General features: G+C 45.6%; 4 protein-coding genes across 6 annotated transcripts; 3 read left to right on the top strand and 1 right to left on the bottom strand.

Annotated features, from left to right (window-relative positions):
• Positions 1–11402: 11402 nt before the first annotated feature.
• Positions 11403–23544, top strand: LOC134352759 (zinc finger protein 420-like). Of its 2 annotated transcripts, XM_063060188.1 has the most exons (4): positions 11403–11514; positions 17382–19798; positions 20314–20402; positions 22789–23544. In XM_063060188.1, exon 2 carries the CDS (start codon positions 18197–18199, stop codon positions 19745–19747), a length of 1551 nt encoding a protein of 516 aa, XP_062916258.1. In that variant the 5' UTR covers positions 11403–11514; positions 17382–18196; the 3' UTR covers positions 19748–19798; positions 20314–20402; positions 22789–23544. The 2 variants fall into 2 exon arrangements, with proteins under 2 accessions (XP_062916258.1, XP_062916259.1); XM_063060189.1 differs by lacking the exon at positions 20314–20402.
• A 30171-nt stretch (positions 23545–53715) lies between these two features.
• Positions 53716–76679, bottom strand: LOC134352765 (zinc finger protein 239-like). Of its 2 annotated transcripts, XM_063060198.1 has the most exons (4): positions 76500–76679; positions 69644–69752; positions 62208–62402; positions 53716–56384 (listed from the first exon to the last, which is right to left on the bottom strand). In XM_063060198.1, the coding sequence occupies exons 2-4, from the start codon at positions 69715–69717 to the stop codon at positions 55463–55465; spliced, it is 1191 nt and encodes a 396-aa protein (XP_062916268.1). In that variant the 5' UTR covers positions 69718–69752; positions 76500–76679; the 3' UTR covers positions 53716–55462. The 2 variants fall into 2 exon arrangements, with proteins under 2 accessions (XP_062916268.1, XP_062916269.1); XM_063060199.1 differs by lacking the exon at positions 69644–69752 and having other exon boundaries at positions 53717–56384.
• Positions 76680–76722: 43 nt separating this feature from the next.
• Positions 76723–83557, top strand: LOC134352764 (zinc finger protein 229-like). The gene is made up of 2 exons (XM_063060197.1): positions 76723–76841; positions 79624–83557. The coding sequence occupies exon 2, from the start codon at positions 80402–80404 to the stop codon at positions 81605–81607; it is 1206 nt and encodes a 401-aa protein (XP_062916267.1). The 5' UTR covers positions 76723–76841; positions 79624–80401; the 3' UTR covers positions 81608–83557.
• A 16655-nt stretch (positions 83558–100212) lies between these two features.
• LOC134352470 (zinc finger protein 239-like) lies at positions 100213–101852 on the top strand. Its single transcript, XM_063059748.1, has 2 exons — positions 100213–100944; positions 101841–101852. The coding sequence occupies exons 1-2, from the start codon at positions 100213–100215 to the stop codon at positions 101850–101852; spliced, it is 744 nt and encodes a 247-aa protein (XP_062915818.1).
• The last annotated feature ends 25417 nt before the right edge of the window (positions 101853–127269 follow it).

The following is a 127269-nucleotide window of genomic DNA, read 5'->3' as shown; positions in this document are numbered from 1 at the left end:
GGACATCCAGGATCAGGACCGCTTCTAAGGAAAGTACTGAACAGACCACATGTATGATCGTTGCAGTAGGTGGTTCATCGAAAGTCGCTCCCCCGTGTTAGCCAGGGAATGGCCCATTTAGGATCTAAGCAGCCCATTTATATATAAATCTTGTTTAAATCTTATATATAAATCTTGCGTACAGGAAGTCTTGCTCTCTGTGTCACCATGGATTGGGACACAGCTGGTGCTGTGGGAAACTTAGAAGTATGCTGCAATGAGAAAGGGGCCCAAGCACACATTTTACATAAATATTTGTAACTGGGTCCATCTTAGCTACAAAGTACCCAGGACTTCTTCAAGGAGTGGTGTCTCAGAAAGGCAGTGTTCATTATTAAGGACCTCCAGCACCCAGGACATGCCCTTTTCTCACTGTTACCATCAGGTAGGATGTATAGAAGCCTGAAGACACACACTCAGCAATTCAGGAACAGCTTCTTCCCCTCTGCCATCCGATTCCTGAATGGACATTAAACCCATGAACACTACCTCACTTTTTTAATATATATTATTTCTGTTTTTTTGCATGATTTTTAATCTATTCAATATACATATACAGTAATTGATTTACTATTTATTTTTTTCTTCTTTTTCTTCTTCTATATTATGTATTACATTGAACTGCTGCTGCTAAGTTAACAAATTTCATGACACATGCCAGTGATAATAAACCTGATTCTGATTCTGATCTTCAAACCTGGATGAGTATGCTACAGTTGTTACCGACTTCATTAAAACCTGTGTGGATGAGTGTGTGCCTACGAAGACTTGATGTACATTCCCAAACCAAAAGCCGTGGGTGAACCAGGAGGTACGTCATCTGCTGAAGGCTCGATCTATGGCATTCAAGTCTGGCGACCCAGGCCTGTACCAGAAAACCAGGTATGATCTGCGGAGGGCTATTTCAAGGGTAAAGAGGCAATTTTGAATGAGGTTGGAGGCGACATCGGATGTACAACAACTCTGGCAGGGTTTGCAAGACATTACTTCCTACAAAGCGAAACCCAATAGCATGAATGGCAGTGATGCTTCACTACCAGATGAACGCAACGCCTTCTATGCCCGCTTTGAAAGCTGTATAACTACAGCTGTGAAGATACCTGCTGCACCTGATGACCCTGTGATCTCTGTCTCAGAGCCGATGTTAGATTGTCTTTAAAGACAGTGAACCCTCGCAAGGCAGAAGGTCCCGATGGAGTACCTGGTAAGGCTCTGAAAACCTGTGCTAACCAACTAGCGGGAGTATTCAAGGACATTTTCAACCTCTCACTGCTACGGGCGGAAATTCCCACTTGCTTCAAAAGGCAACAATTATACAAGTGCCCAAGAAGAATAATGTGAGAGCCTTAATGACTATTGCCCAGTAGCACTCACATCGACAGTGATGAAATGTTTTGACAGGTTGGTCATGTCTAGACTGAAATCCTGTCTCAGCACCCAGGACATGCCCTTTTCTCACTGTTACCATCAGGTAGGAGGTACAGAAGCCTGAAGACACACACTCAACGATTCAGGAACAGCTTCTTCCCCTCTGCCGTCCGATTCCTGAATGGACATTGAACCCATGAACACTACCTCACTTTTTAATATATAGTATTTCTTCATTTTGCACGATTTTTAACCTATTCAATGTGCGTATATTGTAATTGATTTATTTTTTTTCCTTCTTCTTCTACATTATCTATTGCATTGAACTGCTGCTGGTAAGTTAACAAATTTCATGACACATGCTGGTGATAATAAATCTGTGAAGTTTACAGGTAGTTTCGAAGACAGTATTATCTATACTTTATAAATATTAATTGTCCTCTATATTAGCACATAAAATAGCAAATAAATGTATTGTGGATTTGACTTGCGCTCCTAAAGGCTGTGAGTAGCAACCCAGACATGCGGGCGTCAGGAGGAAAGGATGAAGTTAGGAGGTGTGATGTTTTGTATGCAGCTCCAACAGGAAGCATTGTCTGTGCATTGTCTGTACTTTGTAAATAGGGATTGCCCTTTGTGTTTAGCAAATAAATATCGAGCCCACATTAGGCTAGCAGACCTTTCTACCGAAAGCGTCTCTGTCCGTATGATGCCTGCTGTACCTTGTTGTGTCGAATAAAGAAGCTGTTTTGTATCTACCAGTGACTCTGTCTGTCCGATGATTTCATCCACGCCACAACAGGAGGGAGGGAGTCAGTGTCAGCGATGATGGTGCTCACTGAGAGCTCCGACGACACATTCCTGCGGATGGTGCACGTGGGTGTGACCCACGCCAACACCTTGGACTGCTGGATCTGCACGATGGTGCCAACCAGCCTCCTGAAGGGGTGCTGCTGGTACCGAACCCCTTCAGTGAAAAGAGCGGGACTGCTGGAAGACGATGTCCAGCATCTCCGGCTTTGGCATTCTGTTTTGGGGCGACGCCGGGAGGCAGTAGTCCATTGCCCCCGTATGAGAATGGCCTTAAAGAATTTGAGTCTCAGTAATCCCAGCGGAGCAAGTGGTTTAAAGGCTAGTAGTTCCCTACTTGTGATCCTAAGATCCCGACCCGGAGGATATTTGCTCTGCCAACAAGGAAGGAGAAGTGTTGGTGCAGGCAGTACAATGAGCGCAGATCCAACCAGACAGCAGGGCACAGAGTGTGAGTGGGAGCCTGGGACAACTGCATCGACACCCAATGGTGCTGTGAAGGTGGGCACTCCCTGGAGGCTAAATAGCCTTGACAAGCACCCTGCCCATTAAAGTTGGCGCAGTAAAAGGTGCACCACAGAGGCAGAAAGGATCGGGATGATAACCTTTCCCTTCCTTGGAACGGTCAGGCTGGCCTGGGAACTGATACACACAGGCCCTCTGTGATGGAGATGCTGGCCGACGAGATGGTTTCAACGCTCAAGGGTACAGAGATCACACTGAGCACGGTGTCAGCCCAGATGCTGGCTACCTGGATGGTGGCCTTGCAAACCCGGAGGGCTCTGGACTACCTGCTGGCAGAGGAAGGTGGCACCTGTGCTGTGATTGGTCAGGATTGCTGTACCTGCATCACCAATGAGCCTGGGGACATTGCTCACCAGGTTGATCATATCCAGGAGTCAGTAAACAAGTCAAGGAAAGTGTGGGCCAGCTCCACATCTGCTCTACCCTGGTGGGGATGTCAGTGACCTTTTGGGGTGTTGGGAGGTTGGTGGACTACTGTAGTATACAGGGTGGCAACTGGTGGGCAGGTAATTCTAGGTATCACAGTATTATGTATTGTGTGTAGTACAATGGGATGTTCATGGCAGTTGTACTAGTCTGCAGGATGAGTGTCACGGTGTTGCGTCTTTCGATGGGTGGAGTGTTACAGTAAGTGTCAATCTCAGCCATTCTTTGAAAGCCCCTCCCCCGTGCTACTTCTAGTAATGTTTAATGGTGGTTGACAGACCAACATGAGGTAGTAATGTGAGGGGCTAGTGTACTTGCCAGTGGAAAGCCACTTCAGCTCTGCCAGTCATTGATTGGCCCATTTGAGGACGCAACAACTCTTTCCCATTGGTTGCCTAGTGTGCCACGGTACTGGTGTCTGGTTCCGGGCACCCCAGGGGTTGTAAGAATAGCATGTACCAGAGACCCAGGGGCTTTCCTTTGTCTCCAGGGGCTCCTCTTCACGCAGCGGTCATGACCAGTGCTAAAGGACCTTTGGGAACGAATACTGCAGGATTAGGAAGGGCCTCATGCACACTTAGCAAAGTATCTGTTGAACGTTTAGTTTTGTAACTGTGTAACTTGGGCAGACTAAACGAAGTGCCATAGTTTTGTAACTTAGGGTGGCTCAGATCAGTACTTGTTTGACTTAGATGTCTGGTTGAATGTTTTACTTGTAGCCCCCGGCCAGCCTCAGGGTCGCTCGGCTCACTGTCGTCTAGGGAAACAGCCTCGGCCCTGTCAAACGGGTAATTAGTTTGTGTGGATGCTGTGTGATGTACCCCACCCCGCCCAAATAACAGGCGATACACCATATATGATTAAGTGATTTATAGATATTACTGGGACTATATATTTAATAGAGATAAAAAATATAAAAGGAAGATAAAAGGTGCCACACTTATCAAAGTTCAATCTCTTCATGCACAAACAGTTGGAGCTCAGGACCCTTCTTCTTCACCCCGCAACCCCTCAGACCACCTCGACCGACCGCCTGGGACCAACAACGGTGGTCAACCAGACGCTCCACACGAGTCCGTCTCTGTCTCCTCGCCGAACGCCCTGCTCGGGGTCCGACCCTGTTAGCGGACATCACAGCACATCGTCCATCCTCTGTCTCTCTCTCTCTCGCGCCTTCTGCCCAAAAACCCGCGCATCACAATAACTTACAGACACACAGAAAGAATAACATCTATCCCAATTGTTTCGTTCATCCTCTTATCAATAACATAATCCAAACAAACTGCTAGCGGGAGGACTTTCTCAGCAGTTAACATAACAAAGAAGTCATTTCAATTGTAACATAACAAAGAAGCCATTTTAATTAGCCTACGCAGTAACATAAAAGAAGAAACCCCTTACACACTGTTTGTCTAAATAAATGCTTAATGTGCATATTTGTAATCAGTATCTTCTGTCTCACTGGTCAAACTCATGAACCTGCATCCCGTAACTAAGGTGCACAACCATCACCTACTAAACATCATTCAAGCACGCCAAATACTTGTCCTCCAGAGAGTCTTCCACCTCTGCCCCTTTCACATTCATCACTGCAATCCCACATAGTACTCCCCATTAAAATCCCCTGACCATTCGTAAAAAAATTATAGCATTCCATTGTAGGATTTAAAAAAAAGAAAAAAGGGAAAAAAGCAAAAAAAAATTAACAACTCTTCTTTGAAGTTTGAATATTATTTACCCCTCCTTGTTAAAGCAAATTTAATAATTTCCAGAGTTTATTCTTTTATCTCTAGGTGTTTATCTGCAGCTTTTAAAACACTTTTAATTTTTTCTGTCCTACCTTTAGTTTATGTGGTACAATTTACCACATTTGCCAGATGTAGTGAACTGTACAAAAAAAATAACAGATTTTAGCTTGTCAACAATCAGCAAATCCTTTGTTCTAAAATCATTCACTTTATACAGTGACTTTAATCTATTTGTATTCTGGATATTTAAAAGGTCATCCTGACTGTCTTCTATACTTTCTGAAGGTCCCCTTCATATGATATGTCCATTTCTACTGAAACACACTGCACTTCCACAGCCAAACAAGAGAAAATCTGCAGATGCTGGAAATCCGAGCAACACACACAAAATGCTGGGAGAACTCAGCAGGCCAGGCAGCATCTGTGGAAAAGAGTACAGTCAACCTTTTGGCAGGACTGGAGAAAAAAGCTATGGAGTAGATTTAAAAGTGAGGGGAAGGGGAGAGAGGACCACAACGTGATAGGTGAAACCTGGAGGGGGAGGGATGAAATTAAGAGCTGGGAAGTTCATTGGTGAAAGAGACAGAAGGCCATGGAAGAAAGAAAAGGGGGAAGAGCACCAGAGGGAGACGATAGGCAGGCAATGAGATAAGGTGAGAGAGGGAAAAGGGGATGGGGAATGCTGAAGGAAAAGGGGTGGGGCATTACCAGAAGTTTGAGAAATCAGTGTTCATGCTATCAGGTTGGAGGCTACCCAAACAGAATATAAAGTGTTTTCCTCCAACCTAAGTGTGACTTTATCCCGACAGTGGAGGAGGCCATGGATGGACATAGTGAAATGGGAATGGGAAGTGGAATTAAAATGGGTGGCAATTGGGAGATCCTGCTTTTTCTGGTGGATGGAGCATGGATGCTCAGCTAAGCGGTCTCCAAATCTAGGTTGGGTCTCACCAATACATAGGAGGCCAAATCGGGAGCACCACACACAGTGTATGCCCCAACAGACTCACAGGTGAAGTGTTGCCTCACCTGGAAGGTCTGTTTGGGGCCCTGAATGGTAGTGAGGGAGGAGGTGTAGGGGCAGGTGTAGCACTTGTTCCACTTGCAAGGATAAGTGTTAGAAGGGAGATCAGTGGGGAGGGACGAATAGACAAGGGAGTCACATAGGGAGCGATCCCTGTGGAAAGCAGAAAGCGGGAGGCGGGGAGGTGAGGGAAATATGTGTTTGGTGGTGGGATCCCGCTGGAGACGGTGGAAGTTTTGGAGAATTATGTGCTGAAAGTGGAGGCGGGTGAGGGCAAGAGGAATGCTATCCCTAGTAGTGTGGCGTGAGGATGGGATAAAAGCAGACGTGTGTGAAATGGAAGAGATGCAGTTGAGGGCAGAGTTGATGGTGGAAGCCCCTTTCTTTGAAAAAGGAAGAGATTTCCTTCGTTCTAGATTGAAAAGCCTCAGCCTGAGAGCAGAAGTGGTGGAGATGGAGGAATTGACAGAAGAGGATGGTGATTTGCAACTAAAAGGGTAGGTCGAGGTGTAGTCCAGGTGGCTGTGAGAGTCTGTGGGTTTATAATAGACGTCGGTGGATAAGCTGTCTCCGGAGACAGAGACAGTGAGATCGAGCAAGGCGAGAGTGGTGTCAGAAATGGATCAGGTAAATTTGCGGGCAGAGTGGAAGTTGGATGCAAAGTGGATGAAGTCGACGAGTTCAGCACGGGTGCAAGAAGCAGCACCATTGCAGTCATTGGGACAGCCTTCTTATCTACATGACACCCTGCTTAAGCAGAACTATGTCACCCTCCCCATTTGTTACAGTTTGGCCTAATAGCTTCTCCACAATTATCATAATCTCCACCACATCTACCACACCAATGTTTACTCCTACACGCATGACCAAACTTCTGGCACTGAAAACTTCTCAGAGGGGACAGCACAGAGCTCCAAACCATATCACTCATATGGCCTAAATTAACCCTATCTGGCAAATTTTTCTATCAAATTAAACAAACACCAAGAAGCTATCTGTTCTTACTCCATTACAAAACACTTATAAATGTTTAGTGGTTACAACTTCACCCCCGAGAAAATTATTTTTAACTTGGTCCATGGCTACATCTAGGGGCACTCCCGTGATGACTTCCCAAATCCACTGTTGTTCGATATAATTCTGTTGTGACAGTTTCCTTCCTGTCAAACTTTTAACCCCAGGGCTTTCTCACATTACTTACTACATTTACCCTATTTATTTAAGGTTTTGCACTGACAAAATCTCCTAACACTTTTTTTTCAGATCGTTAGTTAATGTAATTGGACTGATTTCAGAAACAGATCAACATTCAAGACTTAGCAACATGGTAAATTCTTCCTATCTTTTATTAAGTCCTGCCTACTGCCTTCATCACTAGTTAATAAGCCACTGCAATCCCCAGTCTGATGATGCTGTGGGGCCAGAGAGGATACCTCTAGCAGGCCGAAGGCACCCAGTTTCTTTTGCTCTCTGGGTCACGACCGGGGCTGCGGGAAGAATGGAAATGTGGTGCAAAGAAAGAAGCTCCAAGTGCACACTTTGGATAACTACTTGTAACTTAGATTAGATTATTAGATTATGAGGACACTCAGTCCTCATTTATTGTCATTTAGAAATGCATGCATTAAGAAATGATACAATGTTCCTGCAGAATGATATCACAAAAAAAAGGACAAACCAAGACTAAAACTGACACAAAATCACGTAATTATAACATAGTTACAAGAATGCAAAGCAATACCATAATTTGATAAACAGCAGACCATGGGCACGGTAAAAAAAGAGGTCTCAAAGTCCCGATCGACTCATCATCTCACGCAGGCGGCAGAAGGGAGAAACTCGCCCTGCCATGAACCTACAAGCGCCGCCAACTCGCCGATGCATTGGAAGCAGCCGACTCTGAGTCCGTCAGAAAACTTCGAGCCTCTGACCAGCCCCTCCGATACAGCCTCTCTGAGCACCATCCTCTGCTCAGTGCTTTGACCCCACCCCGGCCGCCGAGCAACAAGCAAAGCCGAGGACTCGAGGCCTTCTCCTCCGGAGATTCCGGACCACACAGTAGCAGCAGCAGTGAAGAAGGCATTTCAGAAGTTTCTCCAGGTGTTCCTCCGTGCTCTCACGTCTGTCTCCATCAAACCAGGATTGTGCACAGCACCCTACTTGACAAATAACAGACATCACCACCGGAGTGGCCGCTGCGAGCTGTGTCGTCCTACCATCTTTTCCTCCCTCGTCTTGAAGGATTTACTGAATGTTTAGTGTCTCTCTTGTCCTGCAAGTAAATAGGTAACTTTCTTCCGGTTGTCAGCATCTTCAGATGCAACCCATCAAACCCGTGAACCTGATTTTACACTACAATGATAAAAATAGGCACTTGACCTCACGATCTACCTTGTCGTGCCCTTGCATCTTAGAGTAAGTATTGTCTCGTTCCCCTGCGTTCTCTATGTAACTCTTACAATTACTGTATATTCTTCATTCCAATCTTGATTTTCTCTTTACTGTCTCATTGTAGTGATGTTTTGATATGATCTGTAGAGATACCTTGAAAAACAAGGTTTTTCACTATATCTGCGAAGATGTAGGGAAAGTATTTAATTGGGCAAGATGGAATTATGATGTAATTAAGCAGGAACTGGGGAGAATAATTTGGGAATGGATGTATTCAGGGGAATGAACAACAGAAACATGGAAGTTGTTTAGACCATGAGGTATAGGAGCAGAATTAGGCCATTTGGCCCATTGAGTCTGCTCCACCATTTCATCATGGCTGATCAATTTTCCTCTCAGCCCCAATCTCCTGCCTCCCTCCCTCCTCCAACATTCTTTCATGCCCCGACCAATCAAGAATCCAGCATCCCCCGCCTTAAGTATACCCAATGACTTGGCCCCCACAGCTGCCTGTGGCAAAGAATTCCACAGATTCAGCACCCTCTGGCTAAAGAAATTCCTCTTCATTTCCATTCTAAAAGGGTGCCCCTCTATTCTGAAGCTGTATTCTGGTCCTAGACTCTCCCACCAAAGGAAACATCCTCTCCACATCCACTCTATCAAGGCCTTTTGCCATTCGATAGGTTTCAATCAGGTCACCCCTCATTCCTCTGAATTCTGGTGAATACAGACCCAGAGCCATCAAACGCTCTTACATTTGACAAGCTGTTCAATCCTGGAATCTTTTTTGTGAACTTCCCTTGAACCCTCTCAGGTGTCAGCACATCCTTTCCAAGATAAGGGGCCCCAAACTGCTCACAATACACCAAGTGAGGCCTCATCAGTGTTTTATAAAGTCTCAGCTTTGCATCGTTGCTTTTATTTTCTAGTCCTCTTGAAATGAATGCTAACCTCACATTTGCCTTCCTCACCACAGGCTCAACCTGCAAATTAACCTTCAGGGAATCCTGCACAAGCACTCCCAAGTCACTTTGCACCTTAGGTTCTTGTATTTTCTCTCCAGTTAGGAAACAGTCTACCTTTTTATTTCTTCTACCAAAATGCATGACCATACACTTCCCGACACTGTATTCCATCCTACCTCTTCAGCATCGTTTTCAGTGGTCTTATACCCATACTAGCCTCTCTTTTACACTTTGTGTCTAAAGAAACTTTTGGCTAGCTTACTTTTATATTCCATCTTTACCTTCTTAATTACTTTTTAGTTGTTTTCTGCTGGTTTTTAAAAGCTTCCCAAGCCTCTAACTTTGCACTAATTTTTGCTCTATTATATGCCCTCTCTTTGGCTTTTATGTTGGCTTTGACTGCTCTTGTTATCACGATTGTCTCGTCTTGCCTTTAGAAAAATTCTTCCTCTTTGGGATGTATATATCCTGTGCCTTCCAAACTGCTTCCAGAAATTCCTCTGTCGGGCCTCTGTAATTTCCGTTACTTCACTGTAATACTGATACATCTGAGAATTAGCTTCTCTTTCTCAACTTTCTGGTGAATTTGATCATATTATGATCACTTTCCCCTAAGGTTTCTTTTACCTTAAACTCTCTAATCAATTCTGGTTCATTGAACAGCACCCAATCCAGAAAAGCTGACCCCTTATGAGCTGCTCCAAATAGCAACTTGTAGTTATTCTGTAAACTCCCCTCTGGGATCCAGCACCAATCTCATTTTTCCAGTCTCATCATCGTGGCTATCCCTTGAGGTCAAGGATGATGGTCTTTGCTCTGAAGAAGTGGCCCACAGAGTGAAGACGCCTGTGCGTGTATTTGTTTAACATGTACTTGATGTTGCACTCCAAGAATCACACGATACTTCACAAATCAACCAACTGATTTCAATGGCATGGAAACCATGACGATTGGAGCTGATGGATTTGTTGCAGCCTTCATCCGCCTTCACAGCCATTGAGTTCGAAGTAACTTCATCCGCCTGTTCCACCGTTGAGGTCTTGGTTGGATTATTCTTTGTCAGGGACCTCACCCTCACCAGTCTATTTGCATATTGAAATTCCCCATAACTATTGTAACATTGCCCTTTTGCATGCATTATCTATATCCCGTTGTAATTTGTAAATCACACCCTTACTACTGTCTGGGGGTCTGCGTACAACTCCTATCAGGGTCTTCTTACCCTTGCAGGTTCCTTAGCTCTACCCAAATAATTCAACTCCTGTTGACCCATTGTCACTTTTTTCTAATGACTTGATTTCATTTTTTACCAACAGAGCCACGCCACCCCCTCAGCCCACTTGCCTGCCCTTTTGATAGTTGGGACATTAAACTCCCAGCTATAATCTTCATTCAGCCACAATTCAGTGATGCCTATGACACCATACATGCCAATCTGTAACTGTGCTACAAGTTTATTCCGTATACTGCACATACTCAGATTTGACACCAATCCTGTATTCAACCTTTTCAATTTTGTCCACCTTTTGCATTGCAGCTCATCCTGTTGGCTGCAATTTTGCCCCGTAATCACCCTCTCCTCGGTAGTAGTCTCACTACACATTGCTGTTGTTTGTAAACCAACTACCCCATCCTCAGTACTATCACTTGGGTTCCCATCCCCAATAACTCCAGCTAACCCGCCTACAGGGATATTGGACTCCCTCGGGCTCAAGCATAACCCGTCCCTCTTGTACAGGGAGCACTTGCACACTTGCAGGGAGTTTGGGACAGGTTTGTCCCATTGAGGCAGGAATAGGACGGTGGGTGAAGGAACCATGGTTGGCAAGATATGTGAAATATCTAATCAAAAGAAAGAAATTAGTTTACTCAAGGTTTATCAAGCAGGAATCAGACAGGGCTCTAGAGTTACAAGGTCGCCAGTGAGGAACTGAGAAATGGATTAAGCGAGCTAGAAGGGGGTACGAGAAGACCTTGGTGACAATAAAGGGCTTTACAAAGACTGTGAAGCGGAGTGAAATAGTGACCAGGCGCTACCTAAATGCATGTTTGCAGGCGAGCAGTTGTGCAGGAATATAGCACGCATGCGCCCGACATCGGACGTGACGCCACCCAGAATGGAGTTCGACGCAGACGGTGGTTCGAAGGCGGCTTGAAGCCAAGCGCCAGGCTTTCAGTTTAATGACCGTCAAGGAACAGTCCCCGAGGGAAAGAGCTGGTATGAACGCCACAAGCATCGCTGGCTGCCGCGGCGATGCTAAACCCCGCTCACGCCCCCGTCCTGGGACTCTCTGCCCGAGCTGTCGCTGGCGGCCTGAAATGGTGGCTGTCATATACCTATCGATAGGGTAGGGCGGTTGCTAGCCTGCGGGGAATTGTGGGTAAGGCAGCGGCCATTGATGCTACTGCGCCTGGTGCACAGGTAGATGAATTGCGAGCCAATGGTCAGACTTCCACACCCCGTCAACCTCTCAATGCCCAAATCTAGTCATGCAGCTGCTGAAACTGGAACTCAGGCCGGATAAAGAGGAACTGAGTTAAATTTGTAGTAAATAAGACAAATCTCTGATCTGGATTTTTTATCTAGATAATATTGAAGGAGACTAAAACATGATTAATACAGATTTAGTGTACATGGTTGGCATCGACTGGGTGAAAGGTCCTTTTTCGGTGCAGTATCTGCCTATGACTCCAATGCACATTTATGCTAAGAAAAATGATTATTGACAATTGAAAAAAATGATTGGTGTTGTAACTAGAAGAACAGAAAAGGGTGGATATAGTGTATCTGTTGTTTGAGAAGGATTTGAAAGGTACCACACAAAGTTATGAAACAAAATTAGGGCAGAATGGTACTGTAGTACTTAGTATAATGATCTTACAGCGCAGGTGACTGGGATCAATGCCTGCCACTGTCTGTAAAGAGTTTGTACGTTTTCTCTGTGGCCTTTGGGTATGGTAGTTTCCTCCTATTTTCCAAAGATGAACCGTTTAGTAGTTAATTGGTCAGACGGGCATAATTAGGCAGTGCGGGCTCATTGGCTTGGAAGAGCCTGTTTTCATGCCTTGTTTAAAATAAAACGGGGTTGGTGATATTATAGTGATGTGAATTAGGGGTTGCATAATAGAAATAGGCCAGAAGATTAGTTATAAACAGGTTATTTCCAGGTTAGGAAGATATAAGGATTGATGCAGGTGCCCCAGTTGTTGTTCACAAGCTATGATCAATGACTTGTATCCATATGCACTGATGGTGTATTGTACTTGTTGTAACAAGGATACAAAAAGTTTCAAGTGCTGAGACGGGAATCGTGGGTGAGAATGATTGATTTGTTTACCATCCTATTTGACAGTTAAACCTTTGCAGGAGAATTTTTAAAAGTGGAAAAGTCACTGCACTGGGACAGCCCCACTGTCTTGACCTTGGAAGTCTTGGTCTAGTGGGAAATAGAAAAAGCGTGTCAGAAGGAAAATGTCAAGATAATTATGGGGGATTTTAATATGAAAGTGGATTGGGAAAGTCAGGAAGGTAATGAATCTCAGGAGAGGGAGTTTGTAGAATGCCTACAGGATGGCTTTTTGGAGCAGCTTGTCCAGAAGCCCAACAGGGGACCGGCTGTTTTGGATTGGGTGCTGTGTAACGAACCTGAGGCGATTAGGGAGGTGGAGGTAAAGGAACCCCTTGGAGGTAGTGATCATAATATGATTGAGTTCAGTTTCAAATTTGAAGAGGAGTAGCTGGTATCAGGTGTATCGATATTTCAGTGGAACAGGGGAAATTACAGTGGTATGAGAGAGGAACTGGCCCAAGTCAATTGGAAAAGTAAACTAAATGGAGGGACGGCAGAGCAGAATTGGATGAAATTCCGACAAGAAATAAGGAAAATGCAGGAAAAATATATTCCAAGAAAAAAGAAAATCATGAATGGAAAAATGGCACAAATGTGGCTAACGATAGAGGTTAAGGCAAAAATAAAAGCAAAAAAAACGGCGTACAAGGAAGCAAAAATTAGTGGGAAAAATGAGGACTGGAAGACTTTTAAAAACTAACAGAAGGAAACTAAGAAAGTCATTAGGAAAGAAAAGATGAATTATGAAAGGAAGTTGGCCATTAACATAAAAAAGGATACTAAGAGTTTTTTTAAGTATATGAAGATAAAAGAGTAACAAGGGTAGATACGGGACCGATTGAAAATGATGCTGGAGAAATTATAATGGATAACAAAGAGATGGTGGAGGAACTGAATGAGTATTTTGCATCAGTCTTCACAGTGGAAGACATGATCAATATACCTGATTGCCAGAGGTATCAGGGAATAGAATTAGGTACAGTCAAGATTACTAGAGAGAAAGTGCTTGGGAAGCTAAGTGGACTAAGAATAGATAAGTCTCCCGGTCCGGATGAGGTGCACCCAAGGGTTCTGAAGGAGGTGGCTTTGGAGATTGTGGAAGCATTGGAAATGATCTTCCAGGAATCAATAGACTCTGGCATGGTTCCGGAGGACTGGAAGGTCGCAAATGTAGTTCTGCTATTTAAGAAAGGAAGGAGGCAGCAAAAAGAAAATTACAGACCTATTAGTCTGACATCGCTAGTTGGAAAGATATTGGAGTCAATCCTCAAGGACGAGGTTATGAAATACCTCGAGCTGCATGACAAGATAGGCCGAAGCCAGCATGGTTTCATGAAGGGAAGATCCTGTCTCACCAACCCACTGGAATTTTTTGAGGTAATCTCGAATAAGATTGACAATGGAGAGGCTGTGGATGTTGTGTATTTGGATTTTCAAAAGGCCTTCGATAAGGTGCCGCATATGAGCTGCTTAATAAGATGAGAGCCCATGGAATTATAGGAAAGATATTGAAATGGGTGGAGCATTGGCTGATAGGCAGAAAGCAAAGGGTGGGAATAAAGGGATCCTATTCTGATTGGTTGCCGGTTACTAGTGGTGTTCCGCAGGGGTCGGTGTTGGGGCCGCTTCTTTTTACGATGTATATCGATGATTTGGATTATGGATTAAATGGTTTTGTGGCTGAGTTTGCGGATGACACCAAGATAGGTGGAGGAGCAGGAAATGTTGAAGAAACGGAAAGGTTGCAGAGAGACTTAGTCCGTTTAGGAGAGTGGGCAAAGAAATGGCAGATGAGATACAACATTGACAAATGTACGGTTGTACATTTTGGAAGAAGAAATAATCGGGCAGATTATAATTTAGATGGGGAGAAAATTCAAAAATCGGAAGTGCAAAGGGACTTGGGGGTCCTCGTGCAGGATACCCTAAAGGTTAACCACCAAGTTGGATCGGAGGTAAGGAAAGCGAATGCTATGTTGGCATTCATTTCAAGAGGAATAGTGTATAAGAGTAAGGAGATGTTGATGAGGCTCTATGGGGCATTAGTGAGACCTCATTTGGAATACCGTGTGCAGTTTTGGGCCCCCTATCATAGAAAGGATGTACTGATGTTGGAGAGAGTTCAGGGAAGATTTACGAGGATGATTCCTGGAATGCAGGGGCTAACATATGAGGAGTGTTTGTCGGCTCTTGGATTGTATTCATTAGAGTATAGAAGAATGAGAGGGGATCTCATAAACATTTTGAATGTTGAAAGGGTTGGACAGAGTGGATGTGGAAAGGTTGTTTCCCTTGGTGGGTGAGTCCAGGACAAGAGGCCATAGTCTTAGAATTAGAGGGTACCCAGTTAAAACAGAGATGAGGAGAAATTTTTTGAGTCAGAAGGTCGTGGATTTGTGGAATTCGTTGCCACATCCAGCTGTGGAGGCCCGATCATTGTGGGTGTTTAAGGAGGAGATTGACAAGTATCTAATTAGTCAGGGTATCAAGGGATATGGGGAAAAAGCCGGAAATTGGAACTAGATGGGTGAATAGTTTAGCTCATGGGGGAGCTGCAGAGCAGAATCGATGGGCCAAATGGCCTACTTCTGCTCCTTTGTCTTGTGATCTTGTGAGCACAACTTGGGTGTTCCTTGGTTACCGTGGATGACCATGACTGCTTCTGTGCTTTGTCATGTCTTCGCTGTCCACAAAGCATTGCCGTTCCACTTTCCAGACCGTTGGATCTCACTGTTGATCTCATCCGCCCAGTCTGCCAGAGCTGAATTTGCATGCTCGGACAGGCATGGCCCTATCTCACTGGGGTAGGAGGCCACCAGCTACCCTCACCCGGTTTAGCCTTCATGTCTATTTGGAGCCACAGGTGAGAGCTGAGTCTCTGATGTGGAATGAAAGTGAGTGAGGTTCCCCAGAATGGACATGACAATCTCCTTCATCTGAGGTGCTACCTCTGGCGGGTGTGAATAGGGCAAGCGAAATATCACTTGGCAAAGTCTGTGAGCTCATGCAATTCAGTGAAATAAATAGAACAGTAGATTACTTTTTAAACGACTACCGATTCAGAAGTGTGGGTGTTCAGAGAGACCTGGGAGCTTTGTACATGAGTCGCTGAAAGTGAATGTGCAATTAAGATGACAGAGGGTGTGGTAAAATCATTTAAATATATAATGCTGCAGTTGCCCATTTTATTAGGTACCTCCTGTATCTCATTAAGTAGCCACTGTTCATGCTCTTCTGCTGCTGGGCTACATCCCTTTGAGGTTTGATATGTTGTGTGTTATTTGAGTACTGTCGCCTTCCTGTCAGCTTGAACCAGTCTGTTCTCCTCGGGCCTCGCTCATTAACAAGGCACTTTCATCCACAGAATTGCTGCTCACTGTACATTTTTTGTTTCTCGTGCCATTTCTTTAAACTCTATGGACTGTTCTGGAGGTGCACCGATGGGAGAGATCAGAGGTAAAGGGGTGAATATCACACTGCCACTTCTTGCGTTGTTCTCCCAATCTCCTCCAAAATCAGCCCATCGATTTGTACATCTCTATTCAGTCCCTGCTCGATGGAGAATCTCACTGACTACTCCAGTCGCTCCAGATAATCATGATCCCCGTGACATTACAGTTGTATTACAATCTCACTGATCCCTCGATGTCCTTCCCGATGGACCAGCTGATGCCCAGTCCGTGATTTGTAAAGATTTCAGAACCAGGTTTATCGTCACCGACATATGTCGTGAAATTTGTTATTTTGCAGCTGAAGTACAGTGCAATAAATAAAACACTATAAATTGCAATAAGTATATATTATAAAGTTTTAAGAAAGTGCAAAAAGTGAGCAAAAATAGTGAGGTAGTGCTCATGGGTTCATTGTCCATTCAGGACACCTATGGCGGAGGGGAAGAAGCTGTTCCTAAAAATGTGGGTGTCTGTCCTCAGTCTCCTGTGCCTCCTTCCTGATGGTGGCAGTGAGAAGAGGGCATGTCCTGGGTGGTGGGGGCCCTTAATGACAGATGGCAACTTTTTTGAGGCATCACTCTTTGAAGGTGTCCCAGAAAGGTGGGGAGGCTGTTTGCCATGATGGAGATGTCTTGAGTTCACAACACCCTTCAGCTTTCACCAAATCTGATCAGTGGCCCCTCCATACCAGACAGCCAGTTAGAATGCTTGCCACTGTACATTTGCAGAAATTGCCAAGAGTCCTTCATGCAGGACTTAGCTGTGCAGAAATCCACATCCTGTGACCCTACAAGGCTCAAAGGTTCCTTGATATCACCTGTGAATATATTCATGACACTACCAACATTGCGATCTAAGGCAGAGAACCTCAAAAGTTGTGTGTCCAGGGATTTCTAATCTTTATGTGGTGATCTGTGATCGGAGTGTGAACTAATTGACCTCTCTGCCTAGTCTTGTGCTCAAGTCTCTGGAGCTGGACACGAGCCCCTGATCCTGACCTAGAGGCAGGATAATCATAGAGCACTGCAGCATGGTAACAGGCCCTTCAGCCCATCTAGTCCATGTCAGCCGGATTTTCTGCCTGGACCCATCTATCCATATCCGAACCATAGCCCTCCCGACCCCTTTCATCAATGTACCTGCCCAAACTTCTCTTTAATGCTACAATTACAGTGTCGTAGTCAGAGAGCTACCAACTGAGTCACAGCTGACCCAGGAGATTAAAGTGATTTGTTCTGAGTCACTACCCTGTACTTATTGATGATTTTTGTAACTTTTTACAGGACATCAAAGGTGGAGGAGTTGCGACTGGGTATCTCGGACAGAATATCACATCAGATCTACACCCCACTCAGCTCCCCAGCACCTGAATATCATCGGCCTGTGAACGTGGAAGGAGAGATGCTGGTTTGTTTCACTTCAGACCCCAGGCAGTGAGGGCTGTTTCAGGCCACCGATCGTGACATAGCTGGGGAGACGATGTCCTCAGCGGCGATGAGAGAATCTGCTGACGTGAGGTCAGGAACCAGTTACAGAGAAACCGTGTAACTTCTTCCAGCCTGTGAAGGAGCGGGCAGTGATCACTCCAGTGCAGATTGGGAAAGGAACACCCACTGCAACGAGAGACCGTGTGTGACACGCTGGGGGAGGTGAGCTGACCTGATCTGTGACCGAGAACGTGTTCACCACGTCCTTGTTTCTGCACCAGTGAAACATTCATTCTTTTGACTGAGTTAAACTTGATTCATTTCCCTGAGAATATTCAAATGTTCCACCTGTTTCCTTTGAGGAAAGCAGAAAATTCTGTCATCTTCTTACTGATCACTGAGGTTGTGGAGGAATGTTATCACCTGCTTCAGGCGCGTGATAGGGACTTGCTCAGTCATCTGACCTGATGAGACGCTGGCAAATTGGCACTGGGGAGAGGACGTTCACCATCTCTTGATTCGCTCAGTCGTCGACCTGGTGACACCATTGGTTTTTACACTGAGGAGAAGCCGTTCTGCTCTCCATGGGTGGGGGTGGGAGGCTTCATTCAGTCATCCAACCTCCTGATACATCCGACCGCGATAAGGACTTCAAGTGAATCAGCAACCCGATGAGCTGCCAGAGAATTCCTGCGGGGGAGATGCCGTTTACCTGCCCTGACTGCGGGAAGGGTTTCAAGAATTCCTTCAGACTGCAGTCACACCAGCGAGTCCACACCGGGGAGCAGGCGTTCATCTGCTCCGAGTGCGGGAAGGGGTTCACTCAGTCGTCCAGCCTACTGATACACCAGCAAATTCACACCCGGGAGAGACCATTCACCTGCTCGGAGTGCGGGAAGGGATTCACCCGCTCATCCAACCTGTTGGCTCACCAGCGGGTTCACAACGGGGAGAGGCCGTTCACCTGCTCTTGCTGCGGGAAGGGGTTCAAGCACTCCTTCAGTCTGCAGAGACACGAGCGACTCCACACCGGGCAGTGGTCATTCATCTGCTCTCACTGCGGGAAGGGGTTCAAGCACTCCTTCAGCCTGCAGAGACACCAGCGAGTCCACACCGGGGAGCGGCCGTTCATCTGCTCCCAGTGCGGGAAGGGATTCGCTCAGTCATCTAACCTTCAGACACACCAACGAATCCATACCGGGGAGAGGCCGTTCAGCTGCCGACAGTGTGGGAAGGGCTTCACTCAGTCGTCCCACCTGCTGATACACCAGCGGGCTCACACTGGGGAGCGGCCGTTCACCTGCTCCGAGTGCGGGAAGGGGTTCACTCAATCCTCCGACCTTCGGAGGCACCAGCGCATTCACACCGGAGAGCAGCCATTCGTCTGCTCCGAGTGCGGGAAGGGATTCACTCAGTCGTACGACCTTCGGACGCACCAACGAATTCACACCGGGGAGCAGCCGTTCACCTGCCGCCATTGTGGCAAGGGATTCACTCAGTCGTCACAGCTCGTGATACACCAGCGGGTTCACACCAGGGAGAGACTGTTCACCTGCTCGGAGTGCGGGAAGGAATTCGCTCAGTCATCCAGCCTACTGATACACCAGCAAATTCACACTCAGGAGAGACTGTTCACCTGCTTTGAGTGTGGGAAGGGGTTCACCCGATCATCTAACCTGCTGGCTCACCAGCGAGTTCACACTGGGGAGAGGCCGTTCACCTGCTCTGAGTGCGGGAAGGGCTTCACTCAGTCATCCAAGCTTCTGATGCATCAGCGAATTCACACCGGGGAGAGGCCGTTCATCTGCTCTGAGTGCGGGAAGGGGTTCACTAGGTCTTACGACCTTCAGATGCACCAAGGAATTCACACCGGGGAGTGGCCCTTCACCTGCTCCGAGTGCGGGAAGGGGTACGTTCGATCATCCGAGCTTCTGACACACCAGCGAGTTCACACCGGTGAGAGACCCTTCACCTGCACCGAGTGTGGGAAGGGATTCACTAGGTCTTACGACCTTCAGATGCACCAAGGAATTCACACTGGAGAGTGGCCCTTCACCTGCTCCGAGTGCGGGAAGGGGTTCACCCGGTCGTCTGACCTTCTGAGGCACCAACTAATTCACACCGGGGAGAGGCCGTTCACCTGCCCTGAATGTGGGAAGAACTTCGCTCGGTCGTCTCACCTGTCGAAACACCGACAAACTCACACAAAAGGGAAAGTTTAAGTGTGCAGTTTGTGTGTGGGGCGTTAAAACACGGCAGCTTCTGACACATCGGTGAGTTTACAAGTGACTGTGGGAACTGATTCTGCAGTTATTGCTGCTGTTGATCACATCCAGGTTTGGACCCTGGTTACTGGACACATTTGGGTTGTTTCCCCTGGGACTGCAGGTACATTTGTATTCTGCATCGATTATAAATAGATCTGTTCTGTGTGAATGAACTGGGCTTGAGGGGGGTGTGAAGAGACTTTGAGGGGATGTGGACAAGCTGAAGGGACGGACAAGAACACGGCAGATGGAGTCAAATGTGGGAAAATGGGAGGTTACCCTGATATTAAAGGGAGCATGGGGTGTCAGACGGCAGGAAAATGTTGTCCAATCACTGTCTTGCTGACTGATGGGGCAGGTGAGAGGGGCTGAATGGCCTTTACCTGTGGTAGGATGGTCACACAAAGCAGGGAGCTGAGGGTCCAGCAGCATGCATGGGGGCAGAAGGTGTGAGAAGACAATCTGTCTCCTGACACAGGGTCGTGACCCAAAACGTTGACTTGCAGCTTTTTCCTCCACAGACGCTGTTCGACCCGCTGAGCTCTTCCAGTGTCCTGTTTTGTGGTTCCAGGGTTCCAGAATCTGGTTCACCAGAGCCAAGGACTGGCAGGTGAAGCAAAATCACGTGCCAAGTATTCCTTTTTGGGAAGTTAAACCACAAGGATGATGCTTGAATTATAAAGAGAGACTAGGTGGGGTGTAGAACACAACAGCACAGTGTAGGCTCTTTGGTGTACAATGTTGTGTCGATTTTTTAACCTACTCTAAGATCAATCTAATCCTCCCCCCCCCCACTACATAGCCCTCCACTTTCCTATCATCCATATGCCTGTTTGAGAGTTTCTTAAATGCCCCTAATGTATCTTGCTTCTACCACCTCCGGCAGGGTAAGAAAGAAAAACACTTGATTATAAAGAGGTTTATAAAGTAATCGAGGGCTTCAATAGGTGGATAATCACAGCCGTTTCTCAGGGTAGGGGAGTGTAAAACTAGAAGGCATCGGTTTCAGGTGAGAGAGAGAGAACGATTGAAATGGCTCTTTAGGGGCAGGTTTTTCACAGAGTGTGGTGGGTGTCTGGCTCACAACGATTGAGGAAGTGGAAGAGGCAGGGACAATTACAGTGTCTGGAAGGCGTTCAGACAGTTTCATGGACAGGAAGTGTTGGGCAGGATCTGGGCCAGATGCTGGTAAACTGGACGGGTTCAGGCCGCCACTCAGTCAGTCTGAACCAGTTGGGCTGAAGGGCCTTTTTCTGTGCCTTACGCCTCAGACTGTCTGCCGACTCTGTCCCACAGCTGCTCTGTGACAGCGGATCAAGTTGACCGTTGACCCTGAATGCTGTGTGGCCTGGTCTGTGTGGAGGGCAAACAAAACAAAAGCTTCTCACTCTACCTGGGTACTTGCTGGCAGTAATACTAAACCCATACCAACTTAAACCTAAGGGCTCTTGTCCTGATTGCTATAGGTACTAATCTATTTTTGTCACACGTATCGAGGTGTGGTGAAATGCTTACTCGCAATACTGTTCATGCAGATCAAATTGTTACACGGTGCATCGAGGGAGAACAAGTTCGAATAACAAAGCGGAATAAAGTGTAACAGCTACAGAGAAAGTGCAGTTCAGGATCTTAACAATAACATGCAGGGTCAAAACGAGGTACATTGTGAGGTCAAGAGTCTATCTTATCCTACTAGGGACTCATTTAATAGTCATTACAATGAGATAGAAGCTGTCCCTGAGCCTGTGGTATGTGTTTTCAGTCTTTTGTATCTTCTGCCCAGTGGGACAGTGGAGAAGAGAATATCCACCCAAAACATTGATGTCTCCATTTCTCTGCACAGATGCTGCCTGACCTGCTGAGTTCCTCCAGCTCCCTTGTGTGTTGCTTCAGATTTCCAGCATCCACAGTCTCTTGTGTCTTGACTCCTAGTATTTGAGGATTTCACCCTGGGGAAAACACTCTTAACTACCTTATAAATGCCTTTCATAATTTTATACGCAAGGTTAAGTGCAAGTTTGTCGTCTTCAGCTACTGTAACCCATCCATGTCAAGGTTTGACGTGTTGTGCTCTTCTCCAACCCACTGATGCCACACATGTTGACTTTATTTACTGTCACCTTCAACCAGCCTGGCCACTCTCCTCAGAAGCTTTCTAGTTAACAACATGTTTTTGCCCACAGAACTGCTGCTCACTGGATTTTTTTTTTGTTCGCACCATTCTCTGGACACTCTAGAGACTGTTGTCCCTGAAGATAGCAGATCAGTAGTTTCTGACTCACTCCAACCACCCCGTCTGGCACCAACTATCATTCCATGATCAAAGTCACTTAGATCACATTTCTTCCCCATTCTGATGTTTGGTCTGAACAACAACTGAACCTCTTGACCATGTCTGCATGCTTTTATCCATTGAGTTGCTGCCACCTGATTGGCTGATTAGATATTTGCATTAACGAACAGGTATACAGGAGTGCTTAATAAAACGGCCACTGAGTGTATCTAGTGGAATTCGTTGTTTTGCATCAGCAGTTCAGTGCACGTTACTATGTTACTACAGATATAATATAAAGGCATCCGTTAGTCTTGTGAGACCATGGATCTGTGCCTGGAAAGTCTTCACTCTCCAGGGCGCAGGCCTGGGCAAGGTTGTATGGAAGACCAGCAGATGCCCATGCTGCAAGTCTCCCCTCTCCATGACACCAATGTTGTCCAAGGGAAGGGCATTAGGACCCATACAGCTTGGCACCAGTATCATCGCAGAGCAATATGTGATTAAGTGCCTTGCTCAAGGACACAACACGTTCCCTCGGCTGGGGCTCGAACTCACGACCTTCAGGTAGCTAGTCCAATGCCCTAACCACTTGGCCTCGTGCCCACACTAAAGATAAGCAGCGGACAAAAAAGGGGCAGTAATGACAGGTAGTGTTCATGGGTTAATCTTTGTGTTTCGTTTTTCTCCCTCTCCCTGCTCCCGCTCTAAACCTATTTTGCAGGGTGTTGGCAACGGGGAGGATTGATCCAAACATGCCAAGATCAGCCAGGGTTGCTCACCCCACCGGAATCTGTGCACCGCCATCCTTTGGACGTGGATGAAAGCAGCGTCAGTCGCAGCGGAAGAAACTGTCCTCGGGTTTCGACGAGCGTCTGCACTGCCAAAACCCCAGAGCCAGCACAACGATGGAAGTGTGGGAAATCCTTTTACCCATCCCATCTGGAAAGTCATCACTGCAGTCCAACTGGGGAAAGGTGTAGCCATGGGCATCCATATGGGTCCCAGCTATACCTGCCATTTTATTGGCTTTGTGGAACAATCCATGTTGCAAGCCTATACTGGTATTTGTCCCCCACTTTTCCTTCGCCACATCGACGATTGCATTGGCGCTGCTTCCTGCACGCACGCTGAGCTCGTTGACTTTATTAACTTTGCCTCCAACTTTCACCCTGCCCTCAAGTTTACCTGGTCCGTTTCCGACACCTCCCTCCCCTTTCTAGATCTTTCTGTCTCTATCTCTGGAGACAGCTTATCTACTGATGCCTACTATAAGCCTACTGACTCTCACAGCTATCTGGACTATTCCTCTTCTCACCCTGTCTCTTGCAAAAACGCCATCCCCTTCTCGCAATTCCTCCGTCTCCGCCGCATCTGCTCTCAGGATGAGGCTTTTCATTCCAGGACGAAGAGATGTCCATAAAAGTTGCTGGTGAACGCAGCAGGCCAGGCAGCATCTCTAGGAAGAGGTACAGTCGATGTTTCGGGCCGAGAAGGGTCTCAGCCGAAAACGTTGACTGTACCTCTTCCTAGAGATGCTGCCTGGCCTGCTGCGTTCACCAGCAACTTTTATGTGTGTTGCTTGAAATTCCAGCATCTGTAGATTTCCTCGTGTTTGCGAAGGAGATGTCCTCCTTTTTTAAAGAAAGGGGCTTCCCTTCCTCCACCATCAACTCTGCTCTCAAATGCATCTCTGCCATTTCACGCACATCTGCTCTCACCCCATCCTCCCACCACCCCACTAGGGATAGAGTTCCCCTTGTCTTCACCTACCACCCCACCAGCCTCCAGGTCCAGCAAATAATTCTCCATAACTTCCGCCATCTCCAACAGGATCCCACTACCAAGCACATCTTTCCCTCCCCCCTCCATTCGTCCCCCCCACCCCTTCCCACCTATCTCCCTCCTGGCACTTATCCTTGTAAGCAGAACAAGTGCTACACATGCCCTTACACTTCCTCCCTCACCACCATTCAGGGCCCCAGACAGTCCTTCCAGGTGAGGTGACACTTCACCTGTGAGTCGGCTGGGGTGATATACTGCGTCCAGTGCTCCCGGTGTGGCCTTTTATATATTGGCGAGACCCGACGCAGGCTTGGGAGACCGCTTTGCTGAACACCTACGCTCTGTCCGCCAGAGAAAGCAGGATCTCCCAGTGGCCACACATTTTAATTCCACGTGCCATTCCCATTCTGATATGTCTATCCACGGCCTCCTCTACTGTCAAGATGAAGCCACACTCAGGTTGGAGGAACAACACCTTATATTCCGTCTGGGTAGCCTCCAACCTGATGGCATGGACATTGACTTCTCTAACTTCCGTTAATGCCCCACCTTGTACCCCATCTATTATTTATTTTACTTTTATTATTATATATTTTTTTCTCTCCTTTTTCTCCCTCTGTCCCTCGCACTATACTCCTTGCCCATCCTCTGGGCTTTCCCCCCTCCCCCTTTCTTTCTCCCTAGGCCTCCTGTCCCATGATTCTCTTGTATTCCTTTTGCCAATGAACTTTCCAGATCCCTCCCCCTCCTGTCTTCTTCTATCATTTTGATTCTCCCCCTCCCCCTCTCACTTTCAAATCTCTTACTATCTCTTCTTTCAGTTGGTCCTGACGAAGGGTCTCAGCCCAAAACGTGGACTGTACCTCTTCCTATAGATGCTGCCTGGCCTGCTGTGTTCACCAGCAATTTTTACATGTGTTGCTGGGGAAAGATCCTTTACCTATCCTGTGTGTGGGAAACCGTATTCCAATTCGTCTACCCTGTCTAGACACCAGTATGTTCACTCCATGGACAGACTGTCTGCCTGCTCAGTGTGGGAAGGGATGCATTCAGCTTGACATGTTAATGGTACATCGCCTAGTTCACGCTGCTGAAATATGTTTGACTGCCCCGTGTGTGGGTAAGGATTCACTACTGACAAGCTAATTACACACTAGCGAGACCTTTCCCTTCACAATGGGAAGGATTTCACTCAGTCACAGAAGATTACGTCACACCAGAAAATTCATACTGGAGAGAGGGTGTTCACTGACTCCAAGTGGCGAGGAGAGACTCACTCACCCATTGAGTCCACAAGTGACTGTAGGAGCTGGATTCCAGTGTAATTGTTCCCGAGAATTATATCCAGGATAGGACTGGGTTTACTATCCCAGTTTGATCTTTACAGCTCCTCTAACTGGGATGATTTGTAATGTCCCTTACCTGTGCCCAATAAATTGTCTTGATCTTGAGCACATAAAGTTTTGTCTAATTAATACCTATGTTAAACTTCGGAATTTAGATATTAAACATAAGGGAAGCAGTAAGGTGGTCATGGAAACTATGATGATTAAAGAAGAGGAAGTACTGGCGGTTTTAAGGAATACAAAAGTGGGTAAGTCTCCGGGTCCTGACAGGATATTCCCTAGGTCCTTGAGGGAAGTTAGTGTCGAAATATCAGGGGCTCTGACCGAAATATTTCAAATGTCATTAGAAACAGGGATGGTGCCGGAGGATTGGCGTATTGCTCATGTTGTTCCATTGTTTAAAAAGGGTTCTAAGAGTAAACCTAGCAATTATCAGCCTTTGAGTTTAACGTCAGTGGTGGGTAAATTGATGGAAAGTGTTCTTGGAGATGGTATATATAATTACCTGGATAGATTAGGAACAGTCAACATAGATTTGTGCGTGGAAAGTCATGTTTGACAAATCTTATTGAATTTTTTGAAGAGGTTACTAGGGAAGTTGACGAGGGTAAAGCGGTGGATGTTGTCTATATGGACTTTAGTAAGGCCTTTGACAAGGTTTCACATGGAAGGTTAGTTAGGAAAGTATTAATGTTGAAGTAGTAAAATGGATTCAGCAGTGGCTGGATGGGAGACGCCAGAGAGTAGTGGTGGATAAATGTTTGTCAGATTGGAGGCCGGTGACTAGTGGTGTGCCACAGGGATCTGTACTGGGTCCAATGTTGTTTGTCATATATATTAATGATCTGGATGATGGGGTGGTAAATTGGATTAGTAAGTATGCAGATGATACTAAGATAGGTGGAGTTGTGGATAATGAAGTAGGTTTTCAAAGCTTGCAGAGAGATTTAGGCCAGTTAGAAGAGTGGGCTGAAAGATGGCAGATGGAGTTTAATGCTGATAAATGTGAGGTGCTACATTTTGGTAGGACTAATAAAAATAGGACTTCCATGGTAAATGGTAGAGCATTGAAAAATGCAGTAGAACAGAGGGATCTAGGAATAATGGTGCATAGTTCCCTGAAGGTGGAATCTCATGTGGGTAGGGTGGTGAAGAAAGCTTTTGGTATGCTGGCCTTTATAAATCAGAGCATTGAGTATAGGAGTTGGGATGTAATGTTGAAATTGTACAAGGCAGTGGTGAGGCCAAATTTGGAGTATTGTGTACAGTTCTGGTCACCGAATTATAGGAAAGATATCAACAAAATTGAGAGAGTACAGAGAAGATTTACTAGAATGTTACCTGGGTTTCATCTCCTAAGTTACAGACAAAGGTTGAACAAGTTGGGTCTTTATTCTTTGGAGTGTAGAAGGTTGGGGGGGGGGGGACTTGATAGAAGTATTTAAAATTATGAGGGGATAGATAGAGTTGACGTGGATAGGCTTTTTCCATTGAGAGTAGGGGAGATTAAGCAAGAGGACATGAGTTGAGAGTTAAAGGGCAAAAGTTTAGTGGTAACATGAGGGGGAACTTCTTTACTCAGAGAGTGGTAGCTGTGTGGAACGAGCTTCCAGCAGAAGTGGTTGAGGCAGGTTCGATGTTGTCATTTAAAGTTAAATTGGATAGATACATGGACAGGAAAGGAATGGAGGGTTATGGGCTGAGTGCAGGTTGGTGGGACTAGGTGAGAGTATGAGTTTGGCACGGACTAGAAGGGCCGAGATGGCCTGTTTCCGTGCTGTAATTGTTATATGGTTATCTGGTTATAAGATATCATTGGCGTTTTGGTGGTTTTTATTAATAGGTAGAATCTGTGATACCGGTGTGAGTTTTGGGCCAATAAGCCAGGCCTTTCCCGAGCAGATTGGTGGAACATTTCCACGTGGTACAATTATGAGGTCCCCAGTCATCTTGCATCCCAGCCACTGCAGCCTGACCTACAAACTGTCGAGTACTGTGTGGTGGCTGCCCGTGTCACCCTCCCCACCATAAACAAATTCATGCCCAGGTGTTCCCCAGTGAGGGAACTCACCCTAACAATTATGGAATTAATAATGAATGAACTGTACATCTGAACTATGCAAATAACAACACAACAGTATTCCCGATGCTGGGTATCGGAAACGACAAGAGGGAATGTTAGAAATTTTAATGCTTATTTTGTTTAGAAATACAACATGGTAACTGGCCCAACATCACTGCTCCACCCAATTACACCCATGTGACTGAATAACTTATCAACCCGTCTGTCTTTGGAATGTGTGAAAAACAGTGGGGCACGCGGAGGAAACCCGTACCGTTATGTGGAGAGTACAAATCCCTTATAGACAATGCAGAACTGAACTCGGATTGCTGGCGCTGCAACAGTGAGATGCTAGCCACCTCTCTAGTGTGCCGCCCCGAGCTCAACAGATAGACAAGAACTTGCTGAGGGTAGATTGTTTGCAGGAAAAGGGACGCCTGGCAAGTGGGAGACCTTTCTAAATTTGAAGCCTTTAATCAAGTGTTCTTGGTCTGCACGTACCTGTTAAAGTGAAAGGGCAAGGAAGACAGGAGAAAGGAACTATGAATGAGATTCATGTCTTCCTGTCTGCATGATGAGGCCACTCTCGGTTTGGAGGAGCAACACCTCAAATTCCATCTGAGTAGCCTGCTACCTGACAGTGTGAATATTGATTTCTCTAACTACTGGTAATTTCTCCCCTCTCCTACTTCTCCCCTTCTCTATTCCCCATGCTGGATCCTCCACCCTAACCCTTCTCCTCACCCACCCATCACCTCCCTCTGGTGCCTCTCCTTCCCTGTCTCCCATGGTCCACTCTCCTTTCCTATGAGATTCCTTTTTGTTCAGTCTTCTACCTTTTCCACCTATCACCTCCCATCTTCTCACTTCATCTACCTTCTCGCTCACCTGGCTTCACCCTTCACTTGCCAGCTTGTGTCCCTTCCCTTTCCCCCACCATTTTATACCATTTTCTGCCCTCTTCCTTTCCGGTTCTGATGAAGGGTCTTGGACTGGAGCCTCGACAGTGTATTCCCCTCCATAGATGCTGACTGACCTGCTGAGATGCTCCAGCATTTGAGGCTGTAATCAGGAGAAAGAGACATGGGTCAAGTACAGGCGGCTGGGATGAAGTGAAACGCGAGAGGACTATCGGGAATGCAGGACTGGGCAGACAAAATCAGGAGGACAGAAAGTGGGTACTGAGATAGGTCTAGCACAGAACATTGCGAAAAGTCCAATGAAGGGTTAAAGAGTATTTAGAGAGACACTTAAAATGATGGAGGAACTCAGCTGGCCAGGCAGCATCCATGGAGAGGAATAAATAGTTGACATTTGGGACTGACACCCTTTGAGAATAGGGCTCCCGCAAAACGGAAGAGGACATCTTGGTGTGGAGCCACAGGAGATGGGTGTGTTCCTCTCTGAATATTTCTCCACTGCTTTTACCATGGAAAACATCGTGAAGGCTTCAGGACTAGGGAAGGTTCATGCAAGCAGAGGAAGTGCTGGGTATCATAATGTGTATCGAGGTAGATAAATCTCCAGGACATAGTCAGGTGTATCCAAGAACACTGTGGGAAGGTAGTAAAGAAACTAGAAGCCTCGACTGAGATATTTGCATTATTAGTGACAGAGGAGGTGCTGGAATACGGGTGGATGGTTAAAGTTGTACCTTTATTTACAAAGACTGGAAAGAGGAACCTGGGAACTATGGACCAGTAAGCATGATTATGGAGACTGTTATGGCAAAGACAACTCATCCAGCAAGGACAGCCAGGTAGAACTCAGGTATAAAGCAAAGTGCAATCACCATGATGATGTTATACTGTAGTCCTTCAAAATGAAGCAGGAGCTGCAGGAACATATATACAGAATATTGGTGTAGATATTCATGATCTCCACCCCACTGCAGGCGGCATTGATCCCGAGCACTGAGAGGGCAGCTGGTCTGTGACTACCCGGAGCTGTCAGGCTGAGGCTGGTGGTTGTGTGCAACACACCGATATCAGGGTGAAACCCCTCCGTATCCTGCATCAGTGCCCTTCCCAGTGGGCTGTGTGAAGACACAAGAGATGGCAGACGGTGTCAGAGGCGTAAGGCATGGAAGTAGGTCCTTCAACCTGACTGGTTCAAACTGACTGAACTGCAACCTGAACTTGTCCAATTTACCAGCATTTGGCCCAGATCCATCTAAACCAGAGGTTCCCAAAAGTGTTACTGTGTGGACCAGTACTATTAATCGAGGTGTCCATTGACCCCAAATTGGGAACCCCTGCTGTAAACGTTTCCTGTCCATGGAACCGGTCAAAAGTTTTTTTGGACACTGTAACTGTCCCTGCCTCTCCCACTCCCTCTACCATTATAAGCCAGACACCCACCACTCTGTGTGGAAAAACATGCCCCTAAAGAGCCATTTAAATCTCTCTGTCACCTGAAACCGATACCCTTTAGTTTGGCACTCTCCTCCTGAGAAACAGCTGTAATTATCAAAGCCCTTCATCATTTTATAAACCTCCGTAGGCAATGCCTCAACCTACTATGTTCCAGAGGGAATAACCAGCAGAGGAAAATGTTTTTTCACAGAGTGGTAGAAGCATATACATTAGAGACATTTAAGAAACTCTTAGATGATAGAAATAAAATGGAGGGGAATGTAGGAAGGAAGGATTAGATTGGTTAAAAGCTGGGCACAGCCATGGGCCAAAGAGCCTACACTGTGCTGTTGTGTTTTTATGTTCCATCCAGTCTCTCTTAATAACTCAAGCCTTCCAGACCTGGTATCATCTTTGTGAGTCTATTTTCCATCTTTGCTTTCTTAATGTTATCCTTCCTATAGAGAGGTGGCCAGAACTGTACATGAACTCCACAAGTGGTGTCACCAACACCTTGTGGAGTTTCAACACAACGTGGTGTCTCTTGCACTCAAGCCCTTGTCTGATGAGGGTAGGTGACCTTCACCACCCCGTACGCCCATGTCACCACTTTCAGGGAACTCCATTCATGTAGGTCACTCTGTTCTCCAGTACTCTTCAGGACACTGTCATTCACTGTGCCAGTCCTGCCCTGGTTTAAATTCCCAAAAATGCACCTTTGCACTTGGCCCATTTCCCCAGGTGAACCAGATTCTGGAGCCTGGAACCACAGAACAGGACGCTGATAGGGCTCACCACGTTGAATGGCGTCTGTGGATGATGAAGGTACAAGTTGCTGTTTCCGGTTGAGACCCTGCATCAGTAAACCCAGAGCGATGACTAACAACATCCGCCTCGACAGATGCTGCAGGACCCACAGTGGGTTGTGCTTCCTGCTCTGTGCGTCCGTCATATCACAGGAACAGGTCATTTGTCTCCTCCCACTTGCTCCACTCGTCCACAATTTCGACTGACAGTGATTGGACACCATTTTCCTGCCCTCTGATACCCCGTGATCCCATTTACATCGGGAATATCCCACTGAGGTTGATGACCTCTGATTTTCCCAATTTTGATTCCATCTGTCATGTTTTCGTCCGTCCCTTCAGTTTGACGCATTCATTCAAAGTCTCTTCACATCCTCCTCAAGCCCAGTTCGTTCACACAGAACAGATTTATTTATAATTGGTGCAGAATACCTGCAGTTCCAGGGAAAACAACCCAAATGTGCCCAGTAACCAGGGTCCAAACCGGGACGTGATCAACAGCAGCAACAACTACAGAATCAGAACTTGCAGTCACTTGTGACTCACCACTGTCTTAGAAGCCGCCGTGTTTAAATGTTACACATATGAACTTTTAAACTTTTCCTTTATTGTGAGTTTGTCATTGTCTCCAGAGGTTAAGTTCTCCTACAGTCAGGGCAGGTGAATAGACTCTCCCAAGTGTGACGTGTTGGAAGGTCAGACGAAAGAGTGAACTCCTTTTCCACACTTGGAGCCGGTGAATGTCTGCTTCCTGGTGTGGACTTACTGGTGTCCCTACAAGCTGAAGGAATTTGTATAATCTTCCCGCAGTAAGAGCAGGTGAACACCTCTCTCTGCCTGGAATTCTCTGGCAGTTCATCATGTTGCCAGGTTACTTGAAGTCCTTCCTATGGTTGGATATGTCAGGAGGTTGGATGACTGAATGAACCCCCTCCCACAATGTGAGCAAGAGAACGGCCTCACCCTGGTGTGAACACATTGGTGTGTCGCCAAGTGGGATGAGCAAGTGAATCCTTTCCTGCACGCAGAGCAGTTGAATCTGGTGCGAATTTGCTGGTGTCTCATCAGGTCGGACAACTAAGTGAGTTCCTTCATGTGCCTGAAGCAGGGCGACAATGTTTCCTCAGAACCTCAAGTGATCAGTCAGTAAAAAGATGACTGAATTACTTGCTTTCCTCAAATGGAAACAGGAGAAAAGAACATTTGAATATTCTCAGCATAATGGATCAAGTTTATCTCAGTCAAAAGAAGGAATGTTTCACTGGTGCAGAAACAAGGACGTGGTGAACACATTCCCAGTAACAGATCAGGTGAGCTCACCTCCCCCAGCATGTCACACACGGTCTCTCGTTGCAGTGGGTGTTCCTTTCCCAATCTGCACTGGAGTGATCACTGTCTGCTCCTTCACAGGCTGGAAGAAGTTACATGGCTTCTCTACAGTTTGGTTCCTGACCTCACATCAGTGGTTTCTCACCTCCCCACTGTATGCAGTATGTCTTCTCCCCAGCTGTGTCACAGTCAGTGCTTTGCAACGCCCCCCACAGCCTGGGGTCTGAAGTGGCTTTGGTTGTAGCGAGGATTAGGCCTCAAGCCACCAGCGGTAGTCTTTGGAGTCCGAGTGTTGGAGGTGGTGTGCTGTGGCGTCCAAGCTGAAGTTGGTGCTGCCCCCAGTGTTCGCTCGGCAGAAGACAGGCTGTATCATGTTCGACTGCAGACTGCTGAGCATTCATGGACTCGGACCTGGACTACACATTTTTTTTTGTACAACTCTGTTGTACTGCTTTCTTATATGTGCTTTCTGCTGTGCATGACTGTTGGTATTGCGTTTTGCTCCTTGGTCCTCGAGTAACGCTGTTTTGTTTTGCTGTACTTATGTGTATTCTTGTATGATTGAATCATAATTAAACTGGAACTTGAACTGATACATCTGACCCTAGCTTCTGCTCCTCAAACTGCAGGGTGAATGCCATCATATTATGCTCACTGACTCCGAAGGATTCCTTTACCTCAAGCTCCCTAATCAAATTTGTTTCATTACTCAACACCCAATCCAGAATTGCTTTATCCCTAGTGGGTTCAACCACAAGAAGTTCTAAAAAACTATATTGTAGGCATTCTGCAAATTCCCTCTCTTGGGATCCAGCGCCAACTCAGTTTTCCCAATCTACCAGCATATTGAAATCTCCCATGACTATTGAAACACTGCCATCTTTATGTGTGTTTTCTATCTCCCACCTCCCTTTGTAATTTGTAACCCACATCCTCATTACTATTTGGAGGCCTACATATAACTCCCATTGGGGTATTTTTATCCTTACAATCCCTTAACTGAACCCACAATGATTCCACATCTTCTGATCCTATGTCACCTCTTTCTAATTTTTTACCAACAGATCCACACAATCTCCTCTGCCTTCCTGTCTGTCCTTTTGATTCAATGCAAATTGTATGGATGTTAAGCTCCCAACTATGATCTTCTTTCAGCAATGGCTCAGTGATGGCCACAATGTCAAATATGGCAATCTCTAACTTCACTAGAAGATCATCTACCTCATTCTGTATACTGTGTGCATTTAAATATGATGCCTTCAATCCTGTTTTCATCACTCTTTTTGATTTTGCCCCAGCCTACAGTTCAACTCATCCCACTGACTACATTTTTGCCCTATCATCTGCCCGTCTTTCCTCACAATCTCACTACACACATGTCTAGTTGTATGGCAACTTACCCATCCTCAGACCTATCACTCTGGTCCCCATCCTCCCCCTCCCTGCCAAACCCTCCCCAATAGTTCTAGCAAACCTACCCTCAAGGATATTGGTCCCCTTCAAATTCAGGTGTAACCCACCCATCATACCTTCCCCAGAAGAGATCCCAATGATCCAGAAATATGAAACCTTGCCCCCTGCACCAGTTTCTCAGCCATGCATTCATCTGCCAAATAATCCTATTCTTGCCCACGCTGGCATGTGGCACAGGCAGCAATCCAAAAATTACCACGCTGGAGATCCTGCTTTTCAGCTTTCAACCTAGCTCCCTATATTGTACTTTTAGGACTTAATTCCTTTTCATACCAATATGTAGCATGGTTTCTGGCTTTTCACCCTCCTCCTTTAGAATGTGGTGGACCCGATCAAGATATCCCTGGACCTGGTCCTTCAGGTCCACTGGATCTCCTGTCTGCTGCATGAACTATCACCATTGCACTCCCCCCCCCCCGCCGCTTCCCCTGTGAGTCACAGAGCCAGAGCCAGTGCAAGATCTCCGGTTGCTGCAGCGTCCCACGTTAGGTGGTCACCCCCGACCCACAGTATCAAAAGTGGAATACTTATTATCGAGTGGAGCATCCACAGGTGTATTCTGCACTGGTCGCTTATTCCACTTCCTCTCCTGACAGTCACCTAGCTACCTGCCTCCTGTAACTTAGGGGTGACTATCTCCCTGTAGCTCTTATCTATCACTTCATTCTCCAGTATGAGTCAAAGGTCATCTACCTTAACCTGGTCTCTAAGTAGCTACAGCTTGATACACTTCATGCAGATGTAGTTATCAGGGAGACTAGAGGTCTCCCAGAGTTCCTACATCTCACATAATGAACCATAGATCCATTGTCAATGCACTAGATATGTACTAAAAGACAATGAAAGAAAAAAAAAGAACTTATTAGAAATTTACTTAGAGGCTTCGCCTGCTCTCGCCAAAGCCTGTTGAGCCAGAGACTTCCATCTAACACAGGCTTACTCACGTAATGGCCGCTCTGCTGACACTCTCTTTTCCTTATTGGCCCTTGCTAAGTTACTAATAGCCCAAGCAATCTCCCGTTTGCCAGACCGATCCCAGACCCTTCTCAGAACTGGTGCGCAAAATCCACAAGGAACCATCTTCAACTCTCTCTGCAACCTCCTGCTCAGTAGACAAACCCCACTAGGCAGCACTCCTTTTTTAAAACTGATGCACAAGAGCCACAGGGAACTGACTCCAACTCTCTCTGTGATCTCCTGCTTGGCTGACAAGTGCATTTAAGAGAAATAAGGATAGATACATGTTTGAGAGGGGTGTGGAATACTATGATATAGGTGCAGGTAGATGCGACCAGGCTGGCATTGACTAGGTGGACCAAATGGCTGTAGTATCGATGATTATCCTGCCTCTGGGTCAGGATCAGGGGCTTATGTCCAGCTCCAGAGATCTACGCACAAGCCTGGGCAGACAGGTCAATTAGTTTGCACTCCGATCACATATCACTGTATAAAGATTAGAAATCTCTGGATGAAAATCTTTTGAAATTCTCTGCATGAGATTGCAATGGAGGTGGAGTCATTGAATATATTCACAGCTGATATCAGAGCACCTTTGTGCCATACGGGAGCCGAGGAAGTGGACTTCTGCACTGTGAACCCTACATGAAAAACCATCTTGATGATGAACAAGAGATCTGTTGAGGGCCCAAGGTGCAGTGAGGTCTGGCCCCGCCACCTAATCCACAGGCAAGAGTGAAACAACCCACACCACAGCTATTCCTGCTACTATTGTAGCAGAGAAGCAAGGACGCGATGGTAACTTATCAATATACAGTGAAAAGCTTGCTTGGCAATATTGTTCATACGGAGTGGATCACTACACAGTGCATTGAGGCAGAACAAGTTAGAACAATAACATTGCAGAATAAAGTGTAACAGCTACAGATAAAGTGCAGTGCAGGTAAACAATAAAGTGCAGGTTCATAATGACGTAACTTGTGAGGTCAAGAGTCCATCTTATCAAACTAGGAACTCACTTAATAGTCTTATTACCAGCGAGGTAGACACTGTCCCTGAGCCTGTGGTATGTGTTTTTAGTCTTTTGTACCTTCTGCCCAGTGGGAGAGGGGAGAAGAGAGAATATCCACCCAAAACATTGACTGTCCATTTCTCTGCACAGATGCTGCCTGACCTGCTGAGTTCCTCCAGCTCCCTTGTGTGTTGCTCCAGATTTCCAGCATCCACAGTCTCTTGTGTCTTGACTTCTAGTATTTGACAGTTTCACCCTGGGGCTAACAGTGACAAACAATTCTCTGAATAACTTCCCTAATGTTATATAAATCAGGTGTAAAAAGAAACCTTTCCAATCACATTTAAAGTTCCTTTGTATCACTGTAATCTATGCCCTCTTGTTTTTGGTACTCCTAACATTGGGGAAAAGTTGTTGAACTACCTGTGGTAGTTATGCCTTTTTTATAATGTCAAATAGCTTTAAAACATCACCCTTCAGTTTTCTGTACTCTAGGAAAACTATCCCAGCCTATCCAATCTCTCTGTCTAATTAACATTCTCCAAAAGAAGTAACATCATGATGAATCCTCATTAATTTTTCGGAATGACTTGGATAAGGAAATGGAAGGGTGGGTTAGCAAGTTTGCAAATGACATGCAGGTTGGGGTGTTGTGGATGGTGTAGAAGGTTGTTATTGATTATAATGGAACATTGATAGGATGCAGAACTGGGCTGAGAAATGGCAGGTAGCGTTCAATCCAGAACAGAGTGAAGTGATACAGTCTGGAAGGTCGAACTTGAAGATGGAATACAGGGTGAACAGCAGGATTCTTAGCAGTGGAGGAGCAGAGGGATCTCGGGAGTCCAAGGCTCTACATCCCTCAAAGTTGCCAAGCAAGTTGATGGAATTGTTAAGAAGGCGTGTGGTGTGTTGGTCTTAAAACCATAAGACCATAAGATATACGTGCAGAAGGCCATTCAGCCCATCAAGTCTGATCTGCCATTCAATCATTGCTGATCCAATTCTTCCAGTCATCCCAACTCCCCTGCCTTCACCCCATACCCTTTGATGCCCTGGCTACTCAGATACCTATCTATCTCTGCCTTAAATACACCCAATGACTTGACCTCCACAGCCGCTCGTGGCAACAAATTCCACAGATTTACCACACTATGACTAGAGTAATTTCTCCGCATCTCTGTTCTAAATGGATGTCCTTCAATCCTAAATTCATGCCCTCTTGTCCTAGACTCCCCTACCATGGAAAATAACTTTGCCATGTCTAATCTGTACAGGCGTTTTAACATTCGGAATGTTTCTATGAGATCACCCCTCATTCTCCTGAACTGCAGGGAATACAGCCCAAGAGCTGCCAGACGTTCCTCATACGGTAACCCTTTCATTCCTGGAATCATTCTGGTGAATCTTCTCTGAACCCTCTCCAATGTCAGTAAATCCTTTTGAAAATAAGGAGCCCAAAACTGCACACAAGTGTGGTTTCATGAGTGCCTTATAGAGCCTCAACATCACATCCCTGCTCTTATATTCTACACCTCTAGAAACGAATGCCCACATTGTATTTGCCTTCTTCACAACTGACTCAACCTGGAGGTGAACCTTTAGGGTATCCTGCACAAGGACTCCCAAGTCCCTTTGCATCTCTGCATTCTGTCCCCATCTAAATAATAGTCTGCCTGCTTATTTCTCCCACCAACGTGCATGACCAAAATTGCCAGGCAGCATCTATGGAAAAGAGTCCATCGATGTTTCAGGCCGAGACCCTTCTTCGGGGAGATAAGATGACTTAAAGAGACCAGTTAAAAGCGAACTCGCTAACTTATTACCGACACTGATCCGTATCCGCTTTTTGGGATGCTGATGACCATCTCCGGTGCGCCCGCTGTGATTTGCTGATGAGCTCACAGGGATGGAGGCCACGTGGTCTCAAGATTTACCTGTCTGCCTGGGCGGGGCGTCGATCGCTGCCTCCTTGTAATTGGAGAATGGAAATCGGAGACGGGTTGTGGAGGACTCTGATTGGTTGAACCCCCTGTTCCACTGGAGGAAGGACGCAAACGGGGATCCGGAAGAGAACTTGTGCAGAGCCGCAGGTTTTGGGACATTGCATCGAACCTCGCTGGCGAGGCAAACAGAAACAAGATCGGCCGAGAGCGAAGCAGAAAGAATGGGCGGCTGGAGGTCTTCGCGAGATTCAGCGACCGATCCGAAGTTGTCTGGGGAAATGAGGCCGCGCGCCGTACTGCCGAGATTGCGACTTCCACTGCTGAACTGCGGGGACGAAACACAAGTGCGGCCCTGTTCAGCGTGTTTTAGATGACTGGAATGTGTGGGGGTTGTGTGAGCAACGTGGGCCAACATCACTCGCTTCAGTCTTGGTGACGAACTAGCATGAGACCCGAAGCCAGTTGGTGTAAAGTCGTGGAGACGGTCATTTGAAAGTGATGACACCGGCTGGAATTCTGGAGCAACGCACTCAAAGCGCTGGAGGAACTCAGCAGGTCGGGCAACAACCATGAATGGGAACAAACAGTCGACTTTTCGGGCTGAGACTCTTCACCTGTTGCATAACAGACTGATTCAACCTGTCAGAATCGCTAGTAGTGCGCATCGGTAAAGCTCCCAGAGGATCTCGTGCACGATACAGATCTTCTCAAACACTGGAAAAGTACATACCGCATCAGTATGGATGGTATCTGTTTATAATTGTCACATGGACCAAGCTACAGTGAAACGTTTGTCTTGCATACTCTTCTACAGATCAAATCATTACACAGTGCATTGAGATGAAATACGGTCATTGTCACAACTAGGGTTTGGTCAGTTACTACGTGGTCTGCATTTTCTCATTGTTAATTCGTGGATGTGCCTTGTCCTCAGATTGTTTATTTTTTGTGTCTAATTGTTTGTCTTAGCTCCAGCCCTGATTTCACTTTGTCTTGAGGGTGTCTCATTTGGGATCATGGGCATTGCTAAGTTCTTTGTATTTGAAGTCTCTGTGATTCCCGCTAGTGAGCCTTTCAATGATAATGACAATGCAGAATAAAGTGTACAGACGACGAAAATGAGCAGTGCAGGTAAAGAATAAAGTGCCAGATAGGCAGATTGTAAAGTACCTTGTGAGGCCAAAAAGTCCATCTTATTGTACAAGTTCAAGAGTCTGATAACGGTGGGACAGAACTCGTCCGAGCCTGGTGGTACACACTTTTGGGCATTTTTATCTTTTGCCTGCTGGGAGAGGGGAGACGAGGAAACGTCTGAGATGGGTGGTTTGAGAGATGGTTCCCATGATGTCGGTCCGGTCTCTGCAGTTTCTTGCAGTCAGGAGCAGAGCAGTAGTCATGCCAGGAGGGACCAGGAGATGCTGTGGTGGGACAAATAACTAGGAAATTGAAGCAGCTCCATTGGTGAGGACGGGGTTGTGTTCACTCCCCCACTTCCATGCGGTAACAACCAACTCTTCTGTCTTTGCTGACAATCAGGGCCAGGTTATTGTAGCCTCAAGGTTCATCGTCTCTCTCCTGTCATCCATCTCAGCATTGAGGTCAAACTATCTGATGACAGTGATGTCACCAGCTAACTTGAAAACCAAATTATCGCTGGAGCTAGCCACACGGTCATGGGTATAATAACTCTCTTGACATTCAGTCATTGGATTTGGATTCATGAGCTGGAGATCCTGGAGGACATGTCATTGCCAATCAAAACTGACTGGGGTCTACAAGTGAGGAAATCCAGGTCCAATTGCATAAGGAGGTATTGAGACCCCAGTCTTGGAGAGTATTGATTAGCTCCGAGGGGATGATGGTATTGAATGCAGAGCTGAAGTTGATAATGCGCATCTTGATATATACATCTTGTTGTCCATATGTTCCAGAATTGAGTGAAGACCCCTTGAGGTGGCATCTGCTGTGGACCTGTTGCTCATGTAGGCAAATTGGAGCAGATCCAAACCATCACTCTGACAGGAGCTGATATGTTTCACCACCAGCCCCTCAAAACACTTCATCATTGTGGATGAAAGTGTAACTGGGCGATCGTCATTGTGGCAGGTCACCACGCTCTTCCTGGCATCAGTATAACTGAAGCAGGCGGGTACCACACTGCCAAAGTGAGAGAGATTAAAGATCTCAGTCAGCTCACTGCCAATCGATCAGCACAGGTCTTTAGTACGTGGCCAGGTACCCTGTCTGGTCGAGATGCTTACCTTGGGTTCACCTTCCTGAAGTCAACCTGCATGTTGGCTTCAGAGACTGAAATCATCAGGGGATGTGGAGTTTGTGATAGTTCCTCCTTGTTCAGATGGTCAAAGCAAGCACAGAAAGCATTGAGATAATCTGGAAGCAAAGACCTGCTGCCTCCCACGTTGTTTGATTTAACTTTATAATAAGTAATAGCATTCAAACCCTGCCACAGTTGACCAGCGTTCCTCATTGATCAAAGTTTGGTCCGGAATGTCCATATTTCTCGTGAGATAGCTTTCCAGAAATCATACCTGGACCTCTTAAACTTTCTTGGTCTCTAGACTTGAATGCCTCTGATCTGGCCCTCAGCAGATTTTGGATCTTCTGGTTCATCCAGGGCTTTTGATTGGGGAAGACTCTGAATCATTCAGAGGGGACACACTGGCCTACAGCTGTTTTAATAAAGCCTATTACAACTACGGTACAGTATATCCATTCATATCCTGAGCTGAGTGCTTGAACGCAGCCCAATCCACCGACTCAAAGCAAACCCAAAACCGCTTCTCTGCCTCCCCCGACCACCTTTGTTGTCCTAATCTCTGGAGCTTTGCTTTTTAGTGTTTGCCTTGTGCATTGGGGTTATGCAGGTAGGAGAAGTGATCTGATTTCCCAAAAAGCGGTCTGGGCGAGGAATGATCACCATTCCGTATCTTGGTATAACAGTGGTCAAATATGTTTGGACCTCTGGGGCTACAGGTTGCATGTTGGTGGTAATTGGGCAAGTTTTCTTCAAACAAGTTGACAATGATTTGAAATGTTTTGGGATAGATTGTTTCTTCTTTATAGATGGCATCATGCAGTGTCGCAAACACTTGACAATAGTCAGCCATTGGTGATATTTAAACTGTGGTCAGGATTACAGGGGAGAACTTCCTAGGTAAATTGAACTGACAACATTTGACCATTAGATTTTCCAAGTTGAGGGAACATAAATTTGACAAAACAGCCACGTTGAAGCCCTAACAAGAGTTTTAACAGAAAATACACATCTCCTCCTTTTGCTTTTCCTGAATCAGCAGTTTGGTCCATTTTCTAAATCAAGAATCCTTCTGGTGTGACTGCTGAATTTACCAAGTCAAGAGAAAGCCATGTTTCAATAAAGCACACAATTGAGCATTCTCTCAGTTGTATCCGATACAGTAGTCTTGTCTTCAGGTCTCAAGTTTTGTTCTCCAGTGACTGCACATTTGCCAATAAGATGCTGGGTCGAGGGGCTTCATCCCTCTGCATTTCAGCCTGGCTTGGAGACACACCACCCCTCTCCTGCCTTGCATTCAGCCGTGGCGGTGAACCTTTTAAATGTGCCAGCCTGGTCTGAGTTCTTCAGTTGACTGTGAGATATGAAGATAAGTGAGTTCATTTAAAAGTCCGTTGCTTGGAGGGAAGTTATGTGCTGCAGATTGCAGTAAAAATAATTCAAAAGAGGTATATTTAAGAGAATTTCGGAACAAATTTCTGCAGCCCACAGATTGCCACCAATGATCACCAGAGCCATTTTGATCTTGAGTCAGAACAGGTACAGAGGATATTCAGAGCCCGAGCTGAACCTGCATTTCAAACAGTAAGGCTGCAGGGAGTATGAGGATGTGGGTTAAAGTTCCAAAGGGAAGAAGGTAGGCACTAACCTGAACTGGTCCGGGAGAGAAGATTATAAACAAGAGTCCAGTTCCCGACAAACTCACTAATGACTTGTGACTGCATTGATTTGTGTCCAGTAAACAGGGGCAGAGGCAGCAGTTGATGACAAGGTCATGGGGTTTACCTCGACAGGGCGGGCAGAGTCAGGTAATTGGACAATGAAAATCATGTGTAATTTTTCAAAGCTTCTAATTGGGAAAACTCCTGTTCTCAAGCTCTAACCCTGAGAAAAAGAATAAAGCCAGGGTCCTGGCCAACAGAAGACATGAAAGAGAGGCGGATATCAGAGAAGTGGAGAGATGGGCGACTGGGGGATCTCGTAGGACACGGCGACTGGTCTAAAGTTGTCAGGGGTGCTGAGGCTGCAGGTTGTACTGCAGAGATTACGACTTCCATCCAGGAAACACTCTCCTTTTTCTCCCTCTGTCCCTCTGGATATACCTCTTGCCCATCCTCTGGGTCACCCCCCCCCCTTGTCTTTCTTCCCGGACATCCTGTCCTATGATCCTCTCGTATCCCCTTTTGCCTATCACCTGTCCAGCTCTCGGCTCTATCCCTCCCCCTCCTGTCTTCTCCTATCATTTTGCATCTCCCCCTCCCCCTCCAGCTTTCAAATCCCTTACTCACTCTTCCTTCAGTTAGTCCTGACGAAGGGTCTCGGCCTGAAACGTCGACTGCACCTCTTCCTAGAGATGCTGCTTGGCCTGCTGCGTTCACCAGCAACTTTGATGTATGTTGTTTGTTGTAATGAAAGACATGCCGGGCTCTGTTTACATGGTTTAGACATTGGAACGTGTCAGGTCTTGGTGGCTCAAAACAAAATGTCACCGTGGGTCAACATTAACCATTTCAGATTCCAAGCCGGTGGAGTTTATTGCCCTGTGGACAAGCACATGTCTGTACAGGTGTAATGACAAACGTACAGCAGCATCACAGGTACCTGGGATCATATAGGTAACATTCACAAGGAAAACAGAAATTAAACATGAATTGTAACAAATTTCCACCAGAAAAGTCACAAATAGAACAAAAGTGAATTTTAATGCAAAGTGGTCTGTGTTACCAGACGGGTGATTAGGGTTGTGCTGGTTGGTTCAAGAACCCAATGGTGACAGGGAAGTAGCTGTTCTTGATCCTGGTCATGTGGGACTTCAAGATTCTATTAACTCCGTCCTGACAGTAGAGGATTCACTTGATGGTGAATTGACACAAACCTCAGAATCCGGTTACGATAAACAAGGAGGGACAGTTAGTGAGTGACTGGACTTCAAGGGTTCAGTGGTTCCAATCTCTGGATGCACTGCACACCACTCACTCTGTACCAATTCCAACCTCAATCTCAAGCAAGCAGACATAGATGGTGATATTGTAGCCTGGCTAACTTGTCTGAGGTCAGAGGTCAGCTGTCTCTGACACCTCCTCCTATTCCACCTCTCTGTTATTCTGTTGTCAAGACCGAAGACTCTGGAAATCCAAAATAACTCCAAAGGATGCAGGTGAGGCAGCATCTATGCAAAGGAATAAACAGTCACTATTTCAGGCTGGAGCCCTGTATCTCTTCCATGTATCACCTCCAGATTCTCACATCAACCACTCTCCCCCACTCACCTCCCTTCTCCCTCACCTGGCTCCACCTGTGGATTTCTAGCTTGTACTCCTTCCACTCTTCACCCTCTTATTTTAAGCTCTAGTCCTTTCGTTCCCAGTCCTGGTGAAGTGTCTCGGCCCTGGAATGTGGGGGTTGGTTTACATGTTAGTGGAAAGCTGCTTCTACCATGCTGGTCATTGATTGGCCCATTGGTTGCCTTGGGTGTCATGACAACAGTGTCCGATTTCAGGCCCCTCAGGGTGTAAAAGTAGCTCATCCTGGAGGTTTGGCCTCTTTTCTTGTTTCTCCAGGGGCTCCTCTTCACACTGAGGTTGTGACCAGTGGTGAAAAACCATTGGTAAAGTTTGCTCCCTACTTGCTGTCTTTGGGAAGTATCTGTTTGCCAAGTATTTAGTTTTTAGTTTGTGTCACTTGGGGGACTTGTGTATTTGGTCAAATATTTTACAGTTTGTAAATAAGAAAAACATCATTTCGTGTTTTCTGTCTCACTCAAACCCGTGAACCTGTTTCCGCATTACAGACCTGACGCATTCACTGTTTATGCTGCTCCATAGATACTGAGTGACATCTCTCACTCCTCATCCCTCCTCACTGACCTTCTTCCAGGCACTTGCTCCATGAGAGAGACAATTGCTACACCTGCCCTTTCATCTCCCCCTCACCTACATTCAGGGTTCCAGACAGTGTTTCCAGGTGAGGCGAAACTTCACCTGCGAGTCTGTCGGGATCACCTATCTATCCACCGCATCAGTGAGACCCAGCGAAGATTGGGGGTCCATTTCATGAAGAATCTTCACTCCATCCACTGCACAAACAATACAATAGATGACGACACAGTGCCTTTACTTTCCCTCCTCCTCCTGACACCCACTGCACACAACCCCACCCTCTCCCATCGCCACCATCTTCTTTATGCTTCACTGTACTCTCCTGTCAGATTCCTTCTTCTTCTGCCCTTTACGTCTTCGACTTGTCGCCTTCCACTTCTTCCTTCATCATCCCCCCAAACCTCTCTCTCTCACACACACACACACACACACACACACACACACACACACACTCACCTTACACTGTTGTGGTAAACCATATATATATGTTGTAACTGGGTTACCTGTGTGGACAGGCCCCTCTGCTGACTGCTCCTGTGGCTCCTCCCATAGACCCCTGAATAAAGGCGATTGTGTCACTGCTCCTTCCTCAGTCCGGGGCAGATACTCAGCATGACGGAGATCACATTTCACGGCTAATAAAAGCCTTTCAGTATTTACTCTACTTCCAGTCTTTTGGAGTTATTGATGGTGCATCAACGGTCTCCCCTATCACCTGCCGGGTTGTACTCCTTCCGCTCTCCCAACCATCTTATTCTGGTTTCTGCTCCATTCTCTACCGGACCTGGTGAAGGGTCTCAGCCTGAAACATCGACCGCTAACTCTCCTCCACAGGTGCTGCCTGACTTGCTGAGTTCTTCCAGCATTTGGTGCGTGTTACAAACCATGATTAATTCCTAGTTCCATTTTATTGTCTCTGCAACATGAAATGATCAGAGGGAGAAAGCTGTCGAACTCATTCCGCAGGGTAACCTCGTTCAGGACATCCCAATGTGATTCACAGCCAATGAGACATTTGGAACAAAAGGAGGGGGGAGACTCGATGGGAGGAGGGAGGTATTTAGAGCGGTTCTGGGCCAGAGAAAGGTGGACAAATCCCTGAATGTCGCAGGACAAGTTGCTGACCCTGTGGATGCGTCACAATGATGGACTCTGCTGCGGAGTTTCGGCGCCCTCTCAAGTGGACAGCTGACTGAGGTTGGCAACTACGCTCGTGAGTATGTATTGTTACGTACCCCGTAACTGGGTTGCCAAACCAGCAGAAATGGATCACTCAGTTGGAGTCTGGAGTACTAGAACTAAGAAAGTTTTATTAAAGAAACGAGCAACACAGTAATCGAAAGGATAATAAATGCAACAGTTCAGCGATGATAAACGCACATGTGCACAGAATTAAGATAACAGCATCAATCAAGCTCTATCGTTGTCTAGGGGTAAATGACCAAATTTCAAAATGACTCAAAGTTCAGTCCAGTTAGTAGTTCAGTTCGCAGTAATCGTTGCCATGGCGATGGACAAGGTGGGGGAAGAGACAGAGATAGAATAGGAACAACTGATCATTCAGAACAGCTTCACTCACAGACCAGCGGGATGGCTCACAAACAGCTTTTGGGCGGGTCCTTGGTGATGTCACCTGAGGTCACCGACTGTGACCCCTCCTCCAGATGCGGTCGATCCTCTGTAGTGAACCCGGCACCCAGGCAAGGGCGGACACACACCGGGTTCCCGCTGATCGTACCTTTCCACCCTTGTCGTTGTCTGATGCTTCTCACCCACTCGTGAGAGGCGCACCGCTTCCAGGGTCTCGTTACCTCGGGTGGCGTGTGTCCCTGTCTTAGCGAACCGGTCCCTTTTTATCCCCCTGCTGGGGTATCGCCTGTCCATCACTTCAAACAGTTCAGGGTTCAAAGAGGGGAGCCGCTCCAGACAGCTCTCTCTCCCACTTCCCTTCATTACACATCTCCAGACGCTGCTCCATTGTTCCTTATCTCTCCTTCCCCTGAGGGCAGGTGGCAGACCAACTGCTGATGTCACTGATGCTAACCCAGGCCAGCAAACATCTTAATTTTATGTGTATTCTCGTAACAGTATGTTCCAGAAATCTGATCCTGCCCAGCTCTCTCGAATCTTCCATCACGTGCCATAGGGCAGAAAGTTACAATACATACCAATACATAACTGATTGGCTGACACAAACATTCCAAGTGGAGCAAATGGCTCCCTATTTCCCACTGAAACCAGAACACTAGTCTAACTGAAAACACTGTACTCGCAGAAAACAGCGAAGGTTAAATGCTTAACAACATAGCAGTAGATAAGCAAGTTTAAATTTTAACCAGGGCATGACATTCTCCCTCCACCAAAAATTGTCATGTCCTTGTGACTTTGTAAGCCTTTCAAACTTACCACCCTATTATTAATAACACAGTATTCAACCGAATTTTGTGATTTCATAACCACCAATCCATTTGTAAATGGATTTGTAACGTATCTCTCTACTGGGATGGATGCAACACTTTGTTTCCCAGCTGCATCATATGCCAGCTTATCTGAGGGTTTCCTGATTCTCTGAGACCTCCTTATCACATCTAACGCTTCTTCTGCCTTGCGACCTTTCCTATCTACTAGAGGATGTCCATCACTCGTACCTCCAGGTGGCTCAGGCCACACTGCCCCATGACTGACTGTAGCTTCCTTCAGTTTAAGCAGGTGCTGCCGAACATCTTCAACCTCCGTAGGTGCTAACCGGCGAGACATGTCTTGGAAAGAAGGGTTCTCTGTCACCCTAGCTACTCCTCCAGGACATAATATGGCAGGTTTAGACTGGGTGTACCACACATTTCCTCGTTTATGCTCATCATCCTGCCGAGGAGGAACTCGCACATTCTCAAAAGGAGCTCTGAACACTGGTAAATAGACAAGATTCTCAAAAAAAAAATTCTCCATTTCTCTCATTGCATGCTCCCACGAGCTTTCTCCCAATGGGAGTATTTCATCCTACAAGAATGGATCGGAGCAGACCACACTAGTGTAGCAATAGTCTCAGCTACTCCAACATCAGTTTCCAAAATCTTCAGTTTCAGCAACAAATAACCATCGTACAGGAAATCGCCAGCGCTAAGACCCCAAATCTCAAAGGCACCGAGTGGCGTCAATGGTAAATGCGCCAAATGCTGGTTGTAAAAGGATCTGTAAAGTAAGTTAACTTGAGGACCTGTGTCAATTATGGCTGTAGCTTAAGTACATTCAATCCATATGGATTCGTCAGAGCTTGGTCCCAGAAAACCTTCAGGAATAGTGTTTTGCAATTTTAGTATTTCCCTTGATGCACTGATTAGGAAATGTTCTCTCCGAGAGGCCAGCCCATTGCTTTTATTGCCTCTCTCCAGTTTGAACACATTGATGTTTCCATAAGTTAGAGGAAAGAGGGAATCCTTTCCCACACATAGGGCAGGTAAACGGCCTCTCCCCAGTGTGACTGCAGTAATGAATTTCCGATGGTTTGGGCAATTGAATCCCTTCCCACAGTCTCCACATTTCCACCGTTTCACCCTGGTGTGACTCTGCTGGTATCTCAATTGCCCAATGCTTGGCTGAAACCTCGTCTATGCTCAGAATCTTGACATGTCCTTTGGTTTGAAATTCCCTTCATTGCTAAGACCCTGTGAAATGTATTTAGAACAGGAAGAGGGGAAGGAGAAAATGACGAGGATGAAAGGCAGGTTGTGAAAATTGGAAAATTGAGTATCAGTGGATCATGATAAAGTCCAACTGGTTCACTTTCTCCAGGTAAATTCAGTGACCTGTCTCAGTGACTACTGACCAGTGACTCTCACTTTGACCATAATGAAGAGCTCTGAGAGATCAGTAACGATGCACATCATCACCAGCTGTCAGTACCTCCAGCTGAACTTTGTCTTTTTGTGCGTTTTCCCCCTAGCCGTCAGTCTATGGTTTTGTATTGCCATGTGCTCTTGTTTGTTTTCATGCCCCATGTGCTCCTGTCCCCGCTCCTGCTCTACTCTGGCCCCTGTATTACTGAGTACTCCGGCTCTCACCTGTTCCTCATTATTACCTGTATTGCTGCCACCTGTGTCTCATTGTGCTCCACCTATCATCTGCCTCTCTGTTTATTGCTCAGTGTATTTCAGTCCTGTGCTTTCACCTGTTTGTGCCAGTGAATTTTCCTGAGCCTTTCCAGCGTTTGTATCTGTACTCTGCCTGTCTGAATATCGACTCTGCCTGTTTCCTGATTCTGGTTTTTGGATTCCTCTGGATGTTTTGATCTCTGCCTGAACTTTGACGCCGACTTTGTTTGCACCTTGGGATTGTACTCTGTCCATCTGAATACCGACTCTGCCTGTTTCGCGATTCTGCTCTTTTGATTTCTCTGGATCTTTTGATGTCTGCCTGATCTTTGATGCTGACTTTGTTTGCACCTTGGGATTTGCTACTCAATTAATAGCACTGTGTGCACAGTACTGGGTCTGCGATTGGATCACTGCTCCAGTGCCCTGACGGTACAACCTGGTCAGAATGGATCCAGCAGACCCTGGTTGTCTGAGAGAATTGCCCTGGAACAACAGGGAGTGATGCTGGGGAGACCCCAGAACCAGCTGGACTCCGTGTTCAGGGCCGTGGAGTCGCTTTCTGCCAATGTAGCCATGTGAGACCTGTAGCCCAGACTCAGTCACTCCAGCTGTCCCAGAGTGCCCATCAACATTCTGCGACTGCATCTTCTGCCCCGCACTGCTGCTCCCATCCAAGAGTCCCATCTCCCTCCTCCAGAAAAGTACTCAGGTGAGCCCGGTACCTGCCTCTCTTTCCCTTCCCAGTGCACCCTCATTTTTTGAACTACAGCCAACAACATTTCCAACTGATCAAGCCAAGGTAGCCTATGTCATCACCCAACTGTCCGGTTGGGCAAGAGAATGGGGAACAGCTGTCTGGGAGGCAGGCTCCATTTTCTGTAGTAGTTTCCAGTTGTGTTCTGAGGAGGTAAGTGTTTGATCGCTCCAAACATGGGAGAGAGGCTGCCCGTGAAATGCTGCACAGGCACCAGGGGTGCAGATCTGTGTCAGATTACGCCATAGAGTTCCAGACTCTAGCCACCTCCAGCGGCTGAAACTCGGAGGCACAGTATGACACCTTCCTGAACTGCCTCTCTGAAGATACCAAAGATGAGCTAGTCACCCAGGACCTTCCTGCCACCTTTGAAGCCCTGGTGGATTTGGCCAACCGTATTGACGTTCGCCTTCAGCAGCACCGCAGAGGGGGGTTCCAGAGGGTCCCTGGGGGCACTGGGTGAGTTCCAAGCTCCTCGTCAGTCTACATTGCCCTGCCATTTGCCCCCGTCTACAATTCCTGTTCCAGAGCCTGAAGTTATGAAGGTTGACTGTACCCACCTGACGCCGACTGAAAGACAAAGGAGAATCGACACTAGCTCCTGTCTGTACTGTGGCCAACCAGACCATTTCATCTCCACCTGCCCAGTAAAACCCAAGCACTCACCAGTAGGACGAGGTGTACTGGTGAGCATGACCCCTGTCCGGCCCTCCTCGACGCCACTCACTCTCAAACCTGGTTCTCTGGAGTGGGGCAACCAACGGCGAGCAGTCTCTGTCTTGGTCAATTCTGGTGCGGAGGGGTGTTTTATTGATCCTGGCTTGGTTGCCCGGTGTGGATTACCCACGTCAGCTCTCCAGTCACCATTAATGGCCAATGCCTTGAACAGTCAGAGACTGGCTGAGATCACCTATGTCACGGCCCTGGTGAGTCTCAGTTTATCTGGAACCATCATGAACAGTTAACCCTTAATATTACTGACTCTCCTCAAGCTCCCATTGTCCTGGGCTATCCCTGGTTAGTTAAACACAACCCTCACATTGACTGGCTCAGTTGTAAGATTGTAGGCTGGAGCCCATTCTGTCATTCCCACTGCCTCCGCCATGCTCAGATCCCCTTGTCTCCAAGCCCAGATCCCCCCAAGGAATTTCCGGACCTTAGTGCCATCCCTCCTGAATACATGGACCTCAAGGCTGTGTTCAGCAAGTCCTGGGCCACTTCCCTACCATCTCATCGTCCATATGATTGTGCCATTGACCTCTTGCCTGGTACATCTCCCCCAAGGGGCCGCCTGTATTCCCTGTCCATACCCGAAACAGAAGCCATGAGGAAGTACATCCAAGAGTCTCTGGCTGCAGGCATCATCCAGCCATCTTTCTCCCCTGCTGGTGCTGGTTTTTACTTTGTTGAAAAGGATGGTTCCTTGCGTCCATGCATTGATTACTGGGGACTGAATGAAGTCACTGCTAAGAACCGTTACCCTCTTCTGCTCATGACCTCAACATCTGAACTACTGCAAGGAGCCTCAGTTTTCACCAAGCTTGATCTCCATAACGCCTATCATCTTGTCCGCATCTGCGAAGGGGACAAGTGGAAGACAGCCCTCAACACCACCTCAGGCCATTACGAGTATCTGGTCATGCCATTCTGTCTCACCAATGCCCCTGCTGTCTTCCAAGCCCTGGTAAATGATGTTGTCAAGTACATGCTGAACCAATTTGTTTTTGCATATCTCGATGATATTTTGATTTTTTTCGAAGTCCCTTGCTGAACACACAGGTCATGTCCGCAGAGTTCTGCAGTGCCTTCTGGAGAACTAGCTCTTTGTAAAGGCTGACAAATGTGAGTTTCATCGCAATACAGTCTCCTTCCTGGGATACGTAATTTCAGGCGGTTCCATTCAGATGGACTAACAGAAGGTCAAGGTGGTGGTCGAATGGCCCCAACTTTTGACTCGTCGGGAGTTGCAACACTTCTTGGGCTTTGTCAACTTCTATCGCTGCTTCATCAGAAATTACAGTACACTGGCTGCACCACTCACTGTCCTTACCTCATCGGCTGTCAGATTCTCCTGGTCCCCTGCTGCAGAAAAAGCATTCTCTGACCTGAAGGAACGTTTCACCTCTGCCCCCATCCTGATTCAACCCGACCGGCAGTTCATTGTGGAGGTGGATGCATCTGGCATTGGCGTAGGAGCTGTTCTCTCTCAGTGCTCGGCCAAGGATGAGAAGGTAAACCCCTGCACCGCCTTCTCTCACCACCTCACTCCCACGGAGCGGAATTAGGACGACGGAAACCAGGAGCTGCTGGCTGTGGAGCTAGCTCTGGAGGAGTGGAGGCATTGGCTGGAGGGAGGAAAGGTGCCATTCTTAGTCTAGACTGATCACAAGAATCTGGAATATATCCGTACGGCCAAGCGTCTCAACTCCCGCAAGCTCGTTGGTCCCTGTTTTTCTCAAGATTCAATTTTACTCTGTCCTTCCACCCATTTCCAAGAATAGAAAACCTGATGCCCTCTCCCGAAGATTTCCTTCCTCCGAGACCCCTGAGGTACCTGATGTCACCCTCCCTGCTCACTGTCTCGTGGGTGCAGCACAATGGGACATTGAAGCCAGGGTACAAGCTGCTCAACAGAGCGAGGCAGCCCCTAGTCAATGCCCCACTAACCGTGTTTATGCTCCCAGCTCACAGGTATTGCAGTGGGGTCATTCTTCACGGTTATCCTGTCACCCTGGAACCAAGCGTACTCAGGCCTTCATCAGTCAACTGTTCTGGTGGCCCTCCATGGGAGATGACATCTGCAACTTTGTCTCAGCCTGCTTGGTCTGTGCCCAAGGCAAGAACTCTAACCTGTCACCCGCTGGTCTGTTACAGCCCCTGTCTGTCCCCAAGAGACTCTGGTCTCACATTGCCCTTCTCCATGCCTCTACTAGGATGAAGTGTCAAGCTGACCGCCATTGCTCCAAGGCCCCATGTTACCGCCAGGGACAGCGTGTGTGGCTTTCAACCCGAGACCTGCCCCTCAAGGTGGATTCCCACAAGCTCGCCCCAGCTTCATTGGCCCCTTTCCTATTGCTAAAGTCATCAGCCCTGCTGCCGTCTATCTCAAGCTCCCCTCCACTCTCTGACACATTCATCCCACCTTCCATGTGTCCCGCATCAAGCCTTTCATGAGCCACCCACTGTGTCCTGTCCCCAAACCCTCCTCCCCCACAGCTCATCGATGGGTCAGAGGCCCTCACGGTGCGTCAACTGATTGGCGTTCGTCACCGGGGCTGTGGCCTCCAGTATCTTGTGGACTGGGAGGGCTATGGTCCTGAGGAGAGGTGCTGGGTCCCCACCCATAACATCCTGAACCCCTCTCTCATCAGGGACTTTCATCACCAGAACCCAGCTCTACCTGTCATGATGCCAGTAGGTGTCCATAGAGGGGGATGGTACTGTCAGTACCCCCCATTGAACTTTTGTCTTTTTGTGTGTTTTTCCCCAGCCATCAGTCTGTGGTTTTGTATTGCCATGTGCTCTTGTTTGTTTTCATGCTCCATGTGCTCTTCTCCCGGCCCCTGAGTACTTCATCTCTCACCGGTTTCTCATTATTACCTGTATTGCTGTCACCTGTGTCTCATTGTGCTCCACCTATCATCTGCCTCTCTGTTTATTGCTCAGTGTATTTCAGTCCTGTGTTTTCACCTGTTTGTGCCAGTGAATTTTCCTGAGCCTTTCCAGCATTTGTATCTGTACTCTGCCTGTTTGCCGATTCTGCTTTTTGGATTTCTCTGGATGTTTTGATCTCTGCCTGAACTTTGATGCTGACTTTGTTTGCACCTTGGGATCTGTTACTCAATTAATATCACTGTGTGCTCAGCACTGGGTCTGTGATTGGATCCCCGCTCCAGCCTCCCAGTCAATCTATACCACGTGCAGGAAAGATTGTTCTATGGAGGACACCATCTCTCACTGTGGAGCCGATGGAAGACCCAATGGAATTTAATAAGATTATCCAAATCGTAGATAGAGTAGGCAGCCAGTAGCTCTCTCCCAGGTAAAGAACACATACTTAAGAGTGTAAGGAGCCAAGTTCAAAGCAGAGCTGTGGAACAGATTATTTACAGACTGTATTCACTGGCGGTGGGAAGAAATATGATGGAGGTGTGCATGTGGCTCTTGTAAAGGCTCATGAATATGCTGAGAATGGAGGGGTAGGGACAATTTGTGGGCAGAAGGGATGAGTTGAGTTAGGCATTTAATTACGACATTAATTACTCCAACACAACATTGTGCACCAAAGGACCTGTTCCTGTTCCAGTCTCATCAAGGATGCCTGACACTCTGGCCATTCCCTCTCTGCTATCTCCCCGGACAAGTTACAGGAGTTGGAAATCCGAAGCACCAGACTCCTGAACCGGTCAGCTCTCTCTCATCCCCTTCCCGGAGGGGGTCCCACGCTCTCGGTTGTTCCGCTATTGTCTCTGGATCATTTCTGTTTGCACTTGGTCAGGTGGCACTGCTGAACTTTCCACCAACCTGTTGTTTTCCGCTCCTCACTGTGTTTATATAACCATGGACACCCTTCACTCTGTCACCTACTCCAGGTGCAAAAGTCTTAAGCAGACAGATATTGCCAGGGTACCTAAGACTTTTGCACATTACTGTAGTAATTTTATGTATTGCATTGTACTGCTGCCACATAAAACTTTGACATATGTGAGTGATGATAAACCTGATTCTGATATGGGTTTCAATTGTGGACTGAGAACGGGAAGGGGGCAGGGAGAGGGGAATCATGGAAAAGTGAGAAGGATGGGAGTGGGGAGCACCAGAGAGACATTCTGTGATGATCAATAAACCAATTACTTGGAATCGTATGAGCCTGCCTGGTGTTTCAGGCGTGCGTGTGCCTGCACCCAGAGCATTCCCCACCCCAGCACTCCTTCTCTGGAACCAGTTCCCCACCCCTTCTGCGATGCTCCACCATTGCCATTCCAAACATAGTTCACTTGTGGCAGATTTACAAACTCGCTCTCCGCTCCATGGTGACAAGTACACTAAATATGCTGACAGTACACACTTCAATTTATTTCCCCAGTATGTTTTTATAATAGGGTGTCTTTATGGTGTCTTTCCCCCATACACTGTGGAAGATACCATTTCTTTAGTAATAGGGCCAGTTAAACATGTATATATTGTTTGTATACTGAATTCTGTATACAATGCTTCTGTATATTTTTAATATGATTGTAACTACATTGTGGAGTGCATTATATTCTCAATCATGAGTAGTCTTGTTAATTTTGTGGGTAATTAAAGATGTTATGGCCTGGTGCCGAATAAAATGAGGTGGATTGCTTTCAGCAGTGAGAGACAATGAGTTCACACTGAAAATAGCATGTAGTTGTAATGGTGCTTTCTGTTAGATATATTTTTGTAAATATTGGCAGTTTTCATTTTGCTAATTTTTGTAAGTTTGCTTTTTTTTAATGCACCAAACAAACATTCTTGCACAAAAGAGCCATTCTTTTCTTTGGTTGTTACCCACGTATGTAACAGAGACCTGCCAGATATTGAAAATATTGAAAAGTCTGGAGAGACTGGTCATGGACAGGATGTTTTCAGTCGTGGGAGAGTCTAGGAGCAGAGAGCACCGCCTCAGAAAACAAGGATGCCCCTTCAGAACAGATGAGGAGGACTTTAGCCACAGAGTGGCGAATCTGTGGAATCGTTGCCACAGGTGGCCGAGGAGGTCAAGTCATCTGGGTACATTTATACAGAGGTTGATATGTCCTTTATTGGTAAAGACATTTAAGATTCCAAGACAACACAAATCAGAAATAATTCCAGGACATAACTATCAGGATCATTGATGGGCCAAATAGTCATTTTCAACCTGCGTTTGTATTATAAACTTCCAACTGTGTCCATCAGCAAACGCACCAGGAGACCCTGATCCCCATGGCAGCCTCTTACGGTTGTTCCTTTCGTCATGTCCATCCCTCCCCAACTATCCCTGCAATTTAAACAAGCTACTATATTTCTCTTCCCAGTTCAGATGGTGTTTCCAACTGAAACTTTAATAGCTTCTGTCCAGTAGTAATCTTCAATAAAAGCCATAAAATATATCAATATTCTGGAGAGCTACAACACCAGCCATTAAATAGACAAAGCACGTTTTCAAGACATTTAATCATTGTTACCAAGAAGGTAAAAAGTCTATCCCAGTTTCTTCTTTCTTTCTCTTAGGTTGTCGATCAAAATCCGATGACGACGTCCACTCCTTTAACGGTGAGATCTTTGATGACTATACAGTCCTATCCTGGACCCACAAGCTCTATTGCAGGTGGGACATGTATATGTGGTAGTGGTGGCAACCATGGCTGCATTTCTCCTGGCTCTCTTCTGCTGTCTTTTGGTTGTTCTTTCCATCTCCAGAATATGAACCCTGTCCCTACACCGCTGTCGCCAAGTGGTACGGTCAGCAGCAACATCCTCCAGGTCCTTGGGTCTGATCTTGCACTTCCTTAAAGCATTCTTCATCTGATCCTTATAGCGCTTCTTCGGCCTTCCAGCTGAGCGTCAACCATGATGTAGCTGGCCGTATAACACTCTGCGGGGCAGCTGACATGGGGGCATCTTTATTATGTGCCCCAGCCACTGCAGCTGACGCTGGGTGATCATGGCCTCAATACTCCTGCAGTTGGTCTTTACAAGTATTTCAGTGCGAGGCACCTGCTCACGCCAGGTAATTCCCAGAATGCGCTGGAGGCAGCTTATGTGGAAGCACTCCAAGGACTTGATATGACGGCTGTAGTTTACCCAAGCTTCACAGCTATAAAGGAGGGTGGTGACACAGAACGTTTGGGATGAAGGCTCCTGTTTTGAAAGACTCTACGCCAAAGGCAGCAGATGCCTGTTTACTGCGGCTCTGGATGTTGTCAATGCCGCTATCCTCAGAGAGAATGCTCCCCAGATGTTTGAAAGATGGCACTACTGACAGCTTTTCATCACCAACAGTGAAGGCAGATAGAGTGGGTGGGACACTGGTATTCCATTGGCAAACCACTTCTGTCTTGGTGGTATTGACAGTCAGCCCCATCCTGCTGTACGCTCCCACCGAAACAGCAGGGACAGTCCCAGTTACACTGGCTGTAAACATCAGCAGAGTCAATTCAGACTGGGACAATGATCTGTATCCAGCCCTGGATATAATTATCAGGAGCAACAGGGGAATCCAGCTCCTGCAGTGACCTGTGGACACATTGGTGATTCCACAGAGCAGCGGACTGAGTGGATCCTACCCGCACTTGGTGTGGGTAAATGGTTCCTTGGTGTGTCCTTATGAAGTCTGACCCATAGAATCCTTTCCCCTATCTACAGGGGAGGACCTGTCCTTGCAGTGAACTTGCTGGTGTGTCACTAGCTTGTTAGATTCAGTGAATCCCTCTCCACACACGGAGCAGGCAAACGGCTTCTCCACAGAGTGAACTCGCTTGTGTTTCCTCAAGTTGGTGGAATGAGAGAATCCTTTCCCACACACAGAGCAGACAAATGGCCTCTCCCCCGTGTGGACACGTTTGTGATTCTTCAGATTTGATGTTTGGCTGAACCCCTTCCCACACACAGAGCAGACAAATGGCTTCTCCCCAGTGTGAACATGCTGATGTCTTCTCAGACTGGAGGAATGAGTGAATCCTTTCCCACAGACAGAACAGGTAAACGGCCTCTCAGCGATGTGAATGCGCTTATGGTTCCACAGGTTGGAGGAGTGTGAGAAATCTTTCCCACACAGAGTGCAGATAAATGGCCGCTCCCTGGTGTGGACTCGCTTGTGGTACCTCAAGCTGGTTGCCTGAGAGAATCCTTTTCCACATGTCGAGCAGATATATGGCCTCTCCCCAGTGTGAACACGTTGATGCTTCCTCAAACTGGATGAATCCGAGAATCCTTTCCCACACACAGTGCAGGTAAATGGCCTCTGACCGGTGTGAACGCGGCGATGCTTACCCAGGTGGGATGAATGCGGGAATCCCTTCCCACACACGGGGCAGATGAATGGCCTCTCCCCGGTGTGACTGCGGTAATGAATTTCCAGAAGGCATGGGTAATCAAATCCCTTCCCACATTCCCCACATTCCCACCGTTTCTCTCTGGTTTGACTATCCTGGCCTCTCAACTGTCCGGATGCCTGGCTGAAGTCTCGTCCACATTCAGAATCTTGACCTGTTGTTTGGTTTGAAATTCCGTTCATTGCAGAGACCCTGTGAAATGTATTTAGAACAGAAAGAGAGAGAGAGAGAGAGAGAGAAAGATAAAGATGATTGTGAAATTTGGAAAATTGAGTATCAGTGGAACATGATGAAGTCCAACTGGTTCACTTTCCCCAGGTAAATTAAGTGACCTGTGTCCGTGACTACTGACCAGTGACTCTAACTACGACCATAATGGAGAGCTTTAAGCCATCAGTAATGGCCCACATCATCACCAGCCTCCCAGTCAATCTATACCTCATGCAGGAAAGATAGGGCTATGGAGGACACCATCTCTCATTGTGGAGGTCGAGGTGAGACCCAATGGAGCTCAATAAGGTTATGTAAGTCATAGATAGAGTCGACAGCCTGTCCCAAGGTCAAAATGTCTGAGAGTGGAGGACAGGAATTTAAAGTGCAAGTTCAAAGCAGAGATGTGGAGCAGATTATTTTCAGACTGGTGGGTGCCTGGAATTCACTGCTGGGGTGATGGAGGAAACAAATACGACAGAGGTGTGTATGAGGCCCTTATAAAGGCTCATGAATATGCTGAGAATGGAGGGATAGGGACAATTGGTGGGCAGAAGGGATGAGTTGAGTTAGGCATTTAATTACTACATTAATTACTCCAACACAACATTGTGCACCAAAGGGCCTGTTCCTGTTCCAGTCTCATCAAGGATGCCTGTCACTCTGGCCATTCCCTCTCTGCTATCTCCCAGGACAAGATCCAGGAGTTTGAAATCCCGGACCACCAGGCTCAGGAACAGCGTCTTCCCCACTGCTGTCAGACTCCTGAACCAGTCAGCTCTCTCACATCCCCTTCCCAGAGGGGGTCCCACGTTCTCGGTTGTTCCGTTATTGTCTCTGGATCATTTCTGTTTGCACTTGGTCAGGTGGCACTGCTGAACTTTCCACCAACCTGTTGTTTTCCGCTCCTCACTGTGTTTATATAACCACGGACACCCTTCACTCTGTCACCTACATGCAAGGAATTTCATTGCACCCTGGTGTATATGGCAGCAAACTCATCTGAACCCAATGTCCTTCGGGGAAGGGAGCTTGTCTCCTGGTCAGGCCCACACTGCACTCTGCCTCTCCCGGAAGATGTGGAGGTGTCTGGGTGGGGACGGAGCTGATAAAGCTGAAGGTTTCATCTTTGGTGATCTCAGCCTACAGCACAGCTATTATTTCTCTGTCTCCCTGTTTCTCCCTCTGTACTTCTCCACATACAAATTTCCCAGCCAATATTTATGGCCACCCCTTCCAGCTGCCACTTCCTTCATCAACTGTGATCATTTCCTTGTTCCACCCTCTTTGCATATCACCCCCACCCCTCAAAACCTCCCCACACCATCTACCCAACCAAATTTGGCCCCTCCCCATTCCCATTCCTAGGAACTCACTCAGAAACCCCTCATTGCCACTTCAAATCTCCATTTCACTGTGGCTGGTGCTTGACTCATCCTGATGTTTCTGTAGTAACCGAACAGCCAATGTTATACCTTTTCCAATATCTCTGACCACTAAATCAACACAGAAAGCTGCAGGACCTCAGCAAGTCAGGCAGCATCCAGTTGACTTTTCGGATCTGGACAGAAAGAGCGGAGATAACCATTACAAGAGGGTCTGAAGGTGGGAGAGAGGAAGGGGTAGAGTAAGAATTGTTGGTATTTCCTGGGCAGATGGGGGGGCGGGGGGAGAGAAGAGGAGAATGGGAATCATGCATGAAACTGGGAAGTGATATTCTGACAAATTGAGAGATCTCAGACATGCTGGAGTGGAAACAAAGCCTCATCATGAGAACAGATACAGGGAAGACCATTAAACACAGGAGCTGAATGAGGCCAGCCAGCTCTCTGAGTCCACTCCACCATTCCACCATGCTGACTTATATCCCACCCATCTTCGTTCTCCTGTCTTCTCCCCATAACATTTGACACCTTTACTAATCACAGATCTACCAACTTCACTTTACATATACAGTGGCATGCAAAAGTTTGGGCACCCTGGTCAAAATTTCTGTTACTCTGAATAGCTAAGCGAGTAAAAGATTAACTGATTTCTAAAAGGCATAAAGTTAAAGATGACACATTTCTTTAATATTTTAAGCAAGAAAACTTTTTTTATTTCCATCTTTTACAGTTTCAAAATAACAAAAAAGGAAAAGGGCCCCAAGCAGAAGTTTGGGCACCCTGCATGGCAATATTTAGTAACACCCCCTTTGGCAAGTACCACAGTTTGTAAACGCTTTCTGTAGCCAGCTAAGAGTCTTTCAATTCTTGTTTGGAGGATTTTCGCCCATTCTTCCTTGCCAAAAGCTTCTAGTTCTGTGAGATTCTTGGGCCGTCTTGCATGCACTGCACTGAGGTCTATCCACAGATTCATCACACCATCTGTTCTATTCAACTACTGCACAGAGTCTTGTCATCTTCAGAAGTTTTCCGATGACTCTGCCATAGTTGGATGCATCAGCAAGGGAGATGAGGCTGAGTACAGGGCTACGGTAGGAAACTTTGTCACATGGTGTGAGCAGAATTATCTGCAGTTTAATGTGAAAAAGACTAAGGAGCTGGTGGTAGACCTGAGGAGAGCTAAGGTACCGGTGACCCCTGTTTCCATCCAGGGGGTCAGTGTGGACATGGTGGAGGATTACAAATACCTGGGGATACGAATTGACAATAAACTGGACTGGTCAAAGAACACTGAGGCTGTCTACAAGAAGGGTCAGAGCCGTCTCTATTTCCTGAGGAAACTGAGGTCCTTTACCATCTGTCGGACGATGCTGAGGATGTTCAACGATGCTGAGGATGTTCTACGAGTCTATGGTGGCCAGTGCGATCATGTTTGCTGTTGTGTGCTGGGGCAGCAGGCTGAGGGTAGCAGACACCAACAGAATCAACAAACTCATTCTTAAGGCCAGTCATGTTGTGGGGATGGAACTGGACTCTCTGACGGTGGTGTCTGAAAAGAGGATGCTGTCTAAGTTGCATGCCATCTTGGACAATGTCTCCCATCCACTACATAATGTACTGGTTGGGCACAGGAGTACATTCAACCAGAGACTCATTCCACTGAGATGCAGCACAGAGCATCATAGGAAGTCATTCCTGCCTGTGGCCATCAAACTTTACAACTCCTCCCTTGGAGGGTCAGACACCCTGAGCCAATAGGCTGGTCCTGGACTTATTTTCTGGCGTAATTTACATATTACTATTAATTATTTATGGTGCAACTGTAACAAAAACCAATTTCCCCCGGGATCAATAAAGTATAACTATGACTATGATGATTCAAACGGTTCAAAGGAACATCTAAACAAGCCTGATGTATTTTGGAAACAAGTCCTGTGAACTGCTGAAGTTAATATAGAACTTTTTGGCCACAATGAGCAAAGGTATGTTTGGAGAAAAAAGGGTGCAGAATTTCATGAAAAGAACCCCTCTCCAACTGTTAAGCACATAAACTCGATCACGCTTTGGGCTTGTGTTGCAGCCAGTGGCACGGGGAACATTTACTGGTAGAGGGAAGAATGAATTCAATTAAATACCAGCAAATTCTGGAAGCAAACATCACACTGTCTGTAAAAAAGCCGAAGATGAAAAGAGGATGGCTTCTGCGACAGGATAACGAACCTAAGCACACCTCAAAATCCACAATGGACTACCTCAAGAGGCGCAAGCTGAAGGTTTTGCCATGGCCCTCACAGTCCCCTGACCTAAACATCATCGAAAATCTGTGGATAGACCTCAAAAGAGCAATGCATGCAAGACGGCCCAAGAATCTCACAGAACTAGAAGCCTTTTGCAAGGAAGAATGGGCAAAAATCCCCCAAACAAGAATTGAAAGACTCTTAGCTGGCTACCAAAAGCATTTACAAGCTGTGATACTTGCCAAAGGGGGTGTTACTAAGTACTGCCATGCAGGGTGCCCAAACTTCTGCTTGGGGCCCTTTTCTTCTTTGTTATTTTGAAACTGTAAAAGATGGAAATAAAAAAGTTTTCTTGCTTAAAATATTAAAGAAATGTGTCATCTTTAACTTTATGCCTTTTGGAAATCAGTTCATTTTTTACTCGCTTAGCTATTCACAGTAACAGAAATTTTGACCAGGGATACCCAAACTTTTGCGTGCCACTGTACCTCATGACTTGGCCCCCACAGCAGTGTGTGGTAATGAATTCCACAGATTCACCATCCCCTGGTTAAAGAAGTCCCTCCTCATCTCTATTGTAAACAGATGCCCTTCTATTTTGAGGCTGAGCCCTCTGGTCCTAGACGCTCCCACAATGGAAACATCCTATCCATGTACACTCTCTAGGGCTTTTGACATTAAAGAGATTTCAATAATATCACCGCCCCCCACCCCCCACAACCACCACCACCCTTCTAACCTCTGGAGAGGTATTGGGAAAGGGAATTGCATCCTCACACAAGGCTGGATGGGAAGAGATGTAGTCAATGACTTTGCAGAAGTTCAGAGAAGATCTGTCTCCCAAGATGAAGGTAAAGAGATAAGGAAAGATGAGAGCGATGTCAGAGATGGACCAGGTGAATCTAGCGTAGGGTGGAAGTTGATGGTGAAGTTGACAAGCACGGTGCTGGTGTAGAGGGCAGCACCAACACAATTCCCAATGTAGCAGAGAAAGTTCTGGAGCACTGGTGCCCGGGCATGGAACATGGATCGCTCCACATAGACAGTGAAAAATCAGGCATACCTGGGGCCAGTGACAGTGCTCGTGGCTACACCTTTGGTCCTGAGAAAGAGAGAGGGGCCAAAAAGCAAGGTTGTTGAGCATAGGCACCAGTTCTGCCAGATGGAGGGGGGCAATCATCGGGTCTGTTACCCAGAATAAAAATGGGGAGAGCCAATGTCTTCTTCAGATGATGGGATAAAAGTGCACCAGGGACAAGACATTCATGGTGAAAAGAATCGAGGTCAGGGAACTGAACGTTGCTGAAGTGGTGACATGGACATGGGTCAGAAAGTACTAAACCAGTGGAACAAAATGGAGCTGAAATACAAGGTTACAGTTTCAGCGGGGAAGGAGTCAGCAGAAACGATGGCCAACTGGGGAGATTAGGTCTATGATTCAGGAGTAGAGGGTAGAAATGGGCAGGGCGGGGGCTGGAGGACAATGAGGATGAAGACTGCAGAGTGGAGATCTCCAGAGGGGATCAGGTCAGTGATGGTATGGGAGACTGGGGTCTAATTCAGTGGCAAGTAAGAAGAGGTGTCAGAGAGCTGACCTCTGGCCTCAGACAAGTTTGCCAGACTGCAACAGCAGAGTGAATGGAGTGCAGTGGAACCCATGAACTCCAATCTCTCAGTAACTGTCCCTCCTCGTTTAATGCAATTAGGTTCTGGGATTTGTGCCAATTCACCATCAAATCAATCATCTACCATCAGGCAGGAGGTACAGAATCTTGAAGTCCCTCGCGACCAGGATCAAGAACAGCTACTTCCCTTTCACCATTGGGTTCTTGAACCAACCAGCACAACCCTAATCACCCGTCTGGTAACACAGACCACTTTGCATTAAAATTCACTTTTCTTCTATTTGTGACTTTTCTGGTAGAAATTTGCTACAATTCATGTTTAATTTCTGTTTTCCTTGTGAATGTTACCTATATGATCCCAGGTACCTGTGATGCTGCTGTACGTTTGTCATTACACCTGTACAGACATGTGCTTGTCCACAGGGCAATAAACTCCACCGGCTTGGAATCTGAAACGGTTAATGTTGACCCATGGTGACATTTTGTTTTGAGCCACCAAGACCTGACACATTCCAATGTCTAAACCGTGTAAACAGAGCCCAGCATGTCTTTCATTACCTGTGTTTCCCGGGTGGAAGTCGTAATCTCTGCAGTACGACCTGCGGCCTCAGCACCCCTGACAACTTTGGATCAGACACCGTGTCCCACGAGCTCCCCCAGTCGCCCATTCTCTCTACTCCTGTGGCATCTGTTTCCCTCTCATGGCATCTGTTGGCTGGGACACTGGCTCCATTCTTTTCCTCGGTGGTAGACCTTGAGAACAAGAGTTTACCCCATTAGAAGTTTCTATAAACAATACAGGATTTTCAGTGTCCAACTACAGCGGGGACATTGACTCTGCCTGCTCACACCAGGTAAACCCCGTGACCCTGTCTTCATCTGTTGCACCCACCCCTGTTAACTCCTGAGCATTGCAAAGGTCTTTACTGGACACAGATCAGTGCGGACACAAACTGTTAGTGAGCTTGTCTTTTATAATCTTCTCTCCTGGAACTTTATTCCACATCTCTCACACTCCCTGCAGCCTTACCGTTTGAAAGACAGGTTCAGCTCGGGCTCTGAATATCCTCTGTACCTGTTCTGAGTCAAGATCAAGATGGTACTGGTGATCATTGGTGGCGTTCTGTGGGCTGCAGAAATTTGTTCCAAAATCCTCTTAAATATCCTTCTTGTGAATTACTTTTACTGCAATCTGCAGCACATAACTTCCCTCCAAGCTACAGACTTTTCTTCATATCTCACAGTCGACTGAAGAACTCAGACCAGACAGGGCTGGCACCTTTAAAAGGTTCACTGCCATGGCTGAACGCAGGACAGGAGAGGGGTGGCGAGTCTCCAAGCCAGCTGAAACGCCGAGGGATGAGGCCTCCTCTACCCAGCATCTTATTGGCAAACGTACAGTCACTAAAGAACAAAACTGGAGACCAGAAGGCAAGCCTACTGTATCGGAGACAACCGAGAGAATGCACAACTGCATGCTTTATTGAAACGTGGCTTTCTCTGGGCTCCTCAGATTCAGCAGTCAAACCAGAAGGATTCTCGATTTATAGAATGGACCAAACTACTGATTCGGGAAAGACAAAAGGATGAGATGTGTGTTTTATGATAAACTCTTGTTAGTGCTCTGACGTGGCTGTTTTGTTGAACTTGTGTTCCCCCAACTCCAAACATCTAATGGTGAAATGCCAGCCGTTCAATTTACCAAGGGAGTTCTCTGTGATCCTGACCACAGATTACATACGATGGACTATGATCACACGTTAGCAGTACTGTATGCTGCTGTCTGCAAACAAGAAACAGCCCATCCTGATAGCTGTGGTAGGATTTAAATGCTGTCACCTCTTGAATTTAAATGTAACGACATTGGAGACAGCTGTGCTTCACTTGTAGACAATCTCAATGCCTTGATGCTCACTTTGACTGTAAAAACATGGAGGAACCATCACAAACTCACACATCCCCCAATGATACCATGATTTCAGTCTCTGAAGCTGCCTTCAGGATGGTGAACCCAAGGTAAGCAACTCAACCAGACGGGGTACCCGGCCACTTGTGCTGATCAACTGGCTGGTGGGTTCACTGAGATCTTTACCCTCTCACTTCAAGCAGCCTTTAATTATACTGGTGCCCAAGAAGAGCGAGGTGGCCTGCCTCAACGACTACCGCTCAGCTGCAGTGATGAAGTATTTGTGAGGTTGGTGATGAAACATATCAGCTTTTGCCAGAGTGCAGACTTGGATCCGCTCCGATTTGTCTACCAGGGCAGCAGAAGCCACCTCGGTGGCTCTTCACTCAATCCTGGATCATCTGGACAGCAAAGGGGGATACATCGGGACGCTCTTCATCAACTACAGCTCTGCATTCAATACCATCATCCTCTCAAACTAATCAATAAGCTCAAAGGCCTTGGCCTGAGTACCTCCTTGTGCAATTGGATCCTGGATTTCCTCACTTACAGACCCCAATCAGTTCAGATTGGCATCAACATCTCCTCCACAATCTCAATCAGTACAGGTGCATCACAGGGCTGTGTTCTTAGTCTCAGCTCTACTCACTTTACACTTATGACTGTGAGACTAAGCACAGCTCCAATGCCATATTCAAGTTTGCTGACAACACCACTGTTGTGGGCCGAACCAAAGGTGGTGATGAATCAACATACAGGAGGGAGACTGGAAATCTGGCCAACTAGTGTCATAACAACAACCTCTCACTGAATGTCGGCAAGACTAAGGGACTGATTATAGACTTCATGAGAGTGAAGGCAAAGGTCCTTGAGCCAGTCCTCATCGGAGGATCAGAGGTTGAGAGGGTTACCAACTTTAAATTTCCAGCTATTACTATTTCAGAGTTCGTGCCCTTGGCCCAGCAATTGCAAAGAAAGCATGCAGCACCTCTACTTCCTTAAGCGTATGCGAAGAATTGGCATGACACCTAAAACTCTGACAAACTTCTATAGACGTGTATGGCTGGCTGTATCACAGCCTGACATGGAAACACCAATGCCCTTGAACAGGAAATCCTACAAAAGTAGTGGATATGGCCCAGTCCCTCACGGGTAAAGCCCTCCCAACCGTGAGCACATCTACATGAAATGCTGTCATAGAAAAGCAGCATCCATCATCAGGGACCCTCACCACCCAGGCCATGCTCTTCTCTCACTGCTGCCATCAGGTAGAAGGTACAAGAGCCTCAGGACTTTCATCACCACATTCGAGAATCGTTACGACCCTTCAACCATCAGCCTCTTCAACAAAGAGGATAACTTCACTTATCCCATCATTGAAATGTTCCGACAACCAACGAACTCACTTCCAAGGACTCTTCATCTAATGTTCTCGTTATCTATTGCTATTTATTTATATTTACGTTTGCACAGTCTTTTTGTCTTTTGTGCTCTGGTTGAATGCCTGAGTTGGGCGGCCTTTCCTTGATCCTGTTATAGTTACTACTCTCTAAATTTGTTAAGTATGCCCGCCAGAAACTGAATCTTGGAGCTGTATTTGGTAGACATCAACGTACTTTGACAATAAAATCTACTTTGAACTTTGTCTTAGTCTGCAAAAGGAAAACTTTAAAAACTTTTAAGTACTTTCCATGGTGAGCAGGTCCAGAAGCTCCTGGGCCTCTGAAAGCTCCTATCAACACGACGTGAGCCTTGACGCAACATCATAAACTGAGCAGCTCCTGAACCTGTCAAGTTCTTGAGGAGAATGAGGCAGGAACACAACAGCATTTGTTCACTCCCCGGGCGGAGGGACACTGCGGAACACAGGACCAGATAGGAGTGGGACATCAGGTTGTGACTTTAATCAACACACTTGGCACCAAGCAGCAGTCTGCTGATGGGAGGGAACTGATGCAGTCTCTAGTAACACCACGGGCAGTCACACTGGGGCATACTAATCAAAATAGGACATACATGATAAATGGTAGGGCACTGAAGAATGCAGTCGAACAGAGGGATCTAGGAATAATGGTGCATAGTTCCCTGAAGGTGGAATCTCATGTGGATAGGATGGTGAAGAAAGCTCTTGGTATGCTGGCCTTTATAAATCAGAGCATTGAGTATAGGAGTTGGAATGTAATGTTGAAATTGTACAAGGCATTGGTGAGGCCAAATTTGGAGTATTGTGTACAGTTTTGGTCACCGAATTATAGGAAAGATGTCAACAAAATAGAGAATGGAGAAGATTTACTAGAATGTTACCTGGGTTTCATCACCTAAGTTACAGAGAAAGGTTGAACAAGTTGGGTCTTTATTCTTTGGAACATAGAAGGTTGAGGGGAGACTTGATAGAGGTATTTAAAATTATGAGGGGGATAGATAGAGTTGATGTGGATAGGCTTTTTCCATTGAGAGTGGGGGAGATTCAAACAAGAGGACATGAGTTGAGAGTTAAAGGGCAAAAGTTTAGGGGTAACATGAGGGGGAACTTCTTTACTCAGAGAGTGGTAGCTGTGTGGAATGAGCTTCCAGCAGAAGTGGTTGAAGCAGGTTCGATGTTGTCGTTTAAAGTTAAATTAGATAGATATATGGACAGGAAAGGGATGGAGGGTTATGGGCTGAGTGCAGGTCGGTGGGACTAGGTGAGAGTAAGAGTTTGGCACGGACTAGAAGGGCCGAGATGGCCTGTTTCCGTGCTGTAATTGTTATATGGTTATACGTTATATGGTTATACCCAGACCTGCTTTTACCGTGAGACAGCTGATGGTGAAACCCACATCGCTTTAGACAGAAAGACAGGTTCCTAGAGTGTAGAGGATTCTGGGTAGGTTGGCGACCATTGGGTCTATTCAAACCAGAACATCTTCCTAGTCCGCCAATTGCATTGGGAAAGGCAGGCAGACTGATTGGGATGTGTGAACTGTACAAATACAGCCAGGAAATACAATCCAGGTCCAACAACTGGATGTCAGGTGCCAAAAGAGAAAATATCAGCAGATCCAGAATCTAAACATTTACCAGGACAGTGAACTGAAGCCCAAACTTCCAGAGGAAACAGTTTTCATCTGTCTGCTCCAGTAAATCCCATGTTATAGTGAATTTGCCTCAAGGCCCTTCTGTAAATATCATGTTAAGTATTGTAGCCAGGTCTAACTGGACCAGAACCCTATTTAAAATCCTTTCTTCCACCCCCATCCCATTGAATTAATGTATCCCTCTGACCTCTCGTTCCAAATTCATCATTGGCTATTCAACATCGAACATTGGGATGTCCTCAGGGTGGGAACCTTTCCAAACATGATCAACAAACTCTGTCCACAGGGGCTTGGGGCTATCATTTCAGCAACTGCAACAGCCGAAGTTCTGAACAATCATCTTGATACTGTTGGAGGGATCTTTCTGTGCAGATGCTGCCTGATACAACCTGATACTGTCTGATCATGACAGACATTAGACAGAGGCAGCAGACAGTGTACTTAAGTCAAAACCAGTGAAATGTAAAATTAATGTGATGTTATGGGATCCGGAGGGCATGAGTTATCAGGAGAAGCTGGATGACCTGTAGCTTCTTTCCCTGGGATATAGGCTGAGGGGTGACAATTGACCATCGATTCTGATCCATCATTTGATCACCTCTCTTCCAAAGGGATGCTCTTGGATTCTGAGTCTGTGGTCTCTCATCCTCGACTCCCCCAATACAGAAAACATCCCATCCACGTCCATTCTATATAGGCCTTTCAATATCTGATAAGTTTCAATGAGATTCCCCGTCATTCTTCTGAACTCCAGCAAGTACCAGCTCAAAGCAATCTGAGCAATTTTGATTTAGGAAAGTATGTGCTGGCATTAAAGAACCAAAGGAGACCATTCCTGCATTATCATGCATTTTGGTCAGAGGAAGATGAAGACTATTTGTAAATGGAAAGAGCATTTAGATTTTGGAGGTGCAAAGGAACTTGGGAGTTCTAGTGCAAAAGTCCATATCCTTGTTTCTATATTTTTTTGCACCACTCTCCAGCAAGATTCCTCTCTCTCCTCTGAACTTGACCCCTCCGGTGTCTGTCCCTGGGAAAACGCTCTCTGAAACAACCCACCACAGCATTTTCAATTTCCCAACCATCCTTCGAGCCCAGGATCTGCTGATTTACAATTTATCTGGTATCTTTCATCAATAAGATGGAAAGTGTACAGAGAAAGTTTACAAAGAAGTTGCTGGGTTCTGAGGACCCGAGCTATAAGGAAATTTAATAGGTCAGGACTTTTATTCCCTGGATTGTCAGAAAATGAGGGGAGATTGGATAGAGGTATACAAAATTATGAGAGATACAGATGGGGTAAATGTAAGCAGGCACTTTCCACTGAGGTTAGTTGAGACAAAGCTAGGGGTCATGGGGTTAAAGGTGAAAGGTGAAATTCTTAAGGGGAACATGAGAGGAACAACTTCGCTCAGAGGGATTTCGAGAGTGTGGAACGAGCTACCAACGGAAGTGGTGGATGCCAGTTTGATTGCAACATTTAAGAAAAAATTTGGATAAGTACAACTTTGGAATTCGAATGGCCAAATGGCATGCATCTACTCTGTAGCTCTCTGACATCATGGAACTATTAAATGCACCAAACTGACCCTTTCCGCTAGTTTATCTGACCAGTTTCAGGTTTTATGCCAGTTCGCCCTCAAGTCCGAAGCTACCGATGTTGACTCTGGTTGCCGTTTTATTCTGAGCCGCCATCACCCGAACACACTCTGGTGTCTGAGCCGCGGAGAGCAGAGCGCAGCGGGTGTCATCACCTGTGGGTCCCGAGTGGAAGTTGAAATTTCCGCACCCACAGTGCCCTCGATAACTTTGGATCCATCTCTGTGTTCCGAGAGATTCTCCAATCGCCTGATTCCTTGACTAGTCTTCGTTCGGTTCTCTATCGGAGTCCGAAACCCGTGTTCCCGCACACTTTCCTACCTGACACGTTAGTTTTGTTTCGTCCGCTGGCGGCAGATCTCCAGCAGGAGCTCACCCGATCAACAGTTCGATATCTAATCCAGTGTAAACTCTCCAGGTACATGGGTGACCCCGGCTAGTCAGGTAAGGGAAACTCCGTGACCCTGACACTACCTGTTCCCTCGGCCCCGTTAGCTCATCAGCCATGAAGCGACCACGGGAACACATTGTCCCTGGCCATCAGCATCCCAAAGTGGGAATACAGATCCATACATTCACAGGTGGTTAGCGAGCTGGTCTGAAACTGGGCTCTCTGTGGTTTATCAGGTTGTCACAGAGATTCCACAAACGGTTTCTGGGAACTTTCTGCTCCTGCCCTTGTACAAGCAACTGTCCCTCATACACTTCACTCCCCACAGAACCTTCTTGTAAAGTTTAATAAGGACTGGCAGACCAACACAAGGTGTGTTATCGACACCTACCAAGTTGGAGTGTGGAGCAAAGATACAGGAAGTGTACCCACTCAATTCCTCATCCCAAAAAAAACCCTCAAATATCAAAACATCTAATCAAGCTTTTCAGAAAGTCAAATCACTTACATACACTATGATGTCAGTGATATCCTAACAAATATTCCATGTTATTCCATGTCCCAAAGATTTCAATTTAGCAATGAGATGTTTCCTCTTCACCTCAGGGGAATTGCATTCAAACAATATATGCTGCATTGCTTCTTGACAACTCCATTACAAATGCCTGTCATATTAATTCCAAATAAGTAACTATTCAACCTAGTTTGTTAAATGGGTAAGACCCCAAGGGAAAAATCCGGAGCTGGAGTCCCTAAGGCAGTCCTACATTGAATTCAATGCTGACTGGTTAAATCCAGTGAGGCTGCTAGTACCAAACTGTATCGGTCTCTGCCATTCCTTTGGATTCATCAGATGCACGGAGAGGGGCAGCAGCTTGCTCTCCATGTTGTACTGCCCCGGCCTGTGTATGTAGACAGGTAGGACAGAACATCTGTGTTCGACCCTGACAGGCCGAGGCCTCGTCATCATCATCATCAAGTATAACTTCCTCCCTCCTGTTATACCCAGTTGTGTTCTCACCGTCCTCTGAACTTTGTATAAACGCCATCCTTTCTTTTCCTGATCCCAACTTTGCTGTCACAGTGATCTGTCATGTGTGACACCAAGTAGAGCTACCGGACGGATGATGCTAATGAGAGAGATAACGGAAGACAATGGAGAAATATTCAAAATGCTAATAAGAGAGAAGAGAGAGATTAACGAGAAAGAAACATAATTCAGATATTGACAGACCGTTTGCTTTGAACCTGAACTGTTTGAAGTTTGATGGACAGGTGATACCCCAGCAGGGGGATAAAAACAGCAGGTTTGCTAAGGCACGACACGCCACGAGACCCTGGAAAGAGCAGTGTGCCCCCACAAGTTGGTGGAAGTTTGGAGGTCCGGTTCGCGGGAATTGGTCAGAGGCTCACAGGGTGTAAATGTACGATCGGTGGGAACCTGGGGTGTGTGTCCACCCTTGCCTGGGTGTCGGGTTCACCACGGAAGAATGATCGTATCCGGAACGGAGGGGTCACAGTCGATGACCACAGCAGGATGAGAAGACATCAAAAGGTCTGCCCGAAACCAACTGCATCTCTCACTCTCTCTCTCTCTCCCCAACGGTACAACAACAGCGATTACTTCGAACTGCACTAAACTGAACTGAACTCTGCTTCACTTAAGACTGATCATTTTACCCCTAGACTGCGATAGAGCTTGGTTGATTCCTATTACCCTATTTCTGTGTATATGTGTATACTATCATTGCTAACCTGTTACATTTATATTCTTGTGATTAGTGTACTGTATTACTTATTTCTTTAATAAAACTTTATTAGGTCCTAGTAATCACAGACTCCAACAAGCGTTCCATTTCTGCTGGTTTGGCAACCCAGTCACGGGGTACATAACAGATCAAATAGACTTTTAAAATTATTTCTTTCATCTTCCCCCTTATGCAAAAACACCACTATGTTTACATCCTTAATTTTGGCAAGAATTCCACTCCACACACTGACGACCTCCTTCTCCTCTATTCAACCCTTCTCCTCTTCACAGACACCTCGCTCTGGATCTTTGCATCTTGAATTGCCAACAAGACGTCAACCATCTTGACGTCAGCACTCCTCTCTCATCCTCGAACCTTACCTCCTCTGAGCACACTGCTCCCCACTCTCTCCACACCAGTGCCACCCTCACCTTCAAACACGCTGACAAAAGGGGTGTTGTGGTAGTGTGGCTTATTGACTTCTACCTTGCTAAGGCCGGGTGGCAACTCTCAGACACCTCCTCATACCTACCCCTCGAAGAGGACCCCTCTCCAGAATATCAGAAAATAGTCTCCTCTGCCATCACTGACCCCTTCCACTCTGGAGAACTCGGATCTACTGCCACCAAACTCCATTTCCTTAACCCTGCACTGCTTGCCTCTAACTCCTACCCAAGATCCACAAACCTGACCGTCTGGGTAGGCCTATTGTCTCTGCCTGCTGCTGCCCCACTGTACCCGTGTCCTCATACCTCAAATCCATTCTATGCCCCTTGGCTCAGTCCCCTGCCACCTAATCCACCCACTTCTCATGCTCTCAATTTCCTCCACAACTTTCAATTCCCTGAACTTGCCAACCTCATTTCACCATGGATGTTCAGTCCATGCACACATATATCCCCATCAAGAAGGCCTCAAAGCTCTCTGCTTCTTTCTTAATGAATGAACCAACCAATTCCCCTCCACCACCACCCTTCTCCATCTAGCAGAGCCTGCCTTCACCCTTTATTTTTCCTTCAGCCCTTCCCATTTTCTCCAGACTCAAAGGTAGCCAGGTGCACCCACATGGACCCCAGCTGTGCCTGCCTCTCTGCTGTCTACGTAGGACAGTCTGTTCAAAGTCTTCCCCAATAACACCGCCCAACTCTTCCTCCGCTACATTGACGACTGCATTGGTGCTGCTTTGTGCACCCGTGCTGAGCTCATCAATTTCATCAACTTTGCCTCTAACTTCCACCCCACCCTTATATTCACTCGGTCCATTTCTGACACCTCCCTCCCCTTTCTCGATCTGGAGACAAACTGTCAACCAACATCTTTTATAAACCTAACAATTCCCATGGATATCTTGATTATATCTCCTCCCACCCTATCTCCTGTACGAATGCTATACCCTTTACTCAGTTCCATTGCCTCCCATCATATCTGTTCCCACTATTTCCTTCCCTCCACTACTGATGCTGCCCTCAAATACATTTTCCGATCATCTGGGCTCATCCCATCTTTCCACAGCCTTAACAGTGATAAGAATTCCTCTGTCCTTGCTTACCACCACATGAATCTCTGCATCCCATACACCATCCTCCACGACTTCTGCCGTTTCCAAAGGGATGCTCCCAGTAAACATACAGTTGTGAACCCTTTGCAATGACCTGTTCTTTGTTTTGCAAAATGTGTGGTTGGATCTTCATCTAAAATGAATAATAGACAAACAGAACCGGCCTAAACTAATAACAAACAAGCAATTGTACGTCTTCTTGTCAATACTGAGTAAACTTTTTAAACAATCACAGTCTAGGTTCAAAAAGTATGTGAACCTTTGGGGTAACGCCTCATCCAAAACCTATTTGGAGTCAAGTGTTCCAATCAATGAGATGAGATTGGAGGTGTGGGTTATAGAGGTGCCCTGCCCTATAAGACACTCAAGATCAGGTTAAGAGTTGAGAGTTAAAGGGCAAAAGTTTAGGGGTAACATGAGGGGGAACTTCTTTACTCAGAGAGTGGTAGCTGCGTGGAACGAGCTTCCAGCAGAAGTGGTTGAGGTAGGTTCGATGTTGTCGTTTAAAGTTAAATTGGATAGATATATGGACAGGAAAGGAATGGAGGGTTGTGGGCTGAGTGCAGGTTGGTGGGACTAGGTGAGAGTAAGAGTTCGGCACAGACTAGAAGGGCCGAGATGGCCTGTTTCCGTACTGTAATTGTTATATGGTTATAGGTTACTGACAGATCTTCTTCTTCTCCAGAAAGATCTGTTTACATGCACCGTGCCTCAATTAAAACAACATTCAGAGGACTTTAGAAGAATTGTAGAGACGCATGAAGCTGGAAAAGGCTACAAAAGCATTTCTAAAGCCCTGAGTGTTCATCAGTCCACAGTAAGAGAAATAGTCTACAAATGGAGGAAAGTCAGTACTGTTGCTATTCTCCCCAGGAGTGGGTGTCCTACAAAGTTCACACCAAGAACACAACGTGCAATACCGAAGGAGGTGGAAAAAAAACGCAACGGTAACAGCAAAAGACCTGCAGAAATCTCTAGAACTTGCTAAAGTCTCTGTTCATGTGTCCACTATAAGAAAATACGAGAAAGATGTTCATGGAAGGACACCATGAAAGAAACCACTACTCTCCAAAAAAAACATTGCCGTAAATCTCAAGTTTGCAAATACCGCGGCACTTCTGGAATAATGTTCTGTGGACAGATGAGATAAAAGTTGAACTTTTTGACAGAACTGCACACTGCTATGTTTGGGGGGGAAAGGGCACTACACACCAGCACCAAAACCTCATCCCAACTGTGAAGCATCACGGTTTGGAGCTGCTTTGCTGCCTGAGGGCCTGGACAACCTGCAATCAAAGTGTGTATGGAACCAGAGGAGAGAGCAGAGGTACTTAATGAGTACTTTGCTTCAGTATTCACTACGGAAAAGCATATTGGCGATTGTAGGGATGACCTGCAGTGGACTGAAAAGCTTGAGAATGTAGATATTAAGGAAGAGGATGTGCTGGAGCTTTTGGAAAGCATCAAGTTGGATATGTCACCGGGACCGGACGAGATATACCCCAGGCTATTGTGGGAAGCGAGGGAGTAGATTACTGAGCCTCTGGCATTGATATTTGCATCATCAATGAGGACGGGAGAGGTTCCGGAGGATTGGAGGGTTGCGGATGTTGTTCCCTTATTCAAGAAAGGAAGTAGAGATATCCCAGGAAATTATAGGCCAGTGAGTCTTACTTCAGTGGTTGGTAAGTTGATGGAGAAGATCCTGAGAGGCAGGATTTATGAACATTTGGAGAGGCATAACATGATTAGGAATAGTCAGCATGGCTTTGTCAAAGGCAGGTTGTGCCTTATGAGCCTGATTGAATTTTTTGACGATGTGACTAAACAGATTGATGGAGGGAGAACAGTAGATGTAGCATATATGGATTTCAGCAAGGCATTTGATAAGGTACCCCATGCAAGGCTTATTGAGAAAGTAAGGAGGCATGGGATTCAAGGGGACATTGCTTTGTGGATTCAGAACTGGCTTTCCCACAGAAGACAAAGAGTGGTTGTAGACGGGTCATATTCTGCATGGGGGCCAGTGACCAGTGGTGTGCCTCAGGGATCTGTTCTGGGACCCCTACTCTTTGTGATTTTTAAAAATGACCTGGATGAGGAAGTGGAGGGTTGGGTTAGTAAATTTGCTGATGACACAAAGGTTGGGTGTGTTGTGTATAGTGTGGAGGGCTGTCAGAGGGTACAACGGGACATTGATAGGATGCAAAACTGGGCTGAGAAGTGGCAGATGGAGTTCAACCCAGATAAGGTGAGGTGGTTTATTTTGGTAGGTCAAATATGATGGCAGAATATAGCATTGATGGTAAGACTCTTGGCAATGTGGAGGATCAGAGGGATCTTGGGGTCCAAGTTCATAGGACACTCAAAGCTGCTACACAGGTTGACTCTGTGGTTAAGAAGGTATACAGTGCATTGGCCTTCATCAATCGTGGGATTGAGTTTAAGAGCCAAGAGGTAACGTTGCAGCTATATAGGACCCTGGTCAGATCCCACTTCGAGTACTGTGCTCAGTTCTGGTCGCCTCACTACAGGAAGGACATGGAAACCATAGAAAGGGTGCAGAGGAGATTTACAAGGATGTTGTCTGGATTGGGGAGCATGCTTTATGAGAATAGGTTGAGTGAACTCGGCCTTTTCTCTTGGAGCGATGGAGGATGAGAGGTGACTTGATAGAGGTGTACAAGATAATGTGGATAGTCAGAGGCTTTTCCCCAGGGCTGAATTGGCTAGTATGAGAGGCGGAAACGATAGGGTCTTTTAAGAGACTCCTGGATGGCGACATGGAGCTTAGAAGAATAGAGGGCTATGGGCAAAGGCTAGGTAGTTTTAAGGTAGGGACATGTTCAGCACAGCTTTGTGGGTCGAAGGGCCTGTATGTTTTCTATGTTTCTATGAATTCAAAATTGTATCAAGACATTTTACAGGAGAACGTCAGGGTAGTGATCTGTCACCAGAATTTTAATGGGAGTTGGATGATGCACAAGACAATAATCTGAAACACAAAACAACAGAATGGTATAAAAAGAAGAAAATTTGTGTTTTCGAATGGCCAAGTCAGAGTCCAAACCATAACCCAATTAAAAATGCTGTGGCATGACCAGAAGAGGGCTTTTCATGCAAAGTATCCCAGAAATATTGATGAACTGAAACAGTTTTGTATTAAGGAATAGTCTAAAATTCCTCTTCGCCATTGTGCACATCTAATCAGCAGCTACAGGAAACGCTTATTGGTGGTTATTTCTGCTAAAGTAGTTCTACCGGTTGTTAAATACAAGGGTTCACATACTTTTTCCAGACTGGACTGTGAATGATTAAACGATGTATTTAATAAAGACATGAAAAGTACAGTTGTTTGTGTGTTATTCGTTTAGGCAGATTGTGTTTGTCTACTTTTTTGACAGATGAAGATCTGACCACATTTTAACAGTAATTAATGCAGAAAACCAAGTCATTGCAAAGGGGTCATAAACTTTTACTTGCAACTGTATTTTTACCTCCCCCTCCTCCCCACTTCCCACAGTGATCGCACCCTCTGCAATTCCCTTGTCCATTTGTTCCTAGCGCTAATCCCCCTTGAGCCTAAGTGTTACACCTGCCCACTCATCTCGTCCCTCACCTTCACAGGGGGCCCCAAACAGTCCTTCCAGGTGAGGCAACACCACCCTGCGAATCCACTGAGCTCGCTTATTGTGACAATGCTCCCCAAGTGGCCATCGGTGAGACCCATAGTATACTGGAGGATCGCTTTGTCAAGCACCTCCGCTCCCTCCGCCAAAATCAGAACTTCCCGGAGGCCAAACATTCTAATTCCAATTCCCAAACCGACATATCGGTCCATGGCCTCCTACTGTGTCAGGATGCACTCACTCGCAGGGTGGAGGAACACCTTAAATTCTGTCTGCATAGCCTCCAACCTGATGGCATAAATATTGATTTTAACATCTGGTAAAAAAAAATTGCTCCCTTTTTCCTTTTCTTCTATCCCCCACTCTGGTTTTTTACCTCTTCTCTCCTGCCTATTACTTCTCTCTGGTTCCCGTCCTCCTGCCCCTATCCTCCAGCCCCTATCCTCCACTCTCCTCGCCTATCGGATTCACTTACCACCAGCCCTTTACCTTTCCTACCCACCTGGGTTCACCCATCACTTTCTCTCTATCCTCCTTCCCGCCCCACCCTTTTATCCTGTCGTCTTTCCCCTTCCTTTCCACTATTTATTCATTTCCATAGATGCTGCCTGTTTCTCCGGCATTTTGTCTGTGTTGCTATTTTTTTTTGTTCCACTCTGGAACCCAGTGCATTTTCATCCTCCTTGTTAGCTGGGGAGTGACCCGTTTAAGGAGCTTTGCAGCCCTTCCGCTGACCGCCGTTTGGTGCCACAACGCCGGTCGAACATGAATCCAGCAGTCGGTCCCTTTTGCTCTCTGGGTCACCACTAACTAGCTTGCGACCGATGACGCGAGAATAGCGGTGCAGTGAGGGCCTGTCTGTACACTGTAGGTAATGATTTGTAACTTGATTAACTGTTTATTATTTGTCTTGCCCTGTAAATGAGGTAATTAACTTACCGGTAGCGAGTGTCTTCTGCCCCGCTCACCGAACCTGATTTCACACAATTGGCGCTGCGAGCAGAATGGACAGGAGAGCGTGAAAGGGACAAGAGAAGGTCTTGGTGACAATAAGACCTGAAAGCAGCGAGGAAGCCGTAAAATAGAGACAGGCGCTGTTTAAATGCAAGTTTGTGAACAGATTAAATTGCTCAGAAGCCCAGAGCGCATGCGCCTGACGTCAGCCGATCGTACTGTTCGGCGGAGGTTTGGAGCTGAGCGCCGGGTTGCGGCGTTTCATCAACATCAAAGAGAAGCTCCCGGCGGGGGGAACGATCCGGTACGGGCTCTGCAATCGTCCCGGTGAGGTTAAACCTGCCGCCGACCCGAGGCGCTACTGTAGGCCTAAAATATGTGCGGTGGCGCATGCGTGGAGTGGCTGGAGTGAATTGTGGGTAGGGAGGCGGCCATTGATCCCATCAGTCGCCGGTGCTCAGGCAGACGAGTTGGGAACCGGTGGTGAGGCTTCCAGACACAAATCCGGATCTCAGCGTGGATAAAGCGGAACTGAACAATATTACTACTAAATAGAGAAAATAAATCAAGGGATTTTTAAATCAAGGGAGAATAAAACATAATTGATGCAAATTTAATGTATGTAGTTACCATGTAATTGGATCAAAGGACCTTCTTGTGGGCTGTAGGGCCCCTCCAGGACCAAAGAGGGCATCTCTAAGGAGCCAAATGAAATGTGTATCTTCCTCACTGAATATGGGTGGCAAAGGTTGTGTGGTGGTTAGCACAGTACTAGTGAGCCATTGTCTGCGGGGAGTTTGTACGTTCTCCCTGAGATCACGAGTGCTCTGGTTTTCTCTCAATCAGAGGTACCAGTTGGTAGGTTAATTGGTCATTGTAAATTGTCCCCTGATTAGGCCAGTGTTCAGTAGGTGGATTGCTAGGTGGTGTGGCTTGAGGGGCCCAATCTGCACGGCATCCCAAAAATCAACAAAATTAATAAATAACTTTCTGTATCCTTGTTAAAATGCACACAATTGCCCAGTTCTGCACCATGAGCAACACTTGGCCTCAAATCATTGATCATGGCCCCCTGCATCAATCCTTACAGTTTCCCAGCCTAGAAAAACCCTGATTACTCAAATCATTTGATTTCCATTATGCAAGCCTGAATTCTCACCAATATAATATCGCCAACCTCTTTTTCATGTTTTAGAGATACAGCACAATTACAGGTCTTTTTGGGCCAGTGAGCCCATGCTGGCCAATGACACCCATTACCAGTTAGAATACTGAACTGTTCAGCTTTGGAAAGTGAGAGGAAGCTGAGCACCCAGAGGTCACAGAGAGAATGTACAATCTACTGACAGACAGTAGTGGGAATTGAGCCCCGGTCTCTGTTGCTGTAATAGTGTTACACTAACTACTACATTACATGGTACCCTAATTTTGATTCAAAACCTTCAAAGTCCTTCTGAAGATCAGATACTGTATATGTACCCTATTCTGTTCTTCTAATCACAACAGCAACAAAACAAAAAAAAGTCGACCTGTATTTTCTTCTCGTGAGTCTATGTTTGAGTCCTAGAGAGATAGAGCACAGAAAGAAGTCCTTTTACACAATTACATGCCGACTATATACACTAAATCTGCATTAATTTGGTTTTTATTCTCCATTGATTTTATCCAGATTGAAAATCAGATCAGAGGTTTTGATTTAGACGTCAGAGCACTGCCTTTCTGGAATAATGTTTGGGAGAAGGGCTGGGCATTTGTGCCTCATGTCCTGGTCAATAATGTTGTTTCCACCCCCCCCCCCCTCGCCCCTGATTAGCAGGTCTCTTGTTCTTCATCAGGCTGGTTTTTCATGTAGGACTTCACAGTGCAGAAGTCCACTTCCTCAACTCCCTTACGGCCCAAAGGTGCTTTGATATCACCTGTGATTCCACCACTATTACGAGCCTGGCAAAGAATTTCAGAAGTTTGTATAAGGGATTTCTAATCTTTATGCAGTGATCTGTGATCTGAATGTGAACTAATTGAACACTCTGTCCAGTCTTGTGCTCGAGTCTCTGGAATGGAACACAAGCCCCTGAGCCTGACACAGAGGCAGGAAAATCCTAGACCACTACAGCACAATAATATGCCCTTCAGCCCATCTAGTCCATGTCTGCTGGGACCCATCTACTCATATCTGAATCATAGGCCTCCCTACCCCTCTCATCCATGTACCTATCCAAACTTCTCTAAGTTGTTACAATCAGAGTGTCATAGTTAAGGCTGATTTATACTTGTGCGTACTAAATTACGCCATAGCCTACGCAAGTGGGCTACGCCATACTTGTGTGTTGGTGTGTCTGCGTCGCTCTGCAATTCACCACCAAAACACTAGTTGGCGGTGGGGTTTCTATGCCACTGTGTTGAGTTTCTTCATGTTGAAACTCAGCATGAAGAAACTCAAACTTCAAACAATGGCGACAGAAACTGAAGGAGGGTGAATTTTCTGTGCTTGTCCGGCCACTGAGAGACATGGACGAGGAACTGCATTTCAAATATTTTCTAATGTTGGCAGGTAGATTTGACGATTTGGTTCATCGTCTCCAACCATTTATTCCACATCAGTGTACGCACAGTATACTCAGACTGGCAATCACCATTCGAGTTTTAGCTTCAGGTGGAAGTCAACAGGCTGTAGCAGCTCGCTACAAACTGGCGTCAAGCACAGGGTCCTCCATAATTCCGGAGGTCTGTAAAGCTTTATGGAAAGCATTGCAGCCAGAGTTCCTTCCCTGCCCTTTATTCACCCAATGGGAAGCTACTGCAGCGTAGGAGGAAATGCGAGGCTACCAAGCGGGCCAATCACAGTTGTTGTGGTCTGTGACACCGCAACGCATAGTTACATTTTGGGAGAGGTGCCCGTTAGGCTACGGCGTAGGGTTTGCGTAGAGTACAGCGTAGGGTTTGCGTAGAGTACAGCGTAGGGTACGCGGCTATGGCATACATTTGATGCAAAAATATAAATCAGCCTTTAGAGAGCTACCAACTGAGTCACAGCTGACCCAGGAGATTAAAGTGATCTGTTCTGATTCACTACCCTGTACTTACTGATGATTTTTGTAACTTTTTACAGGACATCAAAGGTGGAGGAATTGCGACTGGGTATCTCAGATGGAATATCATATCAGGTCTACACCCCACTCAGCTCCCGAGCACCTGAATGTCATCGGCCTGTGAACGTGGAAGGAGAGATGCTGGTTTGTTTCACTTCAGACCCCAGGCAGTGAGGGCTGTTGCAGGGCACCGACCGTGACACAGCTGGGGAGTGAGACACTGTCTACGGCGGGGAGGAAAGAAACCACTTTCATGAGGATTGCAGGGAAGCCTTGTAACTTTTTCCAGCCTGTGAAGGAGCGGGCAGTGATCACGCCAGTGCAGACTGGGAAAGGAACACCCACTGCAACGAGAGACCGTGTGTGACACGCTGGGGGAGGTGAGCTCACCTGATCTGTGACTGGGAACGTGTTCTCCACATCCTTGTTTCTGCACCAGTGAAACATTCCTTCTTTTGACTGAGATAAACTTGATCCATTTCCCTGAGAACATTCAAACCTTCTTTCCACCGGTTTCCACTTGAGGACAGTAATTAATTTGGTCATCTGATCACTATGGTTCCAGAGAAACATTATCACCCTGCTTCAGGTGAATGAAGGGACTCTCTCAATCATCTGACCTGATGAGACCCCGGCAAATTCTCACTGGGGAGAGACCGCTAGCCTGCTTTGCGTGTGGGAGAGGATTCACTTGCTCATCCCACTTGGTGACGTGCCAGTGAAAGGTCATGGTCCAGCTTTCACTGTGAGAGTGACACATCCAACAGCGGTAAAAACTTCAAGCAACACAGTGACCTGATGGATCATCAGCAAACACCCACTGGGGAGAGGCCAGTCACCTGCTCCGAGTGTGGGAAGGCATTCGCTCAGTCATCTGACTGTCTGCTGCACCAGCGAATTCACACCGGGGAGAGGCCGTTCACCTGCTCCGAGTGCGGGATGGGATTCACTCTGTCGTCTGGCCTTTTGAGGCACCAGCGAATTCACACCGGGGAGAGGCCGTTCACCTGCTCCGAGTGCGGGATGGGATTCACTCTGTCGTCTGGCCTTTTGAGGCACCAGCGAATTCACACCGGGGAGAGGCCGTTCAAATGCTCCGAGTGCGGTAAAGGATTCACTCAGGCATCGAAGCTTATGGCACACCAACGAATTCACACTGGTGAGAGGCCGTTCATCTGCTCCGAGTGTGGGAAGGGATTCACTCGGTCATCTGACCTCCTGGGGCACCAGCAAATTCACACCGGGGAGAGGCCGTTCAAATGCTCCGAGTGTGGGATGGGATTCACTCAGTCTTCTGGCCTTGTGAGGCACCAACGAATTCACACTGGGGAGACACCGTTCATCTGCTCCGAGTGTGGGAAGGGATTCACTCGGTTGGCTAAGCTTCTGACGCACCAGCGAGTTCACACCGGGGAGAGGCCGTTCATCTGCTCCGAGTGCGGGAAGGGATTCACTCAGGCGTCTAACCTTCAGACCCACCAACGAATTCACACTGGTGAGCAGCCGTTCAGATGCTGTGAATGTGGGAAGGGATTTGCTCAGTCGTCCAGCCTACTGATGCACCAGCAAACTCACACCTGGGAGAGACTGTTCACCTGCTCGGAGTGCGGGAAGGGATTCACCCGGTCGTCCAATCTGCTGGCTCACCAGCGGGTTCACACTGGGGAGAAGCCTTTCATCTGCTCTCACTGCGGGAAGGGTTTCAGGCACGTCTTCAGCCTGCAGTGTCACCAGCGTGTCCACACCGGGGAGCGGCCGTTCATCTGCTCCGATTGTGGGAAGGCTTTCAATCATTCCTTCAGCCTGCAGAGACACCAGCGAGTCCACACAGGGGAGCGGCCGTTCACCTGCTCCGAGTGTGGGAAGGGGTTCACTCAGTCGTCCAGTCTACTGATACACCGGCGTGTTCACACCGGGGAGCGGCCGTTCGTCTGCTCAGAATGTGGAATGGGATTCGTGCAGTCCTCCAGCCTTGTGAGGCACCAACGAATTCACACTGGGTAGAGACCATTCACCTGCCCTGTTGAACATCATTCAGTCATCTCACCTCTGTAGACATCGATGAACTCACTTGTCACTGGAGGGAAATTTTAAAGGTATGCAGGGCATTTAAACACGGCAGCTGCTGAGACAGTGGTGAGTTCACAAGTGACTGAAGGAACTAATTCTGCAGTTATTGCTGCTGTTGATCACATCCAGGTTTGGACCCTGGTTACTGGGCACATTTGGATTGTTTCCCCTGGAACTGCAGGTACATTTGTATTCTGCATCGATTATAAATAGATCTGTTCTGTGTGAATGAACTGGGTTTGAGGAGGATGTGGGGAGACATTGAGGGAATGTCGACAAGCTGAAGGGATGGGCATGAACAAGCCTGTATCATCACATGGATGATATCAGGACTGAAAGTTAAGTTATAAAGATAGACTGAATAGAACATAGAACACTATCAGTCCTTTGGTGCACGATGTTGTGCCAACCTTTTAATCTACTCTTAAAAGCAATCTAATCCTTCTCTCCTTTTGTAGCCCTTTCTTTTTCTACCATCCACGTGTGTATCTGGGAGTTTCTTCAATGCACCTAATATTTCTCCTCCTACCACCCCTCACCACTCTTTCTGTTTATAACACATTCCCTCTGCTGGATTCTTTCCCATGGAACATAGTAGGATTATAAACTCAGGAAGGTGTTGACTATTCATCAACGGAACTAGGTTAGGAAACTCACTATGCAACTCTCAATAAATCAAATGCACTTGATTGTCTCAGCACAAACAACGTAATTATGTTGACCCCAGGCTAACAACTTAAAACACAAATTCTACTGTTCCCTCTGTAAGAATACCTACTCAGACCATTTCCCCAATTTATACCACTGAAATAGGGGATCTCTATTGGCCAGATAATTGATCCTTCTTCCTTGAGCTGCTGGCATGGGGGTTCCTTGTCATGATGAATCTGTGAAGTTAGCTATTTAACATTCAAATCCTCTGTTTTTATATTCATTCCTTACCAATTCAAATTTCAGTGTTATTGGCTACCGGTCATCTTGACTGACCTAACACACCTTGATGGATCCAAGCCAGCATCCATTTATTGCTCTCTTCTGCAAGCGACAACTGGTAATTTATGCCTCTTTGTTTCAAATCAGCTACCAAACCAGCAGCCAGCCCAAATCACTCAGCCCAGACACAGCCCCCACCATTCACAAACCTGTACGTTATACCTAACCAAAGAACACCTCACAAATAACTTCTTATTTGGAAAATTATCTCTAGTCCTGCAGATTACTTGGATCATTATTGTGTCTAGTTTAAAACATTGATCAAGCCAAGCAACTCCAGTTCACAAAATGGAGGATGCAGAGCAGCTTCACAAAATTGCAGCTCCATTCCTTCCACCTCATGACAAGAACAAAGTCATTTGGTTTATCTGTTTCCACTGTCCTTGACCCATTCAAGTTTGATGTTTTCTTCCTTATTTTAACTCCTCCATGGCCAACATCTTTCTCCTTCTGATCCACAGAAAATTTTGGGATTACACTACTGATTCTATGAGTGAATACGGTACAAAAGGAGCACCAGCATTCATGACTATGTCAAATAAGACTGATAAAGATGCTTACAGATTATCAGACTATAAAACATAGATACAAAAGTCTTATCAAAACACTAGACAATTAAAAATATTATCAGTACAACAGCATATAAAAGAAACATGATAAAATATACCTGAATTCATACCATATATCAAAGCAATTAACAAAATATAATGAGGTACCATTACATCATACTGAAAGACAACATCATGGTATAAAGCAACATGCATCAAAGTTGCTGGTGAACGCAGCAGGCCAGGCAGCATCTCTAGGAAGAGGTACAGTCGACGTTTCAGGCCGAGACCCTTCCTCAGGACTAACTGAAAGAAGAGCTAGTAAGAGATTAAGAGATTTGAAAGTGGGAGGGGGAAGGGGAGATCCAAAATGATAGGAGAAGACAGGAGGGGGAGGGATGGAGCCAAGAGCTGGACAGTTGATTGGCAAAAGGGGTATGAGAGGATCATGGGACAGGAGGCCCAGGGAGAAAGAAAAGGGGGAGGGGGGAAACCCAGAGGATGGGCAAAGGGTATAGTCAGAGGGACAGAGGGAGAAAAAGAATGTGTGTATAAAACTAAATAACGGATGGGGTACGAGGGGGAGGTGGGGCATTAGCGGAAGTTTGAGAAGTCAATGTTCATGCCATCAGGTTGGAGGCTACCCAGACGGAATATAAGGTGTTGTTCCTCCAACCTGAGTGTGGCTTCATCTTGACAGTAGAGGAGGCCGTGGATAGACATTTCAGAATGGGAATGGGACGTGGAATTAAAATGTGTGGCCACTGGGAGATCCTGCTTTCTCTGGTGGACAGAGCATAGGTGTTCAGTGAAATGATCTCCCAGTCTGCGTCGAGTCTCGCCAATATATAGACTATCATGGTATAAAGTCAGACAAAATCAACAAAAAGAGATTTGGAATGGTATTTAGCACAAAACACAAAGTTGTTAAGTTGCCATCAAAAATGTTTGGGAAAATACATTGGATAATCATTAGAACAAAAGGCAGAACAATAATAACATGTGAAATAATACAAATCCAAAGATGTACATAAATATTCAGTCCCCAGGTCCAAACTTTACTCCAAAAGGGTGGATTATGCAAAAAATCATAAGCAAAATCCATATAATCTTTACTAGTCTTGGATAGTTCATCCCATTGTCTAATAATAGGTTAATTCTGGTTAATAACTCTATCCCACTCTGCAGTAAAATGAGGGATAGGTGGAAGGACAGGAGGTACATATCTAAGCAAGCCTTCAGCAGTATCATTGATGTGTGCCTTCAGTTCAACAGGTGGTTTTACAACTGGTTTGGGTAATGCTTGCCCAGCTAAAGGTAAGTCCCTCAGCACATTGGAAACCAAAACACCAGGGCTAATCAAACTGCAAATTAAAGATCCCTTCTTGCAATATGTGCTTGAAGTAGCAGTGGAATAAGTATCATTCACCAAAGCAAATTTCAGGAATGTCCTGTTATTGACAGGCAAAATAAATAGAGAACAATTATCATAAGAAACAAACCTGCCACACCATTCTTAACTAAGTCCCCAAGACAAACACAAAATTCTCCTTTTTGATGACAGGAAGCCAAATAAACTCCATTTTTAGATGCATATCATTTAATAGAACAAGTAGGTGGATTAGTATGTAAAAATCCAAACTCCTTCTTGATACTTCTCAATTTTATGAACCAACTGTTCAATGATTAAATATTGGAAAAGCTTCTGGGGGATTACTCTGCACTAGCTCGGAATCTGAGGTGGAGTCAAGTTGAACACTTGCACGTGTCTGCAGTCAAGTGAGGAATCAGTGTGTTCACATTTTCACTGCTGTGCTGTAGGTATTTCATTATAGCAGTTCTGTAAGAGCAGTCTGTTTGGGTTATCGTTAAAGATAAGGGATGCTGAGGAATCAAATGTGTGTCATCAAATTAGGATTGTGGAGGTGGGAGAAGGTTTGAGAGAAGAGTGCAGGGAAAGGTTTTATGAGGGGCACTAAGGTTGGTCTGGGGTTTTTTTTTGTTCAGCAGGAGATGAAGAGAGAAGATGCTGGAGAGAACCAGTTGTAGGATTCCCAATGGGGGACCGTGATTTGATGGAGCCAGGTGCTGAGATTGGCTGAGGATCGGTGAATATGAATTTTGGGAAGAGTGACCCAGCCAGGATTGATCAGGCCCAGCTTGTGTTTATCCCATGGACCAAGATAATGAAAGGCATGTAATTCTAAGGGTAATTATATTTTTAGACATCATTATCTAGCATCTGTATGCCTGGGATTGCATGGGTTACATTGACAGTGTTTACTGTGGATTCAGCATCACTCCAACCTGTCACTGAGTTTACTAGTGACTTGTTTTCTGTGGACCCAGCTTGGGTTTAACTTACTGGTTCTCTCTTGCCTTTTGGGTATCATGCCGTTTTTTATTGGCATTTCATGGACCGGGAGAATGAAGAGCGTGTCACTATAAGGTTAGGTTGAGATTATCCGGGCAGTGGGCAAATCAGCTCTCTTGTGCTTCTCGAACATGTGCACATTTTGAGAAGCACCAGTGCATTTACTTCCTCAGGAAGCTAAGGAAACTTGGCCTGTCCCCTAAAACCCTCACTAATTTTTATAGATGCACTGTAGAAAGCATTCTTCTGGGGTGCATCACAACCTGGTATGGAAGTTGTCCTATCCAAGACCGAAAGAAGCTGCAGAAGATCGTGAACATGGCGCAGCACATCACACAAACCAATCTTCCATCCTTGGACTCACTTTACACCGCACGCTGTCCGAGCAGTGCTACCAGGATAATCAAGGACACGACTCACCCAGCCAACACACCTTTCGTCCCTCTTCCCTCCGGGAGAAGGCTCAGGAGCTTGAAGACTCGTACGGCCAGGTTTGGGAACAGCTTCTTCCCAACTGTGATAAGACTGCTGAATGGATCCTGACCCGGATCTGGGCCGTACCCTCCAAATATCCAGACCTGCCTCTCGGTTTTTTGCACTACCTTACTTTTCCTTTTCTATTTTCTATTTATGATTTATATTTAATTTTTTAATATTTACTATCGATTTGTACTCCAGGGAGCACGAAGAGCAGAATCAAATATCGCTGTGATGATTGTACGCTCTAGTATCAATTGTTTGGTGACAATAAAGTATAAAGTATTTGATTGTTTAACTATAAAGGTCTCTTTTTGTTTTTTTTCCCCTTTAGTTAAGATTCATAAGTATAATTCCTTTATGCAGTGTACTGTCTGTTATTTTTTGGCACTGAGTTGTAACAGGGTAGCAAATTACACAGCATCCACACAAACCGGGGTTTGGGCTAGGAGAGTGATCTCAGTCTCACGGGTTTGGTGGGACTGGAGTGTGTATTCTCAGCCAAGGAAACCAGCAGGGTTTAAAGTTGTAACACGATAACAACATATTTCCACAAGTATTGATCTGTATCACTGCGTTGGATTGTCAGGTTCTTCTTTGTTACCACATTTACTGCTAGCTGAGACAATGTTATTCCTCTCTCTAATCATGTTTACGATTGTGACATTGCAACCTTTCAAAGGACATTGTTTCCATCCCTTTGTAAAACTTGTTGCTGCTGTTGCTGTATATGTCTGTGCCACCAATACATATTGGAAGAAAAACTGATTATTCACAGGCTAAATAGACAATGAAGAACTACAAGTACTGATACCACAGTTTGTAATTTCCTACTTTGTCATTTCTTCAGGGCAAGCCCTGTGCTCTACCCCTTAATAGCATCTTGATAAATAGTCGTGGAAATTTGACCTTGGGTGAAAAGAATGCTCAACTCCTGAGTCTCGTTTTGGGACCTTTGTTTTACTTGGTACCAAGGAGAGAGGGGGGGGAGGGGGGAGAGAGAGAGAGAGAGAGAGAGAGAGAGAGAGAGAGAGATAGAGATAGATAGATAGATAGATAGATAGATGGATGGTCTCCACCGGCACTCGACTCTACTCTCCTGTTACAATAGCTTCCTTTTATACAGCTGAGCACAGTAACAGCAGACTTATTATAATATATCTGATCATTGTATAGAAATATTACCACACTAACAGTATGTTAACGTTCACTAGAAAAAAAAGCTTAGAGAGAAAGAAGTGTTACAAGTGAAACTATCTTGCAGAGCTCAGCACCTAAGTTTTTGTTTCTGTGATCACAGCAGATTAGACTCGTACCTTATCTCGCAAGAGTTAACACGTACTGTTTCCTATATGCATTCAAGGGACTTTGCTTTGCAGTGTCCACTGTCCCTAGTCACATAGCTTATTAACCCTTTTCCTCCACAAATCCCTCCTTGTTGATCTTCTAGATCAACACTCATATCGTTTGCCCTGTTCACATTCATATTCTCTCATTGAGACTATCTCTTGGACGGGGGCCTCATAACCCTCAGGAAAGGGGCGCATTTTCAGACACTCCTCCTCATCATAGCTATCACTACTATCCTCTTCCTCCTCCATTCCCTAGAGGTTCCAGGCCTTCCAGTTGGTCTTTGTACATACATGGGGGCTAGAGCTATCGGGCCCTGTCCTCTGGAAGGTGGTAGGGCACAGAGGAATCTCGTGGCCAGGACATAAATTACCACAATTACAAGTATGATCACATAATGTATCAGCGTTCCCCACCAATTTCCAAGCGGCCACCACTCTCCCCCAGGTGAGTTATAGTTGTGGAACTGCCCACCTGCCTGTTTTATTTTAGTCACTGATTTCTTTATGGGGTCTGCAAGATTAGTGATGGTGTGGCTCCTATCACTGTACTCTGCAGTTGAACAGGTGCTATTCACTCAAGTCTATTGTTCCTTTCCTTTTGCATGCTGCCGTTTGCGCTGAGTGGTGTGTATCTATTCGGGGCTTCCTTCTACCTTCACTGCAGGCCCAGTGACCAACAGGATTTGCTAGGGTCCGCTCCACCTAGGAGAGAAAGAATCTTTTATCATTGTTTGAACATATACCCAATCCCCTGGTTTGAAGGGGTGCACATTTCCTTCGGTCAGGGGAATTTAAGCATTGTGAGCATCCCCTGTTGTGTGCAGTTTTGGTCCCCTAATCTGAGGAAAGGCATCCTTGCCATGGAGGGAGTACAAAGAATGTTCACCAGATTGATTCCTGGGATGGCAGGACTTTCATACGATGAAAGACTGGATCGACTAGGTTTATACTCGTTGGAATTTAGAAGATTGAGGGGGGATCTGATTGAAACGTATAAAATTCTAAAGGGATTGGACAGGCTAGATGCAGGAAGATTGTTCCCGATGTTGGGGAAGTCCAGAACGAGGGGTCACAGTTTGAGGATAAAGGGGAGCCTTTTAGGACCGAGATGAGGAAAAACTTCTTTACACAGAGAGTGGTGAATCTGTGGAATTCTCTGCCACAGGAAACAGCTGAGGCCAGTTCACTGGCTATATTTAAGAGGGAGTTAGATATGGCCCTTGTGTCTAAAGGGATCAGGGTGTATGGAGGGAAGGCAGGTACAGGGTTCTGAGTTGGATGATCAGCCATGATCATACTGAGTGGCACTGCAGGCTCGAAGGGCCGAATGGCCTACTCCTGCACCTATTTTCTATGTTTCTATACCTCAGTTGGTCATGTAGCTTTTCCACCTCCTGACACAGGGCTTGCGCATATTTTATCATCGTTCCAGATCAAAGCTACTCTCTCCAGTGTCATCGGGGGCTTCAGCCCCGTTGTTATTGGTCTACCCATCGGTCTTTCATGAGCAGTGAGCCCCGTACTCCTTCCAGTTTCGCTAAGCATACATTGCCAGAGGCAAAGCCTCTAGCTATTTAAGGTCATTCTGCTGACACGCTTTGCCTAGTGCAGTTTTTATTTCTCCATTTACCCTTTCCACCCTTCCCGAGGATTGAGGTTGATAGGGGATGTGTAACATCCACTGAAATCCCAGGGCGTCTTTCAGCCCTTGCACTAATAAGTCCCTCGATCACTATTGATGCACAATGGAATCCCAAGTCTTGGTATGATTTCCTTCATTGGGGCATTCGCTGCTGTCCTAGCGTCATCTTCCTGGCCGGGTATGCCTCCACCACCGAGAGAACATATCTATTACCACCAATATATGCTAGTAGCCTTTCTCCACTGGCAGATGCACAAAGTCTATCTGCAAGTTTTCAAACGTCATTTCTGGCTGGGACAAATGATCATTCTTTGCCGGAGTCTTCCCTTTATTGTTCTGCTGCCTTGTCAAGTGTGTCCGTGCGACCCTTTCGGTTGTGACAGTTATTCTAGAGGCATACCATTGCTGGCGATGCTGCATCCCTCCTTTGCCCATGGGCCAAGCGAGCCAGGGGCAAAAACACGCGCGTCAGGGTGGCACCATGCCCGCTGGTCGGCTGCAAGCGGCTTTTGTCCGCGCGTGCTTTTCCTGCTGTGTGGCAAGATCTCGGGCTTGCCGCAATCTGTCCATACTGATGGAGGGGAGGAGCTCTCCCTCCCCCGTTTCCAACTGTAGGGGAGTCAGTGTAAATGTTCGCAGTCTTGCCCGAGTGAGGCCGGAAAGTTGTGCTGCCAGTGTGGACGTTGCGTTTGGCAGGGCCCAAGCATCTACAACCTCACGGGGGAAAATCCCGGGTGGCGGCGGAATCGCGGAGCACGGTCACGGCACGGGGTACCAACACAGTGCAGGGGTGATCAAGCACTATGGGGATGGATTTTTCGACGATCGCCGCTGTGGCTGCCACCGCTCGCCGGCAGGAGGGCATTCGATTCCCTCTACTACAGCAGGTAAGGAGGCCGCTTGCCGCTCCCGTATTCTTGGCAAAGCTCTCCGGTAGCGAATCCTTGCTTCTCGTTAATGCACAGCAGCAAAAGCCTTTCATAGTCAGGTAGGCCCAGGGCTGGCGCTTCACGAGGGGCATCTTTCAGGGCTGTAAATGCTCGATCCCTTTCGTCAGTCCATCGCACAGTTGCTGGCTGATCCTGCAGGGTGGCCGTCCGGAGTACAGCACCCAATTCCCTATACTCCGGTATCCACTGCCGACAGAACCCAACCATTCCCAGGAAGGAAAGAATCTCCTTCTTTGTCTTTGGTATCGGGATGTGCAGGACAGCCAATATATGGCCTTTTCGCAGTCCTGTCGTTCCCTCCGTCAGCCCGAACCCCAGATTCTGCACGGTGTCCTGGCAACACTGCAGCTTTTCCGGGGAAACCCGGTGTCCCCTGTCAGCCGGCTGCTGGAACACCTTAATTGTATCAGCTGGGCAGCGAGGGCCCGTGTCCGAAGCTATCCGGATATCGTCCGTATGTTGGATAAGGGTGGAATGATCGGACAAGGGGCATTCATCCAGGTCACGCTTCACGCCGCCGCATACACTGCTGGGCTCTCCGTGTACCCTCGTGGCAATCGGGACCAAGTATACTGCTGGTTCTTACAGGTGAAAGCGAATAGATACTGGCTGTCAGCATGTAGAGGTACAGAGAAAAACGCTGAACACAAGTCTCTGACGGTGAAGGTACCGGCGGAGGCGGGTATAGAAGTGAGGATGATGTTGGTATCGGGGACCAGTGGGGCAATGGGGAGAACAATCTTATTTATTGCTCTTAGGTCCTGCACGAATCGCCATTCGTTCTTCCTTCCAGGTTTTGGAATCGGAAGATTGGGGGTTTTGCAGGGACTTTGTATTTTAACCTTTGTGTTGCAGGAGAGACTGTATTACAGGCTCTGCGCCTTTCACGCAGGGCAAGAGGGATCCCTTCTTGAGGTTCACCCGCTGTTCTAGTGCCGTGCGCACCATGCCGACATGGTTCTTGTGTTGGGCCCGCAGTCCCGTGTTAACGCCGGGGAGCGCTTTCGGGTAAAGCAGGGGCCCTGGCTGGGGAGGGCACTGCCGCTGGAATAATGCCTTTAACATGATAGGTTTTACGGTAATTCTTCCTGTCTATCAAGAATTCGACGGCGAGCATAGCCGCGCCCGGGATTAGAATAGAGATTGTATGGGTTGGGCGCGAAATTTGCAGCAGACGGTGCACCATAGGTCCTTTGGTTTGGGGGGGGGCCTTACGGCCACTGTGAGGTGGGGGTCCGCAGGTCCTCTGTAAGAGAGCCCCTCTGCTTTCCATCGGTTTCGTTGTTGGTGGTTTAGTTTTACTGCTACTCCCAGCCCATCACGGTCGAAGAACAGACGGGGTTCGGATCTCAAGGTCTCCGTGCCTCCGACATAAGAGGTTTCCTGCTGATTATAGGTGGGACCTGCGCCCTGCCCGTAGAAAGCGGTGTGGCGAAGCACCTTGCTTTCCCGGCTGGTTTCGAGGAGGTATAAGCCCCAGAGTTGGAAACAGTTGTCACCGTCATGGGCTGCGAGTGCAGATTAGGAAGCGGGTGGCGAATTGGGGGTGTCTGTGACTTCTGCGTCAAAGAAGGACACGGGTTTGTACAGCGGATTCGGATCTGTTGGCATATCTGCAGTCACAATGGGAAAGGGAAAAAGGAAGGGGCTGAGGAGGGGGAGATTCAAACAAGAGGACACGAGTTGAGAGTTAAAGGGCAAAAGTTTAGGGGTAACATGAGGGGGAACTTCTTTACTCAGAGAGTGGTAGCTGTGTGGAACGAGCTTCCAGCAGAAGTGGTTGAGGCAGGTTCGATGTTGTCATTTAAAGTTAAATTGGGTAGATATATGGACAGGAAAGGAATGGATGGTTATGGGCTGAGTGCAGGTCGGTGGGACTCGGTGAGAGTAAGAGTTCGGCACGGACTAGAAGGGTCGAGATGGCCTGTTTCCGTGCTGTAATTGTTATATGGTTATTGCAAATACTGTCCTTGCAAGTCAGTTGAATCCCTCAGGGCTGTGCATAGCTGTATGAGCGGGGAATAAGGGTTGCAATCCAGTTCCCAGCAGTACGATACCGGAATATCAGGACAATTATCCACTCCTCTAGTGAGTTTTAAAGTCTGCGGGACCCGAATTTGCGGGAGATCCATGTAAATGCCATCAGGTCGACAGTACAAGAACCTAGCTTACAGAGAGCCTGTCTGCCGAACAAGCGGAGGGGGCTTGTCTTTAGAAATTATAAGGGTGTCAGTAACATCCACGTTATCTATTGTTAGCAAGGTAGGCGCCGAAAGGGATTCCGTTAACGGGACAGCGGCTATCCCGATAGTGCTAATCAACCGTCCGTTAGCTTGCGCGTCCGCGGAGGGTCCGCAGACAGGGTAGCGCCGGTATAGATCAGACAAGTCACTTCACTATCCCCTATTTTCACAACTATCATGGACTCTTCTCTCATACTGCTGGCTAGTCTGATCGCTGCTGCCTGCACCACTGGTTCTCCGCGGCAACCCTATTGCTGAGGCGAGGGTTGAATAAAAGAGAACGTGGGCGACTGTTGATCCTCTGAAGCCCGGGGAGGGGGACGGCAAAGGGGGATGCGACAGTTCCGGGCCCAGTGGCCCTTTTCCCTCAATTTCGGCATGTAGTTGGGCTATCCCCGGCCTAGTGGCCCTTCTCACCACCACTACACTATGGGTCGCTTGGGGGATCAGGGAGAATTCTTCAGAAACCCAAATTCCCTCTCTTTCCCCTCGTCCCTGAGGTGGGCGCCCTTCCCCTTGGAAGTACTGGCCTACTGGCATTTTCCTTCTCTCGTCTGTTTTCTGAGGAAAGAGTCCTTCCCGATCCATATTGTACAAGGGCGTCATTGTCTGCACCCACGTTTGAGTTTGCCAGTTCAGATTCCGTAATTTATATACTTGGGCTTGCAGCGGCCACATGCAGTTCAACAAAGTCTGAATGGCTAAGGGGCCATTCCCCTCTAAGGGGATCCCTCCACTCTCTTCCCACTTCTGCCTAAACCTTGCGATGAAATTTGGAATCGGTTCGCACTTCTTCTGCAAGCACCGTGTCACCTCCCCTATATCGCTATGTTTCCGTGCTGCCCCCATTATAGCATTTTCCCCTCCATTCTCCAACCAGTGTGTCGTTGTCTCATCACCGGGCACCGTGTCATCCTGTCTCCAGTCTCCCCCTTCCCCCGGGCCTATCAGAAAGGTGCCCTTTAGCGAAGGCCAGGTGGACCCACAGGCACATTTTAATAGCATCTGCACATCCCCCGGGGAGGGGCGAGTATATAGTACACATCTGGACCAACCAATTGTGGAAGGCGTTTGGTTTTTTTAAGGGGTCAGGCGCTTCCGTGACCGTGGCGTGTACTTCGTTTGGGGTCCAGGGTTTTAAAACAGGTACGTCACCTATCATGATTTTTGGGGCCTGTCCTTTTCTGCTTTCTCTCTTCGTCCCCGTGTTTGCTATCAAGTTACGCGGCCTCCCGCAGCACCTGTGGCGTTGCTCACTTCGATCTCATCTCCGGCATCTCCAGGAGCCGCCGTGGCCGCGTCCTCATAGGGAGGGGGCTGATTGCTGTGGCTGTCTCTGCCCCCGGCCTTGCCCATAGGCGGTGGCCATCTGTTACAACTCGCCTGTGTCCCCCTCCAAGGAAGCACTCGCGGTGCTCGGGGCCAGCCTGGGATACCGTCCCAGGGGCGGTTGGGAGGCCGGGAGATTATTCTTATGCGGTCCTTTACCTTTCCCAGCGGGTTTAGGGGCTGGTGTCTCTTGGCTACCTCTTTTTCAATTTATTAAAACAGTGGATCATTTAATCCGTATCCCACTTCAGATCCCCATCTCCCATTTCCACAGTCTCTTTCCAATCCCTTGTTTTACGCAAGTTAAACGTTCCGCCATAGGCCCATCCTCCTTGCGACCGCTGGTACAGGTCACCACCAAACGTTCCCGCGTATCGATCATCCCCTGTTTCACGTGTTACTGTATCAGTCAGCGATCCGGGCGGTAGCAGGGGGTCCCCAATTAATTTTCGTTGCTCTCTTACAAGCTTGATGTTCTTCTCCGTCTTTTTACTTACTTTCAAGGTTCCTTTATTAGCAGGACCAGCATTACCTGCCCGACCGCTGCCGTTCCCATCCTTCTTGCCTTTTTCTCTTCTTCCTGTGAACAGAGCAGATTAATTCACACTTCCCCCAAACCCCAGTTTCCCTTTGAGTGCTCACTGGTTCATGTAATCCCTTCCCGAGAGGTGAGGGTCGAGTCGCTGCGTTCTTTATGTTTTCTTCCAATTTCGGCCCTTCTTTTCTCAGCCCCTCCGGGATTACATTAAGAGATTAGATTATGAGGACACTCAGTCCACGTTTATTGTCATTTAGAAATGCATACATTAAGAAATGATTCAATGTTCTTCCAGTATAATATCACAGAAACACTGGACAGACCAAGACTAAAACTAACAAAAAACACATAATTATAACATAGGAACTGCCTCTGGCCGGAGGTAAGAACTCCCAGAGTTGTCTCTACGCTGGGCGGCCTCGGGTCGCCTTACTCCCAGAGTTAGGTCCCTGTAATCGCTCCTGCCAATGTATTAAAAATTTACTCAATTGTCAGATTTTGAATGTATGGTCCCGGCTCTCCCTGTTACCGTTGGAGCAGCCAGGACTATCCCCCAGGCACAAGAGTCGCAGCTTTCTCGTGCACGTTAGGATAGCTACCCCGATCACGTTCCTTTTCTGCTGGAGTTTATTTTCCTCAGCAGTTCTCCCCCCGTTCATATCCCGGATCCTGCCGACTTACGCCAGATTGTCGTGGAAATTTGACCTTTGGGAAAAAAATGCTCGACTCCTGAGTCTCGTTTTGGGACCTTTACTTTACTTGGTACCAAGGAGAGAGAGAGAGAGAGATGGTCTCCACTAGCAGCCGACCGTACTCTCCGGTTAAAATTGCGTCATTTTATACAGTTTTATACAGTTCAGCACAGTAACAACAGACTTATTGTATCCGATCATTGTACAGAAATATTACCAGACTCTAACAATATACTACCGTTCACTAAAAAAACTATCTTGCAGAGCTCAGTACATTAGTTTCCGTCTCTGTGGTCACAGCAGATTAGACTCACGCCTTATCTCGCAAGAGTTAGCACGTACTGTTCGCTATTTGGACACAAGAGTCTTTGCTTCGCGGTCTTCTTGACCCTAGTCACGTAGTTTATTAGCCCTTTTCCTCTACAAATCTATGCCGCTTGATTTGACTTTAGAGGAGATGACAGTATTCAAGCCCTGCCATAACTGTTGATACAAGTTTGATCTGGAATTGCCACTTTGCCCATGAGATGACTTTCAGGAAATTGTACCAGGACCTTTTGTAACGTCCTTGGTCACCAGCCTTTGATGTGGCTGGCAGCATATTTGCATCTCATGGTTCATCCAGGGCTTCTGACCAGGCTGTACGCTGAATGATTTTGAAGGGACATACTGGTCTGCAACTGTTTTAACAAAGTGCATTACAAACATGGTGATTCATTCAGATCCCCGGATGAGTCCCTGAACACGGCTCAGTCTACAGACTCAAAGCAATTCAGCAGCCGCCTCTCTGCCTCCTGCAGTCACCTCTTTGTTGTCCCAATCTCTGGAGCTTTGCCATTTGGCCTTTGCCTGTGTGCAGGTAGGAGAAGGACAGGCAAGTGATCTGTTTTACTGAATTGTGGTCTGGGCAAGGAATGGTAGGCATTCTGATCCTAGAATAACAGTGGTCTACTATATTGGGGCCTCTGGTGCTACAAGTTATATGCTGATGGCAATTGGGCAGGGATTTCTTCAAACAGCCTGGCTGAAGTCTCCTACTGTAATTTGAAATTCATCGGGATTGACTATTTCTTGTTTGTAGACATCATCATACAGTATTGCAAGTGCTGATTTTAGTCAGCCGCTGGTGGTATGTACAGGATCATGGATAAGAACTGCACAGGAAAATGGAATGGACGGCATTTTATTGTCATTTAGAAATGCATACATGCATTAAGAAATGATACAATGTTTCTCTGGAGTGATATCACAGAAAACAGGACAAACCAAAGACCAACACTGACAGAACCACATAATTATAACATATAGTTACAGCAGTGCAAAGCAATACCATAATTTGATGAAGAACAAACCATGGGCACGGTAAATAAAGTCTCAAAAGTCCCCGAGTCGATCGACTCCCGAGTCCCAGAAAGCAGGTGGCAAAAGGGAGAAACTCCCTGCCATAAACCTCCAGGCACTGTCAACTTGCCGATGCCTTGGAAGCAGCCGACCACAGCCGACACTGAGTCCATCCGTCTGAAAACTTCGAGCTTCCAACCAGCCTCCCAAGTGCCATCCCCTGCCGAGCGCCTTCGACCTAGCCCCGGCCGCTGAAACACGCAAAGCCGAGGATTTCGGGACCTTCTGCTCCGGAGATTCCGGTTACCACACGGTAGCAGCGGCAGTGAAGCGGGCATTTCAGAAGTTTTCCAGATGTTCCTCCGTAGTCTCACGTCCGTCTCCATCAAATCAGAATTGTGCACAGTCCCCTACTTGACGATTACAGACATCACCAGCGGAGAGGCCGCGTGGGCTGCCGTCGCGTCGCCATCTTCTCCTCCTTCATTTCACCAGAGATGCTTTCTCTAGTGGGCAAATTAAATATCACATGGCAAAGTCTATGACTCTGGCTCGAAATGAGCTCATCCAGTTCAGCTTTTTAAAATTTTTTTTAAGCGTGTCGCACCAGACAGTCAGCCATTCTTGTCTGGCGCGTGGTGTCAGGATTAATTGGGTCACTTTATGAACGTTCCTGACTCGACCCTTGTGTTTTTTTTTAATGAGGCGGAGTGGCTAGCTCGACCCTCAACCCAGCACGGATGGAAAGCGTGCTCGGGGGTGGCCCGACCTGGATTTGAACTCGGGAACCTTCGCTCTGGAGTCTGGTGCAGATCTCATTGCGCCACCAGCCGGCCGTCCAGTTCAGTGAAATAAGGAGGGTAGTGGATTACTTTTTAAATGGCCACGGATTCAGAAGTGAGGCTGCTCAGAGAGACCTGAGATTTTATACATAAGTCACTGAAAGTGAATGTGTAATTAAGATGACAAAATAATTTAAATATATAATGCTGCAGTTACACTCAGTGGCCATTTTATTAGGTAGCTCCTGTATCTCATGAAGTAGCCACTGAGTGTATGTTTGTACTCCTCTGCACACCACTGTAGTAACATGTGGTTACTTGAGTTACTACTGCCTTGCTGTCAGCTTGAGCCAGTCTAGCCATTCTCCTTTGATGTTGCTCATTAACAAAGCTTTTTCATCCCCACAGCTGCCGCTCACTGGATATATTTTTTAAAATTTTTGCCCCACTCTCTGCAAACGCTAGAGACTGGGGTGCATGAAAATCCCAGGAGAACACAGTCTCTGCGATACTCAAACTGCTCCATCTGGCACCAACAAACATCCCACAGTCACAGTCACTTAGATCACATTTTTTAAACATTCTGATGTTTGGTCTGAAAAAAAATGAACCTCTTGACCATGTCTGCATGCTTTTATGCATTGAGGTGCTATTACATCATTGGCTGATTAGATGTCTGCATTAATGAGCAGGTGTACTTATTAATGTAACCACTCAGTGTATCTAGGCCCTGGGGAGATGGTTTCTGGAATATTGCATGTGAGTGTGATCTCCATCCCAGCCTGCGGTAAGAGTCGACCCCAGACAGCCCTTGAGGTTGAGTACGTGAGTACATTTAAGAGAGAGCTCAATAGATGTTAAGGTACCTGGAATGGCCTGCCAAGGGCAGTGATGGGAAGCAGATGCAACTGGAACGTTTAGAGAGATATGTAAAAGGCAGGGAATGGGGACAGGTGGATCCTGTGCAAAAGGATGGTATTATAAAGGGCTCTTCATCTGCTGTACTGTTCTGCACTCTGTGTTGGAGGAACCAAAATAAATGGAGTCAGTGCAGGGAAGATGCATCGAAGGAAGAGATTAGAGGTAAAGTGATGAATCTCACACTGCCCCTTACATTGTTCTCCCAATCTCGTCTAAAACCAGCCCATCGATTTGAACATCTCTATTCAGTCCCTGCTCGATGGAGAATCTCACTGACTACTCCAGTCACTCCAGATAATCATGATCCCCGTGACATTACAGTTGTATTACAATCTCACGGATCCCTCGATGTCCTTCCTGATGGACCAGCTGAGGCCCAGTAATGATTTGTAAAGATTTCAGAATCAGGTTTATCGCCACTGACGTGTGTGAAGAAACTTGTTGTTTTTGTGGCAGGTGTACTGTGTAATGCATAAAATAAACTACAAATTACAATTAAAAAGGTATTTTATAAAGTTAAATAAAGAGTGCAAAATGAGGGTGAAAATAGTGAGATAGTGTTCATGGGTTCATTGTCCACTCATTAACCTGATGGCAGAGGAGAAGAAGCTGTTGCTAAAACATTTTGTGTGTGTGTGTGTGTCTCTGTGTCTTCAGTCTCCGTGTGTGTGTGTGTGTGTCTCTGTCTCTCTGTGTCTTCAGTCTCCTGTGCTTCCTTGACAGTGCAATGTGAGAAGGTCATGTTTTGGGTGATGGAATCCCTGATGATGGATGGCTCCTTGATGGGGCTGGCTGAGTTTATAACCCTCTGCAGCTTTCCCCCATCCTGTGCAATGGCCCCTCCACCAGACAGTGCCAGACAGTGATGCAGCCAGCTGGAGTGCTGTCCAGGGTACATCTGCAGAAATTCGGTGGAGTCTCTGACATACCAAATCACCTCAATCTCCTAATGAAGTGGAGCCGCTTCCCACCATGTCCTTGCTTTCCTGTTTAGTGTCCCCGCCATTAGCAGATCTCTTGTTAATCATCAGGCTGGTTTTTCATGTTGGACTTCGCAATGCAGAAGTCCACTTCCTCGGCTCCCATATGGCCCAAAGGTGCTTTAATATCACCTGTGAGTATGTTCATTGGCTCTACCTCCATTGTGATCTCAGGCAGAGAATCTCAAAAGTTTCTGTCAGGGATTTCTAATCTTTATGCAGTGATCTGTGATCTGAGTGTGAACTAATTGAACTCTCTGCTTAGTCTTGTGCTCAAGTCTCTGGAACTGGACACAAGCCCCTGATCATGACCCAGAGGCCGGATAATCATAGAGCACTACAATACAGCAACAGGCCCTTCAGCCCATCTAGTCCATCCAGCTAGGTTTTCTGCCCAGACCCATCTATTAGTAGATCTACCTTTCCCTCTTACCCATGTACCTATCTAAACTTCTCTTAACTGTTACAGTCAGTGTTAGAGAGACCCAGGAGATTAAAGTGATCTATTCTGAGTCACTACCCTGTACTTATTGAAGATTGTTGTAACTTTTTACAGGACATAAAGGTGGAGGAATTGCAACTGGGTATCTCAGATGGAATATCACATCAGGTCGACACCCCACTCAGCTCCCCAGCACCTGAATGTCATCGGCCTGTGAACGTGGAAGGAGAGATGCTGGTTTGTTTCACTTCAGACCCCAGGCAGTGAGGGCTGTTGCAGGGCACCGACCGTGACACAGCTGGGTAGTGAGACACTGTCTACAGCGGGGAGGGGAGAAACCACTTGTGTGAGATCATGAACCAATTTGCAGAGAAGCCGTGTAACTTCTTCCAGTCTGTGAAGGAGCGGGCAGTGATCACTCCAGTGCAGATTGGAAAAGGAACACCCACTGCAACGAGAGACCGTGTGTGACACACTGGGGGAGATGAGCTCACCTGATCTGTGACTGGGAACGTGTTCACCACATCCTTGTTTCTGCACCAGTGAAACATTCCTTCTTTTGACTGAGATAAATTTGATCCATTATCCTGAGAATATTCAAATCTTCTTTCTACCTGTTTCCATTTGAGTAAGGTAATTAATTCGATCATCTTTTTACTGACTGATCACTGAGGCCCCGGGGAAACATTGTCACCCTGCTTCGAGAGAGTGAAGGGACTCACTCGGTCATCCAATGTGATGAGACACTGGCAAATTTGTCCTGGGGAGAGACCATTAACCTGCTTTGCATGCAGAAAAGGATTCACTCTTTCATCCCACTTGGTGAAACACCAGTAAACTCCCACCAGCTCTCACTGTGGAAGGACATTCAAACAGTCATTCAACCTCCTGGCAGAATCTTTTGCTGGAAAGACTTTAAGTCACTTGGCAATCTGATGAACCACCAGCAAAGTCCCACCGGTGAGAGGTCGTTCACCTGCTGTCACTGCGGAAAGGATTTCAAGAATTCCTCCAGACTCCAGAGACACCAGCTGGTCCATACCAGGGAGAAGCCATTCATCTGCTCTGAGTGTGGGAAGGGATTCGCTCGTTCGTCTGACCTTCTAATGCAGCAACGAATTCACACCGGAGAGAAGCCCTTCCTCTGTTTCGAGTGTGGAGAGGGATTCTGTCGGTCGTCTGACCTCCTGACACACCAACGAACTCACACCGGAGAGTGGCCATTCATATGCGGTCAGTGTGGCAAGGGGTTCACTCAATCATCCCACCTGCAGTCACACGAATTAATTCATACTGGGGAGCGTCCATTCATCTGCTCTAAGTGTAGGAGGGGATTCACTCAGTCATCCGAGCTTCGGAAACACCAAAGTACTCACACTGGAGAGAAGCCTTTCTCCTGTTCCGAGTGTGGAAAGAGTTTCACTCGGTCATCTGACCTTCTGACGCACCGAGTTCACACTGGAGAGCGGCCATTCATATGCAGTCAGTGTGGCAAGCGATTCACTCGTTCATACCATCTGTGTACCCACGAGCGAATTCTCACCAAGGAATGGCCATTCATCTGCTCTGAGTGTGGGAGGGGATTCACACAGTCGTCTGACCTTCTGAGGCACCAACGAATTCACACTGGGGAGAGGCCGTTCACCAGGACTAGACGAAGGATCTTGGCCCGAAACGTCGACTGTACCTCTTCCTAGAGATGTTGCCTGACCTGCTGCATTCACCAAAGCAACTTTGATGTGTGTTACTTGAATTTCCAGCATCTGTAGATTTCCTTGTGTTTTAATTTTTGCAATGCTAGTGTGCAGACTGCCACCAATTTTGCCAACAGTTTAGATATTGCCTGTTGGGATTGATTGGGAACATATGCAATTTCATTTGCTAACTTTTCCATTGCTATTCAGTTCCTGTCTGATTTACTGATTCCATAGGCAAGTTACCTTCCCCAAGGACAACACTAAGTCCTTTTACTCTGGAGTTAGTGTTGTATTACAGAGGTATATACCAACCTCTAAAACACTTGTTTCCAAATTTATATCCCCATCTGTCCCCAGTGACATCCTGGCTGTACTGCTAAGGGGAAGAAGGGGTTTATGTCTCTGAGTCCCAGCATCATTGTTCTAACGTATCCAGGGCAGAGGGCTTGGACTATTTAAAGTAGCAGTTCATCTCTGTTGCATAAAAGGGCACTCCCATTTCCACATGAGACTCGATATCCATACAAACCCAGCAGCTAAGGACATTGGTCCTGTTTGCACATTTGTAAGAAAGTGTTTGTAGCAACTGCATCTGTCAGAGAAAAGAGAAAGACTAACCCAACCACTGTCACACAGAATCTCAGTGGTTTGACATTTTTTTCACACCATTAGACACCTTCTTACAGTGAGAAGTGTGAATCTGTTCTCTTACCTTGATGACTGTATTAGAACCAGCAATACCTGAACTGGTCCTTCAAATCGAGGTTCTAAACAATTTTTTAAAATGTCTGCATCTCTGAGCTCGATGACACAGCGTTTAGTCTTTGCAAATAGTTGACGATAACTGGTAATGCTTTTTTTTTCAGGCAAAACAATAGTTCAGACTACTCATGTCCAGGTTATGTACATTGATCTGCTTAACTCCCAGTGGTGCATCCAATGCCAAGCACAAGGGCTGTTCCATTATGAATTGATGTGGAGACAAACCAATGGTTCTATTAGCAGTGGCTTGTATATTCATTAGAACCAAAGGCAGCACCTGCTTTCAGTTTCCTCACAAATTTTGCTAAGTTTATGTTTAAGTCGTTTTGTTTGTCCCTTCCACTTGGCCCTCTGACTGAAAGTTGATTCACCCACAAGGCTTTGCGTACTTTATTTACGTTACCAGTGAAATGGGTAAATTTGGTTTGTTTAATTAACTCTCCCCCTCTTGCCCGCATGTGTGAACTTGTGAACAGGTCAGGCATTCCACAGTTCCAATTTACCTGGGGCCACAGTGAATCTTTAAGGGTGAAGCCACATACCATCATGCTGCCTGCAAGTCAGTGTTTCCCACTTTACCCTTCCGGTCGGCTGGTATGCTTGTATGTCCTCTGCAGTGGGAGTGTCATCAGGACCAGCTGAATGGGCTGCTTGTTTCTGGCACAACATTTGCCTAATTCCTGTCTCTTTTGCAGTATAATCTGCTGATTTATTGTCCTCATCCATTTGTTCGGTATGTGAATGTTTACACTGAATGTGTGATGTGGACATGAGTAGGATGATTGAATCTGAGACTGCATGTGCTGAACAGCAAGGCAAGAGGCTTCCACCTCTCTTGGGCCTGAGCACTGAAGTAAACAGACAGTCTTTGTCTTTCCCTCTGAATCCGAGTCAAAAAGATCTGGACAAAACGCCGAAACTCCTGGGAGGCCCAAATCTGGGGAGGATATAATTGCTTCATTTATACTTCCAAGTGCTGCCTCGGCGGGCATAACGGATCAGGTTGACTGGGAAAATATATTTTCTGGAGGTGCCTAACAATAATGGCATAATCTAAAATCCACTGTCTACCATACCCAGTCATTCCCAGGAAATGCTTCATTTCTGTCTGAATCATTGGTGGCATGACTTTAACTATTTCTTTAATCCAAGTCTTAACCAATGACCTTCCATCCTGCAATGGGGTATTGTCTCAGATAAATAACTATTGGTTGTAGAAACTCTAGTTTCTGCTGTGATATGTTATGATTATGACCTTCCTTAGCTAGTTTATGCAAAAGGTAAAGGGAGTCCTGCTCATAGGTTCCCCTGCTTGGGAAGGTCAATGGGAGGTCATCCACGTAACTGTATTAAAGTAGAGTTCCCTGGGAAACCTCTTTACCTTCTTCCATTTGCAATTTACATGACAAAACACTGATTGCATCAAAACAATTTTCCAAACTCAAAATCAAAATGTCATATTGTCTTGGACAGACTCTTTTATGTTCTATAAAAGAAAGCAGTCTTATTAGTAAAGCAACTTTTAGAACTGCTCTCAGAAATATTCAAATCTTTCCAAACTTGTTAATTTCAAATTCCCAATTTAATTATCTACTAAAAAGCAATTTCCTGCAAATACCCATTTCCCTCAGAAATATGGGCATCTCATGTCCAGAATACAGATGCACAAATTTCCACCTAGATTACAACTGGCCAGTATGAAATCTGTTTCTCTAATATCAATTCCATAAACCAAACAACACAAACCCAAAAAAAGTGGAAGTAACTACAAAATTTAAAATAAACATGAAAAGCTTTCACATATTTTTCAAAGGACCAAGGAAGAGAGAAAAAGAACTGCTGGGTGGGGGTTCCTGACACACACAAACACGTTGATACAACCTCTTAAAAGCACAGTCTCCTAAAAACGCCTCTGTCTCCCCCAAATGACCTCACAGTGTGGCCACACTTTTCATCAAGCCATTCACACTTGAAATATTACAGTAAAGAGCTGGGAAGTTGATTAGTAAAAGAGATAAAGGGCTGGAAGAGGGGGAATCTGATAACAGAGGATGGAAGACCATGGAAGAAAGGGAAGGGGAGCAGCACCAGAGGGAGGTGATGGGCAGGTAAGGAGATAAGGTGAGAGAGGACAACAGGAATGATGAGGGGTGTGTATTTGGCAGAAGTTCAATGTTCATACCATCAGGTTTGAGGCAACCCAGGTGGAATACAAGATGTTTCTCCTCCAACCTGAGTGTGGCCTCATCATGGCAGTAGAGGAGGCCATGGACTGACATGTCGGAGTGGGAATGGGGAGTGGAATTGAAGTGAGTGGCTGCAGGGAGATCCCACTTTTTATGCTGGGCAGCGCATGTGTGCTCGGTGAAGCGATCTCAATCTATGTCGGATCTCACTGATTTACAGGAGGCCACACAGGGAGCACTAGATACAGTAGATGTCCTGAACAGACTCACAGGTGAAGTGTCGCCTCACCTGGAAGGAATGTTTGGGACCCTGAATGGTGGTGAGGGAGGAGGTGTAAGGGCAGTGATGGCATTTGTTATGCTTTTAAGGATAACTATCAGGAGGGAGGTAAGTGGGGAGAGATGAATAGACAAGGGAGTCGTGTAGGGAGCAATCCCTGTGGAAAGCAGAAAGTGTTGGTGGGGGGTGGGGAGGGAAAGATGTGCTTGGTGATCGGATCCTGTTGGAGATGGTGGAAGTGACAGAGAATTATTTGCTGGATGCGAAGGCTAGTGGGGTTGTAGGTAAGGACAAGAGGAACTCTATCCCTGGTGGGGTGGCGGGAGGATGTGGTGAGGGAAGACATGTGAAATGGAAGAGATGCAGGTGAGGGCAGCGTTGATTGTGGAGGAAAGAAAGCCCCCTTCTTTGAAGAAGGAGAACATCTCATTAGTTCTGGAATGAAAAGCCTTATCCTGATGGCAGAGGCAGTGAAGATGGAGGAACTGAAAGAAGGGGATTGGCATTTTATAAGTAACAGGGTGGGAAGAAATATAGTCCAGGTACCTGTGAGAATCAGTGGCTTTATAAGAGACGCCAGTAGATAGACTGTCTCCACAGATGGAGACAGATTGATAGAGGGGAGGGTGGTGTCAGAAATGGACCAAATGAGAGGGGCGGAGTCTACTTCACAACTGAAAGATGCTACAGAAAGTTGTAAAATTAGTCAGCTCCGTAGCATCCAAGACATCTTCAAAGAATAGTGCCTGGAAAGGTGGCATCCATTATTATGAACTCCCATCACCTAGGATGTGCCCTTTTCTCAACAGGTAGGAGGTACAGAAGCCTGAAGACACACACTCAGCGATTCAGGAACAGCTTCTTCCCCTCTGCCATCCGATTCCTAAATGGAGATTGAACCCATGAACACTATCTCACTTATTTTTATATACCAGTATATTATGTTTTGCATTATTTTTAATCTAACTATTATATATGTATATATAAATTATTTATTTTTCTCTATTATCATGCATTGCATTATACTGTTGCTGCTAAGTTAACAAATTTCATGACATATGCCATTTATAACAAACCTGATTCTGTTTCTGTTCGACGTAGCCAACAAAAAGGTGGGCATAGCTGGGACCATGCAAGTGCCCATGGCTACACCTTTGGTTTGGAGGAAATGGGAGGAGCTGAAGCAGAAATATTGAGAGTGACGACCAGTTCCACCAGGCAGAGGAAAGTGGTTGTAGAGGGGAAATGGTTGGGTCTGTTGTCCAGAAAGGAGTGGAGAACTTTAAGGCCCCATAGAGGTGCATAGAGTGCACCAGAAAAATAACCAGACCAATGGTGGTGGTGTCACCTAAAATCACTGAAGTCTCCGGCAGCAGGGAGATCAATTCCAAGCTTTAGTGGAGGATTGTCCTTATACAACAACAGCAAAGGTTGGGCAACATCTAGTCTATGATTCCTAGTTGGGAACACCAGCAGAGGTCAAATGCTGTAGTTAGATGAGCACTGCAGCAACAGAAGGCAATGACAAACCACTGCTGAAATTTCTGCCTAATGAATCGTGGAAAGAAACAAAATAAGGAACAGCGTGAATGGGGTTGATTCTAATCAACAGAACAACACCTCGCTCGGTAAGGGTAGTCATGTGCTGCAGGTGACACCAGACCGTCATCCAGAGACTGTAACAATAGGGAAAGGCTAAGGGTAGCAACATGGAGCATCCATACACTTTACCAGAAAGGAAAGTTGGACAACACATTAAATGAAATGAAAAGGTTGGAAGTTGATATCATAGGCCTGTCAGAAATTAGATTAGATTATGAGGACACGCAGTCCTCTTTTATTGTCATTTAGTAATGCATGCATTAAGAAATGATACAATGTTTTTCCAGAATGATATCACGGAAACACATGAGAAACCAACTTAAAAACTAACAAAAACCACATAATTATAACATATAGTTACAACAGTGCAAAGCAATACCATAATTTGATAAGAACAGACCATGGCACGGTAAAAGTCTCAAAGTCTCTCGAAAGTCCCATCATCTCACGCAGACGGTGAACCTCCAGCGCCGCAAACTTGCCGTTGCAGCATCCCGGAAGCATCCGACCACAGTCCAACTCCGAGCCCGTCCAAAAACTTCGAGCCTCTGACCAGCTCTCCGACACCGAGCACCATCTCTGCCGAGCGCTTCGACCCCGGCCCCGGCAACAAGCCATAGGCAAAGCCGAGGATTTGGGGCCTTCGTCTCCGGAGATACTCGATCGCACAGTAGCAGCAGCAGTGAAGCGGGCATTTCAGAAGTTATTCCAGGTGTTCCTCTGTGCTCCTCACGTCTGTCTCCATCAAATCCGGATTGTGCACGGCCCCCTAGTTAACACAGACCGACAATAGCAAATTCACTAAGAATAGTTCTCTGATAATGTATTCTGGAGGTCAACAACATATGTATGGAGTTGGAATTATTTTAAACAAACAAGTATCAAAATGTCTTATGGGATTTTGGGCGTTATCCGACCGGCTGCTTTTAGTTAAATTAAGGGGTAACCCTTTATACATTAGCATAATCCAAGCCTATGCGCCAACAAATGATGTGGATGAAGAGGATATCAACAAGTTTTATGACGATCTCGACAGTGCTTATGACCAATCTAAATCTCAGGATATAAAACTAGTCATGGGAGATTTTAACTCCAAAGTTGGACAGGAAAGGGTTGATAACATAATAGGACCTTTTGGATTAGGGGAGGAAAATGAAAATGGAGAAAGGTTTACTGATTGGTGTGTCAGAAACAACCAAGTGATCACCAATACTTGGTATAAAAACCATCCACCTAGATTGTGTACTTGGATTAGCCCTGGAGATAGAACAAGGAATCAAATAGATTTTATTACCATCAATGAACGCTTTAGAAATAATATCACAAATTCTAAAGCCTACCTTGAGCAGACTGTGTTTCACATCACCATCCAGTAATAGCTACCATCAAAACAAAATTAAAGAAACTGAAACGTGGAAAAAAGAGAAAGAAATATATGTTGGGAGTATTTTTAAAAAAATAGCATACTTAAGCAACAATTCAAGACAGCTGTAGAAGAACACCTCAATGAAAATGTAACAACACCTATTTGAGATAGATTTAAATATGCTATACAATAATCAGCAGAGGAGATAATTCCAGAACAAGAAATCCAACACACCAGTAAGGGATGGATAACCAAATAAATTCTAGATTTGATGGAACAAAGAAGGTTAGTGAAGAATAATGAAGTGCAATACAGAGAGCTAGACAGACGGACCAGACAATTGTGCAATATTGCAAAGGAAGAATGGCTGAATCAAAAATGCAATGAAGTAGAAGGCCATATTAACAACAGCAAAGAAATGCACAAGTAAATTAAGGAAATTACCGGAATTAAGAAAACCTCCTCTACAGAATGCATAAGATCAGCAGACGGATCCATATGAACAGATCCAGATAAAGTATGTGAGAGGTGGATTCAGTATATAGAGCAGCTTTTTGAAGATAATAGAGGGGATCCCCCAGATATTAAACACCCTAATTCTGGCCCACCTACTACCAAAGAAGAAATAACTAAAGCAATGAAAAGCATGAAACATGGTAAAGCCACTGGACCTGATGAAATTTCAGTGTAAATAATGCAAGTCCTAGAAGATCTGGGCACAGATATTCTTCTCGAACTGTTTAATGGCATATACGAGTCTGGTGTATTACCTGACAATCTCTTGAAATCAGTATTTATAACTCTGCCAAAAATTCCTGTAACTATTGACTGCGAAAATTATAGAACAATCAGTCTTATGAGTCACATAATAAAGATTTTGTTGAGAATTGTTCTGAGTCAAATTAAAACCAAGTTAAGGCCAGAAACTTCTAAACTGCAATATGGGTTTATTGAGGATGGAGGAACTAGGAACGTAATTTTCATAATACGAATGCTTTCAGAAAGGGCAATTCAATATGAAAATAATGTCTTTTTATGTTTTATTGATTTCACTAAAGCATTCGACAAAGTGCAACATGAAAAATTATTTTAAATTCTCGCTAAACTAAACATTGATAGAAGGGACCAACAACTGCTTCAAAATTTATATTGGAATCAAACGGTGGCGATAAAAATTGATGATAATAGAAGCAGTTAGACTAAAATTCAAAGAGGAGTTAGTCAGGGATGCATTGCCTCACCGGAATTATTTAATATCTATAGTGAAATGATTCTCAAAGAAATAGAAGGCCTAAATGGGATAAAAATTGGAGGTGTTAACATCAACAATATAAGATATGCAGACAATACCACCCTAATAGCAAGTGCTGCAGAACACATACAAATCCTCCGAGACAAAGTAGTACAAGCAAGTGCAGATTTTGGTCTAACCATTGTGACGAAAAACCAAGTTATCAGAAGATTGATGCTAATGAGAGAGAGATAAGTGAGACAATGGAGAAACATTCAAAATGCTAATAAGAGAGAAGAGAGAGATTAACGAGAAAGAAACACATTTCAGAATATTGACAGACCGGTTGCTTTGAACCTGAACTGTTTGAAGTTTGATGGACAGCCGATACCCCAGCAGGGGGATAAAAAGAACAAGTTCGCTAAGGCACGACACACCACGAGATCAGGAGATAACGAGACCCTGGAAGAGTGGTGTGCTCCCACAAGTTGGTGGGAGTTTGGAGGTCTGGTCGCGGGAACCGACCATAGATGCACAGGGTGAAAAGGTACGATCGGCGGGAACCTGGTGTGTGTGTCCGCCCTTGCCTAGGTGCCGGCTTCACCGCGGAAGAATGGTTGTATCCGGAACGGAGGGGTCACAGTCGGTGACCACAGAAGACATAAAAAGGGTCTGCCCAAAAGCCAACTGCAAAGAACATCAAAAGTCTGCTGAATCAGATTTGCATATTCTCTCTCTCTCTCTCTAATGGCACAACAGCGATTACTGCGAGCTGTACTAAGCTGAACTGAACTCTGTGTCACTTGAGACTGATCATTTTACCCCTAGACTGTGATAGAGCTTGATTGATTCCTATTACCCTAGTTCTGTGTACATGTGTGTTTTATCATTGCTAACCTGTTGCATTTATATCCTTACGATTAGAGTACTGTGTTACCTATTTCTTTAATAAAACTTTATTAATTTCTGTTAAACCAGACTCCAACTAAGTGGTCCATTTCTGCTGGTTTGGCAACCCAGTTACGGGGTATGTAACACCATCAACTGTAAAAAAAAACCAAATGTATGGTAATATCAAAACAGCAGGATAGTCCCAACTGCCGATTGTACATCGGTAACAAAGAGATTGAACAAAAGACCAGCTTTAATCACCTTGCTAGCTTTTTATCACAAGATGCTAGAAGTAAAGTAGAAATGAAAAGAAGAATTGCCATTGCCAAAACCAACTTCCAAAAAATGAAACCCATTTTTACCAACAGACACATTTTTATGACAACAAGGCTTAGGCTACTAAAATATTACATCTGGTCAATCTTGCTGTATGCTTCCGACTATAACACCAGAACTGCAAAGAAACTTAGAAGCAACAGAAATGTGGTTTCTTAGAAGAATGCTGAAAATATCATATAGAGATAGGGTAACTAATGAGACAGTACTCCAACGTGCCCATACAAAAAGATCTTAAATAGAACAGTAAATGAGAGGAAACTTAAATTCCTGGGCCATGTCATCAGAAAGGGAGAAATCGAATGCCTTACATTACAAGGTGGTATGCCTGGGAAACACGGAAGAGGAAAGCAAAGAAGAAAATATATGGACACTGTGAAAAAACTAACGGATCTAAGTGTGCGAGATATCATTGACAATGTGAAGGATCATTCGATGTGGAGAGCCATGATCGCCCAAGTGTGTAACATGCAAGGCACATGAAGAGAGAGAGGTGCATAGGTACTAATCATCCACACTGAAAGTGAGAAGATGGGGGCCTGGGAACTTGAAGTCATTGGAAAGATCAAGAGCATGTGAAGTGTCATGGATGTATGTAGGAAGGGACTGAATTGGGGGGATAAAACTGAGTGGAGGTAGGCAGATACAAGTTTGATGGGGCAGGAGCAAACAGAAATAATGGGTCTACCTGGACAGGCAGGTTTATGGGGTGAGGGAACTAGGAGGTTGGTGGCAGCGGATGAGAGATTCGCAGAATTGATAAGGTCGGTGATGGCGTGGGAAAAAATAGTCTCGTGCTCCTTAGTGGGGTCCTGTTCGAGGGGTAAGTAAGAGGAGGTGTCTGAGATTTGTCATCTGGCCTCAGCAAGGTAGACATCAGTCCGCCAGGCTACTACAGCTCCCCCTTTATCTGTGAGTTTGGTTATGAGGTTAGGATTAGTGCAGAGAGAGTGGAGAGCAGCGCTTTCGGAAGGAGTGAACTTAGAATTTCAGAAAGCAGCGTTAAGATCGAGTCAGTTGATGTCTCGTCAGCAATTAACAATAAAAAAATCCAGAGCAGGCAGAAGACCAGAGCAGTGTGTTCAGGAAGAGGAGGACGAATGAAAATGGAAGTAAGGGACATCGGTGCGTAGACGGAGGTGGCGGAAGAAGAGCTCAGTGTCATGGCGGGCACAGAACTCACTGAGATGCAGGTGCAGGCGGACAAAGGTGAGGCCTTTACTGAGGACAGAACGTTCTGCCTCAGGGAGGGTTAGGTCAGAGAGAATTGTGAAGCCCTGGCACAGCTGAGAGCTGGGATTAGAGGGGGGAAGAGAATTGGTACTGTTTGAGGAGAGGGGAAGGTTGGGGTGTTCAGAGAAGGTGGGATGGGAGGAAGATGGAGTCTCCAAGGACCCAAGAGCTGATGGTGGGACCTGAGAGACGAGAAAGAACTGATTCTTCCTCTGGAATAGCTTAATCAGAGCAATTGAATGTGAAACACAAACAGTTTCTGCTATTGATCTGCAAAACCCTGAGATCATTCTCAGATAAGCTGTTTATTGTGTACAATGGCAGGTTTACAGAAGTAATCTCATTATCTCAGCCTAGTGCCTCTGTGACCTGGTTAGAATGGTTTGTTCCCGAGTCGAATAGAACAAAAGAAGTCACTTAAGGCAGGGGTTGTGTCGACCTTGGATACTTCCAATGGGAGTCAGACACAGGTCAGTCGGGTGATGCCAACAGGATTGAAATGCAACATTGAACTGATGAGAGAAGACTGTAAGGATGAGAGGCTTCAGATGCAAAGTGGCAGGAGTTCCAGAGGCTAACTATTGCAAGGATGAAACCCATGCTATTGGTGGGCACGGACTGCAGCCGGGGGCAGCCTTTATTGCTTCCAAGTATCCAGGACATCTTCAAGGAGCGGTGTTTCAGAAAGGCAGTGTCCATTATTAAGAACACCCACCACCCAGGGCATGCCCTCTTCTCATTGTTACCATCAGGAAGATCCAGAAGCCTGAAGGCACACTCTCAGCAATTCAGGTACAGCTTCTTCCCCCCTGCCATCTGATTCCAAAATGGACATTGAACCCATGAACACTACCTCACTTTTTAAATATTTCTGTTTTTGCACTGTGTTTAATTTAACTATTTAATATCATATATTTTAAATACATAATTACTGTAATTGATTATTTTTTTCTATATTATCGTGTGTCTCTTGTACTGCTGCTACTAAATTAATGAATTTCATGACACATGCCAGTGATAATAAACTTGATTCTGACAGGACTGCCAATTTCCCTGGTTGTACCAGACACAATTGTCACTTTGCCCTCTATAACATCTGAATCTCGCTGGTAGAGGTAATTGAACTCTGCTCTGCCTTCTTCTCTGTCCCTCTGCACGAGGATGGCCAATACCTGTTCACCTTTATGTATAATGGGCAGCAATATACCTGGGCCAGGTTGCCTCAGGACTATACTGAGAGCCCAGTGGTATATGCAACTACTGTATGAGACGACTTGAAGTCATTGCAGTTGCTGGGTGCTGGTGTCATTTTACTATATCCTGACAATCTACTGCTGGCATCCAAGACACTGGAAGACAATATGACACTGTTAAACCACCCATAGACATCGAGCTTCATTGTCTAAGCAACCATTACTGATTTGGCCTATATTCTGCAACAAGACACTAGAAGACTTGGTCCTGAACATGTGTCTGTAATCTCCTACACCACAAAATAAGAAGCAGATGCTGGCATTTCTCGGAACGACAAGTTACTTTCCAAACTGGATTCCCGAATTCAGAACCTATGACGCTATGCTTCAGACAGCTACACTACAGGATGCACCATCTCAGTTCCAGTGGAACCTAGAAATGGAACAGGCATACGAGGCTGTGAAGAAGACACTCCTCCAGGCACAAGCCCTGGGCATTCCTGACGACTCCAAATGCTTCCAGTTATATACAAATGAAAAGGAAGGGTTTGCCAGCGCCATGCTGACTCAGGAACATGGTGGCTCAAAGAGACCGGTGGCATATTACTCCATTCAATCACCATCCTTGGTGCATGTCCTGCCTGGCTGCCTATGAACTGTGGCAGAAACAGCAGCGAGGGTTGAGAAGGCAACGCCTGTAACATTGGACCATCCCTGCGCAGTATTGGTTCCTCACGCAGTGATGCCATTCCTCAGTTCAGTGGCGACACACACTTCACAGCGGAAAGGCGAATGGGATATGAGGTCATGCTATTATCAGAGCCAAATTTGATTTTTTTTTAGGAAGAGCGTCTGCCCTTAATCCAGCCACCCTTGTTCTCATTCTCAGTGACACTGAACAACATGACTGTGTATTAACTGTGGAAGTCGCTACCTTCCCTCGTCCTGATTTGAGTTCCACCCCTTTAGATAACCCAAAGCTGATTCTTTTTACTGATGGTTCATCGTGTAAACCTAATGATTTTGAGACATTGGCTGGGTATGCCGTGGCGACTTCTCGTGAAGTACTAGAAATGTGCTCCGTCCTTTCAGGAACATCAGCACAGGCAGCTGAACTATTTGCACTCACCAGAGCCTGTACCTTAGCTGAGGGTAAAACTGAAATGAAATGAAATGAAATATCTTTATTGTCATTGCATAGTACAATTTGTCACGCACCAATACAGCGAAAATGAGTTTGCAACTCTCGTACTCAATGCTATAAAACAACAAATAAAATAAATGAACAATAAATAAAATCGAGTAACCAGCCAGTACAAGCAATGCCCAGCAGTACAAAAGCACAACTCAGATGCATGGCAGCCACAAAACCAGTACTAAAATAGCAATATAACAATTTATGGATGATGCTTGATCGGTTGGTTCAGAGCAATTATAGCTCTGGGGGAAAAGCTGTTTTTCAGTGAATATCTATACTGATTCACAATATACTTCTAGGGTAGAACCTGCAACACATGAGGCTGCTTACCAAGTTAAGAGCCCATGGATTTATGGAAAGTTACTAACATGGTTAGAGCATTGGCTGATTGGTAGGAGGCAGCGTGTGGGAATAAAAGGATCCTTTTCTGGTTGGCTGCCAGTGACTAGTGGTGTTCCACAGGGGTCGGTGTTAGATAATGGAATAGATGGCTTTGTTGCCACATTTGCAGAATATACAAAGATTGGTGGAGGGGCAGGTAGTGTTGAGGAAACAGGTAGCCTGCAGAAGGACGTAGACAAATTAGGAGAATGGGGAAGAAAGTGGCAAATGAAATACAATGTTGGAAAATGCATGGTCATGCACTTTGGTAGTAGAAATATATGCGCAGACTATTCTCTAAACGGGGAGAAAATCCAGGAATCTGAGATGCAGAGGGACTTGGGAGTCCTGAAGGTTAACTTGCAGGTTGAGTCAGTGGTGAGGAAGGCAAATGCCATGTTAGCATTCATTTCAAGAGGTCTAGAATACAACAGCAAGGATATGATGCTGAGACTTTATAAGGCACTAGTGAGACCATAAGACCATAAGATATAGGAGCAGAAGTAGCCCACTTGGCCTATCGAGTCTGCTCTGCCATTCAATCATTGCAGATCCAATTCTTCCATCATCCCCACTCCCCTGCCCTCTCCCCGTACCCTTTGATGCCCCGGCTAATCAAGAACCTATCTATCTCTGCCTTAAATATACCTAAAGACTTGTCTTCCACAGCTGCTTGTGGAAGCAAACTCCAGAGATTTACTATCCTCTGACTAAAGTAAAGTGAGGCTTCACCTTGACTATAGTGAATAGTTTTGGGCCCTTCATCTTAAAGAAGATGTGCTGGCATTGGAGAGGATCCAGAGGAGGTTCACAAGGATGATTCCAGGAGTGAAAGTGTTATCATACGAGGAAAGTTACTCGCTGGAACTCAGAAGGTTGAGGGGGATCTCACTGAAACTTTTCAAATAGTGAGAGGCCTAGACAGAGTAGATGTGGAAAGGATAGTTCCCATGGTGGAGGAGTCTAGGACAAGTGGGCACAGCCTCAGGATAGGGGGGCACCCTTTCAAAACAGAGATGCAGAGAAATTTCTTTAGCCAGAGGGTGGTGAATTTGTGGAATTTGTTGCCACGGGCAGCTGTGGAGGCCAGGTCGTTGGGTGTATTTAAGGCAGAGATTGATAGGTTCTTGATTAGACATGGCATCAAAGGTTACGGGGAGAAAGCCGGGAACTGGGGTTGAGGAGGAGATTTTAAAAAAAGGATCAGCCATGATTGAATGTTGGAGCAGACTCAATGGGCTAGATGGCCTAATTCTGCTTATGGTTTTGTGTTTTCAGTACCCTGTGACAGCATAGAGGAGTCCCGGGGGGTGGCTATATAACTTGCCCAATTAATGAATAATTTACTGCAGGCCAGGCCATTGCCTGTGATTAAGTGTGAAGTCCATACTGGCAGCTCAGACCCAATTGCACAAGGTAACACTGTCGCTGATGCAGTGGCCAAAACATCAGTCACATCCCCTAGAGTCATAATGATCTTACAGTGAACTGTACCTCAAATCACTACCGTTGAATCTTTGTTAGCAGCACAGCAGGTGGCCCGTGGAGCAGGACAGCAAATTTGGAAAAACAATTACACCGTGATAATCATGGATTGAGGCTGCACCCTGACAGTAGTCCTGTCTGTCCCTGCAGTATCCTACATCCTCCTGTTAGACAGGCACAATAGCGGATAAGGAGGCCACAGCACGGCAGCAACAACGACAAACACAGTTGTCTCAGTCCCATTGTAAATAAGAAATAGGAGCAGGAGTAGGCCATCCGGCCCATCGAGCCTGCCCCGCCATTCAATAAGATCATGGCTGATCTGCCCGTAAACTCAGCTCCATCTACCTGCCTTTTCCCCATAACCCTTAATTCCCTCGCTATATAAAAACCTATCTAACTGTTTCTTAAAGATATTTAGTGAAGAAGCCTCAACTGCTTCCGTAGGCAGAGAATTCCACAGATTCATCACTCTCTGGGAAAAACAAAATGCTGGAGGAACTCAGCAGGCCAAGCAGCAACTATGGAAAAGATGCTACGCAAAACGACCCACACGCAGGCACTCCAAATAATGGTAGGAAATGTGCCCATTCTCAAGCCCTGAACTGCAGCGGAAGTTCGCAGTCTGATAAGTGGAGCCGCTAGCCTGATTAAGAAACCCACAGCTTTCCACTGAACCGTGATACTGTGATGACGTTATGCTGCTACAGAGGTGCTATTTTTAAACCTTTGCCAAGAGAAGCACAGTAAGAATGGACGTGGAGAGGATGTTTGCAATAGTGGGAGATTCTAGGACAAGAAGGGACAGCCATATAATGGAAGAATGTCCCTTTAGAACAGAGGAGAGGAGGAATTTCTTTCGGCTGAGGATGTTGAGCGTGTGGAATTCCAATGGCAGCGCTTGGTCAAATCTCAAACAACAATTCGCAGTACCCCGGGGAGCAGGTGATGACTGGGCCCCAAATGATGATGAACATGCAACGGGCTACCTCAGTGGACATGGTAAGAACAGACAAAAGAGATCTTCTTAGCAGGAGTCAAACAGTATAGCGATTTTGAGGCGGTCACTAGACGTCAACAGAAAAGGAGTGAACCCATAATAGATTCAGTTTCCCAGTTTAGCAGAATAGTGCTGGGATAGGGCTGGAACAGCATGGAGAAGCATTTTTAAATTGTGTTACGAAGTGTAACGTTTTAGAAACAAACCAGCAGCAATAGATTACACATGGAGTCTGGTTTTGATATTAAAACCACTATCTTTATTAGTAACTGCTTATAATATAGTAACTCAACCAAGATAAACTAAAGTTAACAGTGTAAATGTGTGTAAATATAACCACTGAGCTTGGGGGAACAAGGCTTAGAGTCTTGAGATGGTGAAGTAGGGAAGTTCAGTAATCCACGAGATAAATAATGGGAGAGAGAGATTTGTAATCCAGGGTGAAATGTAGAGAAAAGGTAAATAGAAAATATTCCACAGGTTCCACGCTGGTAAAACGAGGTAACAGTCGCCGTAGATCTTGTCCGTCGTGTCGTTCCAAATCCACATACGAATTATCACGAAAGTGACCTGTCACGGGAATATCCTCTCCCAGAGGTTACCACACAACATACCCAGGCAAGGGCTGCACAAGTGGTCCCACAAGATATCCCCAAAATGCACTCCTATGGATCATACGAGGTGACAGTCCCACATTCGTTGTGCATCGTGTGCCGATGTTTAACCCACCCTTGTGGGCACAGGGGAGTTCCAAGCCTCAGCTGTGACAAGCTGAAGCTACCGGCTTCCCTGGTGTGTGTGTGTGTGTGTGTGTGTGTGTGTGTGTGTGTGTGTGTGTGTGTGTGTGTGTGTGTGTGTGTCTCTGTCTCTGTCTCTGTCTCTCTCTCTCGGCTGAAGGTCGCTCTCTGTATATGAGTTTAATCTGCACAAACCACAGCAGCCAGTGACTGACGTCATAGCCCCGCCTGACTCGGGCGCTCTTAAAGCGACAGTCCACAGACTCCCTGCTTCCTCAGCACATACTTCCCCTCCAGCATCTCCATGTCAGAATTAACCCATTCAGCCCATCCGGTCTCTTCTACCATTCAGTCACAACTGATTTATTTACCTTCTCAATGCTGTCCTCCTGCCTTCTCCACATAATCTTTCAGGGCATAAACTATCAGCCTCCTTTAAATATATCCAGTGATGCAGCTTCTAGCCATTGGTGGCAAAGAATTCCACACGTCCCGGCAACCTTTGCCTCAGGAAAATCCTCCTTATTTCTGTTCCAAAGGGACATCTTTCCATTACAGGGTAGACCCTTTTTGTCCTAGAACCTCCCACTATTGGAAACATCTTTTCCACGTCCACTCTCACTGAGCGCACCCACCCTCTCAATAAATTCATTCCAGGGACCATTCTCCTCTTGACCCTCTCCAATGCCAGCATTTGTTTTCTTAGATCAAAATTACCCTGAATGTGACCTGGCAACGGCCTTATAAGGTCTCAGCATTATGCCTTGTTTTTATTTCTAAAATTCTAATTCTCTTGCATTCAAACTTCCCACTAAGGTTTGTAGCATTGAAAAGCTGTTTGGATCCTTGGATAGTGGGAAAGGAAGAGGTGAAAGAGTGGATGGAGTTGGAAGCACAAACCAGGTGGGATGGGAACTACGATGGGAGTTGTTTTCTTTTGCAAAGGTCTGCAAACCGGCTTTTCTCCACTTACATGTGGAATTGTGTCCACACCCTCAGAGATCTCATCTGTCCAAGCTGATTCAACAAAATCATGAGCATTACTGTACCTTTATCTAAGGAAGGGTGTACTGACATTGGAGAGTGTCCAGAGGAGGTTCAGGAGAGTGATTCTGTGAATACAAGGGTTATCATGTGAGAAGCATTTGATGGCTTTGGCCCTGTACTCGAAGCATGAAGGGAATGTCATTGAAGCCTGTTGGATATTGAGATGCCTATACAGAGTGGACATGGAGAGGATGTTTCCTGTAGTGGAGGAGTCAAGGACCAGATGTTGGAATCTCAGAATACAAGGACATCCCTTTAGACCAGAGACAATTGAATAATGGAGCAGAATCGATGGGCTGATTGGCCTAATTCTGCTCCTGGGTTCTTTCAAATCTTTCTTCTCTTCAGTCTACGTTGTCTAGTTGTAGCTCCCCTACACTGGGGAAAGAACTGACCATTCATCTTGTCTGCTGCCATCATCACCTCATGTACCTCTGTATGGTCACCCCCTCAGTCTATATTCCAGGGAAAGAAACCACAGTGTATTCAGCCTCTCCTTATACAGTAACTCATGTCCTCCAGATCACATAACATCATTATTCATTTTACATTTCATTGGTTTTGATTGAAACACACTGCCTGCTGCTTCTGTTTAGTGTCTGAAATGATTAGATAGTGTCAGGTTGTACCTGTCAGTATCTGCACAGAAAGATCCCTCAAACAGCGTTAAGATGATTGGTCAGCGCCAGGTGTTGCAGGGGTTGATCTGTTGGCCCCAGATCACTGTGGACAGAGTTTGTTGATCACGTTTGGTAAAGGTTCCCTCCCTCAGGACATCCCAATGTGAATCGTAGCCAAAGATTAGTTTAGAATGAAAGGTGAGAGATATATATTAATTCAATGGATTTGAGGGTGGGTGAGGATTTAATAGGGGTTCTGGAGCAGATAGACCTGGTGGATAATGTCCACAGATCCCTGAATGTCCCAGGACAAGTTGATGACACTGCAGGTATGTGTTCTTATTGGTATTTGCATTAGGAAAATCAGAGGTGCACAGCTTCAGTAGCTTAACATTCCTCAGTGTTCACATACCCAGAGGATTTGTGCTGAGATCTGCACTACTGTTTGGAAGAAAGCACAACAGTGCCTCAGGTTTCTGTAGATCCTGCATGTCACTGGTGAGTACCTTAACTGGTGGAATCATGATATGATATAGAATTACCAATGACCAGTAACAGCAAAGGCTATAGAAAGGAATGGACAGGGCCAGTCCATCACAGGCAATGGAATACATTTACATGGAGTGTCCCCACAAGAAAGCAACATTCATCATCAAGGACCCCCACCATCCAGGCCCTGATCTCCTCTCACTACTGCCATTGGGCGGAAGGAATAGAAGCCTTGGGTCCCTCAGCACCAGGTTCAGGAACAGGTATTACCCTGCAGCCGTCAGGCTAAAGAACAGCCTTGGATCTCGTTTTCAATTTATTTTCTCAGTTTTATTTTATATATTTCCACAGTTCACCTTTTGCACATTGGTTATTAATCTCAGTCCACTTATGTAAATGCCTGTAAGAAAGTGAATCTGAATGTAGTATATTGTACACATCCATTCATTGAAATTAACCCTCTGCTTTAGAAAACGTGAAGTCATGGAGCAATACAGCACAGAAACAGGCCCTTTGTCCCAACAAGTCCATGCCAAACGTGATCACCCAGTTAGTCGCTGGTTTGTGCCTTTGGTCCAGATCCCTCTCTGCCCTATCTCTGCACGTACCTATCTAAGTGTTTCTTAAATGATACTGTTGTATCTGCATCAACCAATTCTTTGGCAGCTTGTTTATATGTTCACTACCCTTTCCATGGTGAAAACTGACCCTCCTATCTGTGTTAAGTTCTTTCCCGACACCTTAAATCTATGCACCTCTTTCTGGACTCCCCTACCCGATATGCAATACTTAACATGATTTTTACAGAAGGGCCTTGAGGCAAGTTGAGGCCTTGGATCACCTGGACTATACTAATACCTATGTCAATAAACAGCATCCTGACTACAGCCCAGCATTTAACATAATCATTCCAAGAGTTCTGGTCAAAAACTTCCAGAAACATGGACCTCTGTACCTCCCTCTGCAACTAGATCCTCGACTACCTAACCAGAAGACCACAATCTGCAGATTGGAAATAACATCTCCACCTCACTGACCTCACTGGCATATCTCAGGTAAGTGTGTCTACACTGAGGGAGAGTAGAGCAGACATAGCTCGAATGCCATCTATAAATGTGATGATGCCATGACTATTGTTGGCAGAATTTCAGATGGTGATGAGGGAGCAGACAGGAGCGAGATGTATCAGCTGGTTGAGTGGTGATGCATTAACAACCTTGCACTCAATGTCAGTAAGACCAAAGAACTGATTGTGGACTCCAGAAACGGTAAGGCGAGGGAGCACACGCCAGTCCTCAGTGATCAGAAAGAGTGAGCAATTTCGAGTTTCTGGCTGTCAATATCTCTCTGGGCCAAACATGTAGATGCAATATAGCAGCTATATTTCATGAGGACTGTCACTCACAAACTTCTACAGGTGTACTGTAGAGAGAATTCTAGCTGGCTGTATCACTGTCTGGTGTGTATATGGGGGTGGTGGGGTGGCGGGATCCAAGTAAGCTGCAGAGAGTTGTAAACAGTCTGCTCCATCATGGGCACGAGCATCTGTAGTACCCAGAACATCCTCGAGGAGTGATGCCTCAAAAACGTGGCATCCATCATTAAGAGCCCCCATCACCTAGGATATGCCCTGTTCTCTTTCTTTTCAAATCTTTTTATTGTACATATAGGAAAAATAACATGAGTACATCGAAGGAACAAAACCTACAATGCCTCAAAAAAACCCATCATCTTAAAGATTGAAAACAAAATTTTGTGATAACAAAAAAACCCTACTGAGCAGAAAAGTGAGGAAAAAAAAAAGAAAACCCACTAGGTGTACAACCCCGGAGCCATGCGTCATACAAAAAGCTTCTAAGAAGCCAGCAAGAAAAGAAAATATACTAAAAGAATTTACAATTAGATCGTGGAAATATTATATCAATTAACTCAAATGATAATAACGAGCAAATGAGCCCCATCTTTTCTCAAAATCAAATAAAGGTTCAAAGGTTCAACTTCTAATTTTCTCCAAACTAAGACATAACATCACTTGAGAGAACCATTGTGACAAAGTGGGAGCTGATGTATCCTTCCACTTCAACAAAATGGCCCTCCTAGGATCAATGTAACAAATGCAATAACATGTTGGTCAGACACAGAAATACCATGAATATTTTGAGGAACTATTCCAAAAAGCACAGTTAATTTATTAGGTTGTAAATTCATTTTAAGTGCTTTAGAAATTGTTGAGAAAACCGACTTCCAGAACTGTTCCAATATAGAACAAGACCAAGACATATGTGTCAGTGTAGCTATCTCAGTTTTACATCTATCACAATGACTATCAACATTAGGAAAGATTTTTGAAAGTCTCTCCTTTGTCAAATGATAACGATGTACAATTTTAAATTGAATCAATGAATGGCTAGCACAAATTGAAGAAGAGTTAACCAACTTCAATATCCGCATCCAATCCTCCGTCATAAAAGTCAAATTAAGTTCCTTTTCCCAATCCTGTTTAATCTTAGACAAAGGACGCTTATCCCATTGTAATAATAAATTATAAATTCTTCCAATAGAACCCTTAATCAAAGGATTCATACTCATAATAGTATCTAACAGGTCAGCCTCCAATATGTAAGGGAAATTACTTAAATATTTTTGTAAAAAATGTCTAACTTGAAGGTATTGCAGAAAGTGTGAATATGAAAGAGAATATTTATCAGTTAATTGTTCAAAGGACATCAATCTATCTTCTCTAAATAAATCCAAAAAAGAATTAATACCTTTATTTTTCCAAAGTAGAAAAAAATTGGATCACTCAAAGAAGGCTTAAAAAAGTAATTTCGGTAAATTAAACTACAAAGTTTAAATTTTTTAAGATTAAAAGAATTGCGGAACTGGAGCCAAATTTGTAAAGAATACTTAATCACAGGATATAAGTTTAAATTAACAACTTTACCTAATTGCATAGGTAAAGGAGCCCCCAATAACGAAGTTAAATAAAACTGTTTTACAACTTTTAGTTCCAGGTCTACCCAAATTGGCCGATCAGTCTTATCAACCCAGTATAACCAAAAAGACATATATTGCAGATTAACAGCCCAATAATACATTCTAAAATTAGGCAAAGCAAGACCTCCATCCTTTTTCAATTTTTGTAAATGACATTTACTAATTCTTGGTCTTTTATTATTCCAAATAAAAGATAAAATAATAGAATCAATCTGATCAAAAAACTTCCTAGTCAAAAAGACAGGAATATTCTGAAATAAATATAAAAATTTCGGTAAAATCATCATTTTAACTATATGAATACGACCAACAAGTGAAAATGTAAGTGGACTCCATCTACTAAATAAATACTTCATAGAGTCTACTAAGGGAACAAAATTAGCTTTATAAAGATCCTTATATTTTTTAGTAATTACAATACCTAAATATCTAAAAGAGTCTGAAATTTTAAAAGGAGTATTATCATATATAGAAACAGAATCATTTAAAGGAAATAATTCACTTTTACTAAAATTAATTTTATATCCTGAAAAACCTCCGAATTCATTAAATAATTTTAACAGGGCAGGAATGGATTCGTCAGGATTAGATATATAAACCAATAAATCATCAGCATAAAGAGAGACCTTATGCATGGTCTCATTCACAAATATCCCATGGATATTTTTAGCCTCACAAAGAGCAATAGCAAGGGGTTCTAGTATTAAATTAAACAACAAAGGACTTAATGGACAGCCTTGCCTTGTCCCTCGTGAAAACTGAAAAAAAGGAGACCTACAATTGTTAGTGACAACAGTAGCAATAGGGGCTTTATATATCATTTTAATCCAATTATTAAAATTAACACCAAAGCCAAATTTCTCTAAAACATTGAATAAATATTTCCATTCGACTCGGTCGAACGCTTTTTCAGCATCCAAAGATACAACACATTGTGGAATTTTAGAAGAGGATGAATATATAATGTTAAGTAGTCTCCGAACATTTGAAAAGGAATAGCGACCTGTTTGATCTTTACAAATAATTTTACCCAAAATATTCTCCAACCGATTGGCCATTATCTTTGACAAAATCTTAGCATCGACATTCAGTAATGAAATAGGTCTATATGAGGCACAGTCAGTAGGATCTTCATCTTTTTTAAGAATTAAAGAAATAGAGGCCTCATAAAAAGTAGAGGGTAAGTCACCTTTCACAAAAGAATCCTTAAACATTTCCAACATATACGGACAGAGCAACTTTCCAAATTTTTTATAAAGTTCTATGGGATAACCATCAAGTCCAGGGGCCTTACCAGATTGCATTGAAAAAATAGCTTAATGAACTTCGGCTTCAGTAATTTGAGCATCGAGAATCTTTTGATCCTCAGCCGAGATTTTAGGAAAAACAATCTTTCGTAAAAAAGCATTCATTTTAGAGGAATCTAACGGACATTGAGATTTATATAGCTCAGCATAAAAGCCTTGAAAAATCTTATTAATTTCCTCATATTCCTGAGCTAAGGTACCATCTTTCCTACGGATTTTCATGCTTTGCCTTTTGGCTCCAGCCATTTTTAATTGAGATGCAAGCAGTTTATTATTTTTATCTCCAGACATATAAAATTGGCTCTTTAACTTAAGCAAATAACTTTCAATGGGATGAGTTAATAACAGGTTATATTGTGATTGAAGTTCCACCCTTTGTTTAAATAAATCAGTATTGGGGGAAATTGCATAAATATTATCTAAATCTTTAATTTGTTTTGAAATTCTATCTAATTCTGCTTTAGTTTGTTTTTTAAGTTTAGCTGAATAAGAAATAACCTGACTGCGTAAAAATGCTTTAAATGTATCCCATATAACTAATTTAGACATACCCCCTATATCATTAAAAAGAAAAAAATTCCTTTATCTGGGTTTCAATGTAAGTGACAAAGTCAGAGTTTTGCAATAATGTCTGAGACATGAGCCATGGTGGATGGGCAAGAATGACATCATCAAATTCAAAAGACAAGCTCAGAAGTGCATGATTAGATATAGCAAAAGCGTCATATTCGCAGGTTTTAACACTAGGCAAGAAGCGGGGATCGATTATAATATAATCGATCCTCGAATATTTTTTATAAAAATGTGAGAAGAAAGAGTATTCTCTATTGTTGGGATGAAGATACCTCCACAAATCAATCAACTCAAAATCAATCAAAAAGGAATTAATAAATGATGAGGATCAATTTGGAAGTCGCTGATTGGTTGAGCTCTTATCAATCATAGGAATTAAACAACAATTAAAATCCCCACCCATTATGAGCGTATATTCATTTATGTCAGGCAGTAAAGCGAATACCTTTTTAAAAAAAGAAGGATCATCTAAGTTAGGACCATACAAATTAACCAAAACAACTTTCCTATTACAGATTGTTCCTTTAACAATTAAAAATCTACCATTAGAATCTGATTCAATATCCTCTTGAATAAATATATTAGGTTTAATGAAAATAGACACACCTTTTGTTTTACTCTGAGAAGTGGACTGGAATTGCAAACCATTCCACCATCTAAAAAATCTATTTTGATCTCCCGCCCTGATATGTGTCTCTTGAGCAAAAATTATATCAGGTTGGAATCGATTAATAATTTTAAAAGTCTTCTTTCGTTTAATAGGATGATTCCAACTACATACATTCCGACTTATTATATTAATCCGTTTGAACAGCATACTGTAATTTCATTCTACTTTATACATGCACAAAGCACATACCAATGCAAGATGATCAAAGATGGCGGTGATGAAGAATACAACCAAATAAAAAAACACGCATGCTCCGGAACCACCCAATGGGAAAAAACTAACACTAAACCCACCCACCCACACCCGGAAACCCGAAAAAGGCAAACGATCTACGATAGAATTCAAAGCTGCTGACTGCTCTGTCTGTGTTTTCTTTCCCTCCCCCCAGTTAGTAAAAAAGTAGAGTGACCTTGTGAAAAAGACAATAAAGTCTCAGCAAAAAAGGTATTTACATTCCATTGACTGATAAACAAGAAAGAACCAAAATATTATTATCTCTTAGAGAGAAGAACCAGCGCCATGTTTAAGTTTAATATTAATTCCCTAAAAAAGCTTTAAATTCAGTTATAAAATGTTATGATAGAACAGAAAAATATATAAAAAGCCCTATTAGTAGGAAAAAATACCAATTAGCCACGAAGTATTAAATTAAAGGAACAAATCGCCTTATCTTCTTCCCTCAGTCATCAAATGTCCAGAGATATTTGAGCAGAGATACTTAAACCATAAATCTTTCCAAAGGAAAACCAATAATATGCAATAAAGAAGAACTCCCCATGTTCTTTAATTAGTCTGTCGATGAAATATACAAGTGACCTTCATAAATCTTCTTTCCAAAATGCGAATAATATAGAAATAGCCAAACAGCCTTTCAGATGGATCATTTAACAACGGTGTCTGTGACAGCGGCAGGCAAAGCCTGAACAAAATCCAGTGCAGCATTTGGATCAAAAAAAGTACGAGGAGGAAAAATTTTAAGTTTTGTCGGATACCTCAGAGATGGGAAAAGATTCTTATCATATGCTTGTTTCATTACCAGGGCAAATTTTGATCTTTGTTCCATTATCTCTCTTGGATAATCTTCATAGAAGCAGAGCTCAGATTCCATAAATCTAAAAACTCTCTGTTTTCTTGCCTGTTGTATTATTTGATCTTTAATTTTCAAGTGATGAAATCAAACCAGAACAGATCTTGGTTTACTAGAGTCCTTCGATTTCGAGATAAACGCCCTGTGTGCACTTTCTATAGCAGGCGGTTTTGATAGAATGGTAGGAAATAAAGTGTGGAAAAGCTCACCAAAGTAAGCCGTTAGATCTCCATCTTCAGCTCCTTCCTGCAGCCCAACAATTCTTATATTCCTTCGTCGAGACCTGGTTTCCAGGTCTATAATCTTATTTTGATATCTTTCCAAATGAGCTGTAGCTTCAGACAGCTTTTGCTTAGTTATCTTCAATTCCTCTTCGTCTGAAATAACTTGAGTTTCCAGGTCTTTAAGTTTTCCCAGAAATGACTCCATTTCATTACTATTCTTTCCCAGTTGGTCTTTAATTGATCCATTCTGATCCTTAATTGAATTCAGTGTCGGAACGATATCTTCAGCCCACGATGGCATTTCATCAGATCTTTCCTTTTGCACCTTTCCTTTCCCATTACCTTTATCACTAGGTTCAGGTAAATTCTTCCCACTTCTTGTAGACATAGACATATTGATCACCCTCAAGAATCAACAAATAAAAATTTTAAATTCAAAGCTTAAACTGGGGGAAAGAAAGAAAACTAAGAGCAGCAGAAAAATACTCCTACTCCATTAGCAGACAGGGGCGGTGCTCATGCCCTGTTCTCATTGATACCATCAGTAAGGAGGTACAGGAGCCTGAAGGTGCACACTCAATGATTCAATAACAGCTTCTTCCCCTCTGCCATCCTATTCTTGAATGGACATTGAAACCATGAAGACTATCTCACTATTTTAAAATTTATTTAATGTAACTATATCTATATATATATAATGTAATTCAGTTTTTTTCTATTATGGTGTTGCATTGTACATGAATCTGAATCCGATGAGCCCAGTGAAGTCCAAGTTTCAATATAGCATGCAATTCAGCATTCTGTCACTTGCCTCTGATACAGTAGTCTTGTCCTCGGGTCCTCAGCTTTGTTCTCCAGTGACTGCACATTTGCCAACAAGGTATTGGGTAGAGGAGATCTCATCCCTCTACATTTCATCCTGGCTTGGAGACAGCCCTCTCCTGCCTCCCATTCCACCATGGCAATGTACTTTCTTAAAGGAGCCATCCCTGTTTGGTCTGGGTTCTTCAATAGATCATGAGATCACAAGATTATTGAGTAGATTTAAAAGTCTATTGTTAGGAGGGAAGTTAAATGCTGCAGATTGCAGTGAAAGTGATTCAAAAGAGGTATCTTTATGAGAATATTTGGAAACAATTTTCTGCAGTCCCTAGATCATCACTGGTGCCATCTTGATCTTGAATCAGAACAGGTAAAGGGAATATTCAGACCTTGAGCTGAACCCACATTTCAAACAGCGAGGTTGTAGGGAGTGTGAGAGATGTGGGTTGAATTTCCAAAGGGGTGGAGGCAGGCACATTCCTTGACCCCTGTGGAATCCCGGGATACAAGATGATAAACGAAGGAGTCCAGTTTCAGACGAACTCGCCAATGGCTTGTGTCTGCACTCACATGTATCC

This window comes from Mobula hypostoma, chromosome 10 (assembly GCF_963921235.1).
Source record: "Mobula hypostoma chromosome 10, sMobHyp1.1, whole genome shotgun sequence".
Taxonomy (NCBI): Eukaryota; Metazoa; Chordata; class Chondrichthyes; order Myliobatiformes; family Myliobatidae; genus Mobula; species Mobula hypostoma.
This window is presented reverse-complemented; position numbering and strand designations above follow the sequence as displayed.

What these genes read in the sequence shown, in the direction of transcription:
- LOC134352470 (XM_063059748.1), top strand. Translation starts at nt 100,213, where the DNA reads ATGAACCACCAGCAAAGTCCCACCGGTGAGAGGTCGTTCACCTGCTGT.
- LOC134352759 (XM_063060189.1), top strand. Translation starts at nt 18,197, where the DNA reads ATGAGCTGCCAGAGAATTCCTGCGGGGGAGATGCCGTTTACCTGCCCT.
- LOC134352764 (XM_063060197.1), top strand. Translation starts at nt 80,402, where the DNA reads ATGGATCATCAGCAAACACCCACTGGGGAGAGGCCAGTCACCTGCTCC.
- LOC134352765 (XM_063060198.1), bottom strand. Translation starts at nt 69,717, where the DNA reads ATGACAGATCACTGTGACAGCAAAGTTGGGATCAGGAAAAGAAAGGAT. An exon ending in TATACAAAGTTCAGAGGACG is followed by an intron (nt 62,403 to 69,643) that starts GTGAGAACACAA and finishes CTTGTTCTCAAG; the next exon opens with GTCTACCACCGAGGAAAAGA. An exon ending in CTTCCACCCGGGAAACACAG is followed by an intron (nt 56,385 to 62,207) that starts GTAATGAAAGAC and finishes TACATTTCACAG; the next exon opens with GGTCTCTGCAATGAACGGAA.